Source organism: Martes martes, assembly GCF_963455335.1.
Source record: "Martes martes genome assembly, chromosome: 8".
In the NCBI taxonomy this organism is placed as follows: domain Eukaryota; kingdom Metazoa; phylum Chordata; class Mammalia; order Carnivora; family Mustelidae; genus Martes; species Martes martes.
In genome coordinates, this window is record NC_137895.1 from 53,274,952 (window position 1) to 53,419,130 (window position 144,179).

At 37.8% G+C, this 144,179-nt stretch overlaps 6 protein-coding genes across 9 annotated transcripts in view; 2 read left to right on the forward strand and 4 right to left on the reverse strand.

The window, feature by feature from the left end:
• Window positions 1-25,989: 25,989 nt before the first annotated feature.
• Window positions 25,990-34,123, reverse strand: CLEC12B (C-type lectin domain family 12 member B; the record flags this gene model as incomplete). 2 transcript variants are annotated; one of them, XM_080811793.1, is made up of 6 exons in its annotated part: window positions 25,990-26,053; window positions 28,622-28,737; window positions 28,909-29,063; window positions 29,568-29,786; window positions 31,864-31,962; window positions 34,033-34,123. In XM_080811793.1, 6 exons carry the CDS (start codon window positions 34,121-34,123, stop codon window positions 25,990-25,992), a joined length of 744 nt encoding a protein of 247 aa, XP_080667919.1. The 2 variants fall into 2 exon arrangements, with proteins under 2 accessions (XP_080667919.1, XP_080667918.1); XM_080811792.1 differs by having other exon boundaries at window positions 25,990-26,140.
• A 10,119-nt stretch (window positions 34,124-44,242) lies between these two features.
• On the forward strand, window positions 44,243-53,211 carry CLEC1B (C-type lectin domain family 1 member B). The gene is made up of 6 exons (XM_080811877.1): window positions 44,243-44,324; window positions 44,932-45,030; window positions 46,051-46,170; window positions 46,324-46,475; window positions 49,320-49,426; window positions 51,256-53,211. Exons 1-6 carry the CDS (start codon window positions 44,261-44,263, stop codon window positions 51,398-51,400), a joined length of 687 nt encoding a protein of 228 aa, XP_080668003.1. The 5' UTR covers window positions 44,243-44,260; the 3' UTR covers window positions 51,401-53,211.
• Window positions 53,212-54,834: 1,623 nt separating this feature from the next.
• Window positions 54,835-68,289, forward strand: CLEC9A (C-type lectin domain containing 9A). Its single transcript, XM_080812202.1, has 6 exons — window positions 54,835-54,996; window positions 56,658-56,738; window positions 63,030-63,176; window positions 65,069-65,220; window positions 66,830-66,951; window positions 67,623-68,289. Exons 1-6 carry the CDS (start codon window positions 54,906-54,908, stop codon window positions 67,753-67,755), a joined length of 726 nt encoding a protein of 241 aa, XP_080668328.1. The 5' UTR covers window positions 54,835-54,905; the 3' UTR covers window positions 67,756-68,289.
• Window positions 68,290-72,767: 4,478 nt separating this feature from the next.
• CLEC1A (C-type lectin domain family 1 member A) lies at window positions 72,768-96,149 on the reverse strand. Of its 2 annotated transcripts, none has more exons than XM_080811026.1 (6): window positions 95,905-96,149; window positions 84,098-84,196; window positions 82,097-82,273; window positions 78,402-78,553; window positions 76,191-76,309; window positions 72,768-74,887 (listed from the first exon to the last, which is right to left on the reverse strand). In XM_080811026.1, exons 1-6 carry the CDS (start codon window positions 96,017-96,019, stop codon window positions 74,737-74,739), a joined length of 813 nt encoding a protein of 270 aa, XP_080667152.1. In that variant the 5' UTR covers window positions 96,020-96,149; the 3' UTR covers window positions 72,768-74,736. The 2 variants fall into 2 exon arrangements, with proteins under 2 accessions (XP_080667152.1, XP_080667153.1); XM_080811027.1 differs by having other exon boundaries at window positions 76,191-76,257; window positions 95,905-96,145.
• Window positions 96,150-100,758: 4,609 nt separating this feature from the next.
• CLEC7A (C-type lectin domain containing 7A) lies at window positions 100,759-115,142 on the reverse strand. The gene is made up of 6 exons (XM_080812440.1): window positions 114,948-115,142; window positions 113,066-113,164; window positions 111,633-111,770; window positions 110,446-110,597; window positions 108,352-108,470; window positions 100,759-101,934 (listed from the first exon to the last, which is right to left on the reverse strand). The coding sequence occupies exons 1-6, from the start codon at window positions 115,048-115,050 to the stop codon at window positions 101,799-101,801; spliced, it is 747 nt and encodes a 248-aa protein (XP_080668566.1). The 5' UTR covers window positions 115,051-115,142; the 3' UTR covers window positions 100,759-101,798.
• Window positions 115,143-140,157: 25,015 nt separating this feature from the next.
• The window catches only part of OLR1 (oxidized low density lipoprotein receptor 1), a gene marked incomplete at both ends in the record, with an annotated part of 8,695 nt that continues 4,673 nt past the window's right edge, over window positions 140,158-144,179 (reverse strand). For both annotated transcript variants that reach the window (XM_080810908.1, XM_080810907.1), the window contains 3 exons: window positions 140,158-140,302; window positions 140,578-140,693; window positions 140,998-141,137. In XM_080810908.1, coding sequence (XP_080667034.1) covers window positions 140,158-140,302; window positions 140,578-140,693; window positions 140,998-141,137 — 401 coding nt within the window. The remainder of the gene's footprint in view (window positions 140,303-140,577; window positions 140,694-140,997; window positions 141,138-144,179) is intronic.

Consider the following 144,179-nt stretch of genomic DNA (forward strand, 5'->3'; position numbering starts at 1 on the left):
CTAGGAAGCAGACTAGTTTCATCAACATCACATGTATATCCTACAGTTTTCTAGAGTAAACACATGTTATTTCTGACATTTAAAAATAAGTTCAAATAATAAATAAAAGTCAACATCTGAAATATGCTCTGTTTTGTAATCATGTCATCCTCTTTCTCCAGACCATTACATATTTCCATCAATGAGAAATCTATGAAGGCTTTCTCAAGATAATAAGGTTGATACTTAAGGAATTCATGATCTAGCCCTAATCCTATTTCTTATTACTCTTATGATGAAAATATCCTCACTCATTCACTAAAACTAAGTTTTCCATATGAAAAAATTCAGTCACACACTTAATAAGAAAAAATGTATATAACAAATATTTTGAGTGTGGCAAATATTCTACTGGTGAGATTGTGGGGTAACAGGGAACTCATGCATGCCTGGAGAAACTGAAAGATGATGAAATCGCTAGTGAGAATTTTGTAAAATGACATATGAATTTACTCTTTGATCCTGAAATTCTACTTTTAGGAAACTATACTCAAAGTAGAGTGACAAACACACACACAAAAAAAAAAAAAAAATAAAGAGAGAAGGAGAGAGAGAAAGAAAGAGACAGAAAGAGAGAGAAAGAGACTATATGCATAAGGCTGTTCCTAAGAGTGTTGTTGGTTCTTCGTAATAAGAAAAGTAGCAATTGTCATATGGTTTCACTTACTTGTGGAGCATAAGGAATAACGCAGAGGACATTGAGAGATGGAGAGGAGAAGTGACTCAGGGGAAATCGGAGGGGGAAACAAACCATGAGAGACTGTGGACTCTGAGAAACAAACAGAGGGTTTTGGAAGGGAGGGGTGTGGGATGGGGTGAGCCTGGTGGTGGGTATTAAGGAGGGCACATATTGCATGGAGCACTGGTCAAGGTGCATAAACAATGAATCTTGGAACACTGAAAAAAATTACAATAAAATAAAAAAATATATATATATAAGAAAAGTAGCAGTAACTCTACTTTGTAAATTCATACAATGAAGCAATATGCCACTTAAAAGCAATGAGGAAAAGCCCTTTGCTTACGTGGTTATAGGTTACCTTCAAGAGATATCATTAAATGAAAGCAGCAAGAAGGAGGACGATGTTTATAGTGTGCAACCTTTTGCTTAGGAAAATGTAGGGAGGACTACAACTTAAATACGGACATACATGCACACATACATATGGGTACTTTCTCAGATTTTCTTAAAATAAATAATTATAGGATAACCACAACTAATAAAAATGAAGGAAAGGATAAGAGAATATCATGAAAGCTAGATTTGCATTATAGTTTTGATTTTAGACCTATAAATGTTTTATATGTCAAAATTAAAAAGACAATTCCTAAAAAAAGGACCAAATTGAAGTAAATAATCTTAAACATATACCAGTTTTGCAGCGTAAGCACGCAGACAAGAATTTAAGTTTTATTAAAATAGAGTATTTGACTGTAACTCTCTGGTGAGATAGATCATAAGGAAAAAATGAGAAAATTGTGAATTTACTGAATATTTAAAAATGAAAGGTAAGATGAGAAAAGCCCAGATATATTTTGATATATCTGGCAAATTGGCATGATTGGATTTTCTGGGTATTTTAGGGGAATCGGAGCTTGAAAGTTAAGTTAAATTATAGAAAGATGTTTTCACACATTTCATTTTTTTCTCATGAAAATTTGATTCTGCTGAATTTGCAAATGTAATCCTTCAGAATCATAAAAGACTAAGATAATATTACCACATTGGCTTCCTTCTAGTCCTGCTAGGATAATTTCTTAATAGGAAATATGTTCATAGAAATGATTCTACTACAAGACTTGGGATAGAATAAAACACTTTCTTATCTTCAGAACTACTGAAGTGTCATTCAGAATAGCAATAACCATAAAAAAATACAACATATTCATTGCAATTGTGCTCACCAATTATAATGTGGTGGGGTTTTCCCCATACCACCAAGTGATTGGACACCAGGTGGATGTCCTACAACCCAACTCAATTCTGACACCTTGTGCCCAAGATACTGTCAGATCCACAAGTTAAGGGCTCAGTCCCATAAGATTGTCTCCACTCCAGATGCTAATCACAGTCCTGGGTTGTTACCTAAGCTTCTCATTGATTTGCTGTAAATCAGAGGTTACCTTGATCCCCTTCTTGGGTTCCATTAACTTGTTAGAGTGGTTCACAGAACTCAGGAAATCAGTTTACTTACAAGATACCGATTTATGACAAAAGATATTAAAGGATACAGGTCAACAGCCAGATGAAGAGATACATATGGCAAGGTCCGGAACAAATGAGCTTCTATTCCTGTGGCATTTGGTGTTTAGGGCCAGGCATAGTGCCAGGTGGAAGCTTTCCGATTTACCAACCCGGAAGTTCTGGAACTCCTTCCTTTTGAGTTTTCACAGAGACTTCACTGCTTATACATGCTTGGTTAAATCATTGACCATAGGTAGATTCCGAAACCTCCAGCCTGTCACCCGCCCCGGAAATCATGGGGTGGGACTGAAAGTTCTAACCAGAATTTCACCAGTTGGTTACCCTGGCAACCTCCGCCCACCCCCAACCCCAGCCTGGGGGATTTCCAAAACTCACTTCAATAACATAAGTTCTGTCTTGCAAGTCTTGGTTGAAAGAGACTTATTAAGAATAACAAACACCCATTTCACCTTTCATCTCTGAGGTCACTTGATTTCAGGAAATGGGGACAAGAGACCACATGTTTTAACAAAAAGATGTTCCCATTGCATTTATCACTTAAGAAATTCCAAGGAATTTAGGAGCTGTAAACCAGAAACTACAGATGGAAGACCAAAATATATATTTATTATAAGCCACAGTATCACATTTGAAAATAATATTAATGAAAAATGTATTTTAAAAAAAACTTAAAGTTTAGGGGCACCTGGGTGGCTCAGTCAGTTAAGTGTCTGCCTTTGCTGGGGTCATGCTTTTAGGGTCCTGGGATCAAGTCCCGCATCTGGCTCCCTGCTCCATGAGGGGCCTGCTTCTCCCTCTGCAACTGCTCTCCCTGCTTGTGCTCTTCTCTCTCTCTCTCTGACAAATAAATAAATAAAATCTTAAAAAACAAAAAACAAAACTGGGGGAAAAAATGGCCAGACAACATATTTTAAAAATAAATAAATTAATTAAAAACTAAAAAACTGAAAGTTTCTAAGGATACTTCCAGTTTCTAGTAATAACTGGCTGCTCTAGTTATAAAAATCTGAAAAATATTAAAAGCTAACTAAAAGTTGTAAAATTCTTTAAAGTAGCAGTAAGGGAACTTCAGTCATACTTAAGATCACCATTGGTCATAAAATTGCCAATGAAGTAAGCAATTTTCAGTCCTAGAGCATTTCACACTTAGATAACAACAGATAACTCATGCCCCTTTGAAATTCTCATTTTTAACCTCACTCATGGTAGTCATATTGCTTTACTCACTACTTTTCTATCTCTTTGGACTTCTCCATCTCTCTCTTTCTCTACAGTCTTTCTTTGAAGTTCTATTTAGGCTTTTTTCTTTTTACAAATGCTTTTTTCTTAATATGCCTAGTATATAAACATTTATTTAAATGTGGATAAGGCTCACATCATTATCTCAAGCTGTCCTCTCTCCTAACATCCAAAGCAAGCTTTTTATCTACCCAATGAAACATTTTCTCTGATTAATCCAAAGGAACACCAAACTAAATAAAGACAAGTTTATTATACCAACTCCTATTTTTTCAGTGTAAAAATATGAGAAGTCCTACCTAACTTTTAACTCCTCTTGTAGCAAGCCAAATACTATCTAATTTAGGAACTTTATTCTATCTTTGTGTATCTTATCACATTCTCCACTTTAGCTTATTCTAAGTCTTAATCATCTCTCACCATTAATAATGCAGCTTTGCATGTCTCCTCCATCCTAACTCCCATTTATTAGATTAATCCTTTTTTAAAAAATCAGACAATTTAAAATCCCTAATTGAGGTATTTCATTAGATATAACTTAATTTTTAGCAATTTTTATAAGGAGTGCACGTTCTGCATATCTGGCATATAAACCTCTTAATCATATGGGAAATAAACAAATCCCCAGTGTTCTTATGTATCACACTGCTTCATAAAGTAAGTTCCTATCATGCTTACTTTCCTAAAGCCTACCAAATAGGTATCTCACCTCCAAGCCTTTGCCTATTCTGCTCCTTGCAACTTTAATACTATATATTTGCCTGATTAATTCTTTTTTTTTAAAAGATTTTATTTATTTATTTGTCAGAGAGAGTAAGCACAGGCAGACAGAGAGGCAGGCAGAGGCAGAGAGAGAAGCAGGCTCCCCGCTGAGCAAGGAGCCCCATGTGGGACTCGATCCCAGTACCCTGGGATCATGACCTGAGCCGAAGGCAGCCGCCTAACCAACTGAGCCACCCAGGTGTCCCTGCCTGATTAATTCTTAATCATCCTTCCAAATCTAGTGAAGGTGATTTAATGTTAGTGGAACATGTCAAAATCATATGGCCAATCAAAATAAACAAGTCACATTATTCATTAATGCTTGAGAAAAGATACAGAGTGATGATCTCTTGCAACAGCAACAGAAAGGGAAAAAAACCTTTACTTCATTTTTAATTTTAAATAAAGAAGACTTTTAAAATATTTTAATTTTACATATCTACCTTCCAACCATCCCAATTCAGGCAAGCTCTTTGTTAATCACAAACAAATATATAGATACAATTTTGTTGTTATTACTTGAATCCTTAAGAATGGGAAAAATAGAACATGCATTTAAGTTCAGTCCAGAAAACCTTTGCTATATGTTTGCCTTAGTCAGATCTAGTAGAGTCCTTTAGAAATACTTGTTTCTCTTGTTTCTCAAAGAATGGTTTTGAAGACAGAAGACAGACACTGACTCAAGGTATTATGAAATTTGAAATTAGCACAGAGGATGTCTTTGATGACTCAATCTTTTTCTCACACCAAATACCTTCATTTTGTCTGAGGAAATTCCCTTACAGTATGCACACAATTTAGAATAAGCAGAGAGAAGAATGAATATTTAAGGCTAGATTAAAGGGGAATATGAAAATAAATTTTTGCAAATGAATTTATATTGCTTTCAAGTAAACCAAGTGAACAAATACATTTTCTTTGGGGTATTAAAAACAAAAGATTTTAATATAAAAGATTGGAAAGAACAGTTTTCTTTTTTTTTTACAGATTAGAATTATTGATATTAAATTTTCTATTTAACATATTCTCAGTAGGTCAAATATTTTATCACAGATATATTTCACAGAAAACTTTCCCACAACTGTTCTTTAAAAGCTATACTTAAATCTTCATCTCTTCCTTTACAACTATTGCAATTCATACATTTTACTCTACATTTCTTTTTTTTTTAATTAAATTTTTTATTTATTTTCAGCGTAACAGTATTCATTGTTTTTTCACCACACCCAGTGCTCCGTGCAATCTGTGCCCTCCCTAATACCCACCACCTGGTTCCCCCACCCTCCCACCCCCGCCCCTTCAAAACCCTCAGGTTGTTTTTCAGAGTCCATAGTCTCTCATGGTTCACCTCCCCTTCCAATTTCCCTCAACTCCCTTCTCCTCTCCATCTACCCTTGTCCTCTATATTATTTGTTATGCTCCACCAATAAGTGAAACCATATGATACTTGACTTTCTCTGTTTGACTTATTTCACTCAGCATAATCTCTTCCAGTCCTGTCCATGTTGCTACAAAAGTTGGGTATTCGTCCTTTCTGATGGAGGCATAATACTCCATAGTGTATATGGACCACATCTTCCTTATGCATTCATCCGTTGAAGGGCATCTTGGTTCTTTCCACAGTTTGGCGACCGTGGCCATTGCTGCTATAAACATTGGGATACAGATGGCCCTTCTTTTCACTACATCTGTATCTTTGGGGTAAATACCCAGCAGTGCAATTGCAGGGTCATAGGGAAGATCTATTTTTAATTTCCTGAGGAATCTCCACACTGTTCTCCAAAGTGGCTGCACCAGTTTGCATTCCCACCAACACTGTAAGAGGGTTCCCCTTTCTCCACATCCTCTCCAACACACGTTGTTTCCTGTCCTGCTAATTTTGGCCATTCTAACTGGTGTAAGGTGGTATCTCAATGTGGTTTTGATTTGAATCTCCCTGATGGCTAGTGATGATGAACATTTTTTCATGTGTCTGGTAGCCATTTGTATGTCTTCATTGGAGAAGTGTCTGTTCATATCTTCTGCCCATTTTTTAACATGATCATCTGTTTTGTGTGTGTTGAGTTTGAGGAGTTCTTTATACAAAGTTTTAGTGAAGTGGTAGAACAAACTGATCTTGGAGAAAGTAGACAAATGTGTTTCCCATGCTCAGCTTTCATTTTAGACCTTAGCCTTTGTCCTTAAATCAAGACTATCCTTCCTATCTTCATAAAGAATAGAATAAAAGAAAAAGGTGGAAGAAGACAAGGTGTGAAGAATTACTGATGAGAAAGGTGATTACAAGGCTAACCTGAAATTTAAATCACAACTAAGGATGGAAACATAAGAAGTTAAGTTTCTGAACTTTGCTGAAGACCTGAAAAGATAAGAAATTTACAAAATAAGAAATTTACAGTAAATTAAATGGACAAAAATTACCACGCTCTGTATCTTTAAACGTTAAACATACATTCTCCCAGTTTATCAATCATGTATTAATTATTTTCTATGATGTTCTTTGAAAAGATATGCTTAATGTTGCATCTTCTCTAATATTTTAATTTTCTCATTTAGACTTGAATGTAAAGTTTAGCTTCATGTATAATGCAAAACCAAGAACTACCTCTAATTTTACACCTTTTTTATTGGAATTTTATGCATGTTGTAATTTTTAAGCATTACGTCAAAGGGTGGAGTAGCAGATGATGTTAAGGAAAAGATTTTATTTGTATAGCCCATGGCATTAAAAATGGAGTTTTAGATATTTTCTTCTTCTAAGGCTTACATGACTCTTATGATTTGCATAGATTAACATAATCATTCTCACAGTTGAAGAGAAGAAATTGAGTTTCACAATTTAGGTTTTATGCCTAAGATTGTGTTTAATACACAATGAGGCCAAGATAAGTCTTATGATTTAGTGTTCTGTCTTTTCCCCACTTTCCTACATTACTATAGAATTTACAGAATGGGAATTACAGGAGCATAATAACTACATATCATTCTATGAGTCCATTTATTCAATAGAAGTAAGGATGGTTATAAAGGGAAAAAAAAAGTCTGTTAAGAAAGTATTTGTTTAGAAATTTCTAGGACTCGGGGCGCCTGGGTGGCTCCGTGGGTTAAGGCCTCTGCCTTCGGCTCAGGTCATGATCTCAGGGTCCTGGGATCGAGCCCCACATCAGGCTCTCTGCTCCGTGGGGAACCTGCTTCCTCCTCTCTCTCTGCCTGCCTCTCTGCCTAGTTGTGATTTCTTTCTGTCAAATAAATAAAATATTAAAAAAAAAAAAGAAATTTCTAGGACTCACTCAGTTGAAATGTGAACTCAGCAAAATGATCTTGCAGGCTCTTTTGTTATTGGTTACAACATGTCTATGCTTAGTAGAAGGAGTAGAGGTTAACATAGAAGGAATAGAGGTTAATGTAGACTAAAAACCTCAGTAATAACATAAGTGCATTACATGGGGATACAAGATTAGTTTCAGGGGTATTTCAGATGAAGGGTAGGTAAAGCCTTAGAGTCAAGAATCTGGAAAGCACTTTATTGCTGTCTCTACTTCTCAATATTATTTTACTTATTTGCATACCAATTTTTATTCAGCCTTTATCACTAGACTGAAACTGTGCTTTCAAATGGCATCAATGATTTCCAGATTGGCCATGTCTATTGGTGTCAGCAGTACACGTGCCTAATTTTATAAAGTGTTACTGATCAATCTGAGAATCTCTCCTGCCTTTACCAAGTATTATTAATCAAGCAATCTGTGAAACTCTCCTACCTTTCTCTTCTTTATTATCACTCTTTACTGGTTTTCTTTCATTTCAATTATTTTGTATTCTTCTCTTTTGGCCTTTCAAATGGTGTGCCTCAGAGTTTTGACATATTCTCTGCACACTTTATTACATATTTTCTCTTGAAGTCCTCATCTTTGTACATGGCTTTAAATACAAAATTCAGACAACACTCAAATAAAAAATTTATTTTTTAGCCAAAAATAAATAGGCCAGAGTAACAGACCCAGATGAAGAATACATTGCTTCCAAAATGCAAAGAAGCTCACTAGACCTTCTGACTCCTTTTTGGTTGTAGGAAAGGCCATACGCAATGACTAATCTTGGCTCAAAAGAGATATTTTAATATATCCTACACCAATTGACCCCTAAAAATTTCACTGAAGAAGAAGGTCCCTGAATTTTTGTCAAATTTTGTCTGAAATTACACAAATGTCTTACCAACAAATCAAGTGTAATTGCTACTTCTTGCTCATTAGGTCCAGTCTGCATAATGTCATCAATGTAATTGACAAAATATAGAAAGAAAAGGAAATCAATATATCTGCAAACTAAATTATGACAAGGGCCTTGAGAATTGATATGTCCATGAGGTAGAAGAATGAAAGTGTATTACTGGCTTTGCCAGTTGAAAGCAGATTGCTTGTGATTGGTCTTATTGATAGGAATGGAGAAAAAACATTTGCCAGATCAATAGCTGCATACCAGGTACCAGGAGATGTACTGAGCTTGCTGAAGCAATGAAACCACATCTGATACGGCAACTGCAATTGGAATACTCATCACCAGATGGTTACAATAACCTACAGTCATTCTCTAAGGTCCATCCATCTTCTTCACAGGCAAAAAATAGGAAGAATGAGATGGGAATGACCACTCCTGCAAGTTTCCATTTCTTGATGATGGGTGGTCCTAATCTCTGAAGTTCCTCCAAATGTGATATTGATTTTGGTTTACTATTTCCTAAGTACTTCTAGTAATTTCCATTTGGGTTCTCCCACCATAACTGCACTCACTCCACAAGTCCGGGAACTTATGTGGGGATTATGCCAGCTGCTGAGTATCTCTATTCTAATTGTACAGTCTAGAAAAGGAAAATAATCATTGGATGGGCTTGGAGACCCACCAAGCCCACTGTGAGAGGGCCCTGAGCTAAACTCCATCAATCACCTGACTTCCATAAGCCACTACTCTGATAGGTGAACAACAGGGATGTCTTGGGTCTCCTGGAATTAGTTCCAAGCCAATGTCCAATAGTCTTTGAAACTTCTCATTATTTCCTTTTATGCAATGCACAGTTAACCTAGTAAAAGGCAGTAGGTCTCACTGAGGAAGGTTGGGGAAAAGACTAATAGTATAAATTGTAGTCAGTGTACCCAAATCCTTCCTCATGGGGAACCAGCCTCCCCTTCATTCTGGCTCTGTAAACTGGCTTAAGTTTGAGAATAGACTGAGAAACATGGCTCTATGTTTCATGGTTCAGGTTAGACTTTTGTTCACATGATTTAGAACTTTCCTTCTTATATTGATCAAAGGAGGACATAGTAGCCTTCCTATCTATTTCACTTCTGGGAACACCAAAGTAATTGGCCAATGCCACAGGTCCATGTGAGTCAGAGTATTCTGATGGCTGGCTTGGCTCTGCTGTCCATTATAGTAACCACACTCATCTTGCCTTTGCAGTTGAAAACTTGGCTGCTGCCACCTGGGATCCAATTACCCCATTGCATCTAAGTTTCCTAATTCAGTGACTGTAGTTCCGACTGTAAGTAAGTCTAGTCCACAGAGAATAGTGATCTCAGAGTCCTTCAAGGATGCAGGGGACTTGCCTTAGAAATTTACTTCTCATCCTGAAAGGTATGCCTTTTGGACCCTCCCAGTGTAGGTGAGTAGGTTTTAAATAACAAATCCATTCTAACATTCCAATCTACTTCAGCTTTTCAATCTCTTTCTCTACATTAAACTAGAACAGTTCTAGTATTTCCAACTTGCTCATAATGGGCCATCTTTTGGTCCATGCTTTAGTCAACCAACTAAACAAATTGTTAGAGCCCTTTCTAACACCCCAGGCTGCAATATTAGATGCAGAATCTCTGCTTAGTGAGCTCATATTAACAAACTTGGCCTGACCCAAATTCATGTTCCTTTCACCTAATGGTGAAATCCCACATTCTTCGTATTCATTCCCACACAAGCTCCCCAGATTTCTGTCAGTATAAATCAGAAAACTCAAGTAGTTCTTTTGAAGTAGAGCTCATCTCTTCATGGGTCACATTTTGTACATCTACCTTTTGGGGCCTTCTTGGACTTGAGTCTTGTTATAAGTTTAGGAGGAAAGGGGAACAAAAGGCAGGTCCTGAGGATATTCAGAATTGTCTTGCCGAGGAAGACAGGGAGTCTATGCACTTTCCTCAGCATTGCAGGGTTAATTTCCTCAGAAGGGGATAGAGGGGCTACTTCCACTGGGGGTCAAAGGCTTCTTCTTTTGGGAATGGGGAGATCCCTTCCAGCATCAAAAAAGATTCATCAGAATTTAGAGTCTCAATATCCCCAGTTTCATCAGGATCTTCCCACATGTCCCGATTCCAACTTTCAGGACCCCACTCCTCCCCAGTCAATTGCTCTCACTTTAATAGTAGATATTCTGAGAAGGGAGTTCAATTTCTGTAGTAATTCAAATGATCATAGGATGAGATTCTAGGTTTGATTTTCAGCAATCCCAACCCTATAGCTAGGGAATATTAGGGTGTCTTTCATGACATACATAAAGTTTTTTTTTAATTTTAAAAGATTTTATTTATTTATTTGTCAGGCAGAGATCACAAGTAGGCAGAGAGGCAGGCAGAGAGAGAGAGGGGTAAGCAGGCTCCCCACCAAGCAGAGAGCCCGATGTGGGGCTTGATCCCAGGACCCCAGGACCATGAGCTGAGCCGAAGGCAGAGGCTTAACCCACTGAGCCACCCAGGTGCCCTCAATACATAAAGTTTTTAGATCATTTATTCAGCACTTGAGCTGGGAGTTCAAATCCTTGAGCTCATCCTTTTCTTTCCCAACTTTGTCCAGTAGAAACAACCAGCCAGTGTCATTGTTATCTGTTAGTTTCCCAAAAATGTTTGAAAGTAATCACCCAGCTTCTTGTTTTTTTTTTTTTTTTCTTTCAAGATTTTATTTAAATTCTAGTCAGTTAACATATAGTGTAGTATAGTTTCCGGGATAGAATTTAGTGATTCATCACTTGCATATAACACCCAGTGCTCATTACAACAAGTGCCTCCTTAATGCCCACCATCCATTTATCCTATCTTCCCACTCACTCCAGCAACCCTGGGTTTATTCCCTATTGTTAAGAGTCTCTTATGGTTCTTGCTTTTTTAAGTGGTTGATTATGAGTACACAGGGGTGAAGTTTTGCATAGCTATTGCCATATCACATCGTGGATCATCAATGCTGTCCTTACTACTACTTGTTTGATCCTGGCACCTGGGTTTATGACAGCTGGCTGGAGCCTGGGTCTATGGAAGCAGGTTAGAAGTCTGCATCCATGGAGGGCTGCATTGGAATGGAGCCAACCTGACACCAGTGTTCATGACAGAGTTAGACGCTCTCCCCTCTCTTTCCTCCATGGAAGAGCTCCCAAGTAAAGGGGGTCTCTCTGGGTATACACTTCCTGGGCATGGAGAGAGCTGATATGTACAAAGTGAGAATGTCCTTCTTACTCCCATCAGTGCACCATTTCTTATTTCCATGCTTCCCCCAGTTGCTGTAATCTCTCACCTGGATTCTATAACTTTTGTGAAGGTGTTTTTTGTATGTGGGTAGTGCTCAAATTAGTGTTTCTGTGAAGGGACAAAAAACCTCCTATTCTGCCATCCTGCTGATGTCTCTTCTTCAATTAAATCCTTTTCTTAGAGGGGCAGAGAGAGAAGATCTTCAAGCAGACTCCACCATGCTGAACACAGAGCCCAACACAAGGCTTGATCCCATGACCCATGAGATCATCACCTGAGTCAAAACCAAGAGTTGGATGTTCAACCTACTGAGCCCCCCAGGTTCCCCCTCAATTAAATTCTTAAGGAAAGATTTTTTTTTCTAAAATATTTTAAGTTCATGAGTCTTGTGATTTAGGCACCTGTCATAGATTAGCCAGTACTGACATGAAGCTGAAACTAAAAATTGCTTGCTGTTTCTCTTTATTTTGTTCCTTATCTCAAATAAGGAAGTTTCATTTATGCATCATATCGGCTAGGTGCCAAATGGGTTTAAAATGAAATATTCATGAGTTCTGAGATCACATTTTTTTTCTTTTTTTTTTTTTTTGGAAATACAAGTATATAATGAAATTAGTGATTGAATTACAAGCTGCTGTAGTGATATTTTATAAATGTACTGGAATTCTCTGGTGAAGGACACATTTTTTCAGTATCCTGTTTCCTTTCTTAGTAGAAGGCCCACTTTTCAGCTGTTGAAGATTGATCCTATGTTGCTAGCCCTCTTTTTTTTTTTTTTAAGATTTATTTATTCATTTGAAAGAGAGAGAGAAAGCACTCACAAGTGGGGAAGGGTCAGAACGGAGCATGGAGTTCTATGTGAGGCTCAGTCCCATAACCCTGAGATCATGACATGAGCTAAAATCAGGAGGTGGATCCTTAACCAAATGAGCCAGCCAGGCACCACAAGAGCATATGTTTTTAAATGAGGCTTCTTAGATTTTATTTCCAACACTGACACATATTATCAGTATAGGCAAGTTAATTAATTTCTCTCTGCCTCATTTCTATCCTTATGAAGTTGGGATACCAGTAACTTCTGATTTGTAGAGTTATTGTGGGAAAAAATAAATCAATATGTGTAAAGGTACTGAAATATTTGATTGGAAAAAAGTGAGTGATAAATTGTTAGCTGTTACAACGAAGAGCCATATTCTTTGTTGACTACACATATGACTTTAAAGTGATTTGAATTAACCAAAGAAGGAAAGAATAGGGGGCAATTATGGGTGTTTGATACCATTTTTTCTCCATCCCCCTAAAGATGAACTAATACATGTTGTTAATTCAAGTCCCAAAACTCAACATGTTTTTAGGTGGAGAGGTTTTGTGTTTGTTTGTTTTTTGTTTTGTTTGTTTGTTTTTTGGGGTTTTTTTTGCTTCTTTTATATATATATATATTTTTAAGATTTTATTTATTTATTTGACAGAGATCACAAGTAGGCAGAAAGGCAAGCAGAGAGAGAGGAGGATACAGGCTCCCTGCTGAGCAGAGAGCCCAATGCAGGGCTCCATCCCAGGACTCTGGGACCATGACCTGAGCCGAAAGCAGAGGATTTAACCCACTGAGTCACCTAGGCGCCCTTGCTTCTTATATTTTGATGTGATGTGGTAATAGTACTTCCAGAAGTTTTCATTTACAGGTAAGTTCCCACTGTGGATTCTACTTACAAAAGACAATATAAATTTTTAATTAAAAACATTTGAAAGTGTATGTTGTCCAAAACTCAACCATAAGACAGTCTAAGACTACTTTCCATGGCAGTGATTTGAGCACATTTCACAAATTAAATTGTGCGCTGAGGGAAAAAAACCACTGACACTGTTAACAACATTTAACACTTAGCTCAATACTAAACCCAGAGTTTACTTGAATAAGTCATTACTAAAATGAGTTGAATAAAATAAAATAAATACTAAATAAAATAATATAATAAATATGTTATATTTATATAGTATATACAAATACAATACAATAAAATAAATACTAAAATGAGTTGAATAAAATAAAATAAAATAAAATAAAATAAAATAAAATAAAATGAGTTGAATCAAAATACCATAATCCAAATCTCTCTTTGCGATTAAGTGAATTTCCCCATTTCAGTAACTTTAAGGGGAAGTCCGAAAGAGGCAGATAATTTTGAAGGGTGTATGTGTGTGTGTGTGTGAGCGTGTGTGTGTGAGCATGTGTGTGTGTGTGTATGTGTTAATTCTAAGGGGAATAGAAATTGTCTGTTTTCATTGCTAATCTGTGGTGAAGTCAAAATGCTATTCTGCTAAACAGGCGGTGTCTTGACCTTGGTTGAGTGATTTGCAAGCATGTATCCCTGCTCTTGGGCCCACATGATGATATAACCCAGAACATTCTGCTGTAGCAGTACTTTTCCGTTGCGTAACAGTATCTGGGAATGTGGTCTACACAACACTGAAGTTTCTCTAAAACTGTCAAGTTCTAAACTATGCGAAAGGCTGACACTGCCTGCAGAAGTAAGAACAATTGGTAGTGGAAGAGAGGATATGGAAACAAAGGCGATTTTGATGCAATAGGTAATGTGGGCCTAATTCCTAAGAAGATCATGACTAGAGGAGAGAATGGGGAAAGGAGTCCTTGAACAAGGGAAGATTGTGAGCAAATTGAGAGTGATAGGAAAGTGCAAGATGACGCAGGCAACAAGGAGTGATGGGGGGCGTGTAGTATGTGCAGAGAGATGGGGCAGGGAGGAGCAAGTGGAGATGAGGACAGGAGCTCCTGGGGTTCAGGGAAGATAAGCAAAGTGTAATACATGAAATTGTTCTAAAGCTTGATGTTGGGCCAGTGGACAGCCTCAGTAAATCATTCCAACATCCTTACTCTTGTCCATGTTGGCCTCTCAGTCCACAATGTCCTCCTTCATGTTCTTTCCAGCGATGGAGAGGGGGAAATGGAATCGAAGGATAATCTTCAGGTGGTCCTCGTGGCCATTCCTTATCCCTCTGTTCATTTCTTGTCCCCTCTGCAATGTCCTCCACCTTATGGTGAGAAAGGGACAGGCGGGCTAGGTAAGAAGAGAGAGGTAGGGAGCTCCGTGATCAGGCTCACAGAAATCCCCAAAATATGGAAGTGTAAGAAACCAGAGATAAGGGAACACTCCAGACCACCCTGCACTAGTTGTCCCAGGATGAAGGACAGAGGACAAGGACAAAGTCTTATTTATGACAGTCTCCTGTGGTCAACAGAAAATAACCAGACTCTAAAAAGAAATAAGCCATTAAAGATGCATCACTAGTCCTGCTTACACAAAAGTGCTGTCAGTAGAGAAGTCAAAAAGATTTAAGTTCTCTGGTTAGCTTTCTATAAAAAGCCAGGTGGGTATTATGGAGGGCACGTATTGCATGGAGCACTGGGTGTGGTGCATAAACAATGAATTCTGTTACACTGAAAAGAAAAAAAAAAAAAAATACCAACCCTAAAAGCCCTCAGTGGCAACCCTGTCAGGACCCCTCTCACTCCTGAGAGCTTTTTCTGTATCCTTGCTTAATAAACTTCGCCTTTGTCTGCAAGATTCAGTCTTTGACTCAGGGAGATAAGAACCTAGCTCTCCAGCTTCAATAGGTTTGTGACCGCCTTCTCTGCTGATCCTGCCTGGTACTGCTCATTGTGTGGATTGCTCCAGATTAACCTAAACAGTTAAAACTTCTCTAAGGGACGCCTGGGTGGCTTAGTGGAATAAGTGTCTGCCTTGGGCTTAGGTCATGATCTTGGAGTCCTGGGATTGAGCCCTGCCTCAGCCTCCCAACTCAGTGGGGAGTCTACCTCTTCATTTCCCTCTACCCTTACCAACCCCTACTTATGCTCTCTCTCTCAAATAAATAAATAAAATCTTTTTAAAAAATTAAACTTCCCTAAAAAATAAAATACGCAATTTTTAAAAAAAGATTATTGCTAGCTGCTAACAGCCCTGGCCCTCCTGAAGACAGGAGATGTATCTTGTATTTTGAAATGAAGTTTTCCAGTAATCAGAAGCTTATCCAAAAAACAAATTTTACCCCAACTTCAATAAACTTTTCAGTGCATGCTCAAGAACTTATCCCAGCAGTTAGAAATCAATAGATACACTCATCAGAACTGGAAACTTAATATAAAGGATACACCAGCCAGGACCCCAGCCCTTCCCTGGCCAGGCAGTCCAGCATTCTCCAGCACTGCCCTTGTGGGGAATATGCACATTTTCATAGGTTAGGGCTTGGAATGAGGTAGATGCCTTCTTCCCAAGCCTCTTGTGACCAGGCTTCTCCTGACCTTTGCCCTGTTACAGGTCCCTGGCTAAGCTAAAGTTGCAGCCTGAGCACATGCATTAAGTACCCATTTAGTAGCCCTTGGGCAGCCTTGATGTCGTAGGCCATGGAGCTAACCCCCAGCCCAAACAACAGCACAGCCTCCAGCGTGCCTGAGACTCCATCCCACCCACGCCCACTGGAATATCACTCCAGGCAGCAGCTGCCAATTGGTGACAGACTCAATTTGGACTTTCTGCCTGATGGGGCTCCTGCCTGATGGGGCTTCTCTAGCAACCAGAGCTCCCAGATATCTTTCTTTCTTGTTCCCTTCCTTTCTTCCTTTTCTCTCCCTTTTTCTCTTTCTTTCTTTCTTTTCCTGTCTGTCTTTCTTTCTTTCTTTCTTTCTTTTCTTTCTTTCTTTCTTTCTTTCTTTCTTTCTTTCTTTCTTTCTTTCTTGTTTCCTTTCTTTCTGTTTTCTTTCTTTTATTTTCTTTCTTTTTGTCTTTCATTTTCTTTCTTTTTTGTTTTCTTTCTTTCATTCTTTTTTTCTTGTTTGTTTGTTTGTTTCTTTCTTTCTTTCCTTCTTTCTTTTGTTGAAAGATGAAATAAAATGGAGTCATTTACGTCAAGGGGTTTTAAAATTGAAGTGGGAGGCCATAAAGGAAGTGGGCCTTAGGCATGTCCTCACTGTTCTCCTCAAGTGGAATCATGAACTTTTGAACTGGGCCAAGCTGCAAAGACTCCAAGGACACTGTGCAAACATCTACAACTAGCTACAATAATGGACTTTTGTTCAGTGAAAGCCTTAGCTACCAATTAATGTTTAGTCAATGTTAGTTTTCTGCTGCCAACACTAAAGAAAATTCTTTTTGAACAATGTATACAAGCATTCCTTTTTTGCCTTTAAAAACCCCTGACTTTTGTTTCCTAGTGGATACCCTTTGGGTTGCTACCCAAACCTGTGTACCCTGAATTGCAATTATTTGATCCCAAATAAATACTTACTTATTGTCTTCTGACAATTTCAGGTTGACAGGTGGTTATACCAGTCATCCCATTTGGCCTCTCTTTGGCAAAAGAATTGGGTAAACTAGCACTCAGGCTTCAGGAGGAACATTCCCCACTGGGTAGGTGAGGACATGGACTAGGGATGCCCCTCATCCCTCAAGAGCCCTCTCCTGTAACCCAGTCTCTCCTGATCGTTGTCCTATTCCAGGTCTCTGGCTACACTGAAGGACATTGCACAGTAGGTATAGGGAGCACTGGTACTCCATCAGTAGGCCTTGTGTAGCAGTGGGTATCCAGATCTGCACAACTAGAGCCCATCCACAACCACCAGCATAGCCTCCAGGGTAGAGGCAGCCCATACCCTGACTGTCATTTGCAGGAAGCAGCTGCAAATCGGTAATAATCTGTCACCATCGGGACTTGCCACCTGATGGGATCATGTGCTCCTCTAGCAAGCAGGGCTCTGTGGTGTTCCTTACTGGAGAATCCCCCAGCCCGCCCCAATCTCTACTCTGGCAGGCATCCAGCATCTCTGGCTCTGCCTTCAGAAGTGTGTGCCCATTTATGTAGCATAGGGCTTAGAATAAAGCAGATGCCTTGTTCTCCGAAGATCTTGCCTCTCCTGCTTCTCCTGACCCTTGCTCTGTTCAAGGTCCCTGGAGAAAGAAGAGGAGGAGGAAGAGTGGAGGCACAGAGAGATAGAGAAATAAGGCCTTACTAAAAGTGACATACTTTAAAGGGACACAAACTTCTTGGGAACTTCCAGCCTCACAAAATTTGCTTTAGGTGACAAAAACAAAAACAAAACAAACAAACAACCTTACATACATAATTTTAGGGAGAAGCTAAGTACGCACGTACTATTTTCAACTGTGTGTGTGTATGCGTGTGTGTATGTGTGTGTGTGTGTGTGTGAGTGAGTGTGTGAATGGTAATTTTGAGCCAGTTGCATCATATGTATTATATAGACAAAATTTGTCTTGTTTGGGTCACATGTCTACCCCTCAAACCAACCATGTTTTACCAAAACATAAAGTTCAGATCTGGATCCGTGGTCATCTCTGTTGCTATGAGGGAAGGGATTCAGGGTGCCTGGAGAATAGAGAAATAGAGAACCTCAAAGACAAGAGGACATAATTTCCAAGAAAAAATAGCAAGGAGGAACTCAAACCTAGATGCTGAGAGGATATAATCAATACTTCTCTGTTATATTGTTTCTCTATTCAAACACAAACTAAGCAAAAAAAAAAAAAAAAAAAAAAAGGAAAAATAATGCAGCAAAACACATTTATATGTAAAATTTAAGTATTTGTTTAAGGTTGAGGTAAAATCAATATTTAAACAGAATTCTGAGGAACAGATGTCAGTCAAAATTTGTCTACAGTTTTTCTACATTAAAAAGAATTTTTAGGGGCACCTGGGTGGCCCAATGGGTTAAGCCTCTGCCTTTGGCTCAGGTTATGATCTCAGGGTCCTGGGATCTAGCCCTGCATCGGGTTCTCTGCTCAGCAGAGAGGCTGCTTCCCCCCCGCTCTGCCTGCTTCTCTGCCTACTTGTGAACTCTCTCTATCAAATAAGTAAATAAAATCTTTAAAAAAAAAAGATTTTTAAAAAATTTCTTTTATTTCTAAAAAAAAATCTTATTTTAACATAACTTTCTGTTATTGCTACAGTTGTTGCAGGGTTCCTGGGTTCTTGTCTCACAGAGGTGTAGAACAAATCTCAGGGACATAAAAGGGTGAAGTGAAGTGAAAGTTTATTAAGCGAAGGTGAGAACAGAAAGGAAAGAGAAAAGCTCTCTAGAAGGATAGGGACCCTGAATAGGTTACCACTGAGTGTTGCTGGTAGTCTTTTATTGAAAACTGACTAGAAAGGTCGTGGCCTTGAAATTCTTGTGCCCTCTTGGTTTGAGCAAGGACTATTCATGACATCCTTAATGGCTTACTTCTTCTCCGAGGTTTGGTCATTTTCTGTGATTACAACATAGCTGCACCCCCAAAAATAATAAAAATAAAAATAAAATACTCCCTAACATCCTAGGCCAGGTGTTCCCTTATCTCTGGTTTTGTACACCTCAGCATTTCTCCACATCTGGGATTTGTGTAAGCCTGTTCAGGGGAGTCAGAGTCTCCTATCTCCCCTCCTATCTCTCCCTGCCCAGACCCTTAACCCTTTCCTTACTCACAGTTATTTCTTAGAAATGAACAAAATAAAACTTTGTGACATTTGCAAATGATTAACCAAGTTTGTAGATTGAGTTCACGAATTAAAATATTTTTAAATTGTTTTTCTGAATTAAAATCGTAAAATATCATGGAAGAATTGAGTCAAAAATATGAGCCTATGTTTTCAAAGGAGTTATTGGCCCCCTTTGAAATTACCTACATTTTTTTGTATTTATGGAGAATTATCTGATTTAGTGAGGGTAGGTTATTTTGATTATTCCACTATAAAGTACTTGATTAAATGATGAAGCCAATTGCTTAGAGAAAAAATCAAACTTGAAATATTATTCCTCTAATAAAAACAAGTATAAAAGACTAGAGAATCTAGGAAATAGACCAGAAACTCATGACTTGTCATCATTACCAAATAAACCTAATAAGAATTTAGAAGTTCTTTCTATCATAGCAATATAAATTGCCTTTGCTCAGTACTATGCAAGTTCGAGGGCGGAGATTAAGAGCAGTCCATAGTGTCTACAAGTTTTTCTCCTGGCTCTTAGTCTAACAGTCCACAGGTGGCTGTTTTTGCTATAACCTTGATTTATGCTTTCTCTGATTATGAGGTAATTCATTGAAAGTGGAGCAAACATCCAGAATATCAAACCACAAAACTTTCCAATTCCTTAGTTTGTGCACACCTGCTAGTCTCACTGGTAGTCTACTGCCTCCTACTGGTGAAGCCTAGAAGCCTCATCTGGTCTTTCATGATTTATATTTCTCCACCTAAAAACCTAGCACCAGCCCGGGGAATGAATAATCACAGAGGCTCTGGATGGAAAACCGCCAAGACAACTGCCTCCCCGAGCTAGAAAAAGAACACATTCTTCCCAGGTGTGGCTTTTTAAAAATAGATGTTTGGCTTCCCAGAAACTACTTGTTTTGGCCCTTAAAATAGAGATTTACCTTGTCAGCTTGCTGCTCTATTAAGGGAGACTTTCCCATTCCAGGACCTGTGGAGAGACACTGGGAGATTATGTTCAGCTCTGCTGCGGACTGTTCTACTACCCAACTTTGTGCCAAAACTGGGACATTAAACTTAATCTTCCCATCCTCTCTCAGAATATGTCCTGTGGTTTTTTACAGATGGCCTTTTCCTCAGGTATTTGAATTTTTAAGTTGTTTATTATTATTATTATTATTATTATATCACAATTGGTTTCATAGTCATATAAATAATTTTTTAGGAATTTTAAAAAAGTGTTGGCAGTCCCAACAGATCTGGGAAGCATGAACATTAGCTACAGACCATATTTTATTATTCATACAGATTTGATTTATACCCATAAATGAAGTTACATTTGCATATTCAAATAGAAAATGCATCCCAACATGAAGAACTAATGAGAACATGAAGAAAACACAGAGCAGCTTTTAGGTGAATACACCCAAAGCTACATTATCAATTCTTCTTCAGTATTTCCACATACAGAACTCACCAGATACCTCTAATATTATACCTATGACAGTGTCTATGAACACACACCACTCTCACCTCTAACGGTGAACCTGAATGTTGAGAAAATAATTTCTCTATCTCCATGTTACAGACAGAGACTAGAGGAAAATCCCCTAGAGAAATACCAAGTTCTTCCGGTCCTCAATATAGTAAAAAATATCCTTTCATGTCAAATTTTCTCTTGAGTCTTTGGGTAATATCAAAACAAGTATTAATTTAGGGGTGGCCATTTTATTTAGCCCTATTGCTTCAAGATCATTAGGCTCCAGGACTATGAAAACTGGAAGAAGATCATAGGTTATTTACACAGAATAAAGTTAGAAATGATCTGCTGGGCCATTGAAAATGGCTTAATGTGTGAACCAGTGTGCATCAACCCCAGTGTGTTCTTTTAACCCTCGTCTTTGTAGACTATTGAAAATCATGCCAAGATATATTTTTGAGAGTACTCAGGGAAAATGTACTTTATTACATTTATATTTTATATATCTTGAAAGAGAGAGAAAAAAACATGTTATTACTTCAAGTTACTCGAGCAGCAAGCTAACATGCCTGGGGAATGAAGCATTACATTTGCTTTGGAATCACCTTGCTAAATATGACTCCCTCTGCAGCCCTCTGCTTCACAATGAATTCTCAGTTTTAAAAGTGAGTTGTGTCCTCTTCCTGTCCAATTTTACTACCATCATACCTGCCCTGAGGAAAACAGCATTACTAACATGTCCTTCACGTCTTTCTCCACATATAAGCGAACGTATACAAGCATGCTTACACATAAACTGCTCAGCACGAGGCCTCGATTATACATACCATCGACCCTAGCTTCAGATAACAGTTGCTATGTTCGCTGTCTCAATGCCATGGAATCCTCCCCAAGGGAACTAGCTCACTTCCTCCTTTAGTATACGGTGGAGGGTTGGTTATTTTACCAACACAGTAGCCCCACACCAACATAACAGTCACCAGAATGATCTCACTCCAGTGGTTTCCAAACTTAGCTGAAAATTATAAACATAAAAGTAGCTTAAGTTTTTTTTCAATAACCTAACCACACTGTTGATCAATTCAATCAGTCTTCAGAGGTGGGGTAATCACAGGCATTAGCATTTCTTCAACACTCCTCAGTATAATTTCAGTGTACAGCTGATTAGAAAACTATTTCCACAAAGCCAGATGGGTCAGATTGCAAAGCACCTGTCTACCATGACCACCTCCTTATTAAGGAGTTGTTGGACAAGGATAGATAAATGAAATAGCTGAGATTTGTAATGACTTTTGTCACAATTTTGACCTTCCCTGACCTATCTGGCCTACACTTGAGCAAACTAATTTTGCTGACGTTGCAGAAAGAGCCATTCACTGAGATGATGGATGTGTTGACTAAACTTATTGTAGACATCATTTCACAATACATACACACATCAAAACATCGTGTTTTACACCTTAAACGTATACAATGTTATATGTCAATCATAATTCAATGAAGCTGGGAAAAAATAAAATAAAAGTAAATAAATAAATAATTTTAAAGGCAGAAAAGAAAGAGCCTCCGATTTGAGGATGATTTCACCACCTTTGCCTCTGAATATACTTGCTTAAGGAATCTAGCATTGAGGTCATTTATCCAAACGTTGTCAAATACCCAGGTGGAGTTAAGAATCGTCAGCGGAATTTGTGAAACTTGCAGTTTTTGTGGTCCTGCCCTCCAGTCATTGAGTCCACAGATCTGACATGTGGCCCTGGAATCTGTCCTTTTAAGGGGGACTATCTGTATAAATCTTACATGAAAGCTGTGATCACTAAGACAGCATGGTACTGGCATAAAAACAGACACATGGACCAGTGGAACAGAGTAGAGAGCCCAGATATGGACCCTCAACTCTATGGTAAAATAATCTTCGACAAAACAGGAAAAAATATCCAGTGGAAAAAAGACAGTCTCTTCAATAAATGGTGCTGGGAAAACTAGACAGCTATATGTAGAAGAATGAAACTCGACCATTCTCTTACACCGTACACAAAGATAAACTCGAAATGGATAAAACACCTCAAGGTGAGACAGGAATCCATCAGAATCCTCGAGGAGAACATAGGCAGTAACCTCTTTGATATCACGCACAGCAACTTCTTTCAAGATATGTCTCCAAAGGCGAAGGAAACGAAAGCGAAAATGAACTTTTGGTACTTCATCAAAATCAAAAGCTTCTGCACAGCAAAAGAAACAGTCAACAAAACAAAGAGGCAACCCACGGAATGGGAGAAGATATTTGCAAATGACAGTACAAACAAAAGGTTGATATCCAGGATCTATAAAGAACTCCTCAAACTCAACACACGCAAAACAGACAATCATATTAAAAAATGGGCAGAAGATATGAACAGACACTTCTCCAATGAAGACATACAAATGGCTACCAGACACATGAAAAAATGTTCATCATCACTAGCCATCAGGGAGATTCAAATCAAAACCACATTGTGATATCACCTTACTCCAGTTAGAATGGCCAAAATTAGCAAGACAGGAAACAACATGTGTTGGAGAGGATGTGGAGAAAGGGGACCCCTCTTACACTGTTGGTGGGAATGCAAACTGGTGCAGCCACTTTGGAGAACAGTGTGGAGATTCTTCAAGAAATTAAAAATAGTGCTTCCCTATGACCCTGCAATTGCACTGCTGGGTATTTACCCCAAAGATACAGATGGAGTGAAAAGAAGGGCCATCTGTACCCCAATGTTTATAGCAGCAATGGCCATGGTCGCCAAACTGTGGAAAGAACCAAGATGCCCTTCGACGGATGAATGGATAAGGAAGATGTGGTCCGTGTACACTATGGAGTATTATGTCTCCATCAGAAAGGACGAATACCCAACTTTTGTAGCAACATGGACAGGACTGAAAGAGATTATGCTGAGTGAAATAAGTCAAACAGAGAGAGTCAAGTATCATATAGTTTCACTTATTTGTAGAGCATAACAAATAATATAGAGGACAAGGGTAGATGGAGAGGAGAAGGGAGTTGAGGGAAATTGGAAGGGGAGGTGAACCATGAGAGACTATGGACTCTGAAAAACAACCTGAGGGTTTTGAAGGGGCGGGGGGTGGGAGGTTGGGGGAACCAGGTGGTGGGTAATAGGGAGGGCACAGATTGCATGGAGCACTGGGTGTGGTGAAAAAACAATGAATACTGTTATGCTGAAAATAAATAAAAAAATTAATTAAAAAAAAGAAAGTAAAAAAAAAATCTTACATGAAGACAAGTTTGGAAACCACATAAGTCTTCAATGAGGGAAGGATAGTTATCCAAAATAAATACAAAACATGGCCTTTCCCCAGGAATTTTGACAGTACATTTGTGCGTGTGTGTGTGTGTGTGTGTGTGTGTGTGATATGTCCCAGGAATTTTGTGTAAGAGGGAGAGAAAGAGAGAGAAATTCCTGTCACATGACATGTCTTATAAGCCAAGGTACCAGAAAGCAATAAGGGATAATTTATTCAGGCAAAGAGGTTGGTGAATTCTCAAGAAGACCTTTGGGTTCACTCCTCCACTGTAAAGGCTGCCAGGGATGATATTGGGATGGCAAGAAAGCAGGGAGACGTCTATAAGCAACAGGATCTGATCCAATTCCAGAGCCACTCTGAGGTCAGGAACAGAAATGTTCTCTTTATTGAGTGTTGAAGTCAGAGTGTGCATGAGAGAAGAATGAAGAGATGCAAGATACCAGGGGTGGTGGTGGGGGGTCATGTGACCTCTTTATAGCAACAAAATAACCAACAAAGATATTTTAGTTACTAAGAGCAGATCTTTCTATGGTTAGAAATAGAGGAATAAAAGAAGAAATTACCTTTCCCATGGGAATAAGGAAAAACCCAAATGTGTGGGAGTGAGGGGCAGAGTTGTTGACCTTTAACGAATAGTTTCATCTTTGTGAGAAAGACAGTGGCAGTAAGCTACTAAAGAAATGAAAGACTAAAGTTTCTTTTTAAATCTGTGTGTATGTAACTTATATTTCAGTCCTGTATGATAATTAGTAAAGCCTGTTCACTTGAACTATGATGAAATAATTATCTATGTTTTAAAATTTGTGTTTATATACATTTTGCTTATAGTTATCACCAAATTTTCACGTTAGACTTTAATTCCTTTGTTCTAGACTTTCTGTCAGTGCATATATAAATTGTCCATTAGCTCACAATTTTAAATCTTCAGAATGTAACAGGCTACTAGATGTCCGTATGGTGATGTTCTTTTAAAGAACTCTCAAAATATTCTGAAATGCACCTAGCTCAGAACTCAGATCCCAGTAAATTCTAGATCTCTGATTTAGATGAAATCAGTATTGCAGGTTGGTTTACTATTTTCTTTAGCCTATACATAGCTATGCAATTATATGAGGAGCAAGTGAATACTATCTCCTTCACTGTTATTCTTAAACCAGCAATTTTGTCCCAGAAAAACTCCCAAGCTCTAGATTTACGAGGTTTGGCATCTAAAGTGCAGAGACACTGACCAACTACGTTAAAGGTAAGTTCTTGAAAGTAAAATATAATGGCTCTACTCTCGTAAAGTAATTTTTTAGAATTTCTCTAAAGGAAATAACATTTATGGAAAGATTATAATCTCCCATTAATAATATCCAGATTACCAAACAATAACCTCAAAATGACTTAGTCTAAATAAATGAGAATGCAAATATTAAGTGATATGTTACTTCACCTATATTACAAAGCTAGTATACGGGGGCAAACAAACCATTTGCTAAGATACTAGGACATTTCCCAATCACTTGGCACAGTGAGCTATGCTAGAGCTGCTGCTCTAGCCACCAGGATCCCTACCCCGGAAGCCCCCAGACCACTGTCACAGCAGGGTCTCCCAAATGTTATTCCAGAGCTGCGGCTTGTGTCAGTTCTGCCTGTTAAACATTTACATATCCCCCCTTTGCCCTTGTGCATATGTAATAACAAAGCAGGAAAAGAATCTTATTCGAGAGAGGGAATTCAGTGAAATGATGCTGAGATAGACTAATAGGGCCGGAGAAGGGCTATAACCCAGGGTCCCCAGCAATAACCAAAACATCAGAGCAGAAGGCATCAGATGATAAGTGGAGAATGTTCTGTGAAGTTTATTTGCCTGAGAGTTTAAATACACAGTCATTTTTTTCATGTTTTTGGCTCTAGTGGGTAGCTTTCTCTTTCTTCACATGAATTTAACCCCAAGTCCCTTACATCTCGGTGAATTTGGAAGAAGTGTATTAATCCAAGTCTTCAATCTTCACTAATGCAGACATCTTCTCACAAATCCAGGAAATTTCAGCACTGCAGCGGGAAATATAAATATTTCCTTTTTGAAAATAGGCACATCCTTTGGATCCATTGATCTGGGCATACTCTTTAGTGCTGAATCTGAAAATTAATCCACTTAAAATTAATTACAAATTTCATATTTCAAATTCGCTCACAACTCAATGTTCTCAGTTACCAGTTATCTGAACTTTGAGAGACTTCTGTTTTCATAGCATATCAAAGTTCTTAAAGCTGGCAAATCTGAGTATTTCATTTCAAGTTAATCATAATCCCAGGTAGAATTATTTAAGAAGGATACTTAAATCTGGGTTGAGAATTCGTCTCCTCTCCATACCATGGTAAGAAGTACCCAGTACAGATTATATCAGAAGTACCAGAATTTCTTTGCTTTGTAACTTTATGAAGAAAAACAGACAAATAAAATCATATTCTGGGTAAAAAGTTATAACATTTCATTATGAACAAATATAATTCTGTGTATACATAATTTTATGTGGATGGTCAAGAGAGAGTAAGAGGGACTCAGACAGAATATGAACGATGATGTAGATGGGACTCTGATATCGGTCCCTAGTTCCTCTGCTAAGGAATTGTTGATAACTCTTCAATAATATCATTACAGAGGTGCCTGGGTGGCTCCCACCACCTCTTGATTTCTGCTCAGGTCAAGATCTCAGAGTGGTGGAATCAAGCCCTGCCTTGGGCTCGGGCTCAGCGGGGAGTCTCTCTCTCCTGTCTCTCTGCCCCTTCCCATGCTTGCCGTGTGCTTTCTTGCTCTCAAATAAATAAATAAATAAATATCTTTTTTTTTTTTTTTAATGTACAATATTATGCTCGTCCGACCTAAATCTCCTATGTGCCTTTTTACTCAAATGATCTGTGCTACACTGCAGTATCCTTGCTTTGGTGTTGGGCTTACTAAACCCTCCCCTTGGCAAATGCCCTTGCTGAGAGCAGCCTTACTCAGTAGGGAAGGTAATTCTGAAGCTCAGTTCCACCTGAGTGTGACAGTCACAGCCTCAGAGCGTCCTTGTCCACAGACTCCAAGCCTCACCACAGGGGGCCCCCTCCTCCATATTTTCACTAGGAGTGAGTGGAGGGATCCCGGGATGATGACAACTCCTTTGGGAGAGGGGACCCATCTTCTTAAAGTCCAAAGGGGAAACAGCTGCATTTACAGGGTATGCTGGCCCTGTTCTGTAGAGGCTCGGTCTAGCAGCAACACCCCAGGTAAGTTGGTAATCATCTCATGCCGAGTATCGCTCCGTTAAAAAGAAGTAACTGTCGTTTTTGTTTGGGTGTTTATTACTTTGCAAATGCTTGTCACCATGATTATTTGAGTGAAACCAGGATCGATGACTTAATATGACCAGTAGTGGACATCAGAGAGTGAGAAATTGGCATGAGTAGAAAAAACCATGATAGCATTGTGGGAAACGGGTGAAGATAAAATATATCCAGGGAGAAAAGTATAGACATATCATTGTCTAAACTGGGAGTCATAGCTGAAACCCAGTAACCTTGATGGAAATGAGTGATTATAATTCAGCTTAAGGAAACATTGACAGTATGCATTAAGGAGTAAGTGAAGGAATAAGTAAGGAGTAAGTGAATAGGTGAATAATTTAATGTGAAGGGAAGTGGAGGAAAAATCTATCACACCCAGGAAGGTACCAGTGATCTTATATTTCATGTAATACACAAATATCATATATCATTTTAATATAGTTGGGATAATATAGTTGGGAACACAGCTGTGTTCCTCAAAATATTTGTTCTGTAGCTGCTAAGAGAATTTTATAAGACTATGTGCTCCTTTCTGTATTTTTAATATAACACCTATTTTAACACCTTTAAATAGTTGTAAAAACTGTAATTTTCAAAGTATCATATATTCTCTACATATTTTAAATATTTCTCCAAAACCTTGAAGTGGCAGACTTAGCTCATTTTAAGACATGTAAAACATTTGCCATGAAATCTAATTGGTCAATCTCTATCACAAAACCAAACTAATCTATCAATTCAGACTTACTTGCTGTTAGAAAATGGCTGACAATTATTGAATTTAAATAAATGAGTTAATGTATGTTCTTATGATAAACGCCACCCTCGGGATTTTAAATGTTGGAGCCAGGGGAGCTGAGAGGCCAAGCTCATGGTCACAGAAGCACTCAGTCCTGACTTTGGCACTCAGGAGGTAGTGACCTTGGGCAAGTTATCTAATCTCTCTATGATAATTGTTTCATCCATAAAATAGGAATATAACAGTGCTTTTATCACAGAGCTAATATTTACATACTACTTTGAACAAAGTAAGTGTAAATATTATTTGTTAAATCAAAAAAATAAATTTAAACTGACAGATAAACTTCAGTGTCTTGCCATGAGTTTGTCATATATTCGAAATTAGGTACTCCGGCTTTCATTATTTCTTACTGAAGCTTTCTTTTCTGTTGTACTCTTTTTTTGTATCTAGATTTATAATTCTTACTATTAGCATTGATTTTCTTAGCATTCCATTTTTCAGTATTCTTAGCTTATTTTTTCTCCCCCCACCCCCAACAGTTAGAGACTTACAAGGATGGAGAAGGACCAGAGCCATCCTCCCACACCCAGCTCCTTCCAGATGGGTCCCATGACAAGCCCAACCAGAAGAAAGAGAACGTGGGTAATGGCTGTGACTTCAGAAAATCCTAAGAAGAAGAACGGGGACAATGTCATGTGAGAACCACATTCCAGAGTGCAGAAGTAAGATGTTAATTCTCATTCAATATCCACTAAATTCCTACTATACGAGTCACACATTCCACTTGTTTTGCTTTCTGTGATATGAACTCTAACCAGGGAAGGAGAGTCAACCAGACCTTTTCCTCCAAGCTATCTATCTTCACCAAGGTGGAGTTCCTATCCATGCAGTTTTTCCTACTGTTAGTCCAGGTCCTCTCCTCATTTGTTGCAAAATAATAGCAGCTGTTTTGGTACCATTGCCACATCTTAGGACAAGGATTACACTTGTGGTCTGAAAAAGAAATTACACCCATTATTACAAATAATTAATGCTGGGGGGACTGGGGAAGATTTTAGAAACTAAATAATTGAACTTGACAACAGCATCTGAGACCCAGCGTTCTGGAATCATACCACTTTAGGAGCCTGTGGAAATGAAGTCACTCCCAATTACGGGTTGGAGCAACAGGGATTGAAATTCTCACTTCAGGGCTCAGTTTCCTGGCCTTAGAATTACAAGCTCTACTTTTAACGTCTTAAAACATCAAAATCACCTAAAAATAGTTCACAATATAAGAAGCTGAAGTACCCAGGTTGGTATCATTCCCAGACGCTTCCCAAATTCATCTCTCTGTTTTCAAAAATATTAAATATATTGATATCTTCCCTTGTCTTCTATAAATTTAGTGTGATATCAATAGAGGTCACTGGAGAACACACCTTTCTCATGCTATGAGATGGTGCATGTGATCAATGCCAACAGATTGGACCTGACTGTCCAGTAGGTCCCAATTACCTGAAGTGTGAATGATTAGCTCCTGGCAGAGTTTGATAGCCATTTGTCCCTGTCTCTTCAAAAGACTGGAGATCTGTGATTTGAGGAACTCCTCCTGGGTGGGAATGTTCCTGTAGCTGTTCAGCTGCTCGGATAAGTTATCCTGCTGTTGGTGGATGATTTTTTGAAGTTGACTTAATTTCTCTGAATCTGAGTTAATTTCATTAGATGTCTGCAAAACTCCAAGACATAAAAGGAGCTAAGTTCATATATCCTCCCATTCTCATCATTGCCATCGATAATTCTTAACACAGAACTATTTCTCACGTTACTTAATATTTTTCAGTAGCTCCCAATAATAGAGGTATCATGGAAAAAACACACCAGATGCCTTTCTATTCCAAATTGTTCGGAGCTCATCCTCACAATTTTGTTGAGATTTTAAATATGATTATACTTGTATTAAAATAATGAATTAATAATTATATATCTTTGACATTTAATCTAAGGCAGTGCCAGGTATTTTGCCATTCATTTAGTGGAATATTTTTCTTTTTCCTGTTTGGAGTTGGTTCATGTAATTGTTGTTTTAACAGGAACAGAATCCTTTAAAGCAATGCGTACCTCAAGGTATGGTATACAAATCACTTTTATCAGAATCACCCACATATTTGGTTTTGTTTTAAATGCAGATTTTAATGCCATACTAGACCATTTCTGGTTCTGGATCCATAAAATCTGCCTTAAAAAAAATATTTTATTCATTTATTGGAGAGAGAGAGAGAGAGAGCTCAAGCAGGATAGAGGCAGAGGGAGAGGGACAGATAGAATCTCAAGCAGACTCCACACTGAACATGGAGTTGGATGTGAGGTTTGATCTCATGACCCTGAGATCATGACCTGAGCCAAAATCAAGAGTCAGAAGCTTAACTGACTGAGCCACCCAGGCATCCCCAAATCTACCTTTTTAATTAACAGTTCAGGTGATTCATGGTCACGATAAATTAAGAGTCATTGCACTAAAAACACTGCACTTCAGGAAAAAAAAAAAAACTTTACTTCTATGGTGAACCAATGAATATGTATCATTGCATCTTCATTTTTTTTTAAGATTGTACTTATTTATTTTGAGAGAGAGAGAGAGAGAGAGAAAGCATGAGTGGGGGAGGGGCAGAGGGAGAAGCAGACTCCCCACTGAGCAGGGAGTCTGATGATGGGGGGCTCAATCTTGGGAACCTGGGATCCTGACCTGAGTCAAAGGTGGAGGCTTAACTAGCTGAGCCACCCAGGTACCCTTCATCTTCATTTCAAAAATATACATCATTATAGAAGATCAACTGCTAATCCTCATAATGATCAGCTATTGAATATTTGTAACTGCTGCTAGAACCCTGTATTTCTTTCCAAAAGAGCAAGCTACATCATTACACCCTATTTATGTGTCCAAATCGGTATGTCTAAATTCTAAGTATCTATGAAGTCCTACATATGTAAAAATAAATGAAAGTAGCAGGGAAGATGCTAGTGTCATTCACAGAATAAACTTTCTTGACAGCAAATCCCCCCAAAAGGGAATACTGTGCCATTCACTACTGTGTCCATCATATAGTTAACAATATCCTACAGAGTACGGATTCTCGAGATATTCTTCCATTTATTGTTAGTTCAGGACTCCCTACCCTGTTCAACACTGATGGCTCAATGATAGGTCAGAACCAAAAGAATATTCTTTTTTAGCTATTGTGCTTGGGAACCAAGCTTGGGAGAGGAACAGAACCAAGCTTGGGAGAGGAGCTTGAACCACCTCCATTGTTACATGGAGGTGGTTCAACTTTCTGCTTAGAGGGTAATATATCTCTAGCAACTATTCCTCCTTGTTTGTATCTCTTTTTCCATTACAGCAGGCAAGCTATTTCTACACTAGAATGGTCTTGAGTGAGTGGGTTAAGTCAGTCTTGTACTAAGTCTTCAGAGTGAATGAAACGGCATGTTCTTCCTTGAGTCCAACTCCCTTGGCTCCCATTTCTTACCACTGGGATAATAAATGGATGTGTGTCTATGTGGAAAAGAAACTCCTTATTCTAACCAATAATGAGAAATGTAAAAGTAGTCTTCATAATCCAGTCTAGTTTATCAAGAGAAAACAATGGATTCAGGGCAAAATTCTCATAATAATAAAGTCTGTCCTTTGCTTGTTTATGTTAGAGACTTGGAGAATGAAGGAGCTATGATTACATAATACAATCAAACCAGAATTTACATAGTTTATAAATGTATTTCCTAATCACTTTTCTTGGGTTTGATGAAATATACTTACACATAATCCCCAAGGTTACCAGCCCAATCAGCAGCATCAGACAAAGAGTTAGCAGACTGAGGGCAGCCTGACGCCAGGTGGGGGAAGGAGCTGGGTACCCTGAAAAAAGCCAACAGAGGAATTATGGTTACAAATGAATTTTTTATTTCTCTCTTATTCCTTTAATGCTCCACTAGAAAATACCTAAAATGATGTTCTGTAAGGGCCCCACCATCAGTTCTCTTCCACTTCTCTTCCCCACTGTTCTCCTTTCCTTTAAGAGTGTCTCCTAGGGACACCTGGGTGGCTCAGTGGGTTAAGCCTCTGCCTTCGGCTCAGGTCATGATCCCAGGCTCCTGGGATCGAGCCCCGCATCGAGCCCCGCATCGATGCTTGGCAGGAAATCTGCTAGAGCAGGGAGCCCACTTCTCCCTTTCCCCCTGCCCCTCCTCCCTGCTCATGGTCTAGCTCTCTCCTTCTCTCTCAAATGAATAAATAATCTTTAAAAAATTTTTTTATTGGGGTGCCTGGGTGGCTCAGTGGGCTAAAGCCTCTGCCTTCGGCTCAGGTCGTGATCCCAGGGTCCTGGGATCGAGCCCCGCATCGGGCTCTTTGCTCAGGAGGGAGCCTGCTTCCCTCTCTCTCTGCCTGCCTCTCTGCCTACTTGTGATCTGTCTGTCAAATAAATAAATAAAATCTTTAAAAAAAAAGAAGAGTGTCTCCTAATTTCCAGGTTTTTGTTTTACATCATCACACACCCTTCTTTAAGTTTACTAAATGCACGTATGAGACCTTGTGGAAACGACTTCTCTGGATAATCCTGACAATAGGAGAGACATCAAGTTTTTGAGATGACAAACCACCACAAGGCAAATGTTATAGTGCATTTTATTCTTATCTATTATCCAGGCTGTTTATCACCTCATAGATAACGAATGAGTATGGAATGAAAGACAAAACAAATGTGCACTCTAACCTACAGTGTTTCTTTTTTTTAATGTTCTTTTTTAAAATTTTATTTTATTTTTTCAGTGTTTCAGTAACCTACAATATTTCTTAATTCAGAATCTAACGGCAGCTAGCCCAGTATCTCAGACAAATGGATTGCAAATTTCCAGGTATGCTATCATACACATCACACCCACGACTCCTTTTCTCTCAAGGATTACAGCTATAATTTAAACAAACAAATAAATATGTATAACCACTATTATTAGACCCACGACAAGCCTATTCCCATTCTCTTTGTATATCACCCAAACCACACACACACGTGCATGCACACACACACACACACACGTGCATGCACACACACACACACACACACACACAAGGTAAAAATAAATTTAAGAGAAGAAGAAAATAGTTCCCATATTTTAGACGATTTAGGGTAACAATCTGAACTATCAACAGATTCTTGAAAATAAGGGATACAGTCTGATATACTAAACTGAATTCCTGACCACAGAGATTAATATTTCTTCCAACAGGGGATAAGGGAATGAGCTAAAGACTAGCACTGAGTTTGGGCTTTTACCAGTTGTGGGAACATGGTTAAATCATTTAATTTTCTTCAGACTCAGTTTTACCAATATTATTCCATTTACTTCACAAATACTTTGATAAAAATATGATATAATGCATATACAGTACTATATGGATATTGTTATTGATCCAACACTATTAATTATACTAGGAATTTCCACTCCCCCCCAAAATTTTAAACTACTTAAAAAACAGAAACTCTCTCTTGTCTTATTTCTGACTCTCTTGTCCTCCCATTTCTCTCTTCAATTGTTTATGCCTTTGAAAAGAAAAATTTCCTTGACTTTCTCTATTTTAGTGACCTCCAATCTGGCTACTAAAAAAATATTTGCCTGACATCTCTCACAAAGTATAAATATAAGGACTTAATTTGTAAAAAGAATTCTTTTAGTCCCCAAGTTCAATTTCTCTCATGTCAAATGTTTCACTATAACACAAATACATAGTGATATCACACAATTTAAAGAGATCTTGGAAGCCACATGTTTTCTGGCCAAAACTGGGAACACTCATTCTACTAGTGTATTTCACAACTCTGTCTCCATTTTGGAGATTCCACAACACACCTCTCTTTCGCATCAGAATCAAAGCATTTATCACCTGTGCATTTCCCAAGGTCACATCGTGCTGTCCCTGATTTCCTACCTCTTTTCCTTAGGTTATTTCTATCGCGGTTATTTCTCTCTCCAACAGAATCCTGAAATGTGAGTGTCGCGTAAGTCACTTCTTCAGACATTGTAGAAGAAAGCACTACTATAAATCATGTAATTAATGTTACAGTATCTTAAGGCCCAGGAACAAGATGTTCTTCTCAAGGCTGGGAGCTTTTATAAACACACTCAACTGACCCAAGACACACCCCACAGCCCCTCTGTAAAGACAAAATGATAGTCAGGTTTTTTTGTTTGTTTGTTTGTTTTTGTCTTGTTCTGTTTTTGCAGAAAAAGCAAGATAAGTCAAATAATTCTTTTTAGAAATCAGAATATCATAGATCTCAATCTGTCTGCTCTTTGCAGCATTGTTTCTTGTGAAGTGAAAGGGATACTTGGGAGCAGAGCGGAAATGGTGGTTTCTGGGGGAAATCCCCATGATCTCCAGGGTAGAGGCTGTTCTGAATTATTCAATAACGGCTCAGCTTGTCATTTTTACATGTGTCAAAGGCCGGCTAATCCTGTATGAAGACACTGGATCTGGTTTACACTCACACATATCAGAGAGATATGCACATGACAGAAAAAGCTGTGTAAAGACCACCCACACCTGCCTACTGTTTTAAAAATACAAATGTGTGTGTGTGTGCATGTGACAGAGACAGAGAGGCAGGAAGGAAGGGAGAGAAGTAGTGGTAATGGGGCATAGAGAAGAAACTGATAACTGTTAAAACTGGGCATGGATGGGCGCTCCCTCTGGCAGGACTAAACCCCACAGAATAATCCCCCTGCGAATAGCAACTAGCATGTGGTATGGTACCTTTCCTTTTTTTTTTTTTTTTTAATTTGTTTGTTGAGTTGGTTTTAACCTGAAGACAGCCAGCAGTCATTTTGTGCAGCTAAAATTCCTATAGAAAGCATGCAGTCTTTTGGGTTCGAAAAATCAGAAGATGGAGTTTGGGGCAATGGTAAGAACAGTGCTGGATACTCGCATGGACCCCTGGATATGGGGAATCCCAGACCACCTTTGTGCCTTGAAGTCTCTTTGAGCTATGGGTTATATATATTTCATTTTAAAAAATAATATGGGGTGAGGCACCTGGGTGGCTCAGTTGGCTAAGCATCAGACACTTGGTTTCAGCTCAGATCATGATCTCAGGGTCCTGGGATTGAACCCCTTATCGGGCTCTCTCCTTAGCGAGGAGTCTTCTTGTCCTTCTCCCTCTGCTCCTTCCCAGGCTCACACATGCACACTCTCTCTATAAAATAAATAAATCTTAAACAAATTTTAAAAAATTATAAAATAATCAATCTGTTTTCTCCTTTCTTAGGACAGACAAACAACCTGAAAAGGTGTTTCAAATAAAACTGAATTGCAACCACTTTGGAAAACGGTGTGGAGATTCCTCAAAAAATTAAAAATAGAGTTACCCTATGACCTAGCAATTGCACTACTGCGTATTTACCCCAAAGATACTAATGTAGTGAAAAGAAAGGCCATCTGTACCCCAATGTTCATAGCAGCAATGGCCAACGGTCACCAAACTGTGGAAAGAGCCAAGACGAATGGATAAAGAAGATGTGGTCCATATATACTATGAAATATTTCTCAGTCATCAGAAAGGATGAATATCCAGCTTTTGTATCAACATGGATGGGACTGGAGGAGATTATGCTGAGTGAAACAAGTCAAGCAGAGAAAGTCAATTATCATATGGTTTCACATTCTTGTGGAACATAAGGAATAACATGGAGGACATCAGAAGGAAGGGAAAAATGAAGGGAGGGAAATCAGAGGGAGAGATGAACCATGAGAGACTGTGGACTCTGGGAAACAAACTGAGGGTTTTAGAAGGGTGGGGGGTAGGGGGATGGGTGAGCCTGGTGGTGGGTATCAAGGAGGGCATGTACTGCATGGAGCCCTGGGTGTTATGGGTAAACAGTGAATCCTGGAACACTGCATCAAAAACTAATGAGGTACAATAAGGTGACTAATGTAACACAATAAAAAAAAAAATCTGAAGTAAACTCACTGCAGAAGGATTTAACTGTGATACTTTGTTTCAACAACATCACATGAGCAGTAAAAAGCAGACAGTTTATATAGAAAGCATTCTGGTTATTATCTGGAGGAACATGAGAGAGAAACAGCCCATCACACATGTAGTTGGCCATTTAGTCAGTTGGTGTCAGACTCTTAAAGGACTGTATTTACTTCTAATGCCAGCATCATTTGTAAAATTTACTAACTTCTATAATAAAATTCATTGTAGTTGAGAACTTGTGGAAGGCAGAATAACAGCCCCTCAAATCTGTGCATGTTCTTACCCCCAGAATCTCTCAGTCTGGTAGTTCATATGGCGAAAGGTATTGCAGATGGCAAGAAGATTGCAGATCTTGGGATGGAGAAATTATCCTGCATTACCTGGTGGGCCCAATTTAGTCACGAGTCCCTCAAAGTGGAGAACCTTTCCTAGATTCAGTCAGAGAGCTACAACATTGTTGGCTGAAGGTGAAGGAAGAGGGTTGGGAACCAAGGAATGTGGGCTGGAAGATGCACAGGTAGGGATTGGACACTCCCATAGAGCACCAGAAAGGAACACAAACCACCACCCCCGCACAGCCTTGATAAACCTCTGTGAGATCATGTCAGACTCCTAACCCACAGAACTCTGAGACCATAAATTGAGTTGTTTAAGCTGCTATATTTGTGGAATTTGCTAAAGCAGCAACAGGGAAACTAACACAGAACTCTGCTATATGTGAGCAGAAGAACTAAGGAATCTTTTTTAAAGTTTCCTTTGGGGTAAGAAGGTGATTGCATAACTACACTGGGGGATGATTTGATGTAGGTTTTTGTTTTCAGGTGGCAGAAGGACGGATCTGAAACTTCCCAAGATCTTCCAGTATGTGAAGATTATCTCTGTCGAAGTTCTCCGGAATAAATTGCACCTTGTCTTAGAGGTGTGAATGAATATCCAATAGGTTGCAGAAAAACAATGTAAAAATAATAATTCTTCAATAATATTTATGTATGATTTATAAATACATAAATATACATTTATTTCTCATTTCTATTTTTTCCCAAATTGATGCATGTTCAATCAAAAAAAAAATGGAGGCTCTGAGTCATAATCAATTAAACTTCCCTGCCAAAGATGTAGAAATAATTAACAAATCTATGTTGATGTTTACTATTTTACATAACTTAGGTAAAAGCAGACACCATCAATATGAGGAAAAGTTAAATTGAACACGTGATTATGAAAATGAGAACTCAGAATTTTTTTTTGTCGTCTTTCACTGTCACCAAATGTGCAAAGACTGAGTTTTCATTTTCATTGCCCTAATTCTTTCACCTTCAAGCTCCCTAAGAAAGCATTTAACCTCTTAGAGTCTTATCCAAAGCATACATGGGTAAAACAGTGATGAGGAATCTCACCTAGTTGCTAATAATTTCCATAAGAAAAAGGACTGGTCGTACTTTCTATGCACTTCCTGTTACCATGATTCCAAGTGTCTTTTTATATATTCTTAGCTTACAATTTTATTAATTTAGAAATCACTGCTTATACTCACCTCCCTTAAAAATTTCCAGCATCTCTGTAGCTCATTTTAGCAGGTTATGCTATCAAATATCATACCTTGTTGTAGTCCTCTACCAAATTCTAGGACATTTCTCCTAAATCACCATTAATCTCCTCATTAACACATCCAAGGCTCTTCCTCCAAATTCATTTTACTCATCCTATAAGCATCTAATATAATTGATTATTTATTTTAACTTAAAATTCTTCTCCAAACTACCCTGTTCTATAGGACACCATTATCTTCTTTTTCTTCCTACTTCACTACCTAATCCTTCCTCAGATTTGATGGCTGTCTTTATCAGGCTCCAAAATGCTGTTGTGACCCAGAGTTGAGTTCCTGGTCCTCTGTCCTGTTTGTACTCATCCCTGGATGAGCTCTTTCAGATCCATGGCTTGGAACAACAGCCATGCATAAGGGATCTCCAAATATATATATTCACGCCAGGGTTTGATCACCAGACCCAAATATTTGACTGAAGATTTGGCATACTTATTTACATATGCTATAGGGTTTTTAAATGTCACACATCAAAAAATAAATTAATAAACAACTCTTTCCCCGTGGTTTCACTCTATGCCTCTCCATTTCAGTAAATGAAAACTTCGCACAGTTCCTAAGCCCTAAACTCAAATCAGCTTTGAATTTTCATGCTGCTCTCACATCAAATCCCCCAGAAAATACTGTTCATTGTGAAAAATAAGGGAATGCAGGTATTAAATATGGAGCTATCGTTGGTTCGAGATACATTAAAAGAAATACTGAGTTTACATAATAAGAAGTTACCCTCTAACTCCCTTATTCCGTGATCATTCCATGCCCACATATTACATGCCTATTCCAGAGAACACATTCAAAGTACTTCCAAAATATCTAGCGATTGGGCAGAATGGAAATTAATTCACAAAAAGGAATGGAGAAAATGAAGATTAAATCCAGAAGGATCAAAGACCTAAAGATAAACGCAGAAAGAAAAAATAATGACCACAAGGTGGAGCTGGAGGATAAACACATGATAGAATTTATTTGGGGTATTTCTTGTTTTGGGGTTTTTTTTTCTAGGACTTATTTTGAAATGTGTATTCATCCAATCAGGAAAATCAAATATCCTGATTAAAATAAAAGGTCATGCATATATATTGATTACCTTAAATCTCAGATCAACATTTACTTGTCCAACAAAGTGAACACAACCCGGATCTGTCCCAAGCTTCTCCAGTAAAGCTCTATTATTCCATTTTTTTCATAATACTTATCTTGATCTGAAATTATGTTGCTTTTTTTCTTCCTTTCCTTCTTTCCTATCTATGTTCACCAGTCTCCACTAGAATATAAGCTCAATAAGAGCACAGCTTTTGTATGTTTTGTTCACCATGTTATCCCAGGAAATAGAATAAAGCTTGAGACACAAAAAGTGATCAAGAAATGTTTGTTCAAATAATGGATTAGTTCATGGTCCCTGCAATGTACATTTTATAGTGACTTTAACAGGAGACTTTACTTTTTATTTATTTTTGTTTTGTTAGTCACCATACACCATTAGTTTTTGGTGTAGTGTTCCAAGATTCCTTATTAATGAACACTTCATATCCCAATATATTGTAACATGAATCCGCAGTTCAAATATGCTTGATCACTTTGCTTTCCTTGATCACACCACACTCGTTCATACTTCCACAGCTTTGTTCAGATGTTTGCTCCGCTTGATAAAAAAAGTATTCCTTTCTTCTCTCTCTTCTTCCGTAATCTTTGCCTTTCCTTCAAATCTTAATTCAAGGCTTATACATTCTGTTTGATTATTATTTAACTTTACAGATACTTTGTATGCACGTGTATGATAAACTTCTCAGTGTGGTAGATGCTGTCTGACACATTTTCCCCTTTATTTTTTCTACTCTGTAACAAAACACTCTGCCACAGTTGTCATCTGATAGTTATTCATTGTTTAGCTCATGAACTTTTCATAAAACATGACACTTTTCAGTCCACATGTTTAAGCTTTCCAGAAATGAAAGAGAAAATATGAATTATGCTTTTTTTCATGACAGGAAATTCTAGGTTTTTTCAAAGATAAACGATATTTGGTATGTGTGTAGAAGGCTAGTAAGTCAGAGGTGAACCAACAATATTGATGCAGAGGATTGAGAAGGAACAGGACACCACTGATAATTACACCTAAGTGTTAGCATAATAGTGATATGCCTTAAAAAGTCTGAGACTCTTAACTGTAGGAAACAAACTGAGGGATTTACTTGAGAGATGGGAAGGTGGTCGGAAGGATGGGGTAACTGGGTAATGGGCATTAACGAGGGCACTTGACGTAACGAGCACCGGGTGTTATATGCTATGGATAAATCACTGAATTCTACCTCCAAAACTTAAAAAAAGAAAAAAAAAAGAAAAGAAAAAAGAAAAAGAAAGTTTGTAAAAAAAAAAAAATATCACCAGTTACAAAATTCTCCTTTCCTTTATATATTTTTTCAGTTAAAAGCATTATTATAGCATCCATAATAGTCAACATCATTTTCCTTTGGTCTTTCTCTTTTACACATCCACTAGCTCTCATTATGTATTGAACAGTCTAATCCACAATGTTATGAATTCCACTGATTTCTTATTGAATCTCTACCCTGTCATTGTGACTCTTGTGTTTACTCATTCTTCAGCTATAAACATAGATAATCGAGTCTGGACAATCCTCAAATTTGAAAGACTTTATAAAGTAGTTGAAAGAACTTGGAAACTAGGTAGATGGTACTGCTTTTTACAAGCAGTATGATCATAGAAATGTCTCCACATTTCTTGACCCTCCCTTGCTACGTGTGTAATATCAGGATGACAATGGCCTCATTTACCAAATATCTACTGGATGGTTACTGTATGTTGGACACCAATTTAGACCATGGAATATATTCTTTGGGATACATGACAAAAATACCTGAGAGAGAGAGAGAGTAAAGTGTGATGGGAAAATAGTGAAACAAGAAAGAGGAACAGGAAGGGCGCATGGGTGGCTCAGTGGCTTAAGCCTTGGACTCTTGATTTTGGCTCAGGTCATGATCTCAGGGTCATGTGATCAAGCCCCAGGTGTGGATCTGTCCTCAGTGCAGTCTGCTGGGATACTCTCTCCTTCTCCCTTCCCCTCTGCCCCTCTCCCTGCTTCTGTGCAACGGCTCTCATAAATAAATAAATAAATAAATAAATAGGGACAGGAATGTGGGCTGGCATATGGTAGGATTTGGGAAGTCGTTCTAAATACAAACAAATCAAGATTAGATAGCTAAAATCTAAGACTTCTCCATAAAGAAACGTACCATGACTTTCTCCGTGAATATTCACGGCCAATTTCAGTGTCTGAAATTGTTAAAATATATTTGCTTTAAAATTAAAGAGATGGATTTATTAAAGTGCCTCTTAATCTCTAAAATACTAAACAAAGATTTTTATTCCAAATTCAAACTCATCAGAATATTTGCAATAAGGACTTTTTCTGTTATCCTTTACTAAGCCAAGAAAAGAGGGGCGATAAAATATACAAACATACCAATGACAGACCTTGTAGGGTGAGTAAGAGATATCTAACAAAGTAGGACCTGGTTGGTTCAGTTGGTACAGCATATAACTCTTGATCTTGGGATTGTGAGTTTGAGTCCCATGTTGGCAGAAGAGCTTTCTTAAGAAAAAAAAAAAAAAAGTGGTATCTAGCAAAGCCTCTGGATTTTGGAAAAGGAAAAAGAAAAGTTTGTAATCTCTCTCTCTTTTTCCTGCAGTTCTCTGCTTAATTTTTGCTGAGTAACTCAGCTTGTATTTATAGCATATGTAGAGGAAGAAAACAGAATGAAGACTAATATTATCAGGGACTCCTTTGACACTGAGGGACTCTGTACTCACCCAGCATATTTCCTAACACCTCCAAGCCGAGTTCGGGGGTTACAAATAAAGGCAAATATAGGGGCGCCTGGGTGGCTCAGTGGGTTAAAGCCTCTGCCTTCAGCTCAGGTCATGATCCCAGGGTCAGGTCATGATCCCAGGGTCTTGGGATCGAGCCCCGCATCTGGCTCTCTGCTCGGCAGGGAGCCTGTTTCCCTTCCTCTCTCTCTGCCGCCTCTCTGCCTACTTGTAATCTCTCTCTGGCAAATAAATAAATAAAATCTTTAAAAAAAAATAAAGGCAAATATATTTTTGTGGAACATAGATCTGGACGTAAGACCCTCAGCCTGCAGTTAGTGTTATCAAATATCCAAAACCCAGTGATGCATTGCAATCATTAAAAGGGGAAAAAAAAAAAAAACAACAACAAAAGAAAGTCCAGAGGCTGATTTATAAGTAGGAAAGGAATACCATCTGAGGCTTGGGTTTCTTAAAAGTACAATTTTAAGTATTCGCGAATCAAGTTAAGTCCAGAATATTCCTTGCTATTTGCAAGAATGGGATGTTTTATGACTCATCCAATTGTCCAAGACCTAGAAAATGTGGAAACCATAACAAATCAAGCTGTTATGTCTCATACCTCCTGAAAGTATCTGCTAATTGAACATGAAAATGTTTACAATAATTATAAAAGCTTCCAAATGTCCATGGATCTTGCACTTACATCTTTGATTTAATTTAACTATAAATTTTCAGAAGTTACATATTTGGTTACTAAGAAAAATGAGTAAAGGTTGACTGAAAAACTAACTTGAACTAAACCCTCCACATTCTTTTCTGTCACTAAGTCACAATTATTTTTTCAGGATTTCTGTATATTTTAGTGGGGGAAAAAAAAAAAGCTGATGTAAGATAGTGATGGGAAGAACATGGAACAGAGGAGTAAAGGTGGAAGAAAAGCCTCAGGACTTGGTGTATGAATAAAGGCGGCCAGAAAGGGAGGGCTAGAATAATTCCCAGGCTGTGCTGAGAGATGGGGGTTAGTATGCACTGCTAGGAAGAGCTAACAGTCCACTTTGGTTGAATGAGAAATTACGCAGATGGAAGCAGAGGTAGATTAATGATCATCTAAAGATCTGAATTTACCCTGCTTATGACTGGGAAACACCGAATATTTTACCTGAGCTACAAAACCTAGTGAAAAAAATGGGTGTGGGGCTTAAGAAATTTGATTCTTTGATTTTCAGTACTTTAATTAGATTTGACATTTATTAAAAGTGGGGTTTTTGAACAATGATTGGTTTTTAGTAAAAATATTTAAATCATGCTAAGTTCAGGTTCCTTAAATCAGGCAATGCCTTTCATGCTTGTTTGTTTGTTTATACTTTACCTCACTTTTAAAATTATTTGAGTTGTGTAGGGCAAGAAATTTTAAGATGAAATATTATTTTAAGTGAATTGACAAAGAATCAGAGTGAAGGAGATAACAGAAAGGAAGGACAAATATGTACAAGATGTACAAAAAGAAACATTAGTAATCAAAATACCTGCTGTGAGATCTTATGTAATTTCTATATTGAAAAGTCTAAGACACTATTAACTAAAGAAAACATAAAAATAAGATTATTTATAAGAAAAATGCCTAGAAGTTACTTAGAAGAAGGGAAGTCTTCTGGCCATAAAGGTTTAACAAAAAATAAAAAAAAAATCTGCTCTAAAACTATATAAAAGCTACCCTAATGACAAAATAGACAGCACCCTCACTAACATCCTTACATTAGTACAGCAGCTAGCCTTCTCTAGCTATTCTTCTAATTCCTGTCAATGTGAGCTGCAGTAACAATTTGAAAACCCATTTTATAGTTCAATGTGTTTAACTATAGTTATAGTTACATATAGTTACTATAGTATAGTCACAGTCCAGTGTGAAGGGCACTAGGAACCTGTCCCTTCCACAAATAGCTCTTCTTTGTAGCACCACTGTACTTGAAATTACACAGTTTCACATAAGATTTTTCCCTTCCTGGATGTTACCTTTAAAGCGAAAACATCACTGAAAGACAGTAATCACTAACTCTATATTATTTCACTTTATTTGATTGTTTTTTCTTTAATGCCTAAACCCAAGCAATATGAAGTCTGCCTCCTGTGGAGTCCTCAAATTTTTAAACAATATGATTTGTGAACGATGCAAGAATTTGGATGAATTCTAGATCATAATTAGGAAGGGCGCCTTCTAACACAAGACCTTGAAACATCTACTCTAGGTCATTTTTGATCAAATTATATTAGACGTGCTCCTCACAATGGAACAGACTATGTATCTGCTCATGTTTTATCCACAAATTTTCGTCAGAAAGCAGTTCATTTAAACAATACTATTTAGACTCCACTAAGGTTAAGATGAAGCACGAACTTTTGTTCTTTGAAAGGATATAATAAGGAGACATTCCTTCATTCAGAGTTGAAGATAAGAAAACAGGAAACAAATGTGATATCTACTCCTTTACTGCAAGTTATTATTTTTATATTTTTATGCTCAAGGTCCATGTATCTCTGAACAACTATGAAAGGGCTTCCTGGAAGAAAAAAGATCCAAAAAACAAGAACAAAACAGGACAAAAAAATGTGCCCCAACTCATATAACTCCACCTTGCCAGAGAGAGGAGGAACACGGACTGGCAGGCACTGAAATCTATAAGAGTGGACACTGCAATTTTGCGAAGTCATTGAACCCTGAGCTCACTTGCAGTCCAAGGGAAGCCATGCTGGACGAAGATGGATACATCACCTTAAATATTAAAAATCGAAAGCCAGCTCTCACCTCAGGTAAGAATACCCAGAGCCAGGGATTTGGAAGTTAATTAATGAAATAGATCAACCCCACTTTCCTTTTTCTACTAGTGATAGCACGTATCATTTTGTTTTATTTTCCTGATGGCCTTCCTGCTCTAAAGAATTTGAATAATACCTACTTAGGCTCAGACAGATTTATTTAGATATAAGCAACAGGAGATAAAAGCAGAGAACTTTATGTTAAGGCTTATATAGTTTAATGTTGGGTGGAATAGAAACCAAGAGAATAAGAGGAAAGAATGTGTTATAACCTCATTTTCTTAGTTGTTGGCAAACAGATGTGATTCTTCATTTGTTGCTTATAAAAGCGATGGTTTATGGGGTTGGGCACAAAACAAGACACACAAAACACAAATCTCTGTTTTGACTCAGAGAAAAGTCCATTGGGAAAGGATGGACATGTGGAATGGGAATGGGCTGTACTTGCTACTGATGATCCCCAAAGGAACACCAGCAAGACCTGGCAACAAAGCTGTTTACATCACTCAGAAAGCCTTGAGAGGGCAGGGGGCAGGGGTGACACTGCCCCATAGCTACGCCACACTGCCTGCCCCCTAACATCTGTATTCTATGTCTACAGTTGACCCTGCTTCCTCACCTCTGTGGCGTGTGACGGCTTTGATTCTGCTGGTCTTGTGCATGGGGTTAGTTGTTGGGCTGGTGGCTGTGGGGATGATCTGTAAGTATTGACTCATTGCAAAAGACTTGTTCTGAGGAAAGCACAACCTGAGTCCTGGTGTATGCCACTAAGCTTGTTTGTCACTGTGTGTCTCTTTGTTGCTGCTTCAGTCATCTAATACTTGACTGCCGAGACATTCTCAATAATGGAGAGCTCTGAGTTTTCCTTCTGATTCAAATCACTTTAATTGAAATTATTTCAAGAACTTTAAACTGGTCTTTAAGATCCCCCTTAGTCTAGATCCACACTATCTTCTCATTTTTTTTTCCTCTCTATCCTGCATATCTTCAGTTCCAGCCAACATGGACTTTTCTCAGTTTCACAGATAGATCCTCTTTCCCTGTCTGAAATTTCTCTCCATTGTATTCCCTCTTCCTAAAATGCCCTCCTTCTCACTTTGTTTAATGAATGCATTTACTTTCACTCAGAAGCAATTCATATCCCATCTCATTTACACATATTTTCTTTTTATAAATCTAAAAGCCCACAGTATCACATTACCATCCATGTAGCTGTTGCTTGTTTGTGTGCTTGTTTATTTGTTCACAAGATATTTTAGAATCTTTTGTTCGCCATTGTTTATTCACTTGAATATCATACTACTTTGGGCACAAGAAATCAGTATTTTTGAAATAAATGGATATTTTGATATTACATGAAAAACAAAATAACAGATGTCATTCTCCTCTGAAACCTGCTTAGAAATCTATATTCAAAGCAATATCAAAACATTTGTTTTGGGCATGCAATTTGATCATGGCTTTTTTCTTATTTGTGATTTTCTCCTTCGTAGAGTTCATGTGTTCTTTTGGATAACCATCAGGTGTCAGTTTTGCATAGTTCCTAATTTGTACTTTACACCCCCCTTTACCCAGACCCCTTTGCAGTGCTCATTTACTCATGTGTATCTAGTAAATACTTTCCAGATTGACAGTTCTACTGAAAGTAAAGTTCATTGTGAGGTCTTTGCATCACCCTTATGATTCCGATTACAAATTATTATCTAATTTTTACACCTAGCTGTCAGAGAGCAAAACCACCAACAAGTGGAGAATAAAAATGTCTCAGGAACTCTGTACCAAGTAGCAAAGAAGTTCTGTCAATATTTAATAAAACAATTGGAACAAAAGAACAGTGTCAGTAAGTATGGTTTTGTAACCTCTTCATCTCCCCTCCCCCCCAGAGTAGTTCTGTGATGTTATCTGTAGGGAATCTGGAGATCTGCAGAAGACACTGATTATGGGGAAAGCGAAAGTAAAAAGTACAGATTCCTATGCTTGGTTTCACCTTAAGGCCATAAATGCAGCCCATGTGACAGAAACTGGAGATATTATGGAGATAGCTGCTATGGATTCTTCAGGCGCAACTTGACATGGGAAGAGAGTAAGCAGTTCTGTATTAACATGAATGCTACTTTGCTGAAGATTGCCAGCCAGAACGTTCTGGTAAGGAGATTCCTATGTCAAGTATACTCGAGTCATAAGAAGAATCTTAAGTGAAACATATAAGTATATTTTTTCTCTTGTCTTCCAGCCTGTGCTCATCTGAGAGCCTTATCAAGCCCAGTAGAAATGACCATATTTAAGAACAGAAAGGGGTAACATGAACTAATGAGACTAGGGTTCAGGTATTACCTCTGTGACAAGTCATTTCACTTTTTTCAGCTTCCTTGATTGCATTTACTAATCCATAAAAGGATCTGAAAGTACGAAGAAACTCTAGCATTGTAAAATATAAATAACACTGTCATCCCAGTATTACATGAGTCCTTAGTTCCTGCTAAATTGTTGAGCAATTGAACTTGAACAAACCATGATGCAGACTTCACCTTTCCATAGGCTCTTCCATAGTTTTGGGAATAATCTCATCTGTGAAACACACAGGATTTCAGTTGAAATTTTTCTACTAAACATGTCTCCTCTTCTACATTTTCCTCTTAAACAGCTTCTAACAAAGGTTCTACTTTGAAACAAAATATGTTCACATCCACTTATGCACTCTCCCTTTATTATTTAATGTAGCCTTTCTCTTTTTTGTGAATCCTGGGAACAAAACAGAAACCAAGCCTTGGAGTTTCCCTTCTGCCAAATAATAGATTTATTAAAACATTTTTAAAATGCAGAAATTATTTATGGTGCTTAACCTACAACTTCCAATATGGTATTTATTCACATTTTGTATGTTAAAAACAAAAGCAAGTAGAAGATTTGGATTTGGGCTTCTGCATACATTAAACTGAACTCAAATAGTCAAGCCAGTCATAGTCTACAGAACTGTTGTAATTGATTAACAAAATTGATTATACTTTTCCTGAGATGAAGTCCACAGTAAAGGACCAGACATGAGGAGATCATTCCCTTGACACTCATGATCATTTGTTGCCTTGTTATTCTAACTGCTGTACCACTCACTAACTGCTTTTGTGGACTCAAACTCATAGAGAAGATATTCAGGTAAGTAAATTAACTTTCTTTCCAATCAGGCAAAATAAGAGAGTGTCCTAAAATGTCAATTTCAATAACAAGAGGCTAAATGGAAGCATACAAATATGTCTTGAATCTTGGTAGTCTAAACTGATGCCAGGTTGGAGGTTTATACATGAGAGAGGAAGTAATGTCATTTTTGAGAAACAAAGAATAGTTGAATTTCAGGGAGAATATACTTCGTATAGTGAAGTATATCATGTGGATGTATTTTAAAGAATAGAACAGGAGTTAACAGAAAGGGGACGGGTAGCTCACGCTTTAAAAAATAAGCAATCCGGGGGCGCCTGGGTGGCTCAGTGGGTTAAAGCCTCTGCCTTCGGCTCAGGTCATGATCTCAGGGTCCTGGGATCGAGACCCGCATCGGGCTCTCTGCTCAGTGGGGAGCCTGCTTCCTCCTCTCTCTCTGCCTGCCTCTCTGCCTACTTGTGATCTCTGTCTGTCAAATAAATAATAAAAAGAAAAAGAAATAAGCAATCGGGGTGCTTGAGTGGCTCAGCCAGTTAAGCATCTGACTCTTGGTTTTGGCTCTGGTTGTGATCTCAGGGTCCAGGGATTGAGTCCCATTTTGGGCTCCATGCTCAGCGGTGAGTCTGCTTGAGATTCTTCCCTCTGCCCACCCCCTGATCACGCTCTCTCTCTCTCTCAATCTAAGATAGATAAATCTTTAAAAATATAAATAAATAAGGGGCGCCTGGGTTGTTTGGTTGGTTAGGTATCTGCCTTTAGCTCAAATCATGACCCCTGGGTCCTGGGATAGAGTCCGAGGTAGGGTTCCCTGTTCAGAGGGAAGTCTCCCTCTGTCCCCTCCCCGCTGCTCATGCTCTCTGTCACTATATCTTTCTCTTAAATAAATAAAATCTTTAAAAAATAACAATAAATAAATAAGCAGTCAAAAGTCACTTTCACACATTATCTCTTATTCTGTGTCTCACGTCTGTTAAGAAGCTTGAGTCATTTTTTTATTTGCCAAGAATGTACTCTCACCTATCTGTTTTTCTGGAAGATATGAGAGTATATGACTATTTGACTCTTTTTAATTTTGTTACCCATTAATTGATTGATTGACTGATTGATTTCTCCGTTAATTTGCCAAATATGCACTGGAACTATTCCAGAATCTGAACCTCTGCAGTTAATAAAACAGAGAGATTATGTTCTACTTGGAGATTATGTTCTACTTGGAGAAAGAGGCAATAAACAAAACAAATGAGTATAGTGTATCATATAATAAATAGTGATAATTCCTAAATAAAAAATGTAAGTTAGGAAAAGCAAATGTTGTCTGTAATCCCTTTGAGAATGACATCATATAATTCCTTTTACTCAATCAACCAAAACAAATTAATATTTACAATATAAATATTATAGGCTACTACAAAACTAAGTTGAACAATGAAACCAAAGCAAGTAGAAGCTAAATGTAGGGAGTAATAATGTTTCTCCAACAATATATTTCTTTCTTTATTTTCCTTCTCTAGTCGTTCACCATTATCTTATTTAAGAGCCAGATTTGGTACTCTATTTGAAACTCTAGTCTTCAGTCAATGGAAGATAAACATACAGAAAGGTTACAATATCTGCCTTCTGTAAACATTTTTTTCTGTATTCTACAAGCAATTTTTTGTTCTAAAAAAAGTGAACTTGGCACAATTCTAAATATTAAATATAATTAAGTAACATTCACATAGACATACAATCTAACTTCTTGTTGTTGTTGTTCAGGGTCTTACCATGAATGTCTTTACATCGTTACAAGAATTGTGCAAGCAGGTTGACCATTATATTTGTCTGTGTTTGCAATAGGAATACATGAAGTCCAGGACCGGATTAGTTCGTTGGGTTGGATTGTCCCGCAAGAACTCTAATGAGGTCTGGATGTGGGAAGATGGCTCTGTGCCCTCCAAAAATGTGTAAGTCAATGGGCATTCAGACTACAAGGCACAATGAGCAGATTTTATTCTTGAGATCCTCTACCTTCTTGAAGACAAGCTACTTAAATTGGAGGTGGCTCCTAGACCTACTGTATACTTATATAGAAGCAGCAGCACTCACTGACACCCTACTCCTAATAAGTGAACCCTGGTAATAAGACAATTCTACTGTACTTACTTTCCCACTCCTCTGCTCTTTATTTAAGTCACAATCCACCCCTGTTCTGATATTTTTCCCCAGTCATTTCTACCCTCAAATTTACCATTGGAATGTGTGTGTGTGTGTGTGTGTGTGTGTGTGTGTGTCACTTGATCTGGCTCCCTTCACATATTTTTAGAACAAAATCATCATTCTTGTTATTTTATGGTTGAAAGTGATTGCATTGAGGATTCTTTTCACTTTTCAGTATCATTTTACCTACGTCTCCTCCCCAGGGGTCTCCAAGATTCAGGCACACCATCATTCACAAGGTGGTTCTAGTATTCATATCATAATGCTATATCCTTCTACAGATAATCCAGGCAAAGGAGGCATTATATTAAGAGTTATTTAATGTGGCTTTCCAATCTCCAATCTCAAGACCTTTGGTCATCTTGTATATCAAAACTGTAAGGTCTCTCCAGTTAAAATTAAAACTGATAAACACAACTTGTACGATCTGATCATTACTTAAATTTTCAATTCATTTTTTCAACAGATACTAAATATTTACTGTGCGTAGGAGCAAAGGATACTGCAAGTATAAGCAATCTTCTTCATAGATCTTGAGCTTTATCTCTTATCATTTGCTGCCTCCTTCACAATATTGCAGGCAAACTGGTGAAACCTCTGTGCTTTCAACAAATAAAACTTGTTTTGTTGTCTTAGGGCTTTTGTACTTACTGTTTTCTTCTAGAATGCTCCATGTCCAGAACTCCATGATGGGCTCCCCTTGTGACTCACATCTCTGTTTAAACATCACTTCCTCAATGAGGTCAACCTTAATTACCTAAACTAAGTTAGGTTCCTTCCACCCACATTCACTCAAGTCCATTATCACACCATTTCATTTCTTCCTAACTCTTACCACTCTCTGAAATTTCCTATTTGTTGGCTTCTTACCAATATTGTCCTACTATAATGTAAGTTCCCCAGTAGAAGGGACCATGTGTCTATTTACTCTACCAATACTGGCACACACAACAACTTTGGCACATAGTTGGTATCCCATAGATATTTGGCAAATAAATTAGATCTATAAATTCTCTGTCCCTTTGTCATAAGCAGCACAGCTGGGCACATAGACAAGCTAATAGGCGATTACAATAGAGTGTGCTGCCTTATTTCTGTTACCCTACAACATAAATCTTCATTTCAAAAATATTTAATCAACTTACTTTTCCTTGAGCTTATTCCAACTTTGTGCATCTATTTGCCGTACAGGGCTCTCCTGTCTCCTCTCTGTTTACCTAAATCCTACCCTTCTTTCGAGACATAACTGAAGTGTGATCTTCTATGGAAAGATGAAAAGATAAAAGCTTTTCCTGTCATTTTGGATCCCATCCATCTTTTTCTCCCTCCTACTGTTCCTACTGCTCACTTTTCGCTTAATCAAAGCTGTACTGAATTGCTATTGATTTAAGCAGATGTACATACTTTATATTCACAAGCATACTGAAAATTTCTCAGTGATCTGAACATTGTTTTTTACTTTTATCCCCATACTTTGTATTTCCACTTTGTGTGACAAAATACTTCCATGCAGAGTTGAATTGTTGACTACTTATATAGCTCTTGGAGGAACTCATTCTATCTTTTCCATTCACAGGTTTGAGCTTTCTGGAAATGAAAGAGAAAATATGAATTGTGCTTATTTTTATGATGGGAAAATTTACCCTACCTTCTGTAAGAACAAGCATCATTTGATGTGTGAGAGGAACGCAGGCATGGTGAATGTGGACACACTACTTTAATGCAAAGAGATGGGCGAGATGTCACAGACAAGTTCTTGATTATACAATGAAAGATCTGGGTGAAGGACTCAGTAGCCATAAAATTGCTTATTTTTCCCTTTATTCCCCTTGGAGTCATCTTTATATTATCTTTTCTACCAATACCACCTCATCCTTTCTTTATATATCCCCTTTTACTAAGGGATGATTTCATCCCTTCTTTATACATCCAGAATCCTGTCTGTGAGTTGATTATTTGTTCTCAATTCTTCTGCTTCCATGGACTTTCTTCTTGATTTCCATTCCTAATTATCTCAACATGGTATGATTCACCACATCTTTAGATATAAACATACACACTTTAAATTGAAATAGGAAAGGCTAGGACTTAACTGACTTAAGTTGTGCAAAATATCTAAGTCTGAAAGACATCATAAAGCAGTGGAAAGAATACTAAACTTGGAAGCAGTAGAACAATCTAGATGGTGTGATTACTTATAAGTACAACTATGGACCAACAGTCATGTAGCCTCTTTACTATGCATTTTCTCATATTTCAAATAGTATAACACCCATGACTTCACAGTTGTACAACCTAATAAAACACTAGCTATGTCAGAAATTCCATAAAGGCCAACACCGTGACTTTCCCATTTGTCGTTCTATGTGAAGCACCAAGTGCGATTCCTGGCTCACTGGAAATGGGAAAATAGTTGTTTCTCATTATGTGAGAAGCACACAATCTGCAAAACACTACACAATTATAATTTGGATTCCAGGTCCACTTTTGGTCAGATTCAACAGCAAAAGAATTAAAGTTTCATTCTGTGCAAGGAAAATAAAATTTCTGTGCAAGGAAATTGATAGTGTTTGACTTCTTCACAAGGCCTTTAGGCAAGTAGACAAAACAGCAAGTACAAATGTTTTATCTTTTCCTGACAGTTCTATGCTTGGTTTTGGCTGAGTAACTCATGAAGTATTTATAAATATGTGGGGAGGCACCCTTTCACAGGATAACAGGCAAACTTTGCCATTCTTTCCCATAGCTTCCCTGAGGCTCTTTTTTCTTACATCAGTAGTAATAAAATTCATGAATATGAGTCTCAAACATCTGAACTGAGATGTTTGTTAAAACATGCGGATGTTCAAACACAGATACTTAAGGTTCTCAGTTGGAAGGCTAAGGAGACACTGAGACCTCTGCTTTTAATAAGCTCTCCTACTTGATTCTGATACAAGTAGTTTTTAAATACATTTCGAAAAAATTACATTGACACTTACTCCCTATGTGGCTTTTGCTAAGTTACTCTGTTTCCTCATTTATGGAATGGGCTTAACATTACATTTTACTCATAAGTAATAGCAAGGATCATTTAATATAGTATATAAAGCATTGAGCAGAGTATCAAGCATGTAATAAACACTCAATAAATATGCATTATTTTATATGTTTGAGTACTAATACTCAAAGACACTTGAATCTTTATCTTGTTTTAGACTATCAGTAAACAATCAGATTTTGAGGGACTGAGGAAAAATAATACAGGTACCTCAGATTCTGCTTCTACTTCAAACGTCTTGAGATCTTGGGTTTTCAGGGATAGTGTCATTATTTTACTGTTTTTTACCTGCTGATTTAGAGGAATGGAATAGGAATTAATAACTCAGAAAATCATCCAAAAAACAACCAACCATGTCTCTGGACTTTCATGTTTTATTACCTACAAATGGAAAAACATATATTTATATATTACTATATGGCACAAGTAAATTTCAAAGAATAATGTCTTAGTTTGTGGCAAAAATGCAATTAAAATATGTTAATCAACCAACCAACTGTGCCTACAAAGATTCTTTTTTCTGGTACTCATATCAAAGTCATCTTACACATGAAAGCAGAATAGCACAGATTTTAATAGCACAGGCTCTCTGATCAGACCACCTACTTTCAAATACTAACTCTTTCACTTACTACCCAAGTGAACTTCAGTAAATAACTTGACTTCTCTGTTCTTCAGTGTACAATTAAGTGACAATGTACTCGCAATAGTGCTTACTTCACAGAACTGATTTGAGAATCAAAGTAATTCATGTAAAAGCCTTTTGAAACAGCACTTGGAATGTAATGAATAATAAGTAACAGGTGGTATGATCTAAAACATCAAAAGCAATAAAAGTAACATTAGTCCTTTATTGGGAGAACCCAATGTTTCCCCCAAAGAAAATTATCAGAGAATATAGTAACGTAGAGAAAACTAGATCTTTCTGAGCTTGCTATTAAGCACCGATAAAATTTGAGAGTCCCTGGAGATTATTGACAACTCATTAAACTTCTGTTCCTGCGCTCCCAACATTAGTTTTAATGCATATTTGATATGTTCCTTCCTCCTTTTGTTCCCAAGGTAGAAATCATTACATAAAGAAGGCTACAGAAAGTTACATCACATTATTTTTCAGGTCAACATCTCAGGCCATCTGAAATATTTGGAGACTTTGCTGGATATTCTCCGTTTAGACCTTGAAAACCTCTCAGCCCCACTCTGTGCCTTGGGAGGCAGAACTCAAATGAACAGCACTATCTGGAGCAACTTTCCTCTGGCTTCCAGTTAATTTACCTATTGAGAAGTACTTGCAATAATCAAAGGGTGAAAGGAGAGAGTGGTCAGGGTACTACTCATTGCCTTGGCTCTCTCCTTACCATACCATGTTTGGCAAAGACTGCATGTTCTGTATCTTAGGTCATGGCCCCTATCAGATATCCTCCCCTTAACAACTCGGGCCTAGGGGTAATAGCATCCTTATGAATAATGCATAATTCACCTCCTCTTTCTGTTCCCATTAGTCTTTCTCTAAACTTTACAGTTTCTTGATTCAATGCCCTGAGATTACTCCTTGAGTATGTCATTTGTTTTCCTTTGTTATAGACATCAATGATTGATCTAGCAAGATACTGAAACAAAAGAGAACATTGCAATTTTGCAGATTGTTGAGATTTGCAAACTATAAATTACCAAGACATGACCTTTGACCATCAGGACAAATGGCCAGTACGTGAATGATGATTAAAATATCAAGTTTCTTAATGCTGTAGTCACAGGATGTGGCAGAAGTGGCCATCTATCCACTAAATAATTCATGCTTCTCATTTAGAGTACAGTTGTCATCAAAAGTTCGCTAGCCAGGGAAAAATTACATTTATCAGGCCCAGCCTTTTACATCCAAAAACGGGCATTATGTTCGTGGATGTAGAACCCAGAGCAATAGTCTATTCTACCAGAGGCCATTTCAAGTTCTGTTTCTTTTCTCATTTCCTTTTCTTAACAAGTTGTACTTTGGCCTAAACTTCATAAACTTCTACTTTCTAGATGAAGATGCAGCTATTGTATCCCTTAAACCCAAACATAGTTTCCCACTGATGTGAGAAGTAGCCAATTTCAGTTCTTTCACGAGCCTGCTTCTACCACAAGAGGAGTTGTTTGTCTTAGCTTCTCGTGTGGACTGCCTTACCTATCACAGCATTTCAGACATGCAGGAGGAAGACGCATACGCCTCTCTTCAGTGGGATTCCCCAACACCAAGCCCTTACCAGAAACATCTGTCTTCCACCAAATATTCAGGTAACCATCTGATTATTTAGTCCAAGACTTTGAAGTTTCTGCTTTGTTTCCTGTTCTGTGATGAGCCCAAGGTGATTTTTCTAAGATAACCCACATATGCTTCTGATAATGTGCATTATATAATAACATTAAAAAGTGAGGTGGCATGGAAGAGTAAGTAAAGGTGCAAAAGGAAAGGAGCAATGGATTTGACAAATACATAGCACCTTTTTCCCTCTCTCTTGCTGGAAAGACAAAGAATTCTGGGATTTGGAAGATAAATGAAAGAAATCCTATATACTTTTATTTTTTATTATTTTAGGTCCTGCATAAAATGCCCTGAAAATTATCTGACAAAAACTAGGAAATAAAGAGAAAACACAGGTTGAAAAACTGACAAAACGTACCAACCTGGAGCTGTGTGCTATGGTGATCAGTTCTGCTGTTCTTCTTTAAGCTTTCTATTAGCTTCTTGTTATTTTGATAATAAATTATCACAGACCAAGGGGATTAATACAATATAAATTTATTGTTTTACAGTTCTAAAGATCATTAGTCCAAAATAGGTTTCACTGGGCAAGGTGTTGTCAGGGATGCCTTCCTTCAAGAGGATCTATCCAGGGGAGAATCCATTTGTTCGTGTTTTTCAGATTCTAGAGCTGCATTTCTTGCTTCCCTTGGCTCATGGCCCCTTTTTCCATCTTCAAAGCCAGCAACACTATGCCTTCAAGTTTCTTTCTGCTTCCGTCATCAGATAGCACCCTGACCACTGACCTCTCACTTATAAAGGCTCAGATAAAACAGGATAATGTCGCCATCCCAAGTTCCTTAACTTAATTATAGTTTAAAGTCTCTTTTTTCACATGAGGTAATATTTACAGGTTTCAGGGAGTAGGACGTGGGCATCTGGGACAGGAGCATCATTCAGCCTACCACGTAATCCAAAGATAACTTTTATTTTTTCTCTGAATAGTGTTAACAATATAACAAGTCACACATTCTTTATTTTTCTTTCCTGAAGAGATGCAAAATTACCTGGGGGGGAAAAAAGGTATTCCTCATTCAAAATTGTATGTTTAAAAGAAGTAGCTCTGAACCAATCATGTTCAAGGGGTACAGAAAAGAGATGAGAAGGTGCACCACAGTGTTTCTGCTTTCAAAAATGAAAGTCTGCATTCTGGTTTGCTATAGTCTCTAAAAGATCGTTGGAACATGTAACTAGTTGGTAAGGTTACGACCTCACGAAAGGATGAGGAGTATATTACTTAACCTATTGGATTTGACATCTTTCAACATCCAGGCTGTTCTGGGGTCCCTGGGTGGTTCAGTCAGTTAAGCATCTGCCTTCACCTCAGGTCATGATCCTATGATCAAGCCCCACAGTCAGTAGGGCTCTCTGCTCAGCAGGGAGTCTGCTTCCTCCTCTGTGCCTTTCCCTCCCCCTGCTTGTGCACTTGCACTCTCTCAAATAAATAAATAAAATCTTTTTTTTTTTTAAAAGGTATTCCAAGTTATAACTTGCATTTCAAACAGTTGGAATGCTTTTCTCCTGTTACCACAGTTCCCATGGCGTCAAGGATTCTCTAGTAAGAATGCTCATTCTTTCACTGAGCCTTGTTTCACACTGGCCCGTCTCTTTCATCTTCTTTAACTCAGTGTCATTGCCCCTATGCCTTGTTCAGGAGCATGGTGTCTGGTGATGGTGATTTCATGTATCCTCTGCGTGGGCTCAGTAACAACCTCTGTTTTCTTGGGGATCAAGTGTAAGTACAAAAGCATATCTTCAAAATAATCTATATATATGTATTTCATATACTTTATACACAATTATACATTACAAAGAAGAAGTCACTAAAAAAAGAGGTCAGGAGAAGGGGATAGATGGTGACAATAGTCACCGACAATAGTCGGTGCTTACTTTTTGTTGGATTTTTTTTTTTTATGTTGCCATTCCATGGATGTAGTACTTATTAAACAATTTTTTAGCTCCCAAAACAAAAATTGGTGAAGAAAATATTTTGATAAGGATAAAGGAAAGCTAGCCAGAAAGTAAAGTATTTAAAATTTTTAGTAATTTCTGGAAATTGTCTACTAGTACAAGTTTTGGCTTTCTTTTGTTTTGTGTTAATAGTTATAAATACTTCTAAAACATTTAAATATTATTACATAAATGTAAAATATTTTTACCATTGGCTTTTGTTCAAGTATAGTGACTATACTATTGCTACCAAGCCAGTCATTTGCCAGAGTCATCTCACACATTCTCAAAAACATCCTTAGGGCTTTTATTATGTAAAGCTAACTACAGAAACAAGAGTTGTGTTAAACAAGTAGCAGCTGGTTCACTTCAAATGTCCTAACTAACTGCTTATACTTGCTAGTTATAGATTATGTTATAGACAGTAGATTTTGAGTTATAAATATCATGTTTAATTGTTAATAATTGTATCATTTTTTTAAGATTTTTTATTTATTTATTTGACAGACAGAGATCACAATTAGGCAGAAAGGCAGGCAGAGAGAGAGGAAGAGAAGCAGGCTCCCCGCTGAGCAGAGAGCCCTATGTGGGGCTCCATCCTAGGACCCTGGGATCATGACCTGAGCCGAAGGCAGAGGCTTTAACCCACTGAGCCACCCAGGCGCCCCAATAATTGTATCATCTTAATCATCATTCCATTTCAAGAAAAAATGTTAATTTTTTTTTTTTGCGAAAATTTTCAATGTAAGAGAAAGGTAAATACTAATATTTAAATTATATATATATAACCACACATGATGTACATAATCTAATATACATAGTAAAAAAAGGGCGTGTTTCTGACAAAGAGTAAAGAATGAAATCTATATCGTGTTTAAAGTACCATGATATCAATGTAATGAATGGGTTAATTTACAAATTAGACTTACATGCTATCAAAAGTGCATCCATAGATATCTGACAATAAAATAACTAAAAAAATCAATCATGCTATATTGATATAAAAGAATACATGGCAGTAATTTAAAGAAGTCTTCTAGAACTATTGTTACTAACATGGAGATATGGTTATGCAATATTTTACTATGAAATAAGCAGATTAAAAAGTCAATTATGGAAAAATATAGTTTTATAAAAATTGTATGTAAAATAGATTTTTTTACATACAAATATGGAAAAAAGTTTCAATATATATAAACTAAAGTTATCAACTGTTATTTGAATGGTAGGTTTAAATGTAAGAAGTAATTTCTTGCTTTCTTTCTACTATTTTGTTTTTTGTTTTTTCCTACCATATGACTTATACTAATTACATCTATTTAAAAAAAATCTATAGTGAAAAATAATTTCTGGGACGCCTGGGTGGCTCAGTTGGTTAAGCAGCTGCCTTCAGCTCAGGTCATGATCCCAACGTCCTGGGATGGAGTCCCACATCGGGCTCCTTGCTCGGCGGGGAGCCTGCTTCTCCCTCTGCCTCTACCTACCACTCTGTCTGCCTGTGTTTGCTCGCTCTCTCTCTCTAACAAATAAATAAATTGAAAAAAAAAGAAAAATAATTTCTATAAAATCAGATTTTTCCAATTGTTTTTACTAGTCTTTTTTGTTTTCTTTCTTTTTTTTTTTAAGATTTATTTATTTATTTGACAGAGAGATCACAAGTAGGCAGAGAGGCAAGCAGAGGGAGAGGGGGAAGCAGGCCCCCTGCTGAGCAGAGAGCCTGATGTGTGGCTGGACCCAGGACCCTGAGATCATGACCTGAGCCGAAGGCAGAGGCTTTAACCCACTGAGTCACCCAGGCGCCCCTCTTTTTCATTTTATTAATCCAACAATTAGATGTATCGTATAACATCATATAATAAGTGCTTTTATTTGGGGGACTTTAAAAACATTTTTCCTACAATCCCCTAAGTAAATATATTGTTTAATCTATATTCCTCACTTGTTGCAAATCGATTACAAGCCCAACACCAGTAAAGGTACATTGCTTCCCATATAAGGGGAAACTAAAGAGAAGTATCGTTTCCCTTTCTCCAGTTTTATTGCAGTTTTATGTAGTACAACCTTTTCAAATAATAATAAACAAAAACAACAATAACCTTGAGAATATAGTTGATCTGGAAAAAGTTCATCAAAATTCAAAATTTTAGAATAATACTTCAAATTCCTAAAAGGAAATCTCCAAACATGCCAGATTATAAATAGAATAAAATAAATAATATCGATCTCTTACTCCCCACTCTGGTTACATCCAGCCTTTTGCTAAGAAGGAACATAACCCAAGCCACTAGCAGCTGGGATTACTTGAACCATCCACAGATGGATAAGGCATAACCATCCACTATACATAGCTCCTGAGCAAAATATAGAAAAAAGGGAGAGAGTCCTAGAGCATATTGAAAAGATTAGTATAAGTGTAATAGTAGACCTCAAAGCAGAAGATAGAGTTAGACAAAAGTAGTTTTATTTTAAGGCTTACTGGATGAGTTGGGTTATGGACATTGGGGAGGGTATGTGCTATGGTAAGTGCTATGAAATGTGTAGGCCTACTGATTCACAGACCTGTACCTCTGGGGCAAATAATACATTATATGTTAAAAAAATAATTAAATTAAAAAGAAAAAGGAAAAGCAAGATATTTATATGAAAAAAAAAGATTTACTGGATGAATATTTTCCAAAACTGATTGAAAACATTATAGGTTCAAAGATAATCAATATCCATATTAAGAAAAATATTTAATAGAATAGGAATAAATACTGTATAAAATGATTTTTAAAAAGAACTGACTTGGGAGTGCCTGGGTGGCTCAGTGGGTTAAAACCTCTGCCTTCGGCTCAGGTCATGATCCCAGGGTCCTGGGATCGAGCCCCACATTGGGCTTTCTGCTCGGTGGGGAGCCTGCTTCCCTTCCTCTCTCTCTGCCTGCCTCTCTGCCTACTCGTGATTTCTGTCAAATAAATAAATAAAATATTTTAAAAATAAATAAATAAATAAAAAGAACTGACTTGGGGCACCTGGATGAATTAGTTGGTTAAGTATCTGGCTTCCACTTAGGTAATGACCCTGGGGTCCTGGGATGGAGCCCTGTATCGGGCTCCCTGCTCAGTGGGGAGCCTGCTTCTCCCTCTCCCTCTACCTGTACTCTCTCTCTGTCAAATAAATTAATTTTTTAAAAATCTTAAAAAAACGAACTGACTTAAAAAACTTGTTAAACTTATAAGGAAAAAAACTCCAAAAACCATAAAAATAATATGAAAATGGGAGGCCTGGCCTTACTGAATATTGAAATAAATTATAAGTCTAAAATAATGAAGACTGTGTGGTACTGACCTAGGAATAGATAAGCAGATGGATTGAATATCATGAAAACAATAGAAATATATCAAACTAGTTTATTGGAAATTAGAGTAAGCTAAAGATGGCAATTAAAAGAGAATGAGAAAGGACTTATTCAGTATATGCTTTGAGACCACAATGTCGCCATCTGGGGGAAAAACTTGGAAGTCATACCTCATAAATTCCAACAAAATAAATTCCAGCTACATCAAAATATGAAAGTGAAATATACTTGTAAAAAGTATAATCTCATGTGTAAGACTTTTACTCAAAATGACTCAAAAAACATCTGATGTATGTGGGGTGAACTACCACAAACAAATTCAAGATACACTGGGAAACTCTTGGCTTGTATCATGCATAAGCTAATTTTACCCAAATGTAAGTGCACTAACACATCAGTTAAACAGGATTGGTTGCTAAAGAAGATTCCCAGGACCCGAAATGACAATGCTTACAAATTTATAGTTTATTACAAGAAAAGGAGGCAGTTTAAGAACTGCATTAAAGTAAGGGTATGGTCTGGAGAGTCCAGGTACAGAGAAGTACTTTGTCCTCCCTCTGTAACTATCTTCTCAGGACACAATTTCTCTCTAGTCAGGAACCACTGATGTGTATGTGCACTAAACACTCTGGTAGCAGAGAGCCCAACACGGAGTCTTGCTTGGTAGTTTTTATATTATGCTGACCACATCGGCATATTTCTTTCTTTCTTTCTTTCTTTCTTTTTTTTAAGACTTTATTTTTTTTTATTTTATTATTTTTTTAAGATTTTATTTATTTATTTATTTGACAGAGAGAGAGAGATCACAAGTAGGCAGAGGCAGGTAGAGAGAGAGGGAGAAGCAGTCTCCCCGCTGAGCAGAGAGCCCGATATGGGGCTCCATCCCAGGACCCTGGAACCATGACCTGAGCCAAAGGCAGAGGCTTAACCCTCTGAGCCACCCAGGAGCCCCTTTTAAGATTTTATTTACTTATTTATTTATCAGAGAGAGAGAGAGAGAGAGCATAAGCAGAGGGGAATGGAGGGCAGGCAGAGGGAGAGTCAGGCTCTCCGCCAGGCAAGGAGTCCGATGTGGGACTTGATTCCAGGATGCTGGGATCATGACCTGAGCCGAAGGCGGACGCTTAACCTACTGAGCCACCTAGGTATCCCCCCAGAGGCATATTTCTTCCAGGAAACCAGCTTCGATAGCAGAGCCTGCTCAGGATCTCATTGTAACCAGGGGCAAATCATCAGTCATGCGGCATCAGCAAACAATGCTGACAAGCTAGTATCATCCGACCAAAAAGTCCTCAGACTGATGATTACAAAGCTACACTATCAATCAGTATACCTCATACCTCGTCCAGAGGTCAGTGCCAGGCAGGAACTTTAGAAAACTAACAGGCAAGAACCTAGAAACACTATGCAGGCTGATCCCAGATCTGCTCCAATGAATTCTCACAGCGTAATATCTTCATTGTGTAAAACAATAACAAAAAGACTAGAAATGGGGCGCCTGGGTGGCTCAGTGGGTTAAAGCCTCTGCCTTCAGCTCAGGTCATGATCCCAGGTCCTGGGATCGAGTCCCACATCGGGCTCTCTGCTCAGCAACGAGCCTGCTTCCCTTCCTTTCTCTCTGCCTGCGTCTCTGCCTACCTGTGATCTCTGTCTGTCAAATTAAATAAAATCTTTAAAAAAAAAAAATAAATAAATTGCATGCTCCCACCTTTTAAAAAAAAAAAAAAAGACTAGAAATGCAATGAAAAAAAATTATGTAATTATATATAATTACACAGTTCATAGAAAAGGAAATGCAACTAACATTTTTATGTATGAGAAAAAGTTTCAACACCAAGCATAAAAAGGGAAATGCAAATTCAAATAATATTGAAATACCATTTGCAACAACTTACATAGAGGGTAATTTGGAAATATCTAACACAATTTAAATGCACATAAATTTTGACCTAGCAACTTTTCTTAAAAATAAACTTACATATGTGTGAAATTATTTTTGACTAAGGTTCTTTATTATAGTATTTATTTTTGGAACACCAAAGGATTACAAATAGTCTAAAAGTCAGTAGGGAATGACTAACATAAGTCAATTGAATATGCTAAAGTTATAATGAAAGATCGAGAAAGCTCTTTATACAGTGAGACGGAATTATGTCCAAAATATACTTTAAGTGGTAAAATATGAAATATGAAAATGTGAAAAACAGTATACATAGATTATTACTATTGTATAAAGAGGGGGCATTTTTATATTCATTCTCTTGTAAAATTCAGAATATGTGTGGAAGAATTAAAAAGAAATGGGTAAATTGACTGTTCTAGGGGAGAGGAGTTGGGTGCTTCTGGAAGGCAAAGGGGTTTTTTGCTCTGTATCCTTTGAAGTTTTTTATTCTTTTTTTAAATTAAAAAAAATTAAGATTTTATTTATTTATTTGAGAGAGAGCACAAGCAGGGAAAGGGACAGAGGGAAAAGGAGAAGCAGGCCCCCTGGTAGGGGCTAGATCCCAGGTCCCCAGGATCAAAACTTGAGCTGAAGGCAGAGGCTTAACCGACGGAGCCACCCAGACACCCCAAAGTTTTGATGCTTGAACAGTGTAAATTTTAAACAAAACCTTAATGCAAATTGAAGTCACAAAAATAATAATTTGTAGTTGTCCTTAGTCTGTATAGAAGAATTACTTTGTTCTAATTTGTCAGTATTTTTAATTGAGAATGATTGTCATTTATCATTTGAAGTGTTCCAGGTGTCCACTATTGCAGTGAAGCAGCAAGAAAAACTCATCCATCAGGACAGAGCACTGTCGAACTTCACACAATGGAAGAGAAACCACAACCTTCAGATGAAATGTTGCCAAACCTTGAGGCAAAAGTCTTTCAGTTCAGGTAATTGATAGAAAATCAGCTTTCGCTGTACAGATACAAATGCAGGTACCGATTCCTCAAAAGAAACAGTGGCACACATTTTATTGTCTGCAAAATTGCAGACAGAATTTTAAAATTAGGAGGGATATAATTTTGATCCACACTCCAGTTCAATTTTTTAAAATATATATTTATATATTTCGTTAGTATGTGGAAAATACTAAAGTCTCAAGAAATGCAGATTTAAAAATCATACAAATTCCAAAGGGAAATGTGTAGGATTAGCAGATTGGATTTTTTTTTAAGATTTTATTTATTTAGTTAATAGAGAGAGACAGCGAGAGAGGGAATGAGAGAGGGAACACAAGCAGGTGGCTTGATTCTAGGAGCCTGGGGATCGAGCCAAAGGCAGATGCTTAAAGACTGAGCCACCCAGGCACCCCTGGATTTTTTTTTTTTAAAGCAGCATTTTATGTTTTATCCAATCACTCAAAGTTATAAGTATATTTTTAATTATAGTTCTAAATTCTTCAATATGCTTAATTTAAACACTGATTTAGATTCAAATTTAGATATCTCTTTGAGAAGAAAAATCATTTTTTAAAAATCAGAGTATTTACCATAACATTATAACAATGCAGCGTTCAACTGTTTTTAAAAATTCTATAAAGTTACTTCAGTTTTTATCTTTTACATCTCTTACTAGAATCTTAAACCTAAAACAGCCTTATTTCTATGTGTGGTATAGTTTGTCATGTATTCTGTGGTTACTTAATTGACATTAATTATCCCTATAGTGGATATCATTTAAATTATCACCAATAAGAGAGCTCAAAAAACCACCTCCTGGTTGAAATTTAGTCAAATAAATGTTTACAGAATCACTGGGTGCCCAACAGTGTTTTTAAATATAACAGGCTTTGGCAAGCATGAATTAGCCCTACATCTGAGCCATTAACCTCAAGACAGTGGTGATAACCATTTTGGAGAACTACAAATCTAATATGTCCTCCAACATTTCAGCTGCTTTTGTCAACACCAGTCTTGCTGTAACACTAGTCAAGACACTGATTAGCATAGATTCCAAACAAAAGATTATGAGAAGCTTTAAATAACTCAACTTTTGGGCCCTGGACTCTGATGACAAACTATTTGTGACCTTAAGTAGAAGGCCTTTCTGTCGAAACTAGAGTTCTGGAAATTTCAGTGTCTTTCCCTCTGTGCAAGAAACACTTTGTCAAGTTCTTGCTTTCTGGTCCCCCTTTTATAGTCTTGAGCACAATTCTTTTGTGAATACATTCTTTCTTAAGACACCTTTCATAAAACTGATTAAACAATATGGCTTACTTCTAAGTTACATCCAAGTCCTGAAGAAGCTTATTGGTCACTTATGATTTTCTTCAATTTTCCTCACCCACATATTTTCAAATCAGTCCTCAAAGTACACTGTTTGTCCTGTCCTTTCTATAGGAAACGTTTTCATGTTTAACTCTCAGAATTTACACATCAACTTGAAACTTATTATCAGCTTGCCTAGTGGTCCAGTATATATTCCAACTAAGTTGGGCCAGTAAGAGTAACAGACACGAAACAATAAGCAAATAATGAAGACTATACATAACATAAACTTAAAGAGGGAACAGATTTATAAAAATAGAATAATCAGCTCAATTGTCTAGAAGAGGAACCATTTGGGATAAGATATTCTGAAATTAATTTTATCTTAAACTAATTCTTACAGGCCTATTGCAGTTGGAAATATATAAATCTTTCCATGGTAAGGACCAACTTATCTGACCCATTTGGTTACAATGTTCAGCTTCACTGGGGGTTAGACAAAGGTTTCCTTTGAGGAGATGCGTTCCTAATATTTTTATAATAACTTTAATAAAGTAAAATGTTTCTATTCAAAGCCCATAACTGCAACCCTTGTCCAGACAACTGGATTCAGAATGGAGGAAGTTGTTACCATGTCTTTGAAAACTGGAAATTTTGGCACACGAGTAAAGAGGACTGTTTGAAGGAGGGTTCTAATCTTCTACAAATAGACAGCAAAGAAGAAATGGTAAGCACCCTCTTATGGTTTCATCTCATTCTGAAAATACCCTGATATACATTAAAAGTAAGAGCTGATTCTAATTAGACAGGATTTCTTAATATTCTATACCAAAACTATATTTAATATATACAATAAGGGTTTAAAAGAGACAAAGTAGGAATTACCAAGGTTTGTTTTCCTTTTAATTGGACAAACAAACATACAGGAAGTTATCCAGATTAAGGGAAATATATTAGTTGTATATCCCTTTTTAAATTCTTTTTTTTTAAAGATTTTATTTATTTATTTGACAGACGGAGATCACAAGTAGGCAGAGAGGCAGGCAGAGAGAGAGGAGGAAGCAGGCTCCCTGCTGAGCAGAGAGCCCGATGCGGGACTCGATCCCAGGACCCTAGGATCATGACCTGAGCCGAAGGCAGAGGCTTTAACCCACTGAGCCACCCAGGCGCCCCTGTATGTCCCTTTTTAATAAAAAAGGAGAGGGGGTAAGGGGAATACCATTTTGTTGCTTGTTAATCCACTCTAAGATATACATATATTATAACTTTGTATATGTTTCAAATTTGTTATTTTTAGCGCTGTAGGGAAGTGTTACAACCATAACATTTTGTTATTAAAAGAAAAGCAGAAGTATAGAAAGGGAAGTGGTGTCACGAAATGGTGAGGTCTATAAGAATAAGCATTTGGTAAACAAAATGTTTAATTGACACTAAGTCTACTTTACTAACATCTTAACAAGCAAAAAGAGTTTTCCTGAAATCATTTTACCCCTAAATGTGTGTGAAATAGAATATACAGTTACACATTTCTGGCCCTATTAAAAATGTATGCTTGCTATACTCAATAATTAAAGTTCATTTTTCAAAAAATAATGACAGAACAATTTAAGGGTACGTTAAGGGGCGCCTGGGTGGCTCAGTAGGTTAAGCCTCTGCCTTCGGCTCAGGTCATGATCTCAGGGTCCTGGAATCGAGCCCTGCATTGGGCTCTCTGCTCAGCAGGGAGCCTGCTTCCCCCTCTCTGTCTGCCTCTCTGCCTACTTGTGATCTCTGTCTGTCAAATAAATAAATAAAAGTCTTTAAGGGTATGTTAAGGATATGTAGTAAACCAAGGCAACTTGGACTTACAACAATTATAGGTTTATACTATTTTTTCTGTGCAAATTTGGTGACAAAAGGCAATAATGCTTTTTCTAACAAAATATGCCTACAGTTAATTTGCCTCTGGCATATCTTAAACTATTTCTCATATTGAAGTATAATGGGAAAGAATGATCTATGTGGTCTATGATGTCAAGGGTGTTTTTACTTTTCCTGATAATGAGTTTCAGTATCACACCTTGTTTTGACATATATTATCTGCCAAACTCTGAATCTGTTAAGATTATTTTAATACCAGATGCCTATTTTCTGTATAGTCCTTAACACCGTACCTATTAGATGGCAATTAAAAAAAAAGTCTATAAAAGGTATCACTTCTTTTAAAACCCTCTGTCTCGGTCTCCACCTCTCAAGTTCCCATTTCTGTCTGTCTAGGCAAAATGCCACACTTTATATTTCATGATAGTTTGCTGTTGCTTTCCCCTCAGTTCACTGTTAGGTCTTGTTTCTTCTAGGACTTTATCACTGACAGCCTGAGTAATGTCAAAAAAGGCTATGATTACTGGGTGGAGCTGTCTCATGATGGACTCAGCCGACCTTGGCTTTGGAAAGATGGCTCCCCTCCTTCACCTTCCCTGTAAGTGTCTGAGAGAAATATTACAAGAAAAAGAAGAAACATGAGGGAATTCCAAAGTTCATTTTATTTTATTCCTCAGATTTTCTCCAGAAGACATAGTCAGCATGATAATTACACAGGCCTTTGATTGCAATCAAAACTGAGGCTTCCAAGTTCTCCTACTCCTTGGCCATGCTGCCATTAAACTCTAGCACATTCACATCAAAACGTGAGAATCTGAATGAACAGTATAATTACCACAGATGTTTCCTGTGCATTATTTAATGGCTAGTGAGTGCTCAGGGAAAGAAATTGTCGTAAGTATTAAGACATTTCCTTATTAGGCTTTTTACTTTTATTTATTTATTTTTCCCTATTAAGCTTCTTAGAGCTATGGAGATTAGTGAACAGAATTAGGTGCTTTTGTATTTTGAGAATTAAGTCAGTAAAGAGATTCTAAGTTAGAGCCTATTTTTGTGGATCTATTTCCTTTAATATGAGGGGTTTTTTAATATTATGTTAACATTTTTATTGAGCAAAAACATCTCTATTACTGAAGAAGGAGGGTGCCACAGGAGGGTACCATATTAAAACAAAACGAAATAAAAAGTTACCCACCTTTCATCATTACCCACAAGAACAACACTATAAGGCCCCTACCTAATGTCAGATTCACTGACTTGCTTCTCCAGATCACCAGTACAGACACTCCAATCAACTGACCAGCTCTGTGGATATCTCAAGGACAAGTTCCTTTCTTCTGCAAACTGCAGCAATTGGAAATATTTTATCTGTGAGAAGTATGCGTTAAGATCCTCTACCTGAAAGAAATTGTACCGGGAGAAATCTATTATGATAGTATGTTGAACAGGACATTGGAAAACCTGCCAGAAAATTCCATAAAGCAGATGCAGAAGTGAACCTATGTGTGGGCTATGATACTACTTACCTGGGACTCAAAACCTATCTCTATATTTACACTTGGCAATTTTCTTCAATACTTTCCAGAACTTCAATTGACATTGTTTAAATTGCCAAGAATAAAACTGATTTATAGCTTCAGAGGACAAAATCCTGAAAGGTTGAGAACAAACTGAAGAAAAATAATTTCTTTGTGCTTGCTTGCTTGCTTGCTTGCTTGCTTTTTTCCTAGTCTAGAATGACTATAAACTCTACGCAAAAACCTATAAGCCACTGGGGGGAGGAAATGCATTTCTAGCTGACTGGTTTTTCTTTTTTCTTTTCTTTTTTTTTTTTACTTTCTTTTCTTTTCTTTCTTTCTTTCTTTCTTTTTTTTTTTTTTGGATGTTGTTCTTTTCTTTTAAAATAAATAAATGTGGTCTTTTAAAGTCTCTACCTACCAGATTTTCTATACATTTTCTGTTATCGAACTGGTAGGATGGTCGGACAGAGATATGGATTTTCAAATTAGAAGGAAGACAGGCAGCTATCTGCTGCTAGTAAGACAATACCTTTTTAGGACTGCAGAATTCTACTGGACATGTGAACCACCAGCTCTTCATATAAATGGAAGGAATAGCCAGGCTGCCAATACCAGTGCATCTCCAGTAAAAGACAGCTGTGAACTTTCTTCCTCCCTCTCACTGACCGTCCTCACCACTCACAAATCAAAGGGCTCAGGTTGGGACTCTCAAGCTTAACACTCTAGCACTTTTTTTTTCTTAGTTTTTAATTTTAATTCCAGCGTAATTAACACACAGCATGACATTAGTTTCAGGTGTACAATATAATGATTCAACAATTCCATACATCCCCCAGTGCTCGTCACAAGTACCCTCCTTAATTTCCATCACCCATTTCACCCATTCTCCCTACCCACCTCCCCCCTGGTAACCATCAGTTTGTTCTCTGTAGTTAAGTGTGTTTCTCGGTTTGTTTCTCCTTTTGTTTTTTCCTTTGCTCGTTTGCTCATGAAATTCCACACATGAGCTAGATCATATGGTATTTGTCTTTCTCTGACTTGTTTCACTCAGCATTATACTCTTTAGCCCCATCTGTGTCATCGCAAATGGCAAGATTTCATTCTTTTTTATGGCTGAGTAATATTCCAGTGTGTGGTGTGTAGTGTGTGTGTGTGTGTGTGTGTGCACGTATCACCTCTCCATCCATTTATCATTGATGGACACTTGGGCTGCCTCAATATCTTGGCTATAGTAAATAATGCTGCAGTAAATAGGGGTGCATATAACCCTTTGAATTAATGTTTTTGTATTTGGGGGGTAAATATCCAGTAATATGATTACTGGATTGCAGGGTATTTCCATTTTTAAGGAAATCCTTAAAATTTAATTTTAAGGATTTCCTTAAAATAAATAAAATAAGGATTTCCTTAAAATAAAATTTTAAGGAAAACCTTAAAATTTCCATTTTAAGGTTCTGAGGAATGTCCATACTGTTTATCATGGTGGCTGCGCCAAGTGTGCATTCTCACCAACAACACGCAAGGGTTCCTTTTTTCTCCACATCCTCACTAATGCTTGTTCTTTCTTGCTTGTTGTTTCTTGAGTTTTTATTTTAGCCATTCTGACAGGTGTGAAGTGATATCTCATTGTGATTTGGTTTGCATTTCCCTGGTGATGAGTGATGTTGAGCATCTTTTCATGTGTCTGTTGGCCATCTGGATGTCTTTTTTTGAGAAGTAACACTGCAACACTTGCAACTGTATCTCTCTGTTCCTCAATTTCTTCATTATAAAATAATAATAGAATTTATCTCAAAATATTGTTTGAAGATTAATGTATGAATATATGTTAATTGCTAAGAATAGTGCCTTTCTTAGAGTTTGATGCTGTATCAATGCTCGCTACTATTATCTGGAATAAATCACCAGTCATCTCTAGGCATCTGGAGATGTAGACCAGATAAAAATGACCCTTTTTCCTGCTCATGTTACAGGAATATTGAGAAGGTAAAGCTTATATGTAAAATGTCAGCAACTGTCTAGACAGAATATCTGTTTTAAAGTTAATGAATCCCCCCATATGAAGCTATAGACAATCTGTCTCTTAGGTCTGGAGGCTCCTTGGACATAAATTAGCTTTTCCCAAGAGACAGGAGATATGAAAGTATCTTATGATCCATAAGAAGAAAAATTCACTAATTATTATTATATTACTTTTCTGCCACTTACCATCCTTAGAATAACTTACTACATGGTAAATTCTCATTCAATACCTACTAAATTCAATATAGTTTTATTTAATCTTTCGATTCTTCACAAGGAGTAGTTGAGCTACATTGGAGTCTCATCTTTCTTTTTGATAAAGGACACCACTAAAATAAAGTAAAATAAAACCCAACTCACGGAGACAGTGGAAATCATTTAAATGAACCTAGAAGTCTATTTTAAAAAGGTGACCTTTGAAGGATTAGGTCCTTCAAGGGTGGGAAGGGCATGTTTTCATGTTTTTATTTTTGTTTTAATTTACCCTTGACCTGGAGTTTAAATAGTGGGCCTTTCAGTAAAAAGGATTTTTCTAATTTTCTGCTGAACCTAGAGAAAGAAAATAGCATGGAAAACACAGTATAAGTTGAGTCCTGTGTTTGGTTTTCACAGCTGACAGCTGGCAGCTGATATAATAACTTGGAATGAAGGAGAAACAATAACAATTTTTAGTAGTAAAGACTGTTTGTCTTCAAGATTCTTCAGAGTATTGTCATGGGACTATGTTTAGAGAAAGGATAGGAAGCATTTAATAACTCTTTTAAGAAAAAGTACAATGAAGCAAAAGGCAAACATCCTTTGGCTGATGTCATCCCATCAATATGTGACGTAGTCTCTGCAGGTCAGAATCTTATCCACAGTGCAGCTGCCATAAACTCCTACAAATCTCCTCTGTGGCAATGAGTGGGAGATTTTTTTTTTTTTCCTGCAGGTTGCTTTTGGTCCAAAATATCAAGATCTTTTTCCAGCCACTGGTAAGACATTGATACTTAGCACTGGGATAACAAGTTTTAGTTCTTGGTCTCACCAACAATAAGTTGGAAATTTTTGACCCATTTCACTGAGATCCAAGTTAGCTTTAAATAGGGGGGAGGGGGCGCCTTGATGGCTCAGTGGGTTAAGGTCTCTGGTCTCGGGGTCCTGGGATCGAGCCCCGCATCGGGCTCTCTGCTCAGTGGGGAGCCTGCTTCCATCCCTCTCTGCCTGCCTCTCTGCCTACCTGTGATCTCTCTCTCTGTCAAATAAATAAAATCTTAAAAAAAAAAAAAGTGGGGTGGAAAGGAAACAGAAAACTCTGTCCTACCTATGTGAAGAAGCTTTTTTTATATGCTACTGTTAAAGTGCACTAAGTGTGTAAAAAAGAAAACCATTAGAAAAGTAATATTGATAGAATAATAATATTATTATATCCTAAAAATCTGTACATCCAATGGACCTTATAAAAAAGTTACATACACCTTAAATCAGATTATGATGTTTTCCATATTCTTCAAAAATGAGAGAATCCCTTTACAAAGTATTTGACTTTCCAATATTAAGGCCAAAACTGAGGCAATCTACTAGACTCTTCCACTTATTTCAAAATCACTTCTGTCCCCAAAGTAAGATCTCCCCTTACACTTCTCACACTTCCTGCTATTGCAGGACTCATGACCTGTTTCCTGTTGATAAGTTTCAAGAGCTAGTTCAATATCCTCAGGAAAAGAAATAGCTCATTGTGTACCCTAGGGAACTCGGATCTACCAGGAAAGGCTATGTTCCTCATGTGACTTTTCCTGAAATTTCTTCGGAATTACCTAAACACACAAGAGCCTGGAAGAGAAAAGTTCTTCTCCAGCCAAAAATTAATTCATGGGGCGCTACGCTCTGATTCTCCATGGAAAAATGTTCTCAGCAAATCATCTCCTGATTATTTCCTATTCCTAAATTTTAAAAAAGTTTGTGCACAAAATGTTGTGCCATACTAGTCTTCTGTTTTTGGAGTATTTGCTCATATTGTGATTAGCATTGTGAGTTCTGTTATACAGACGATGGGATTGAGGACAGAGATGGAGAAAAACAAGGTCAAGAATAGCAAAAACGTCAAACAAATTCTATTTTTTCCCCTTGTCATCCAACCTGCCCTAGACTGCACTTATATAGGATGCCAGGCGTCAACACAATGTGTGTCATGTCCCTATTTACACCTTAGTCCACAAAGTCATTTGACTTTCCTCCAGTTAACCACATTTTCTTCCTGTTGTAACAAGACTTAAATTACATTTAACTCTTAGCTGAAGTCCTCATCCACACTTCCTGTTACATCCTTATTATATTAATTTGCATCCATTAAATATCCATACTGGGGGTGCCTGGGTGGCTCAGTGGGTTAAAGCCTCTGCCTTCGGCTCAGGTCATGATCCCAGGGTCCTGGGATCGAGACCCGAATCGGGCGCTCTGCTCAGCGGGGAGCCTGCTTCCTCCTCTCTCTCTGCCTACTGGTAATCTCTGTCTGTCAAATTAATTAATTAATTAATTAAAAAAATAAATATCCGTACTGATCATAGAACATATTTGGTAATATCCACAGACTTCCAATGTAAGTGCCTCTTTACAATTTACTAAAAAATACAGGTCTCTCAAAAAAGGGTTGTTTTTGCTTGTTTGTGTTCCCCTATTTAAAAAAAAATTACTAAATCCTTTTTTTACATATTTTTAATATCTTTTACATTTTATATTGCAATTTGGATTATAAAACTAATTTCACATTCACTTCATTTCAGCTAACAACAGCACCATGAGAAAGTTATAAATATTTACACTTCATACTTAATGAAATAAACTTAGTGAAATAAAGTGATTCACCCAATAATAGATCAAAACACAAGATTTAAAACTCTCATTTTATGACCACAAAGACAGTCTTTCTGCATGACACAATGAATCAACACAAAATCTGTTCAACACTGAAGAAATTTCATAATCAACAGAAAATCAAAAGGAAAAGTCATAAGGAAGAAATGCACAAGAAGTGATTGCTAAGTAACACAGTCTTATGAAAATGAATACAGAAATGTTCTTTTTATCATATGTTTGCTAATTTAATGTCACTTCACCATGTGATAGGTGTTTACTGAAAATAAAACTGAAGAACCCTAGTTTTCATTGCTGAAAAATAAAGATTTATACTAGATCATCCTCACTAGCATTAAACCCCTAAAACTCATTTATCTATAAATCAACAAAGTCAGTGGTATTATTTGCAGTAATCCCTGTTAAGATTGTGCATATTGGCATCCTGAGACAGGGGGCACAACACAAGAAACCAATGATGTGTGCAGATGTCACAGTCTCTCTTCCACTTCCCATGACCTTATTGGATAATTCACCCTATTGAGATTTTATTTACTCATCTTTAGCTATGTGTTGATGGCGAACTAGCCTTAAAGGATTTCATCTCAGGAAACTGTTAAAATCATCTTCCTGAAGACAGCAAGTCTTTCTCAAAGGTTTATCTTCCTCAAATAATAAAAAAAATCAGTACTGTTGTAGAATCCCTACAAGTTCTCTGTAAGGCACAAACAACCAAAACACAGATTGCTATCATTTTTGAAAAGCATCTCCACACTGAAATTGTCCCCAAATCACAAATCTATTCTCCAATCACACACACTTCACATTATTTGCATTTATTATTATTAAATATCCAGTACCTGAAAGGCATAAACACGGATCAAATGGAAAAAAATAGGAGCTGAAACCAAACTATTATAGACCCACATAAAGAGACTAACTTTTGCTCTTGTCTTCAATCTTTCTGAAGGAAACATCAGGGACAGTAATTTGGATATGGAACTGAGCTGAGGATATTTCTTTCCTGGAAGAACTTCCTAGGGAAAGAACAAAATCGTTGGAGTACTTTTTTTTTTTTTTTTTTCACAAGAGGTCATGAGTGGGGAGGGGCAGAGAGAGAAGGAGGGGGAGAGAAAAAAATCTTAAGCAAGTTCCACTCAGAAAAGAGCCTGATACAGGGTTTGATTCCAGAACCCTCAGGTCATGACCTGAAACTGAAATCAAGAATCAATGCCTAACTGACTGAGCCACCCAGGTGCCCCAGCTGTTGGATTCTTCAATGGATATGGGGAGGTATGTTTGGAAGAAGTTAAGATTCTAATAAAGAGAATTATCCCAGTAGGAAGCAGGTCATAGACATGGCAGATAGAGGCTTTATTGAGAGACTGGAAGGGAAAAGTATGGTGTGAAGCAAACAGAAAGAATTAATTATGTATTTAGGAGCATGGTATAGGAAATTATTGTTAATTTCTTACAGACTACTTGACCTTTGGGGCAAACAATGTTATGCACATTTATTTCTCCTACTTCAATAAGTTTCTCGCTTCTCCAAATATGAAGGAAGACATGGAAACAGGGAGATGATACTAGATATTGAGAAGGAAGAACACTAGAAAGTGATCTCTAAGTCAAGAAGGTGAATTACAATTTTGTGAGATTCTGGGACTGGTTGTTGGCACATGGGATTTCTTTGTGACTAAATACATGCATGAACCCAAGCTCAGAAGTGCTGGGGATCATGAAAATCCCTCTTGCACCAGTCAGAAAAATTGCCTTTCCTATTTTTTTTTCCATGTTCCAAAGTCTCAAATATCCTTTGCATTGACTTTGCTTGACTCAAACTTTTTGTTGAATTGTTATATAAATATGGACCACATGGGAGAAAATAGGAACTGAAACCAAACTCTTAGAGCTGCACATAAACAGACTGACTTCTGTTCTGATCTTCAGTCTCCTTGAAGGGACCTTGACGTTGCAATTATGGTGGGAGAGTCCATGGCTCAGGGAAGCTAATGGAAGCTCTCGGGCTTCACTGTGGCTGCCCTTCTTTCACATGCACACCGCCTCAACTCTTTGCAGTCCTTCGAGAAAGCCTTTCCATTGAGGATGGTCACACAGTCTCTGCTTCTTAGGCTGGTAAAATCTATTATAATCTCAAACCTTAAAGAAAAAAAAGTTTCACTGAATCATAGTTTACTTCTAAAATGAAATGTTAAATACCCCGAAAGTACATAAGGAGTACTCCTAAGGTGATAATTATAGACTAGATACACAGACTGAATTTACTGGAGAGATGGGGTCACCAAGCTCTTTCTTTTCAGCCCCTCAATTTCCATACTTGTTCCTAGAAGCATCAGTTCATCTAAAACAAAAAAATTGTTTGTAACTAAAACTAAGATACATTCCATAATCCAAATTTATCATATTTTGCCATCATCTGAAAAATCAGCTACTTTCTCAGTGACTCCATTTAATTAATTACAAAATAAGAATGATTACATTGACTATGTCTTATCTCTTGGGAGAATAAATCCCATATGATATATATAGAGAGAAGAAAGATGTCTGTCCAAACATGGCTTCAAATTGTAATATATTTTACAATAGATATTATATTGACCTATTTCAAAAGATATCAGGCACAATCTTATCTAAATATTCACATAAGTAAAACCAATTTTTGATAATTTTGCTCCTCATAACCTCAGTAAATCTATTCTCAGAGACAGTACTTTTAAAAATTTTATTTATTCATTTATTTTAAAGAGAAAGAGAGAGAGCATAAGTGAGGGGAGGAGCGGCGGGAGAGGGACAAGGAGACTCCGTGCTGAGTGCAGGACCATGAGATCATAACCTGAGCCAAAACCAAGAGTCAGATGCTTAACTGACTGGACCACCCAGGTGCCCCTCAGAAACTGTACTTTTAAAGATGTGCTCCCTATTACACAGCACAGAAAGCCAAGAAATCTGAGGTCTTGTATTATCTCTGGGTATTTATAAGTTGTGAAGTTGTGTGGTCTTAGCCAAGTTACCATCTCAACCTGGGTTTCAGTTTATTCATCCATAAAATCTCTCCTCCCCTCCTCCTCCTCTTATCCCCTCTTCCTTCTTTTCTCTCTCTCTGTGTGTCTCTGTCACTGTCTCCCCCACTCAGTGAATCCCAAATACTTAATAATGCTCCAAGATATATCAGAGGCTGAAATGAAAACTCTGAAAGCATCCAGACAGAGAACTGTCCCTACTCTTTTACTGACATTTTGTATGTCTCCTTTACTGGTTTATAAGTCAGTCAAAAGCAAGCACCATGCTTTATTGTTATACATCCATGTACATCCTCTTACAAACATAGTATCCAATAAAGTGGAGGTTTGATTAATGCTTATTGAAGCAAGTTGCTGAACTCAGTCACTCAAGCTAAGTTCTCTACTAAATTCTTTTCCCACAAAATGTTCTGAAGTCTTACAGTTCAGGGGAGTAAAGGGCTCCATCGGTCCACAGCCAGACTTTGCCACTGCCGTTGCGAGATAGCCCTGTCCAATAAGAGTAGAAAAACTCAGAGTAGCTCTGAGGCATGGCAAACTCCTGTGAAGGCACACAAGAAGATCTTTAGCTTTGGAGATGTTATACTGTGTACTTAGAGAGATGTGTAGGGCCAGCCAGCAATTTAATAGGAAAACAGGACATGAGTCCTGCCCCACGAAGGTGATAGTATACTTGAGGGAAAAAGTGTCCATGCTAAAGTCAGTTTGTTCAAGTTGAAGAATTTATCTTGTCTTACTAAGTTTGAATATATACTAAAATGAAGAATATATTCTAAATAAATACAAAGAATATATTCTAAAACCAAGAATCACATCAACGAAGATTTATAAATGACCCATTATTTTCAAGTCACAGGGTAAACACTAAGACTTATATAAAAAAAGACAGCGGGGCGGACTTACAAAGAGATGTGAGGTGACTGTGAAATGGAAGAATATGGGAAGAAAAATGTAAAAATGGGGAAAGTAATCTTTATAAATACCTGCAAAGGGACTGACCAGGAAGAAGAAAACAATGAATATACTTTAATGCAAAAAGAGGTAAGAGGAAATTTGGAGGGATGATTTATGTCTCAGACAAGGAAGGGGACAAAGAATTTTTCATATATATGTGTGTAGTATATATATACACACATATATATAATTCCTTCTCTAATATTTATATTGAAAATTTTTTGAAAAATTTTTAAGATTTTGTTTGTTTGTTAGTTTATTTATTTATTTATTTATTTATTTTTGGTGGGGAAGAAGGACAAGCAGACTCTATGTTGAGCAGGAAGCCCAACTTGGGGCTTGATCTCATGACCCTGAGATCTGACCTGAGCTGAAATCAAGAGTGAGACACAATTGACTCTTCACTATACTATGAGTTCTTTAACGATACATACTTTGCTTTATGTCCTCAACCCTTCAGATAATTAATGGCATAGTTTGGGTCAATAAAAGATATTGGAAATAGATATGAAACTATCACTAAGCAATAGTCATCTAGTAGGCATATCAAAGGAAGTGCAGTTGAAAATACTTCCAATTTATGGTAGACACCTCAAATTAAAAGTTCTAAAAATAAGTCATATGAAAATGACTTAAATGTATATAAATCTTTGAAGTGCATGAGACAAAAGCACTATATAGCTTTCACAATATTTCCTACCATTATATATAATACAATTCAATTATAATAAACCTGTGTCCTCAGTTTGTGCTAGAGGTGGAGGAAATGAAGAGAATAAGAAAAATTAGGTGGGCTTATGTTAGGACACATTGTCTCAGTCAAATAAATTACCTCCTTTTCTGCCTAAATTGAGCTGCTGAGAAAGGACAAAAAATATTATTTTAGTAAATGAGAGACTTTTCAGAGTCACATTCACCACAGATTTCAGAAAAGTGGATAGGAATTAAGATGTAACTAGAAGGATGACAAGAGTTTACATAGTGAGCTAAGCATTTATTTCAATTAAATAATCCTTTGTTGATAAATTACTTTGTGCCAAGATTCTGCTAAAATAATGATAAATAAAAAGTGGTCACAATGCTCAAGGCATTAAATCCAAAGGCAATAATAAATATATTTTAAAAGGGTGGGAAAAATTACATGATTTTAAAGTTTGTCTTAGTTGCACATACTTAATATATGTCAATTTATAATTTTACTTTCATATTTGCCTCAACTAGTCTATTTTAGGTTATAAATTTCTGGAGGACAAGATACTTATCTGCAGGTTATAGTAATGACTTAATTAAATGTTTTTCAATTAAAAGCTTTGTCCTTTTATAACAGAAGAACAGGAAATGCTATTTTCATCTTTCTAACATTGCCTCAATATCGTGCCCTTCTTGCCCAAAACAAAAAAGGTAAGAAATTAAGGAAGTTTTTATTTGATTCCTGACTGGTGGGGATTTTGAAGAGCTTCCTCTTACGGGTTTTTTGTTTTGTTTTGTTTTGTTTTTTGTTTTGTTTTGTTTGTGGAGAGCAGAACAGCTTTTATATACTCAAGGAATCACTCAAAACAATAGGAGTAAGAGATTGCAGTAAGGGTGAAAGTCTGGGGACACTGACTCCTTAATACTCTTGTATAGCTCTTTTAAGGATCTCTTTTTGAGAATAATTCAAACACTGACCAGGATCTTACCAGCACTTCCTGTGTGTTTATTTTCAGCATGGTCGCATTCTCAGCAATGCAGAAATATTCACAGCCTTGCCAATTCTTGCTCTCTCTATAGAATCGGTAGCATTTGTCCCCATGCCACTTCCATTCTTCTGGACAAGGGCTGCATCTGTGCTCTTGGAAAGAAACCAATTTTAATACTATTTTCTATCCAGGTCTGCCATCTTTCCTGTCCTGGAATTATATAGTATTTGATGACTCAAGTAATCTTAATATTTAGAATACTTTCTTTTAGATATTTAATTGCCCAGGAATGGTAATGACAAATGCTTATAAAATACTCTCCATATGCCGGAAACTATAATTAATACTGAATGAATGGTAAAAATTAAAACAGACACTACCTGCTTTCCTGGAGTTTGGAATCTAGCAATGAATGATTAGAACTTCCTTGATTCTTGCCCTATTTAATTCAACCCACAGAGGATATTCAGTTTCATAAAGAACTTCTCATACGTTCAAAAACTCATTACGGCTTATATTTAAGAAAGAACTGAAGCTTCCACAATTTTCTTCTTCAAAATCCTCTTATATAATTATAAAAGAATTTCTGTAATTCAACATATACCAATAAGATATGAACCCTTTTCTTATTCTAAACACAAGTAAATAAAATTTTAGAAGAAAAAGACATAAATACTAAGCAAAGTATGATTTAGAATGATAAATCTCCATTGTCAGAAATTAAGGTGACACCAAAGTCAGCAAAGTAACTGCAGAAGTCAAGGGTGAGATGGACTACCGAGGTAGAGGTCATAAGTATAAGAACTAGTCCCGGGACGCCTGGGTGGCTCAGTTGGTTAAGCAGCTGCCTTCGGCTTAGGTCATAATCCCAACGTTCTGGGATAGAGTCCCACATCGGGCTCCTTGCTCGGCAGGGAGCCTGCTTCTCCCTCTGCCTCTGTCTGCCAGTGCTCACTCTCTCTCTCTCTCTCTCTTTGACAAATAAATAAATAAAATCTTAAAAAAAAAAAAAAAAAAGAACTAGTCCCTGAGAGCCATGGTTTTAACTTTGATGAGGATACTTGAGCCCTTGAGAGTTGTCACTTGTAATCAAATCCCTGATGGTAGGGTGGGAACTCAATCATTCCATAAAAACATCTTTATTTTAAGAACAATCCGGTGTCAAAATGTTTACATGTTAAAAGTTGAATGGTCAACATGCACTTGGATATTATGTTATTGTTTTCATTTTTTCTGTATATTGGAAATCTTCCTTAAGGTAAAACAGTTTAAAATAAATAAATAATTGAGGAGATGCCTTTGTACGTCAGTTCATATTTCTGGCCCAGACCTTTTACCAAACTACTTATTCAGATCTCTACTTAAACATGCCCAAAATAGCACTCCTGGTCCCTAAACTTCCCCACTCATAACCACAGAATTCTTCCCCATTTCACTTGATCACATCTCTCCTAATTGCTTAGCCCCAAAACTCTGGAATCATCCTTGACTCCTTTATTTCTCTCATGTCCCCTTTTATTCCATCATGCATTCACCTCCTCTGATAATATCCTAGTTTGAGGCACCATCATCTCTCTCCTGGGTTACTTACAAAAGCCATCTCTTAGGTGATTTCTCTGTTTTCACTTTTCCTCCTTCCAGTGTATTTTCAACACATTTGCAGTCTGAGCCTTAAAATGCTCATGTCAGATCTATATTTCTTTTGCTCAAGATCCTGTAATGAATCCTTATTTTGCTCAAAATAGAAGCCAAATCCCTGGTAACGTCACCTAATGCAATATATAATCACTACCACTTCTCCTATTGGTCCTCCCCTCCCTCACTCTGCTCCAGGCACACAGACTCCATATTGTTCCCTGAATATGCAGCTCCATTCACATTTCAGGGCACTTTCTGTTTCACTACTGGCTTATTTTTTCTCCATATGCCTACATAGCTAACCCCCCTAACTCTTCAAATCTTTGCTCCTATACCCTTATCTTAATTAGGAATTTATGGTATCCCTATGTAAATTAGCAACACACCATCCCGGAATTCCTGAAGCCTCGTACTTTATCTACTTCATTTTCCATAGGATTGATTACCTTCTTATATATTATATTTAGTTTGGCCAACCATTCTTGCGTGCCTGAAACCTAGGCTTTCCCAAATTGTAGGACGTTTAATACTAAAACTGGAGAAGATTTGAGCAAACTGGGACGCGTTGATCATCTTATTTTACCTTTTTAAATTGATTATTACCACCACTGTAATAGAATAAGAGGTCTATGAGGGCAGAAATCTGTGTATGTTTTGCATCGTATGCAACAGTATGTGCTCAGTAAATCTTACCTTGTGTGGCAGAGTAGATGGATGGTTGGATAATGGGAAAGAAATGGAGAGCAGCAGAATAACACTGAGAACGAACATCAAACCAAAGCTTTATGAACATTTTCATGGGAACAGGAATATCATGAATACACTTGCATATAGATTTTATATTAAAACAAAATATAGTTTATTTGTATACACAGCTTTCTTTTTGTCTTTATGCAGCTAGATGTAAATTCTCGAGACCACTGGTTTCAGGGAAACTTGGATTATCTTTTGATGACATGGCCCCCAACAAACACACAGTGGGTTGTCAGAAACATAAGAAGAGAAAACAAAACTAAGTGAAGTGGTAGATATATTAATTATCTTGACCTTGATAATCATTGTATAATGTATATGTATGTCAAATCATCACGTTGTACGTTTTAAATACATTCAATTCCATGTGTCCATTATTCCTCACTAAAGTTATAAAAGAAAAGAAAAAGAAAAGAAAGAAAACTGTGACCGATGAGATCATTAATCATGTGGGGAAGAATCACTTAGAGAAGTGGTAATGTGCTTGTGGGTGTTATTTCACTGGGTAACCACGCAATCTGGCCTTCTGGTTAGTGTGGGAAGTGGAAGAGGAAGACTTCATCCTAATTTAAAGTCCTCCAAAGAAAAATAAAAAGTGGTAACTTAGAATGTATGTTGCTTCCTATACTTGCAAGATGAGTGGAACAGAAGGGAAGGCTAACTTGAAGAGTTAGAAACTACAAAACCCCCAAAAAGATGGGAGGGAAAGGCACAAGAATGAAGTGATGCCTCCTGTCTTGTCCAGATGTGATTATCAAAGCATGGTTCATCTCCACTGGCATTGTCATTATTACTGAAATGCCGATTTATGGCACCCAGACAAGGCGTAGTGGATTTAAATAACTGTAATTTGATTCTGTCCTTCAACATTTTTAAACTGATCCCCATATGATTCTTAAAATGTGAGAAATTTTATGAGCTCGTTAAATTCTTAAGGAGAAAAATGTATAAACACATTATGAAATGTATACTACTGGTAGGTCTTTACGTGCAGAGGTAAACTGATAAATAACCCCGTGTTATATATTTGCAGTGTTATTTTGGTTATTGGATGTTAATTGCTTTTATTGTTTAAAATGTCTGAGTTTGAAGAATCCCTTTATGTATTACAACACAGATGTATCCAAACTAAATGATCCCAGTGACGGGGGATGACCCAGGTGTCCAAATTCTTCATGAAGCTTGCCAGACAATTAACTATATGACACGTGACTCCCAGGCACTGGGATAGGAAGGTCAGCGGTGTAATGACAACTAGCCTGAGGGAGCCAACTAGCAGAGGGAACTTAGCGATCCCTACTCACCTCCACTTTTGTTATAGAGCTCACGACACAGTTTTTCAGCCACACGCTGCAGGATTTCTGCAAGCTTCCTGTTCCTGGTTTGGAGAGACTGTAGCTGTCGGGAGAGATTCCCCAATCTTTCTTCCTTGTGAGAAATGCTGTCTTGCTGGGTATTGGAAAGCTGGTAGAACTGAAAAACTAACCCAAGTTACCAAGTCAGACTGGACAGGCCACTTTTTCATTTCTATTTCTGCTTTTTCATGTGGGGAAGACAAAATGTCGTATTGTTTAGATCTCATGCTCTGAGATTTCATATTGCCTGTGTTCAAGTTGAGCTGTAGCACATGATAAACTGCATGGTCTCGGGCAAATTAATGTCTCTGAATCCATCTTTTTATCTGAAAATGTAGAATCATAGTAACAGTTTCTAACTTCAGGACTCAATTCCTTAACCATATCTATTGCTCAATAAATATTTTGTGTATACTCTTAAACCACTGCTCAACCTAAAACCACAAATCCATTTATCTATTGATTATTATATTGAGTATTGAGTATTGACAATGTACCACATATAGTTATCTCATTCATTCATAAAATAGTCATAGTATCATTTCCATTATCTTATAGCTTCCAATGAGGATCGGTGAGGACAAGCAACTTCCTTAGTATCACTTGGCTAGAAAATTTCAACACTTAGGTTTAAGCTCCAGATTTCTAAATCTAAGTAGAGAAATCCTTCATGAATCATGAAAGTTGCTTGACATCCCTAAAAAGAATGGTGGTTGTGAAACAAATTGTATCAAAATAAAGTAATAATTGGGGGGCCATGAAAGAAACACTAAGAAATATATTTTTTTAAATTTTAAAAAGCTATGATAACAAAGGAAAGTTCAAACATTTCTTAGAAAAACCAAATGTTTGACCTGCTCTTCATTGTAACCTTTTACCTTAAGCCACCTTCTTCAACTGATCAGGAAACATTACTGTAGGGTCTCAATCTCATGAAGCAAATTCACCCACTTTCTTTTCTTTTTTTTTTTTTTTTACTTTTTGAGCTTGTCTTCCATGTTTGAAAATAAAAGACTTTTTCATATGCATTTTTCCTTTTTCAGTTTTCACAAGATTTTGCAAAGTGATGCTATAATTTCCTGAATTTTTTGAGAAATACTGTAGAAATTAAGGACCTATTCTGCTCTCCTTATAGGAGGAGGGGAGTAGCTATAAATGAAATCTCCTCTCTGTATTAGCTGCTGAGCCATGCATACTAAGAGCAAACACCACAGCCTGTACTGTTTAGTAGAATGAAAGAGAGCTAAATCATACATTCATTAAAAGTTGTTGATTTTAGAGGCTCAGTCAGTTGAGCATCTGACTCTTGATCTCGGCTCAGGTCATGATCTCAGGATCAAGACCCTGGTGCAGCTCTGCCCTCATCCTGGTGCCTGCTTAAGATTTTCTCTCTCCCACTCCCTATGCTCCTCCCCATCTAGAGACCTCCCCTGGCCCGCTCAAAAAAAAAAAAAAAAAAAAAATTGCTGATTTTAAATATTGGCATGTAGACAAACAGATAAAACCTGCTTTTCTCAAACAGAATGTAAAAGTCTAGCTGCTGAGCGATTGCTGTATTTTAATGCTGTTTCGCTGCTCATCATCTCAATAAGTGCTTTAGAATAAGGTATATTGAGGGGCGCCTGGGTGGCTCAGTCATTAAGTATCTGCCTTCGGCTCAGGTCATGATCCCAGGGTCTTGGGATGCAGTCCCGCATCAGGCTTCTTGCTCAGTGGAGAGCCTGCTTCTCCCTCCCACTCCCCCTGCTTGTGTTCCCTCTCTCCGTGTCTCTCTCTCTGTCAAATAAATAAATAAAATCTTCAAAAAAAAAAAAAAATAGAATAAGGTGCATTGAATTATCCACAGGCTCCAGAATTAAAGTAAAAAAAAAAAAAATCCATAACAAGTATTTCTCATCCTAGACAAACCTTAGAACCACGGTCCTCCCCCTAGTCAGAGCGCAGACTTACACACAAGGCCCAGGGCTAACAGGCCAATCAGCAGCACCAAACACAAAGTCAGCAGGGTCAGGGCCACTGGACGCCAAACTGAAGAGGGAGGCCGGCGCCCTGCAGGGAACAGAGAGGAAAAGGCAGGATTTCGATTTGTCTTTCTCTTGGATCCATTCCACCAGCAAGTCAGAAGAGCTGGTTCTGGGGAAGAGCAACAGTAAGCAGAGGCTGGATAACACTCCCTCTGTCCTCCGAACCACTGTCAGAAGGCTCAGCGCCAAGCCTCCCTTCCACAGTAGGGTTCCCTCATGCGCCCCGCCCATTTCCATAACCCTGACACCCTCAGTTCTACTTAGCACCGAGACAGGTTATGCATTGCCCTTATCTTTATAAGGTTGTGTGCATAACCTTCTTTTTGTCAAAACTCGAGTTATGGAAGACATGTGAATGCCTGAACAGGGAACAATTTTTCACATCATCAGAGAAGAGATGAAATTAATTTGTGGTTACTTTTGCAAAACACCTTGCCACTGAGTTCCATATGTGCTTCCACTGAAAAGAAAATTGCGTATCAGTAATGAGAAATGATCATTTTACTCTTTCCTTTTTGGGATTTCTTTATTGAAAGTCTCTCTTTTAGTTCATTGGATTTCTATCTCTGCAAAAATGAATTATAAAGAGACATGATCATCAGTTTATTGAGGGCGGATCTAAGCTAACTCAATTTTGAACAGTTAAATAATAAATGCTACGCCCCCACAAGTTTGCCTGGTGTTAATTACAGAGGCTCTACTGAGTCAACAGTGAACCCATCATCTAGAGAAGTTAGCCCTCATTCTAAATGAACTGTGATATCAGACAAGGAAGACCCTCCCACTCCCCAACCTCTTAGGTGCACATAGCATCTAGCATTGTGATTAAAATGAAACAAAGGGAGAGCCACAACCTCAATAAAACTTCCATCAGTCTCCAAGACCTGTGTCTCACTTCATTAGGACTTGAATTTAAAAGATCAAAGACATACAAATTCATTTCCTCTTTAGCAAAGCCCTCTACATAATGTAGTCTACATATAGAGATTTGTGTTACACATTATTTCCAAGTGGGGAATGATAAGTGGGAAAGATTAAAAATAGAAAATGTGATTACTATCCTTTGGAATTTACAATCTAGAAGGAAAATAAGGAAAACTCATGGAGCAGACATCGAGATTGATATATTTTAAAAAGTGAATCTTATTTTCCCTTAATAATCATGTCTGTTAAAAATTTTCAGTGGATTGCATTACAGTTAGAATAAAATCCAAATCACTCCTTGTGAAGATTCAGATTTCTCTTTTTAACAAAATTGAAATTTGATTATGTTAGTTCCCAACTTAAAAACTTCCAATAACTTTTTTGCACTTAAAATTCTGCAAGAGTCTTTTTCTTCTGGACCCTACCTACTTCTTGCATCCTTTTCTGAACTACTCTCCCTTCATTCAAGTGTTCTACATACAATGGCCTCTGTCTGTCCTTGAAACAAACAAGCTTGTCCCATTCCTACACCTTTGGAGTTAGGGCTGCCTCTGCTCCCTGTTAATTAACCTTCAGCAAGTTGTTGGTAGGCTTTCCCCTGCTACTCAGCTTTCCATTTAAATGTGCATCCTTGGAAGAGCTCCATGAGTTCATTTCTAATACATAACCCATTACATATCTTTCTTAAAAATTAGATTATTAATATTTTCATGGTTTTCATGTATTTGTTTTCCTCTATATCCTCCCTCTCATGGAAGGTACATTCCATGAAAATAGTAATCTTTTTTTTTTTTTAAAGATTTTATTTATTTATTTGACAGAGAGAGACACAGTGAGAGAGGGAACACAACCAATGGAAGTGGGAGAGGGAGAAGCAGGGAGCTTGATGCGGGTCTAGATCCCAGGACCTTGGGATCATGACCTGAGCCAAAGGCAGACACTTAACAACTGAGCCACCCAGACGCCCCCATGAAAACAGTAATCTTGTCTGTCTTGTTCACCAGTATATTTCCAGTACTGAAAGTAGTACCTGGCATATAAGGGCTGAATACGTATTTGAATGAGTAAATGAATAAAGAATGAAACTCTAAAAACTTAATATGACTTTAACTATGTAATTTTATAGAGGCACAGAGGATTATCTAAAGTTACGCTTCAGTGATTTTTTTAAAACTCTATTGACTTTAAAAAAAAAAAAAACCTCTATTGACTTTTCAGCAGTATTTCTGACAACAGAAGTTGGACTCAGCTAAACTTATCTTCTAGCCATATTGGTCTCTATTCAGACTTGTGTGAGATTCTGAAACATGAACAGATATCGGAGAGATTTGTTTTCTCTCTTATTTCCTTCAATTAGCTTGCCTAAGTAGTTTGGTCTAAATTTTCCTGGAAATTGTTGGCTTCTCAATGCATTGACCTTAAGAGTATCTCAAGTCACCAGAACATAAAAGAACAAGATCAGAGGGCAGAATACAGTTTAAGCTAAACATCCTCTCCAAACCCTAAGTCTCTTGAAAGTTCTGTGTAGCCCAAGAAGCTTAAGCAGGTAGATGGTTCTAGATTTCAGAAATACCAGTGCATATGTGGACCCACCACTGTGATGGCTTTATCTTTCTCCATACATCTTATTACCATCAAGTATATGATATACCTTACTCATTCCTTTTGGTTTATAGCTGTAGAAAGTAAGCTCCTCTTGGAGAGGGTTATTATAGTCTGTTTATTCACTAGAAGAACATCAATTTTAGCACCTAAAACATCAGATAGAAGAAGCTCAATTAACATTGAATGAATGAGTATGTCATTTATATATAAATGTCTGTTATATGCCTGTCAATCCCTGCTCAAACCTATTTCTATTAGTACACATCTGAAAAGCATAAACTATTTTTAAAAGTATTTTATTTATTGATTTATTTATTTGAGAGAGAGAGAGAGAGCACGCGCAACCATGAGCAGGAAGGGCAGAGGGAGAGGGAAAGAGAGAATCTCGAGCAAACTCTGTGCTGAGAAGAGCCAGACACGGGGCTCGATCTCAAGACCCTGAGAGCATGACCTGAACTGACACCAAGAATCTGTCACTTAACGAACTGAGCCAACCAGGCGCCCCAGGCATAAACTATTTTTTAAATGTTGTTCCTTCTTATAGTTGATATTTTTCTGGCCAAAATTATCTTACTATTTAATAAGAGGGTAAAGGAAAAGAACAACTGTGGAAATCAACCAAATGATCCCTTAAGAACCTATTTTTCCTTGTATAATACTCAGGCACCAGAAGTGCTGATCTTCTGCCCAAAGGATCAAAAAGAATAACCTTAAATCCTTACTGTAGAATGAGGTCATGGACTTAAGGAATTAGAATATTATTTAATAATAGTTATATCTGTGTAAACAGATCGTCCTTCCTAAGGTTGTCTCTAAGACAGAAGATGAAAAAAGTATACGATCTCTTCTGCTAAGGAACAAAGTTTTAAAAATTCTCTTCCAATGAGTCATCTCTCCCTGGTCATTTGGAAATTTTTCTACTCCTGATTCTTATCTCTCTCTTTCTTTCTCTCCCTTCCTCCTCCTTCCTTTTCTCCCTCCTTGCCTCCCTTTCTCAATATTCACAATCTTTTTGTTTTATCTCAGGACCGAGAAAAACACAACCCCAGGGAGTTTCTATAGCACATATGACAATTTCCTAGGAACCTGGCTTCCATGATGGAAAGACCATGGAGCTGAAAGTTTCATTTTTATTTTTAAGATTTTATTTATTTATTTGACAGAGAGAGAGGGAACATAGGCAGGGCAGAGGGAGAAGCAGGCTTCCCACTGAGCAGGGAGTCCCATGCCAGGCTCCATCCAGGACTCTGGGATCATGACCTGAGCCGAAGGCAGATGCTAAACAACTGAGCCACCCAGATGCCCCTTCATTTTTTTTTTTTTTAAACTATGAAGAACAAATTGAGGATTGTTGGAGGGGAGTAGAGTGGAGGGATGGGCTAAGTGCGTGATGAGGATTAAGGAGGGCTCTTGTGATGAGCACTGGGTGGTATATGCAAGTGATGAGTCACTAAATTCTATACCCGAAACAAAAGAAAAAAAAAGTGAAACTTTTTATGCCATTTTTCTCTCTATTTTTCTAACTTTAGGTTTAATATCCCTAAATTTTATCCCAAGTGCCTTGATCAGAATGAGGTCTCTCTCTAGGGACCACACCCACCCTAAAAGAAGAAAAATAAGCTGCCTGGGAGGTGCTTCAGTTTGGCTTGGCTTTATTGTGGTTTATTTTTTGGAAGAGAACTCCTATTCTGTCTCCTGAGGCATGTTCAGAAAAAGGTGTGGACAGGGCAAGGAATGATATAAACATCCTTAGGAATAATAAGATATATATAGAAAAAAAAAAACCTTTCCTGTATCCTTTTACTATAACTATACTATAAAAGGCTACAGTGCTAAGGTCAAGTTTTTTGTTTTGTTTTGTTTTGTTTTTTATTTGACAGACAGAGATCACAAGTAGGCAGAGAGGCAGGCGGAGAGAGGAAGGGAAGCAGACTCCCTGCCAAGCAGAGAGCCCGATGCGGGGCTCGATCCCAGGACCCTGGGATCATGACCTGAGCCGAAGGCCTCAGGTGCCCCAAGGTCAAGTTTTGAACACAAATTCCTTTGTAGGTATAAGAAACTTTGGTAGATGAAGAGCTTTCATACTTGACCAGTTACTTTTCCACAGGCATCAGAAACGGGACATTTTATACACCTCCATTCCCAGAGCTTAGGAGAAATCAAACATATATTGCCAGATGTAATTTATTAACATGACTCTGAAACAGAAAGCATAATAAAAGCTGGGAAAGACACAGAGGCTTTATTTTTTTTTAATATTTTATTTATTTATTTGAGAGCGAGTGAGAGAGAGCCTACAAACAGGGGGAAGGGACAGAGGGAGAGAGAGATGCAGACTCCCTGCTGACCAGAGAGCCTGCTGGGGGACTCGATCCTAGGACTAGGACCCCAGGATCATGACCTGAGCCATCCAGGTGCCCCAGGAAAAACAAAGAGACTTTAAATAATTTGTGCAAAACTACATGGCAAACCAGGGGCAGAACCAGGATTAAATTGCCACGCTTAACCCCACATGTTATATATTTCCTCTTGACCAGAACTCACAGACAAATGGGGAATACACTGGTGACAAAGTGCATAATATTTCAGAAATTACTTTTAATATATTTTAATCATGAGATATTGCTCATTGGATATCTGACTTTTGGGTATATTTTTAAAATTGTAAATGTTGTCTTTTTAGCAACTTCTCTTTGTTTCCTTAAGCACATACAGCACATAATAGATCTCATCATGAGAGAATGGTCAAGGTTCCATGAGTTAAGAGTATTTTTCAGTGTTTGTGAAAGTGCATGTTTTCTTTATCGTATGAGTCTATTTCAAATATTCGATATTTTCATTCTTGCTAAAAGTAAATGGGTGTTGGTATTCCTATAATTTCAAAGGAATATACATCCAAAAATGTATAAGCTATTTCCAGATTATCATCAAGTTTTCAACTCACGGCAATTAGAAAGTCAAATATATATATATATATACATATATATATACACACACATATAGATAGATAGATATTTCTATATATACTAAAATTTAGCTGAGTCAATTTTATATCCCAATTAAGGAGCTTCGTTTATGAAATATAATTTAAAAATAGCATCACTATTAATAACAATTGCTAACACTCCTGGAGTTACTAAGATAAAGGTCTTGAATGCATTATTTCATATCATATAACAGCCTATGAATAGATACTATTATGGTCCCCATTTCACAGGTAGGTAACTGAGTTCTAGGGAGGTGAGTTATCTTACGGACACATAGCTTCTGAGAACAACTCCTGAGTATATTATGTATGCTGTAGTGTTTCATTTGACTCATCCAAATATTTTTTAAGATGGAACAATTTTTAACCCTTGTTTGGATTTTTAGTACTTAACAATTGCCTAATCTGCTTTGGTTTGCACAGCCAGTAAGTGATGGAGCCAGAAGTACTAATACTCTCCCTCCAGATTTGAATATTTTAAATCATTTTCTTATTCTCCCAACAAATCCCACATTAATCTTTGTGCTTATATGGCAGTTCCTTATGAAATTGTAGAAAGACTCTACTGCTTACTACTTTTCACTTCTTTATTATGAAATATCTCAGGAATAGCCACCTTAAATTATACATTCTCCACTCTACCCCCAAGGTGAACTTTCTCAAGTATAAATTTAATCTCTTCCTTAAGGAAAAAAAAAAAAGTTTCTTAACACGCTATATAAGATCCTGCATAGTAGAATCTCGTCTTACTTTTTAGCCTCATCTGCCCACATGCCCCCTCATATACCCTCCCTTTGAGGATTGACCATTCCTCAACCCAATAATCTACCTTGCCACTGTGTTTGACTCATCTGCTGATGATTCCCAAATGATCTTATCCTGTTCTAAATTCCAAGCCAAAATTCAAAAAATTCAAAAATTCAAAATCTCTGCACATGTAGTCCTCACAACTAGTTTCCATCTTGCTCTATCTGGAAAACTTGGACTCTGCCTTACAGACAAGAGCAAATGTCATCTCATTCAAAAATACCCACATGAGGGGTGCCTGGGTGGCTCAGTGGGTTAAAGCCTTTGCCTTCGACTCAGTTCAAGATCTCAGGGTGCTGGGATTGAGTCCCGAATCGGGCTCTCTGCTTGGCAGGGAGCCTGCTTCCTCCTCTCTCTCTCTCTGCCTGCCTCTCTGCCTACTTGTGATCTCACTCTGTCAAATAAATAAATAAAATCTTTAAAAAAAAAATACCCACATGAGTAAATGCAGTCAGTAACTTATTCATCCCTATTGACTTCTGCGGTCTCCTATGTATATCCAATAGCACTACATAACGTTTCCTTATAATTGATTCAAATTATTCCTTCCACTTCTTCAAGCACCTAAAAGTAGGATCTCCCCATAAATACAGAAAACAAATGGATGGTTGCAAGTGAGGAGGCAGGTGGGAGGATGGACAAAATAAGTGAAGGGGAGTGGGAGGTAGAGACTTCCAGCTACGGAATGAGTAAGTCAAGGGAAAGAAGGAACAGCATAAGAAATGTAATGGATGGTATTGTAATAGTGCTGTATGGTGGTAGATGGTAGCTCCTCTTGTGCAAAATGTAATGCATGAACTTGTCAAACCACTTTACTGCATACCTGAAACTAATGTGCATTTTGCCTCAAATATACTTCAACAGGAAAAAAAAAAAAAAAGGGTCTCCTATGGCTACCATACCACTTGATATTAAGTAGGAATGCACTTAAGATTTGTGGAATCAATTAGATGTGATGTGAATCAATTTATGCTTTGACACTTCAATGAAGATTTATGCTTTAGCTGAGGAAATGAAGCTAAAAAGGTAGAAAAATTTGAGAATATTGTAATTAATATCAGTAGGGGGAAAGTAGAACTTGAATTTATCATTAAAGGGTTTTTATTTTTTTCTTAAACCCAAATAAGTTTTCATATTCTTTTGATAAGTTTATATTTAGTGTTAGGTAAGAATTCTAGTCCATCAGTGATTTTATTCTCTCTCCCTGGTATATTATTACTGTGATTTGCTTTTGCTGTACTTCTTTTCAAGCTACAATTGAGTTAGAATCTCCCATCTTAAAAAAAAAAAAAATTTAAGATGTATTCATGCAAACTCACAATACCTCAGATCTCACACTTTATCTTTTCTCTTTATAGCTGGCTTCTCGAAAAGAGAGAAAATTTTTAAAAAGGAAAGTGACAAAGTATTTATTTTCCTGTTTAACTATGGTCCTTTCAAACCCTTGCTATTAAAAATTACCAATAATCTATTTTTCTCCTTACTTCTAAAACAACAAATTATTTTTAACCTTCCATTTACTTGAACTTTCTGCAGTATTTATTGCTTATTATTTTTTAAATTCACTATTTATTACCATTGACTTTTCTGTCTTGCAGGAGGGTATTGTTTCGTGGCTTCCTTAATGTCTTGCTCTCCTGGTCCACTTCTACTGCTGTCTATCATTCATTCTTAGTACTTTTATTGAAATCTCTCAGTCATCCCTCCCCTCACTTGGTATATTGCCTAAGATTTTCTCCTTGGTACTCTATTCCTCTGGGCTTTTCGTCTTTTCATTTTCCTTTCTCATCCTCAGTGATATTGCTCATCCTCAGAAAGTTTAGTTCCTACCAAAATGTTGACAATTCTCACATACAAATGGAGCTCAGAATCCTTACTTGGCACCCTCCATGCAGCATATACAAGGGTCTTTGGGCAACTCCAACTGCATGTTCTTTCTCTCCCAGGTATCTCGAACTCAAATTGGATTCAACATCATTCCTATTTCTCCTGTAGCTTCTATCTTAGTTATCAACAGCACCATTTACATAACACCCGACAGGACCTAGTCAACCTATGCTCTTTCTTTCCTTGATTTCCCACTCATAACCAGTCACCAAGTCTTTAAACTCTACCTCCTCAGCTTCTAATTCCTCCTCCTCATTCTCATGCTGCTTCAATTCAGGTTCCTCTAATCTCATGCTTAGACTAGTGCAAAATACCTACCTATTAGCTCATCAAGTTTCCTACTCCTTCAATTCATCTTTCTCATTGCAGCCAAGATGGTCTTCTAAGAACACAAAACTCATTATGCTACTCCCTGTTTAAATCCTTCCGTGAGCTCATTTTACAGACTTAGGATCAAAATTCCTGAGTATGATATAATAGGCTTTTTATAACTTTCCATACTTCTTGTATTGCTTATTGTTCTCCAAAAACACAAAGTTACTTAAGACCTCCAATGCTTTTCTCTCATGTATCTGTCTCACTATAGCAGCCCAGGCCTTTAAACCCTCCCATTTTTGCTTTCATATAATGTGGAACCTCTTCAAGTCAACTCAACTCATGGCCCTTTCCTCCTTCAAACCTTTCCCAATCTCCTCTACCCCTACCAGATAGAAGTGACCAGGCTCTTCGTTGTATCATGTATATACTTCCATCGTGGCACCTTATCATACTTATTGCATAGCTAAGAGTTGTATTAGACTTTGAAGTTTCCTTATAAACAGGGATCATATCATATTTGACATTATACCTGTAGTACTTTGCAATACACCTGGCATAACATGAACCTGAGCATGACCTGAACGTGAACTTTCTTTGGAAAGACGGTATGAGGACGTTGTCTTTCACTTTTCCTTTTTATCTTCTTAATTGTTTAGCATTTTTAAGGATGAACCTAACTTTTATATTGAAAAATGAAAATCAAGAAAATGAATGAGTATACATAATTTATCTTTATTAATTCTAAAGAAAAAAATTAACTTTCCATTCATAATGATGCCACAATATTATGTTGATTTAAATCTTCTGCATTGCCAAAATATTCTTGGAACAATTTTTGCTCTGTTATTTTTAAAAGAAAAATTATATCAAATCATTTTTCTAAGACATAACTAAACTTCTGTAGGGACATTCCTCTACATATTTGCATTATCACAACATGAAAACAAGGTATCATATGTGTGGGGTAAGATAACTGTTTACAGAAGTTTGCCTTCAAGACACTTTGTAACCTCTACTCCTACTGTTTCAGTTTCCGCTTCTATGGAAAGATTGCCAGATGTTTCGCTAAGTGTTTCATCCTGCCCCACCTACCTCTTACCCTTGAGTTCAGTAGAACTTATCTGTACACTCTGTTCCTGATTATGCTGATCACCAATCCTTGTGAGAGTTCCTGGCTCTAGTCAAAGGTGAAAAATGAAGTTATACACAAGCCACTTAAAACCACAGCCCTGAGAGCTGATTCTTCACAGGATTTGTTGGAGGAAAATATAACGTATCTTATTACACATATCCGGTGGCCACAGAAACTGACATCCCAGTGTTGTCACTTGCTTCTCATCAAGGAGGCTGGAAGTCCCCAGTATCTTCTTACAGCTTAGTAGAGGGTTTAGTAAAAAGAAAAAAATAACGTCACATCAGGGGGTCTCAGGTGGTAATCACTCAGTGAATAGAAAGGTAATGGAAAGGTTTAACAGGAGAAAAGGAAGAAGACCTAAAAGCTATGTGATAAAAGAGAAGTGGAAGAGAACAGTGAAAATGTATGTGCCCAGGTTTATAGGGGTAAAGGAAACCTGACTGTCAAAAGAGAAAGGACATACTAAGATACAGTCACTGAGTGAGACTCACTCTGATGTCAACTGACACAAAAATGTTAAACAGAACACTTGGGAATTCTCAAGGAATTCTATATTGAAAGAAAATGCACATTTCTGGTGTGTCTGCAATATGCCAAGATCTTTACATAACTTATCAACCTTATACCCCAACCACCTTATAAGAGAAGTGTTTGAATTGAATTATAAAATACTTAATTTGTTACATTTAGCTTCCAACTTTCCAACTTTCATTTCCAATAATTCACCTTCTGACATAGTAATAGAAATATTTTTTTTCAGTCCCTACAAGAGAGAATTCACATACATGGAGAAGGATCTTTTTCCTTGGGCAACTCAGCCAAAGTAAGGCAGAAATGTGACTTGAGTTCTAGTGGCAAGACCTCACAGTAGAACACAAACAGGACTAGGATTTAATAGCAGGTGTGCTGCTTACAAACTGTGATATTGGGGATGCCTGGGTGGCTCAGTGGGTTAGGCATCTGCTTTCAGCACAGGTTGTGATCCCAGGGTCCTGGGATCAAGACCCGCATCAGTCTGCCTGCTCAGTGGGTATCCTGCTTCTTCCTCTGCCTCTGCCTACTGCTCCCCCTATTTGTGCTCTCTCTCTCTGACAAATAAACAAATAAAATCTTTAAAAAAAACTGTGATATTGGACAGATTACTTAAGTATTCTGGGTTCTCAGTTTCTTCATTTATAAAATGTTTCTGACAGTAAACATGTATATAGTGAGCATTATGTGCCTGGAATTATTTTAAGCACTTGTATATATAAAGCACCTCTCTTATAAGATGGTTGGAGTATAAGGTTAATAAGTTCTGTTTCATATATATATATATATATATATATATATATATATTGAGTTGCCCAGGAAATAAGATCCTTCTCTATGTATGGGAATGCTCTCTTCCATGGACTAAAAAATAATAAAAGGGAATGAGATGGGATATAATTGCATCTGAGTCCACTATTTAATCAGCAAATCACAGAATTTTAGAGCTAAAGGAACTTAGAAGACATTTACTTTAATCCCCCGTCATTTCACAGATGATTAAGTAACCCAATATGGCTCTCCAAAGCCCTCACAACTTCAAGATGCAGAATTATGACAACAGAACACCAGGGTTGATGTGTCTGCTTGGAAACCTCCCTCTAAAGCCTGAGCTCAAAACTAGCAAAAAGATAGCCTTCATAAATCCAAGTTTCCAGATCAAATCACAGTTGGAAACAAAACGGCATTGGATCTGGCCTTCATAGGAAGCCAGGAAGAGACAGAAACGCTGCTTGAATTCTACTTACAATCTCACTTTTGTACACTATCCCGACTTGTTAAAAACAACACACCCTTGACTGTAAACCACTGTGCCAACAACAAAATTTTAAAAAAACAAACATCTGTGCATCTACTAGAGTTTAATTTTTCCGATGTTCATATACATCCACACAAGTTATGGAAAATCCACAGTTATTACACCTAAGTGTAAGTCACGAAAACACTTTCTCTTTCCCTCACTTTGCACATTCCTCAGAGACATAGTTCATCTCGCGTACTGCTCAAGAGTGACCAGTTTGGACAGCCGGAGACCGAGTACCTGTGTGCCCAGCCTCTGGCCGCTGGGTCGTAGAGGAGGCTCGAGATGGAACACTCATGATGGTGTCCCTATCAAAGTCCAGCATGTCCCTCGTGCTGCTGTACTTGGCCTGCATCTGGACTCCTGCAGGGGTGAGGCTGAGCTGCAGTTTGATTGCCCCGAAGCTGCGTAGCTACTGGGAGACAGTGCAGGAACTACGGCGCTCAAAGTCATTCCTAATGTTCTTCTCTCCCAGCGAGTAGCCGGGGAAGCCTCTGACTCCAGTTCCTGCTTGGACAGGCCCAGCCCCTCTCCTGGGAAATTGCACTCTGAAGGCCAAGTTGGTCAGGCAGGGAGGAAATAGCTTGTGTTTTCTATTTGGGCGGTCTCTGTCTGAACAATTACTGAAGGGTTGTCCTTCTCAGATCCCTTTTGTTCATTTATTTGTAATTCCTGTGTAAGTACAGTGTAAAAAAGGCAGACCATACAATCACACAGAGATTCCTTCAGGCTCTGCGGAGCAATAATCAGGCAAAGGAATACATATTATCCAGTCTCTTACATACCAGACACTCATAGTGTCACTTAGATGAGGTTTAACTTCTGAAAAGAGAAGAGATCATAGGCAGCTTCTTCCTTTCTCCAAGGGCATAGTTTAAAGCATCATATCTATGAAATGTCAGCACAGAGTCTTTTTGAGACTCTCTATGGATTCTACATTTTCATTTTTACAAAAAAGGAGATGGAAACCCAGTTAGATGAAGTGATTGTTTCATTTTTATTTTTTTAAAAGATTTTATTTATTTATTTGACAGACAGAGACCACAAGTAGGCAGAGAGGCAGAGAGAGAGGGGGAAGCAGGCTCCCTGCCGAGCAGAGAGCCCGATGCAGGGCTCGATCCCAGGACCCTGAGATCATGACCCGAGCCGAAGGCAGAGGCCCAACCCACCGAGCCACCCAGGCGCCCCGAAGTGGTTGTTTTAAAGTCACATAGTGTCTTAGTGACAGTATGAGCTTCAAAAGTGTTCTCCTGTTGAACTTCTCCAGGAACAAAGGAGCTGTCAGGTGCCGTTACCCTTCCCTGCCCCTCAGCATAAACAGCAACCAACTTCAGAAACCAGTGTGGTGCCTAATTTGCTAACACACACACCCCTAACCCCCAACACCCCACTCCACACACACTGCTTCAGAAGACCTGCTCTTTCTAGTTATGCTTGCTTCAGTCTCAGCACTGCGGGTGCCCTCACCTAGGAGACAGGCATAAACCAGTCCAACACCCAGTCTCCTACCCCCACACAATTTTCCGGACCCTGGGCCAGCTTTGGCAGTGAGCAGAAGACATGAACAGACATTTCTCCAAGGAAGACATTCAGATGGCCAATAGACACATGAAAAGATGCACAATCACTCTCATCATCAGGGAAATGCACATCAAAACCATAGTGAGCTATCATCTCACACCTGTCAGAATGGCTAAAATCCAAAAATCAAGAAACAGCAAGTGTTGACAAGGATGTGGAGTAAAAGGAAACTTCTTATCCTGTTGGTGGGAATGCAATCAGTGCAGCCACTGTACCCATTGATAGATGAATGGAGATACATATATATCATATATATGAATATTATTCAGCAATTAAAAAAGAATGAGATCTTGCCAGTTACAATGATATGGTGGAGCTAGAGTGTAATACTAAGTGAAATAAGCCAGACAGAAAAAGACAAATACCATATGATTTCATTCATATGTGGAATTTAAGGGGAAAAAAATGATCAGAGGAAAAAAGAGATAAACCAGAAAAGAGATTCTTAACTACAGAGAATAAACAAATGGTTACCAGAGGGGAGGTGGGGTGATAGGTGAAGGAGATTAAGAGTACACTTATCCGATGAACACTGAGTAATGTGTGGAAGTGTAGAAGCACTGTCACCCGAAACTAATGGGACGGTGTATGTTAACTACACTGGATTTTTTTTAAAGTTTTCTCCTATTGTCAATTCAATGATCTTTCTTCTTACAGCGTATGAACTCAATTTAACATTTTGTAGACCATGGTCATGAACAAATTACACATTTAACTGGAAGTCAGGACTTTTAGAATTATTGCTAACTGCATGTGATGTTACGTGTGACTCCAGGAAGGCAGGTAATAATTTTTACCTAAATTTCCTAAGCTGAGAAGGAAATGAAAAGACTATTTTAGATTACGTCCAAAAATCCTTCTTGAATCAATAAAATATAATTGTATTATTTCATCAACACTTTCCTATGTTTTGGTTATTAGCTTAGCTAAATCAAGCATACCAAATAAAAAGACATGGAGAAGATGCTTGGGTTGGGACAGGCAGACCGAGGAGGGGTGGATTAAGAAGCACATATTGTTGATTTATTATATGTCTCAAACTATGTATTGTTTATCAGGTCATTCTAAAAAAACAAACCCAAAGAGACCTTTCTCTTGCATCAGGCCTTGTAAAAAGTAGTGAATAAAAAATTATTTGGTTATTTGCTTTGGATTGTTGTATTAGAAAATGTTAGAGGAGATAAGGCAGTAAAAAAAAAAAAACTTGAAGGAAGAGGTAAGTGAAACACATAGGAGAAAGGAGAGGGAAGATCAAATATCAGAAATTGCAACAGCTGGGGCCTGAAAGAATACATTTAGAGGGTGCTGCTGCTGCTGATTCTCATGAAAAGCAATTAAAACTATTCTCCAAACATCATTGATTCAAGTAGGTCCTTGATAATTTTCACCAAATAACTTACACTAACATTTTTCCTACTTGTCCTTAAATACTTATTTTTTTCAACAATGACAAAAATATCTTTTGACAGAATACCTGCTTTATTTCAGATGCTATTCTCAGATTCTAGGATGCATCAGTGTAGAACAAAACTTTCTGTCTTTTAGATTCTATGTTTTATAGAAGAAGCCAGATAACATGAAAGATAGTAAGTGAATAATAGAGCATATGAGAGTATAAGACGACGTATGAAAATATGTGGAAGGTATGGGAGATTAAGAATATACAAAAAGGGGACGCCTGGGTGGCTCAGTTAGTTAAGCGGCTGCTTTCGGCTCAGGTCATGATCCCAGCATCCTGGGATCGAGTCCCACATCAGGCCCTTTGCTCGGTAGGGAGCCTGCTTCGCCCTCTGCCTCTGCCTGCCACTCTGTCTGCCTGTGCTCTCTCTCTCTCTCTCTCTCTCTCTAATAAATAAAATCTTCAAAAAAAAATTTAAAAAATTAAAAAAAAAAGAATATACAAAAAGGAAGGGCACCTGGGTGGCTCGGGTATTTGGGTGACTGACTCTTGATTTAGGCTTCGGTCATGATCACTCAGTTGTAAGATTGAGCCCTGCATCAGGCTCTATACTCACTGGGAAATCTGCTTGAGATTCTCTCTTCCTCTGCCCACTCTCTCTAAAATAAATAAATAAATCTTAAAAGTAAAGAAAAAGAATATACAAAAAGGAGGGTCGGTAATTGTAAATATGGCAGTCAGACTCAGCCTCATTAAGAAAATGCTCTATGTGCAGAGACTTTAAAGAAGTGCAAGAACAGGTCCTGCAGTATCTAGGGTAAGAATCATTCAGGTGAAGAGAACAGAAAGCTCAAAGGCCCTCAGGTGGAAGCATGCAGGTCATTATGAGACAGGAGAGAAACCAGATGGAATGAATGAAGAGGAGAAAAGTAGATTAGGTCAAAGGAGTAAAGAGTGGCCCACAGACAACTGAAAAGGTCTTTTCCTTTTCATTTCAATTTATCTATATTTGGTTTTACTCTGAGGTACATGGGAAGTCAAGGGGATTTTGAGTAGAGGGCTGAGATGATTTGTTTTAAATTTAAAAGAATCAAAAAAAAATTTTTTTTAAAGAATCACTCCACTATGTTTGAAAAAGGAGCTTAGGAGACAAAGGTGGACACTGGGAGATTACTTTGAAAATTACTGCAATACTTCAGGCCAGAGAAGATGGTGGTCCTCCAGTAAGTGTTTCCTCTAGCATGATCGTTACTCAGCCTTTTACCCTTTTACACTTTAGACAGAAATTCAGCTAGTAGCTATTTTCCCTTTTCTGTCGCTTGGAAAAATGGATGTTTCCTGTCCATTCCCATGTACATGGCCATGTAAACTGTGGTATAAACATGTATTAACAAGTCAGATATAATATGCTTGGACAACCTAGAGCATCTTACTTTATACCAGCATTTTGTAATAGTCACACATTTATCTTTAAATCATAAATATTTAAACAACAAATATTGTTGTCTGTTCTAAGTACAGCTGGAAATTCCTCATCCAGAATTATTTTTGATCATTACGACTTCTCAAATCATTCATGCCATCCTAAGGACCCAGGAGGAACTGATCAAACCAAAAACAAAATTAAAAGACATGATAGCTCTTCAAAATCTCACCTTGTACCTTAATTTAACTCTCAAATTATCTTTGCCTTTTCCACATGTCTTTTCATATGGTGACAATACAAGTGTGTATATTAAAAAGCATTAAGAATCTTCACCAAAAATGTCTATATCTTCTTCTTTTCACTTTTTAAATACTTAAGATCCCAACATAAAACTACTACTAAACTACCTCTTCCCAAGTGCCAAGTTCACCATTATTTTCTTATGGGGAGAGGGCATATTGTAATAATGTTTACTACACACAACATTTGGAAGCCAAAGTTTCTTTGATTATCATTTCTTTCTTACAGTGAAATTCACATAACAACTTGACGTAATTTCCGTTCACATGTTGATAGCCATAGGAAGGATGTAACTCCCTCTCCAATAATATGGAAGTCCCCTTTGGAAACAAAAACAGGACCAGGGGGAAAATGTAAGAGAAAATAAGAAAAAGACAAATTATCACATAATGTTCCAATAATACCCTTTAATGGTAATTACTGAAAAATTGCTAAATTGCTAAATTGCTAAAAACTGCAAAGCAGTAATCACAAAAAATAGTAAGACAGGTTTTGCCTTCCAGAATATTAATACCTCAGTGATAGGATTGTTGTTGTTTTTTTTAAAGATTTTATCACGCATGAGCAGGTAGAGGGGCAGATAGAGAGGAAGAGAGAACATCTCAAGGAGACTCCAAGCTGAGTGTGGAGCTTGACACGGGGCTCAATCTCAGATCCTGAAATCACCACCCCACCCAAAATCAAGAGTTGGAGGCTCAACCAACTGAGCCACCCAAGCCCCCTGAATTATTGTTGTTGTTGTTCTATATTCATTACCAGATCCTTTTTGATTGATAGTATTTATACTTTTTTATAACTATTTCACTTTATACAAGATCTTATTAGTCAGATATATGGCAGACATATTTCCTGAGCTATTTGAGAATAAAAAAGAAATGGAGTTGCTGGTTTTTTTCATGATTTTTTTTATCATAACCATATTGATGAACAAAATAATAAAATAACTCTGATTGTAGTGAAGATATTTTTTTCATTTCCTCCTTTTGCTGTTCAGAAATACATTCTTTCTTCCACCTGTGTCTGATACACTATTAGACATAGAGAAACACGTCATGGAAACACAACATGTACTCCAGGGGCAATTTTTAAGGACAAAAAACAACCCTAGTAGACCCAGAAATAATTATCTTCTTGAAACACCAATGATTTATGGCTAATTCCATGTTAATATTAAATCAGAAGATATAAGTTCAGCTGACCTGACTCCATTTCTAGGGCTGTATTAACTAGAACCTAATACTGGTCTTCCAATTCATTTGGTAAGTGCAGAATTATAGCTTCTCCATTCTCATCTAAGATTAAAGTTGGCTGAGCTCTCTTGATATTTTCAGCCATTATTTTGACCTCAAATATCTCTTTTCTGTTTTGTTCTCTGCCCTTCTTATTATTTTACGTACTTCTCTCTGGTTTTCCACACTGACACCCCAATCATTTTATTGACAACTTCTTCTCACAAATACTGTATGAGGGCACGCTACAAAGTTGGTCATAAATTATTGACAGGTGAATCCACACACAGTTGTGAGATGAGCTTTCTTGGGTTTCTGTACTTCTGATTTGAAACCTGTTAAAATATAATAAGGCAATTAAAGCAAATATAAGAAATACTGTCTACTATCTACACAATGCTGAAATAAATTAGCAAGGATATGGGCAAGGATATTGGTGAAAAAATTCTTAAATGGTTATGTTATTGGAAAAGGAAACTTAAATTTAGGTTGCATTAGTTCTCAAATGGGAACAGAAGAGCCTTTTTTATTAAGACATAAAAATGACTAAAAAATTTGTTAAGAAAAATACTATTAGTCACATAAAATTAAATAAAGTTTCTGACAAATAAAAAAAATCATTTACTATTCTATAGACAGTTCTTTATCTTTCAACCTCTTACCTAGAAGTATATTTATCAAATAAAACAACAGGTTCATGAAATTATCTTCATGTATATTTAGTGAGTAGACCAAGCAGAAGAGGTATTATTGAGAAGAATCTAGAACTAAATGAAGAATCATAGGGGTGACTGGATGGCTCAGTCATTTAAATATCTGCCTTCAGATCAGGTCATGATCCCAGGGTCCTGGGATTAAGTCCCACTTTGGGCTCCCTATTCAGTTGGGAAGTCTGTTTCTCCCTCTACCCCTCCCCCCTGCTTGTGATCTCCCTCTCTCATGCTCTCTTTCTCTCAAATAAATAAATAAAATTGTGGAAAAAAATAAATGAAGAATCATAGATATCAAGGCCATTTAAAGACAGGGAAAACAGCATTATATATTTTAATGCATTCTGAAGACAGAATTATATTACAATACAGTGATAGACAATTATGATAATTATCCTGGGTAAGTGGGAGTATGACTCTGTTCTGTTTGCCCTTCAGTCTCCTGAAGGAGCGGTGATAATTAGTCAAGCTTAAAAGGCAACACTGAGCTCCACTGTAAAGGCTATGGACTAGTACTCCAGCTCTAAAAGGGCCCTGGGACTGGAGGATTGAGAGAATTCTTTTGTAGAAATGGCTAGGCTAAAAGTATGAGACAACTTTGATTCAGGCCTCAGGGAGAATTTTGACTGGTGTTCTCCAAAATTTTTCTTGACGTTGAAGAGTTTTTTTGAGTATGGACAAAGCTATATTAAGTTACTGCCACCCAGGAAACCAAGGCATTGTTAACATATCAAAGTGTCAATTTGGGCCCACTTTTGTGATTTTAGAAAGTGTCCACTAGTCATATGTTTAAATAGCAAAAGAAAACTCAAAGACAAACAAATACTGTAAAAAAAGTAGGACATGTACTTTGTTAAGATTGTTAGTAAATTCACTGTGCTTGCACTGGTGGAAGTGAAATAGTTAAAAATCAAAATGTGATCATACTCAGCAGTTTGTATTATTCACACTCAAATAATGCCTACCAGAAGCAAATAAAAAGCCACTCTGTAAATTTCAAATCTACAAACATTTAAGATATAATGTTAAGCACACTATCAAAAATAATCAGGCATAAAAACAAATAATCCAATTCAAAAATGGGAAGAAGACATGAACAGACATTTCTCCAAGGAAGACATTCATATGGCCAACAGGCACATGAAAAGATGCTCAATAACTCTCATCATCAGGAAAATCCAAATCAAAACCACAGTGAGCTATAACCTCATACCTGTCAGAATGGCTGAAATAAAAAATTCAGGAAACAAGTGTTGAAGATGTGGAGAAAAAGGAACCTTCTTACACTGTTGGTAGGAAAGCAACTGGTGCAGCCACTGTGGAAAATGGTATGGAGTTCCTCAAAAAATTAAAAATAGAACTACCCTAGGATCCAGGAATCACACTACTAGTTATTTACTTAAAGAATATGAAAGCTCTAATTCAAAGGGACACATGCACTCCTATGTTTACTGGAGTTTTACTTATAGTAGCCAAATTATGGAAGCAGCCTAAGTGGCCAACAATAGATGAATGGATAAAATAGAGAAGATATATTTATATGGATAAAGAAGAGGATATATATATATATATATATATACACACATATATATATATTTATATACATATATACATATAGATATGTGTGTGTATATATATGTATGTATGTATGTGTATATATGTGTATGTATGTATGTATGTGTATGTATAAAAAGAATGAAATCTTGACATTTGCAATGGCATGGATGGAGCTAGAAAGTACAATGCTAAGTGAAATAAGCCAGTCAGAGAAAGAAATATACCATATGATTTCACTCATGTGAAACTTAAGGGGAAAAAACAAATGAACAAAGGAAAAAAGAGACAAACCAAAAAACAGACTCTTAACTATAGAGCACAAATGGTTACCAGAGAGAATGTGAGTTGCAAAAAGGTAACATAGGTGATTGGGATTAAAGAGTATACTTTATCATGAGGAGCAGTGTATAATGCATAGAATTAGTGAATCACAATATTGCACAACTGAAACTAATATAACACTACACGTTAATTGTACTGGAAGTAAAATTTAAAAAATAGTAACAAAATAATCAGACATATAAGAAAAATCAACATGAATGAAAAATAGGAGAAAAACAATACAAACAGACATACATGAGTATAAGACATTGGAATTACCAAACACAAATGTTTAAACAGCTTTATTCAACATATTCTAGGAGTTAAAAGATAAATTTGAGAATGTTGGAAGAAAGCTAAAAATTATAAATAGTGACAAAGTAGATCTGACAAAGAGCCAAGTTTCAGTTATAGAACTGAAAAAATCCACTAAACAAAATTAAAAACTTAATGAAGGCTTTTAACACCAAATTAGCCACAGATGAGAAAAAAATTGTGAAATGGAAGATATATGAGAAGTAAATATATAAAGAAAAAAAAGATGAAGGATTAAGCAAACAAGACATACAAAATGTTGTGAATGGGTCTATAATGTGTATAACTGGAATCCCAGAAGAGAAGAAAGACAGGATAGAAGCAATATCTGAAGCAAGTTGGCTGAGAATTTTCCAAAGCTGAAAAAAGTAACCCGATTTAAAACACATATTACCTTCAAACATCTGACCTTTCAAAAACAGTAATAAAAAATGGGAAAACATTAGAACAACATCTTTGAGTGATGGGAGAAAGAAACTACGTATTTCCAATTTTATCATCAAAGAAAAGTTGAAATAAAAATAGTATTAGATACAGAACTAAACTCTAAAGGAAATAGTAGAGAGTATTCTTCAGGTTTAAGGAAAATGGTTGAAATGGAAGGTAGGAGAGATAGAAATAAATAAGAACTAATGCAAATCATAAATATGTGGGAAAATCTAGATGAATTGTATATAAATCTATGTATCTACTGTTTTCTAGGACTGTATTTTTACTGAATCTGAGGTGCCATCAATTGTGGAGAGATCACTTATTTAACTAATACTGTGAAATAAATTCATCCAGGATGGAATTTAGTAGAAAACCCTGCAGAACAAAGGACAATTCTTGTGTAGGAGTAAATGAAAACTAAAACTACAGCCAGAAAAGAGTAACCATGAGACGTGCCTGTCTCAATCTTGCCCCCAAGTGGAGGATGGGAGAAAAAAATTACATCCCCTGAGAAGCTGGTACTTACACAGGTCTTCTATTTGAATCCATAATACCAGTGTATTTAAAAAACAAAACAAACAAACAAACAAAAACAGGCAGAGTGTTTTAGTAATCTCAGGTTTGTGGTGCCTTTCATTGACTGGCAGAAGCAAACACTAATCCTTCTTGACAGAGCTTCCGTTCACACCTACAGTGATGGTAAAAGACCAGCAGCTGGGGCACCTGGGTGGCTCAGTGGGTTAAACCGCTGCCTTTGGCTCAGGTCATGATCTCAGGGTCCTGGGATCGAGTCCCACATCGGCTCTCTGCTCTCTGCTCAGCAGGGAGCCTGCTTCCCCCCCCCCTACTCTCTCTCTGCCTGCCTGTCTGTCTACTTGTGATCTCTCTCTGTCAAATAAATAAACAAAATCTTTAAAAAAAAAAAAAAGACCAGCAGTTGTAAGACAGGTGCCAAATGTAGAGATTTAAAATGTGGGGAAAGATGTAAAAGCATTAAAGTACACAAAAATAATAGCATGTAAATTGGGGAGGGAGGACAGAGAGTAAAGAAATATTCTAATATATTTTTAAATTGCACAGGAAGAACATTATAAAACAATTAATATTAGACTTTGATGAGTGAAGAATATGTGTTATAATCTGTAGAGCAACTTCAAAAAATTAGTAAGAGTAGATTCTAAATTGATGTAAGAAAAAATGGAGTCATAAAATTATTAAACGTTTCAAAGAGAAGAAAGACAATAAAAAGTACTTTGAATGGTCTGTGTACTGTACAGTATAAAAATTCTAAATCTATATGTGCCTAATAGTACACCATCAGCCAAACAAAATTGTTACAGAATTGTAAGTAGAGTCACAGTGGGAGATTTTAATCTACTTTTCTCAGCAGGGGAAGAAGAAGCAGATAAAAGTCAAAGGCTTGCAATCGCATGTACTATGTTCTCTGACCACAATGGAATTAAGCTAAGACCTGAAGCAAAGGGATAATTATAAACACACAGATATTTATAAATTAAGAAGTACATTTGGAAGTAACTCATAGGTCAAAGAACCACTCACAATGGAAATTAAAAAGTATGATAATAATAAAAATACATTGAAATTATAGCCTTAAATAAACATACTTTAGAAAAAAAAAAGGGGAATTTCAGGAGTCAAACATCCATAAAAGAAATTAGAAAGAGAGTAGCAAATAAAACACAAAGAAATTGAATGGGAAAAAGTAATAAATATGAGAACGGAAATAAATATATTTTTTTAAAAGGACACAGAAGAAAGAGAGAAAGAATCAACAAAACCTAAAATTCTTTCTTTGAAGAGAGAAATTGAGTTGGAAAATAAACCTACTGAGAATAATGGGAAAACAAACAAACAAAAAAACAGACATTTGCACATATATATACATGCTAATAACAGAAATTTAGAAGGAGAATATAATTTCATATTTTTCAGGTATGAAAAAGAAAATAAATGACAATTACAATGAGGAGGACCTCAACATTTTGTGATGGTTAATTTTCTGTGTTAACTTTACTAGCCACACCCAGATTCCACATTATTTCTAATTATATCTTGAGGGTGTTTCTGGGTGGAATTAGCCTTTGAATCAGTGGACACAGGAAAGTAGACTGCCCTGCCCGTGTGGGTGGGTATCATCCAATCCACTGAGGGCTTAAATAGAACAAAAAGTTCTCAGGAGGAAGACTTTGCCTTTTCCTGCCTCACTGTGTGAGCTGAGGCATGTCAGTGTAGTTCATCTTTTTCTTTCTACCTGAGCCCTGAGTTTTACATCATTAGCTTCCCTGGTTCCCAACCCTTCATACTTGAAGGGAATTTATAGCCCCAGACTATCCTGGGTACCAGCTTGCAGATGGCAGGTTATGGACCTTCTTAGCTTTCATAATCTTGTGAGCCAATTCCTCATAAGAAATGTCCATGTATCAGTTATTACTCATTGTGTGGATCAGTCAGGGTTCTTCAGAACCAACAGATCTGTATAGATCTTCTTCTCTAAGGAACCCTAGCTGATCCACACACAATAAGGGAGAATTTTTTTTTTTTTTTTTTTTAGATTTTATTTATGACAGACAGAGATCACAAGTAGGCAGAGGGGCAGGCAGAGAGAGAGAGTAGGAAGCAGGCTCTCCATGGAACAGAGAGCCCGATGTGGGGCTTGATCCCTGGACCCTGGGATCATGACCTGAGCCGAAGGCAGAGGCTTTAACCCACTGAGCCACCCAGGTGCCCCAATAAGGGAGAATTTATAATGTAAATGAGAAATAAGTTTAAAAGAAATTTATAGAGTCTGAAATGTAGTTGCTTTCAAAATTAATAGTAATGTGTGTCACACATTTACTAGGTGTTGGATGCTATGCTAAGTGATTTGACTTTTATCTCCTTTATCTTAAAATCCTAATAGAAAGGTTTTATTTTTATTCTTATTTACAGATGAGGAAAGAGAGGCTCAGGTAGGTCAAGCAACTTATCCAATTTCACCCAGAGAGCGGGCCAATCATTGTCTCAAGCTGAGAACTGACTCCAAAACCCGTGCTCTTCACCACAATTTTACACTAACAGTGATGACTCCTAACTGAACTACTTCAGACAGGTGCCGGGTGTCTCCCTTGTAAGAAAGCTGAGGAACATTTGCACTGCACTAGAAGACCACTCAACTCATTTTGACTGGAAGGTTCTCCTCTACCTTGTTACCTTGTTTTCTTTCTTTCTTTCTTTCTTTCTTTCTTTCTTTCTTTCTTTCTTTCTTTCTTTCTTTCTTTCTCCTGATTCACTCTTTTTCTCACTATCACCATTTCTCTCTCATTCTCATAAGTGGCCCACAAATCAGGTCCTTAACTGCGTGGCATGCTCTTATCCTTCTGAGAAAGGGTATGAAGTATTGTCCTTCCAGATACTTACAAGTTAGAAGAGAACACTGAGCCATCCTCCCAGAGCCATGGTCCTTCAGTCTGATGGCGAGAAAGTCCTATCCAGAATGAATTATCAGGTTGAGAAGACATGTGCCTTACTATAAATTCCTGTAGGAAAACATAAATACAAATACATGTCAAAGAGTCATGGAGAGAGTGAGACAGACAGAGATGATAGAGATAAAAAGATGGAGAGAGACTCTCATAGACATTGAGAGAGACAACAGATTGAATCGCCTTGGTGAAGAACGCAGGCATACACTGGCATCAACTTAGAGAGAAGTACCAATTATTGATTGTCATTGAGTGTCTCAAAAAGTATATTTCGTTTCTTCAAAGTCATTATTGTTTAGTTTTCTAATAAAAAAGAGACCTATAATGTCAAAATTATAATGCCTCATGCAACCTGCTTGACAAGACCCATGAATGACAGACCCCTGAGGCAATTTTCATGGACCACAGGCCACTATCTTCTCCAATTGAATATATGAATTTGTAACACTTTTGTCAAGAAATGCTTTGCAGAGTTAGATAAAAATATAAAAATAACTTCGTTCCACTGCATGTTCTATGAATAAGTAATTTGAGGTTTAATGCTGACATTTGACAAACAACAGGAACATCGAAAAGTCAGACAGACTTCCAGTATCATTCCTTTTCTTTGCCACACTCTACTTCCGTTCATTTTCATGCGAACTAAAACTGTTGAGTAACGCAGGACAGAAACACAGAAGTTGAAAGGAAATGAAAGTAAATGTAGGAGTCACAGTGTTTAGATTTATAGTGTAGAGTGTTTTCTGACTATTAATGCCTTCTCCTAGCCCAAATGAATTCTACCCCTCATTCAAGATGCATTCTAACTCTCACTTTTTCTGTAAAACTTTATGTATCTGGACATCTCTCTCTGAATTCCTATGTCATTGATTGCCAAAAGCAGATATTTAACTTTAAGCAACTGTTGAGTTGTTTCTTTCTTCTTAGAAACTATGTAAGCATTGAATTAGCAAGGTTACTTTTTAAATCTCTTTGCCCTTCCCAGTATCTTGCAAGGAGTAAATGATTTATAAATGTATATTATTATTGCTGCTTTTTTCCTTGATAATAATGATGACAAGGGGAAGAATTTTCTATTTTACTCAACCAAATTTAGGAATTGAAATCCAAACTCACAAAAATGAGTAGTGGCCTGATTGTCATAGTCATGCAAACTTGTAGTGTGTTTGGATAGATTTGTTTTAAAGTAAAACACATTGGGGTCCCTGGGTGGTGCGGTTGGTTAAGCATCTGACTCTTGGTTTTGGCTCAGGTCCATATCTCAGGGTCATGAGATCAAGACCTGCATCAGGCTCTGTGCTCAGTGCAGTCTTCTTGAGACACTCTCTTTCTCTCTGCCCCACTCTCTGCCTCATGCACACACACTCTCTCTCTAAATAAAACAAATAAAACCTTTAAAAAAATAAAGTAAAAGTATTTATTTTTTTGAATTAATTAAAAAAACATCATATATATTTACCCACTTAATATATGCTGTTCTAATTATGGAGGATATTAAGTGTGACTTTCTCTTAGGGAAAATGTTTTTAATATTTTATTTATTTATTTATTTGAGAGAGACAGAGAGAGAGTGCTAGAGATAGAGAGCATCAGCAGAGGGGAGGGGCAAAGAGGGGGGGATAACTCCTTACTGAGCAGGGAGCCAGATGTGAGGCTCCATCCCAGGACCTTGGGATCATGACCTGAGCGGAAGGCAGACACTTAAGTGACTATACCACCCAGGTGCCCTCTCTTAGGGAAAATTATCTTTACCTGGAATTATGTATTTTTCTGCTCAATATTGACCACAGATAATTATTATTTTTTTTAAGATTTTATTTATTTATTTGACAGACGGAGATCACAAGTAGGCAGAGAGGCAGGCAGAGAGAGAGGAGGAAGCAGGCTCCCTGCTGAGCAGGAAGCCAGATGCAGGGCTCCATCCCAGGACCCTAGGATCATGACCTGAGCCAAAGGCAGAGGCTTTAACCCACTGAGCCACCCAGGTGCCCCTTGACCACAGATAATTATAACTGAAGTCCACCCTTACCAGTTCTTCTGCACTGTCTATCTTCAGGAGGTTAGAGTACAGTTGAGAACACTGACTTTTACTTCTATTCCAGGAAGTTAATGATGTGCTAAGTAGATAACAGTTGTTCTTGTGTATGATCCAGTTAGGAGGACAAGAGCTGGAAAAAGCTTCTGGAAATAAAATGTAAATACACTGAGGTTCATAACAGTTCATAATAATAGGGATGTGATTTTTACAGAAGAGACCACATTGAAATCCCCTCATTCATTTAAAATTTAAAAATGAATTAACCATAAACAGTTTTAGGCAGTCAACCCTCCTTTCCTTCTTGGCCTCTCTTCCATTCTTTCACCTTCAGTCCAGAACTCCCTTTCTTCATGATAATTTTTAAAATAAATCAATTCAAAACCAATCTTCAAGATATACAGTCATTTCATGTTAACTTATCTTAGAGTTGTGAGATCCATTTAAGAATGCAATTTCCAAATGAAAAACATATAAGAGCAATCGTTCACATTATAGAGTATATCTACTTTCTATTTTTAGCTACTTGATATAAATAGTGAGAAAGTATGGGTCCAGAGATGGAAAATTGAAATCAAAATATTGTCATACTCAATTTTGATACAATGAGGAAAAAAAAAGGTCGTGTATATAAAATTGCAATAAAATTCATGAAATTGTATGATTAAAGAAAAACAAATATAACTAGAGTTTTCAGGACTATATCTATTAGGTCTATGTCTTTTGTATATGTTTAATTCACATACAATTCTTATTTCTTAGCACATTTTCCCTTCTTTCCTTTTCTCTCCCTTTCTTCCTTTCTGACGTCCAATTTCCTATTCTATCTCTGTTACTTTAAAATGTCAATTCTCAAGGGGGGAGAACATATTTCTTTCCTTTGCATCAAATTATACAGCCTCCTACGGGTCTAAATATGTAGAGAGTGATATATTTGTTGCTGATTTAAAAAAAAATCCAACTTAGAAATGGTTGGCCAAATGCATGGGATATTTATATGACTTTATTGCGTATATGACAGGGACATACTATATACTGAGGTAATACTGATGTGTGCTTTTGTGAATACGCAATCCTTCCGTACAAAAGTATTGTCTTTACCCACCCTACTCCAGCTCTTAGCCCCAGTTATTAACCTTCCTGGATTAAGGATTCCATTCATCTTTTAACCCTGTCCTTGCCTGTGGTTCTGAGAGACTTGGTAGGAGTCACGTGGTCTTCTAAAGATGATTGTGTGGGTAGACTGTGGTTCTCTTTATTTCTTGATGGAAAGGTGTCGTTCTTCAATGGGTTGCTCCCTGAATTGGATTTCCAAATAGCTTCATATACCAACAACAATTATAGTGACAGAAAAAAAAAAGTTATTCTACTATATTTGAAATTATAATTCCAAGATCCATATTTTTGTTGGAATACAAAGGGGTATATTTTTATTAACAATAAATAGATAACACATTGCTGATTGAGAGGTAAAAATAGATGGTAGATACAGAGATAGATAGGTGATATGTTATAGAATAGATGATAGATAAATAGATGGAAAAAAATTGCTTCCATGAAGGTGTAGTAAAAATTGGGAGAAAAACAAAGCAGATAAAGAAAGAATATGAAAGAGAAAGCAAGAGGCACATGGAATACCATCAACTGGACCCATGATAGATTTGAAATAGTAATAAATCTTCTATCTTTCTTCTGTTATTTAAAAATGAGAGCTCCTTGAGGAGACTCCAAAGGCACAATAATATCTTATTGACAATAGAGCATGTGAGATACAAAATCTAAAGGAATTCATTCACCCATCACAAAATCTATTTAGTAAGTTCCTCAGGTAATCCCTGGTATTATTCAGAAGAGTTTAGATTAAAGATTAGGTATAAGACAATTTCCTTAGATCATGAGATTCATAAAAATAGTTTATAGTCTTATTAGGGAATTTATTTCCTTAAGAAGACAAGCACCTTATTGTACTTCCTTCTTCACTTCCCCTGGTTTACTACCATTAATGTGTCTTGGGAATTTCACACCTTTAAAACAAGCTATTCAAGGAAGACAGTAGAGCAATATAGTTAGAAGTATGCATTTTTTAGGGGTGCCTGAGTGCTTCAGTTGGTTAAGCCTCTGACTCTTAATTTCAGCTCAGATCATGATCTCAGGGTCATCAGATGGAACCCTGTGTCAGGCTTTGTAATGAGTATGGAGCCTGCTCCAGAATCTTTTTCCCTCCTTCCCTCCCCCACTCACACTGGGATCTCTCTACCAGGAGAAGGAGGAAGAGGAGGAGGAGGAGGAGGGGGAAAAGGAGGAGGAGGGGGAGGAGGGGAAGGAAGAGAAAGGGAGGAAAGAAAAAAGAGTATGCATTTTTTCAGTCTAATCATGGTCTTACTACTTACTAGTTTATGGCCCTAAAAAATAAAATGCACCTCCCCCCACCTCTCACTTCTCTTATAAGTAAAATGAGAATGTGTACCACTGATTCAATTGGGTTAATATACAGATTCGGCATGTCAAGCTCTTAAGAGTGTCTGGCACATAATAAATGCTTATCGAATGTCTGTTATAGTTGTTGTTGTTGTTGTTGTTGTTGTTATTGTTGATCTCCCTCACCAATACTCACCCGTGGTACCCAGGATCACAGCTATCACCAGTTTTAGCAAGCATAGGATTCCCAAAGTCAGAGCAATGGAACGCCAATGAGGAGATGTAGCACAAGTTACTAGGAAGAGAGAGGGAAGAGAAATTAAAATGAAGAAATATGATAAATCACAGAGAACTTCAGTTCTACAGTTCATCAAAATCTGGAAAATTCTAAAGTGAATTACTAATCACTGACATGCAGATAATCTAGTCATCTAGGATTATCTGAATTTTCCCTCACATTTGGCATACCTCCTTAAGCTCTGGAACTGCAATTTCAGCACTGGTATCTGTTGTTTCAGTATTTCGGTATTTCAGTATTTCAGTATTTCAGTGCCCTGGTATCTGTACACTCCTAATTTCAGGTTCACACTGATGGTCTTGACATTACCAGAGTTTCTGAAATCCCACTCATTTTTACAGAAGACAGCTGACTGTCTTCTATAAAAATAGAAGATAGCCCTGGTTACTGAGGACAACCTTCTCTTTTCACTTATTTGTTGCACAGCCTTGGGCAAATTACTCCCTCTGTTTATTCATTTCTCTTTGTGAAAAACTGAGGTAATAATACTCCAGAGTTTCACTGTGGGAACCAAATGAGCTAACACATAAAAGCACCTAGTCTAGAGGCTACTAGCACATTATACATAACTCACTGTTTGTCAACAAATACATAGAAACATACATCTGCCTCCCTACCTCTTGCATCGTCCAGTTTTTCTAGTCCTCCTCAACTGGTTGAGCAAGAAAAGAATTGCATACGTGGTAAAGGGAAAATTGTGCAATGTGGGTTACCACAAAGCAGAAGAGAGCAAATTGTTATGTCAAGACTTAGGAATAATCTTTCTCCTGATAACAGGGAACTCATTTTATGTTAATACCACTGCACCAAGGATATAGTTCTCCCTTTGAGAATAAGCATTACAAGCATTTCAGAGAATTGTCAAATAGGAGAGCCATAGAGGAAACCACATGACTCATTCTATTAAGGGAAAGAGCTTGTAATGCCTTTCTCCATATTTTATTTCTTTTCTATTATGTTTAAGACTCATGTTCTGCAAATGGAATCTTTTCATCCAGCACATATATTTTCCTTCACTAGTATACAAAAGACTCCAATTTGATTAAGAAAAACATCCAAATCAGTGTCTTACCCCAAAAAACACATTCATGTTTTTTGTGATTCCAAACCCTATGACTTCTGAAGTCCCTTTGGCCTTTACCACAAAATCACAAATCTGTTTCTTTCCTCACCTATCTTCTCTCTTTTCATTCTTCTCTTTCTTATCTCCAATATCCTGGTGTTGTTCACATATATTTCTTTAAGTTTCCATGACTTCCATTCTATGAGTTATTCCTTGCTACCAAACAAGCAACAAGTCACTCCTATTGAAATTCTTACATCTTTGCATTTCATCACACTTATTTACTGTTCCTTACTGCTGAAGGGTCTATTTCTACAGAACAGAGAAATTTTATTTTCTTTTTTTTTTCTTAGATTTTATTTATTCATGAGAGAGAGAGAGAGAGAGAGAGAGAAGCAGAGCGAGAAGCAGGCTCCCTGTGGGACTCAATCCCAGGACCATGGGATCATGACCTGAGCCAAAGGCAGAAACTTAACTGACTAAGCTACCGAGGCACCCGAGAAATTGTATTTTCTGCTATGATAATAATTAATTTAAATACTGATAATTAGTCACCAAATGCTTACAATGAGGAAAGATATTTCAAAATATCTTCAGTGAATTCTGAAAATCTTTTCAAAGGTTTTCAACCTACATATCATAAATCTCTCAAATTTTCTCCACATAAGTGTTTTCGTTGATGAGAACAAGAACATTGAAGGTAGAAAGAAAAGATACCTTTCTCTAACACCACACGTCTCCCAGTGATGCCTTGAGAGTGGAAGTCTAATTGAGTATAACCATCTTCATCCAAATTTTCTACCTCAGCACAGGATTCCATTGTTCTACTGAGTTCCCAAATTGACACAGCATTTGAGAGTTCTCCCTTTCTTTTCTAAAGACAACTGTCTGTGGACAAAAGAGGATGTATGTGTGTCAAATCATGTGAGGTAGGCATTTACTGAGTTTTAACAAGTTGAGCTCAAGTAAGTAGTCCAACCAGATATAGCCAAAGGCAGGAAATGAAAACTATGCTGTGATAAGTTCCCATTTGTAACTTTAGATCTTGTTTCTAAGGCTGATGAGTCTTAAGAAAAGTATAAGGCAGCACAATAGACAAATATTTGTTTCAGACCAAATATAAGAAAAATAAAACTGAATTCATACATGCATTCATTTATTCATGTACTTGTTCACCCACTAAACATTTATCAAATGCCCATCTTCTCAAATGGCAGAGCTGAGGATATAGGGATAAAAGATATCTGTGAAGAAGCTCATTGTGTAATAGAGGAAATGTACAGACAAACATGTAAAGGATGCCATAAGGAGACATTGTAACAACAGAGAGGAGAAACAAATTTCTTTAGAATTTGTCAGAGATTGACAATTCAAAGTAGTAGTTATTTATTGAAAATTACTCTGAGCTAGGTACACCCATTGCTCATATTTTCTCACTCAATCTCAATTTTCCAATAAGTCCATATGGTATATATTTATTTTATTTTTAAAAAGGTTTATTTATTTATAGTTTGAGAGAGAGAGAGAGATCACAGAGGGAGAGGGAGAAGCAGACTTGTCACTGAGCCTGATGCCAGGACCCCAAGATCATAACCTTAGCCAAAGGCAGAAGCTTAACTCACTGAGTCACCCAGGTGCCCCTTTATTTAATTTTCAAATGAAGACAATGAGATATAGAAATTTTAGTCCTTTACCCAGTTTTAAGAAACTAATAAAAATATTGAAGCAAAAAATCAAACCAAAGTGCACTTTTGTTGCAAAATGCATGATCTTCTCATACACTTAAAAGTACATAGTCCCCGCCTCTAATTGTGGTTTTTGCTTTGCATGGTTTCAGTTACCCCCAGGCAACTGTGGTCACGAAGAAGATGATCCTCCTAATGTATCATCAGAAAGTCAGTAGCAGCCTAAACCTACCTCACAAGGCCTATCACATAGGTACATATGTACAAGAAGAAGAAGAAGAAAAAAACAGTATATATGTAAGATTCAGTACTTTCCTTGTGGCAGGCCTCCACGGGGGATCTTGGAACAAATCCCCTAGAGATAAGAAAAAACGAGTGTGACAACTTATGGAGAATTCTGGGACTGAAATATTATGCAAAATACTCAAATTAATGGCATATGGAAAACACTTATCTTTACTGGAAACCAGAAAGGTACTCAATCCGCTTACAAGACTATGAAGCAAGCAGAATGAAGGAGACATCTGAAACAAACCCAGACGTTCATTAAAGCAGTGAGGACAGATTTCATTCAGTAATACAATTACAGTGGAGAAGAGAGAACAGCATGAAGGAACTCAACTTCTCCAAAACAAAGTATTAAAGACTTTCTTTTTAAAGGCATGCAAAAGGAGAGACACTGAGTGGTATTAAGGGGTCTTAATTCATGTGAAGATTTGTTAGTTGGTGCCTATTTAGGAGAGAAATAAACTTCTCCATTCTTTATGATGGTGGCAGCCATACATGTCAAAGCAAGATGGTGCCCCTGGTGAAATTAGATCTTTATGCTCCCACAGGGACAGGGAGAGTGAGAGTCCTCTCTCTTAACTCCCTGGATGTTTGCATTTCAGAGAGATGGCTCTCAGCTTCTTGAAGAAATAGCTTCAATTACTTTTCAAAGGTCAGAGAAAGGAATTGTAGTTTAAGATTTCTAAGGTAACTGCTCTAAGAGGGGATTAGAGGACTGTCCATCACCAAGTTTTGACTGGAACAAACAGTAAATTTTCCTGGAAGCACTGAGCTTTCTCAGGCAAGCATTTCAGGGAAGGGGGGGCGGGGTTTCAATATCATCCGAGGGACATTAAGGTGCCAGATAATGTCAAGTCTGTTAGTGCAGAAGTTTGGATGGAGATACAGCCAAGAGCTCTAAGGTTCTTACTAACACATATCAGAATGGAAGAGTTCAATGGAGAGTAAATAAGTGAGTTTCTCCCCCTCACTTAACCTGCCATGAAAGTTTTGCTAACTTTTTGTAGATACCTTGTAAAGTAGTCATGTGGATCTTAATTTCAACATCCATCAGCCTCCCTGTTCTATAACGCAGTCTTTGCAAAACAGAGGATTTTTCACAGATTGCTTATCTGGTTCAAGGAAAAAAGGTCAGCCTGCTAACAGAACAGTAATGAGGCAAGCACCTTCCAGGCAATATTAAGAAGCTGGCTTTCTACTGTCAATCCAGGCCCCTCCATTGGGTGAATTTTGTATAATAACTTTAATTTTCTAGGAATCTCTTCCTCTAATCACAATCCTACAATAAGGAGAATGGGCAGTGTACATAAATAGATAAACAGAGTTGTAAAACTTAACAATAATCGCAAAAATGATTCAAAACCTTGGGCAGCAAAAGGTATTTTCAGGGAATATTTGATCATTGACATTGTTAAATAATGCTGATGATAAAAAAAACAGACTGACTTTAAAAAAAATTATTTATTTATTCTTTTTCTTTTCAGGGCCCCAGAATTCATTGTTTATGCATCACACCCAGTGCTCCATGCAATACGTGCCCTCCTTAATACCCACCACCAGGCTCACCCAGTCTCCCACCCCTTCCCCTCCAAAACCCTCAGTTTGTTTCTCAGAGTCCACAGTCTCTCACGGTTTGTCTCCCCCTCTGATTTCCCTCAACTCACTTCTCCTCTCCAGCCTTACTGGTCATTGTCTTCTTCTTCTTCTTCTTCTTTTTTTTTTTTTTTTTTAAGATTTTATTTATTTATTTGACAGACAGAGACCACAAGTAGGCAGAGAGGCAGGCAGAGAGAGAGAGAGGGAAGAAGCAGGCTCCCTGCTGAGCAGAGAGCCCGATGCGGGGCTCAATCCCAGGACCCTGAGATCATGACCTGACCCGAAGGCAGAGGCCTTAACCCACTGAGCCACCCAGTGCCCCCTGGTCTTCTTTTTTTTTATCACACAAATACAACGATTTGCTCCTGTCTGAGAGACTTGGCCCTTCCACTTTGGCAACGTGCTTTGCCTTCAGAATTTTGCATGTGGGATTTTTCTGCACAATCAGTTCTCAGTTCAAACATCATTTTCTCTGGGCAGCCTTCCCTGATTCCTCAGTCTGAAGCAGAATACAACCAGAGAGCCCTCCCATCAATCTGAGTCAAATTGTTATTTACTTTTGTCTTCAAAGCACTTCATGCTATTTGAAAATCATTCATCTGTTTATAATTATTCTCCCCCTATTCACAGGTCTGTAAGCTCCATGAGTAAAGAATTTTGTTTGTCTTGTTCACAGAAATATCCCAAGAACCTACACTAGCTTCTGATTCATGGTGCATTAGCAATAAATACCTGTTAGGTCAATGTATAAATTAATTAAAAACCTTTGAAAGTAATAATATATGTGCAAAATGTGTACATTTCCCTTCATATATTGTAGCCTAAAATTATCCAATTCTATTGTCTCATCCAGTTTATAAACTCCAAAAAGACAGGGATTCTGTCTCTACGGGTATTCTGGGTCCAATGTCTACTACAGTGCTCCAGAGTTGTGTCTAATTGGAGGTTGGGGATGGAAAACAAGCAATTATAAGAACCAAACTACTGGCAATTCTAATTTCTAGTTCTGAATCACAGCCAAGTTGTCTTTAAATTTCCTTTGGAGAGCAGAGGAAAACAAAAGGCAGTGGGTGTCATTTTCAAGTGGGAAGTTTTTTTTTTTTTTTTCATTTCATTTTTTCATTTCTCTTTTATTCATTTGTGATGACTGTGGCATTTTCCCTCTCTCTTCCACGCAGGGTGTCTCTTCTTTCTCCACTGTGTTTACTTTTACATTGCTACATTGTAATGTACATTTGCTACATGTAATTACATTGCTACATTGGGCATTCATGTTTTAGTCAAACATGTCTGCATTGACTGTATTTTCATTTTCTCCTGTACCCTTGAACTCATCATCTTTAATAGGGAGAAAGATACAGCAAAATGTGATACAGGAGAGGGAAAATGGGGAAATCTCTAGACTGCCCCAGTATTGATACAACCAGAGTATCTCTGATTTTGCTTGTGGTTGTTGTTTAACTAGTTCAAGTCCCATGACCAACAATGGGACTTGAACTCAGGACCCTAAGATCAAGAATTACATGTTCTACTGCCTGAGCCAGCCAGGTGCCCTTGATTTTCATCGTATTATACGTAGGAATTTCATACATAATTTCATTTAGAAGAAAAGCAATTGAACCCACAAAATACTTAGAAGCTCTTCACCTGGTATATCCTATTTATTTATTTATTTATTTACTTATTTTGGAGAGAGGAAACAACCCAAGGTAGGGGACTAGAATTGCAAAGGAGGAAAAAAATATCTCTCAGAAATTCCTATTGGCAGAACCTTCTTATTGGCCTGGCCACTCCTGATTCTGTCACTGATTGACTTTAGTATTTTGTTTAACTTTTTTTTTTTTTAATCTGCTTTTTTTCACCAGTAAAATGGGTATGATGGGTCTGCAGGGCGGCCCTGCAGACGTGGGGCGCCCGAAGCAAGTTCGCCGGGCATTTTCTGGCCAATTCTCACGGACGTTCTGCCCAAACCGGAATCGGTTTAGGCAGAACGCTTTTGAGAATTGGCCGGCGTTGGACAGCCCTGTGGACCGCCCTGTCCCCCGTGGCCCTTGCTCGCTCGGGGCATGTCGCGGCCACCCGGAAAACGCGCCCAGAGGACACGGCCCAGCCGGGGGCCCCGGTGCAGGGGAGCCTTCCCGGAGCAGAGTTGAGGGAGGGGTTGTGTCCCAGCCTCCGCCTCCGACTTTTCCGGCGGCTGGGGTGCTGAGAGTTGGGGCTTGCCTCAGTGGGGTCATGAAGGTTTCTCTCGTTCCGAGGTTTTTTTCTCAGCTCTGAACTGCAGCGTTTCCGCTTGCGTGGCCTATGGACTCGTGGGGTTGGCCTAGAAGTCCCAATCTGGAAGGACAATGTCAGTGTGACTTTAGACATTTGGAGGGTTTTCCCAGCTGCATTAGTAGTCTGTGGAAGGCTCGGCAGTGCCGATTCATGCCACTGGAGGGCGTGGTGAGCTTTGGTGCCCGAGAGCATGGTAGGATGCAATGCTGCTTGCCACCACCGGGGGCAGCGGCAAGCTGCTGCGGCAAACACAAGATGAGGAGCCTGTGCAGCCTGCTGGCTCTGAGAGCAGTCTTGAGGTGCTGGGTGAGAGACTCGGAAACAGGCACTGCAGCTTGTTTTTCCATGACAGAGTGTTGAGCTGAAGACTCTCTTTCCCAAGGCTCAAGAGTGGCGGTAAGAATTGCTGGCGCCAGGCCCCCACTCAGTCAGCACTGTGCCCTGTTGCCCCAGGTTGGATGGGAATGTGCTGTCACAATGGTTCAGGAGAGTCCTCCCGGTGGGGGTCTGGAGCCGGGGGAACCAAATTCAACCCACGGTGCCTCTGGAACCGAGGAGCTGAGTGTCTGTTTGGAAGAGTCTATTTGCTTCTCCAAAAAGGACAAGGGCATTGGCCAGCTTGATATGGAAGTGAATGACCACTTAAGAAACAAGCATGTGTCTCTCCTTCTCCCAGGAACCGGAGCAAGTGTGTAGGCTTTAGGTTGGAGGCGTCTACTTATCTGCACCTGACAACCCTTCTTCGCTCTGGCTCCACGAGACCTGAAGTTTGCTAATCAGCATCTGAATCCATCATGCAGCTTGTCCCAAGACATCAGCATTCAGAGAAAATAGCAGGCCCATGGGGCACAGTGGCACGTCCATGCCGGCATGGGAGGTAAAACTTCTCGTTCACCCCAAACATCCTGGGTTTTCTCTCATCTCCAGTGGAGCCAAAAAGTCACATGAACACAGCTGTCAGCAATGGAGAGTGGGTGCTAGGGTTCCTGAGTTTCCTTGCAGGGAGCACCTGGCAGGGGATCTCATTTTCTCTGCTCATTTCTGGCTCACAGAGGTATTTGGAACATCTCTTTCCTAGGCAATCCCTTGGATTCAAAAAGGAAGATGAGATGGACTCTGTGTGTGTTTGGGACCTAGGATGCTTTCCTTCATCAAACAGTGTTGATTCCATGGGTCCTAGGCTGTGGTGGAGTGGCCGGGATCTGGAGTGAGGTGGCTGTTTGTGGTCAGATAGAGGCTTGGAGGATGGCTTCTCCTTTGTCCAAGGGGATGGATCCTAATGGATTTGTCTTTTTTATCCAAAGAGTTCCAATGAGGGCAGAGGGAACATTCAAAAGGATTTCAAGGAGGCTTGGACGATTTAAAAGGGAAGATTGACTTTCTAGTTTCACTTGGTGGACCATCTAGAGAGTTGGCCATGGCATCCTTTCTCTGCAGTTTCATGGGTGGTGAAGTCAGAAGGAGAGTCTTTGGGAATTCCACTGGATAGAGGCATTGTGATGGCTTCCCAGGGCACAGCGTCAGGAACCCTGGGGCGAATTTCTGGGGCTGCTTGCCGGACGCAGTCTGAGTCATGTATCCCCCAGGTTTTCTGTTTCCTCCTTAGGAAATTGCTGGCAGGGAATGTTGTGCTTCCAGTGGAACCCTCCTGCACTGTTGGTGGGCATGCGGGTTGTTGCAGCCACTCTGGGAAAGAGCATGGTGGTTCCTCCAAAAGCTAAGAACTGAACAACGCTAGGATCCAGCAGTTGCCCTCCTAGGTATTTCCCTAAAGGGCACAAAAATGCACATTCAGTGGGGTACAAGCACTGTGATATGGACACCAGCATTATCAACCATAGCAAAACGATGGAGGGAGTCCCAATGTCCATTCGCTGATGAGCGCTATGTGTGTGTGTGTGTGTGTGTATGTATGTATATGAACGTAGATATCTAATCTCCCACATACTCTCAAAGGAATAGGAGCCAGGTTGAGAAAGAATGAAATCTTACCATTTGCAAGGATGTGGATGGATCTAGAGTGGATTTAGCTGAGCAAAATCAGTAAGAAATGACCAATTGCCTATAATTTGTCTTCTATGGAATTTCAGAAAGAAAACATGAACATAGTGAGGGGAGGAAGATAGGTCAATGAGGAAAGAGACTCAAGCTTAGAGCACCAACCGAGGGTGGCTAGAGAGCAGGGGTGTGGAGGGGGAAGGGTTCAATGGGTGATGGCTATTAGGGAGGTCACTCATTGTGATGAGCTCAGGGTGTTCTGTGCAGGCGAGGAATCATGAAATCCTACCCCTGAAGCAAAGGAATGAACACCGCATGGAAACAAATTGGAATGGAAGTCAAGGAAGGAAAGAAGAAGACCATGTTCTACTTCATGAAGAGTGAGGTAAAAATGGAGTGATTTTCTCTCTCTTGTTCTCTTGATCATATGCAAACACACTGTGGTACTATACACTAGATGCGGTTCGCATAAGGAGACCTCAGAAAGCTGCCAGGAAGATTCAGATGTCAGAGCATGTCCGTGTTCCATGGATATGTTCCTTTTAGTTTGCCCAGGTACAAAGGTAAGTGGAGAGGAATAGGGTAGAAGAAGAAAGGAGGTGTTAAGCAGTTAGGACCCTTCCAACATTGTCAAGAAATCACTGGGCCGGTGTCAATCCAGAAGAAGGAGAGGGGATCCCAGAGGTTTGCGGCAGGCAGGGGAGTTCCAAGTCTGCCTAGAGATGACAGGGGTCCCTGAGGCAAGCGGAGGTAGGGGTGCGGTATACCCGAACTGCTGCTCTGGACATGGGTTCCTCGAGGAGCGAAGTTGAGAATGGAGGACAGGTGGCGGTACATCATTCATAGGGGACTAAAGAATGTGCGGGAGTACTCATGGAGATACCCAATATTTCACAGGTTCTAAATGCCCCGAGCAGCTCCAGACAGACTGGTTACCTGGGATAGGTTTGGGCAGAACGCTCCTGAGAATTGGCCGGCGTTGGACGGCCCTGCGGACCGCCCTGTTCCCCGTGGCCAAGGGCCCTTGCTCGCTTGGGGCATGTCGTGGCCACCGGGAAAACGCGCCCAGATGACGCGGCCCTCCTGGGGACCCCGGCACAGGTTATCTTTATTGGATTATTGCATGGTGACTTAGAAAGGAACTGTATAACTGAAAAAATTAAAACAGATTCCATGGGAATGTTATGTGAGTATAGTCAGGACAAACTAATCAAAAATATTTAACAAAATTTGAAAAAAAATAAAAAAAATATTTAGCCAGATTTGACAGAACTGAACGATGTGATTGTGCCATCTGCTACTTTTTATTAGTAATTTCAAGACAATTTAGAGGTACTGAGTCTATTTTAATCTCTTTTGAGTACAACTGAAGAATTTCTGCAGGTTGGACCCAATTCAGAATAAAAATGAGACTTTCACTCTGCTTAAAGGCATCTGTATTATTGCCATGTATGCTTATTTAATTTTTTTTTTTTTAAGATTCATTTATTTTTGTGAGAGAGAGAGAGAGAGAGCATGAAGACATGAGAGCATTGCAGGGGGCTGGGGGGTGGGCAGAGGTAGAGATCTTCAAGCAGACTCCCAGCTGAGCAAGAAGCCCAACTCTCACAAACCACAGGTTCATGACCTGAGCTGAAACGGAGAGTGGAATGCTTAACCTACTGAGCTACCCAGGTGCCCCTCATTTTTAATTCTTAATTTCTGCCACTGTATCATGATTTCCCAGAGGGCAGGGACCTTGTCTTTTCACTACCAATTCCCAACATCCAAAATAGTGCTTGCACATGTTAAATACCTGAATAAAATTGTATACATGTAGCTATTTTTAATTTGTTATCTTTCTTTAACCACTCTGGACAGTAAGCAGCATGAGAATAGGCTCTATGTGTATTCATTACTGTTTACACTGTTAGTATTAAAGAAAGAAGACACTCAAGAGAGCTGCTAAGTAAATGAATAACCAAAAAAATGTAAATGAGAAAAATATTTAATCCACATCTCCCTGTGTAAGTAAATTAGAATAACTTGGAGAAAACAAAATATCCTGATACTATTATTTTGGTATTTAAGTTACTGAAATATATAATCAGCTATTTTAAAATTAAATATTAGGTATCCTACATTATTTCCAAAATGTAACACATGTGCTTAATATCATGGTCATAATATTTGGAAAAATTGCTCACTCAAATGTTTTTCATAATGTTTGAGATTTGTTGCAATCAAATAGAAGACTTGGTCCTATATAAGCATATCTCAGAAAAGAGCTTAGTGAAGGCAGATCATTTGACATTTATGAATGTATTGAGGTGGATTTCTGCCATCAGTCTTATAGGCTACTTTATTGAACTTGAATAATTTATACTACTACTGGATTGTCTATTCTCTAATGGTAGAATTATAAATGATCTGTCAGCTGTGCTCTTAATGGAGTAAAAGAGCCAGGGAAGAGCTGAGCCATGTAACTGTTCACTGATGTATGATATGGACCATTAAGTTTAATTGTGTCCCAACTAAGAACCAACTCAATAATGTTCAAAGCCACTTAGATTTTCTTATGGTCCAGGTATAAGCCAAATGACTAATACTCCTACTTAGAACTCTGAGTTTCCCAACTATGCAAATGCTCAGAACCACTTACTTCTCTCATGTTTAAAATTTGCTCCCAGGGGGGTGCCTGGGTGGCTCAGTGGGTTAAAGCCTCTGCCTTCGGCTCAGGTCATGATCCCAGGGTCCTGGGATCGAGCCCCACATCGAGCTCTCTGCTCCGCAGGGAGCCTGCTTCCTCCTCTCTCTCTCTGCCTGCCTCTCTACCTACTTGTGATCTCTGCCTGTCAAATAAATAAATAAAATCTTTAAAAAAAAATTGCTCCCAGGAAACATGGTCCATCAAGTCTCTGGTCCATGGAATCCTTGGCAGATTAATACCATGCACACTGTGGGGATGAAGATAAATGATCATGGTGGGGCTGAAGTTGGAAGTAAATGTAGGTGCAAAGAAGGTACATTTGGAGATACTAAGTTATGAAGATTGGATATTTAAAATTTGCTTATTTTACTCGCTAAGATGTAAAAACTTCAGTGACAGATTCTGGAAAGTATACATATTCTGCTCATGTCTCCAAACCAGCATAGATAGCCTAACTCTGTGAAGTACTCTAAGATAACCCAATATCTGAAATAATATTCACTTATATACACCATCTACTCTCATACTGACCCAAATGCCTTGCAGAGCCCTGATTAACTCAGAAAATTTCTACAAAGTAGAAAGAAAGAAAAGTTGAATAGTAATTTTTAAATTTAATTAATTAATTTTTTTTAATGGCTAAGGAAACAAGTGGCAAGTCAGGGTACATTCTACAGCACACTATTTCAAGAACAACAACAACAACAACAAATTCTAAGCAATGTTTACAAACACAATTAAACCTAGGTTAAGAAAGTCTTTAAGTTATTTGGCCAGAATTTATTGTAAGAGGTTGAGAACCTACTATTAGAAACACTTGTAGCACTTTATAAAGACAGGAAGAAAATGAACTAATAATATAAACAACTAACATTTCTTGAACTATTGACAAATCTTGGGCATAATGTGAAGTTTTATGTAAACATTATCCCATTAAATTATATCTATAAGCTACTAGATGTGATGTAAAGATCTATGAGTTACTAGCATGATATTTATATCTTTCAATTAAAGAAATCAAGATAATAAGATATCAGTTAAAGATTTCAATAAGGAAATCAAGGTACTAAGATATCAAGTAACTTGCCTTTGTTACAGAGATGGTAACAGACTAGGATTTGAACTCAGGTAGTCCAAATTCAGGGTCCTTGTGCACATCTTTGAGAGAAATAAACACGGCATAAACATTAAGTTATTTATATCAGGAGTCAGCAAACTTTTTTGTGCAAAGAATGAGAGTAAATATTTTAGACTTTGCAGATCCCTTACAGTCTTTGCTGTTTATTTTTTTTAATAACACTTTAAAATGTAAAAACCAGCCTTTGCTGTCAGGGTATACATAAATATGCTACAGACCAAAGGTTGTAGTGGTTTAGCAATAACTTTATTGATTAATGTGGTTCAAAAGAAGCAAGAAACAGTCACTTAAACTAAGAAAGAGAGAGAGATCCCAAAATTGACCAGATTAGGTCAATTGCCTCTAAATCTAAGGTTTAGGAAGACAAGCCACCAATGTCTGTAAGAACTGGAGACAGAAATAGCAAGTGTGACTGGACGGGTGACTCATAGGCACTGTCAGCTTGGCTGACAATGACAGCTCTGTCATCAACTTGGAAATAGAAACTCTACTAGATACAGAGGCAAGAAAGTCATGTTCTAGAATTTTTTTTACCCAGGGATTCTTTCAGCTCAAACTATCTTCGTTCAGAGATATCAGTAGCTCCAACAGAAAGAAAAATGTAAATAATTAATTATGAAATCCTTCTCTTGGACTTTTGCTTAAAGCCAACACGGATTTACCTTTTCACATGAAACACAAACAAAACCAGGCAAATCATAAAGCAGCAGTTCTCAGAATACTGCTTATGAGACAACAAGGGGCCATGATTCATGGCAGATGGAAAACAAACAAGGTAAGCTCTGCTGCCTGTCATGTTTACAGTTTGCAGGCCACCGGCAGGGAAGGGGAAATGAGGAGGGTACTGGAAAACACCTGAACTGAGAAAGAGAAAGACAGGAGTTTGGAGAAGAGTGCAAGAGATACAGCTGCCCAGAGAGAGAAGACATTTGCAGAGGGTCCACCGTGAGCAATCAGCAGGGGACAGATCAGAGCATGCCTGTGAGGGAACTTCCAGGAAACTGGGAGAAAGAACCCTCCAAGAAGAAGAGGGGAAAGACTGCACAGTGTTCAGTCAGGGCAGGCAATAATGCCCTTTCTCAACAGCAAGACTGAAAAAGAGCACAGTTCATAGACCGCTGAGAAGAATCCTCAGAAAATCTTCCCTTGATTATGGAGAATAGTTAACCCCAGGGTAAGAACTTCTTTGGTGCTGCCCAACAGTCATAAAAGGAATAACCAGGAACATTGTACTCTTTCTATATAACTCAAATGCCTCTCACAAAGAGATTTAGGAATACTTACAGGAACACAAAAATATCTGGCATCGACCTAGGTAAAATTAATGATGCCTGGCTTTCAACTGAAGATTAACAGTCATGCCAAGAGTAAGAAAAACATGACCTTTATGGGAGATGAGGTCAGGAGGAGAAAAACCATCAAAACCAACTCAGAGGTTAGAATTAAAAGGTCCAGACATTAAAATAGTTCTATGTTCTTATTCATATATTTAAAAAGCTGCATAATGACATAGAAGATTTTTTTTTAAGTGATAGGGGCACCTAACTGGCTCAGTCAATAGAGCACATGACAACGCTTGATCTCTAGGTTGTGCGCTTGAGCCCCACAATGGGTGTAGAGATTACTTTAAAATAAAATCTTTAAAAACGACAACAACAACAACAAAGCACACTTCTAGAAATAAAAACTATGAAGTGTAAGAAGAAAACCACACTGAAAGGTATTAATGACACATTCAGCAGAAGAGATTAATGGGTTTGAAGATATAATAATAAAAACTATCAAACGTGCAACATGAGAGAAATAACTTTAACAAGGAAGGAAGGAGAGAAAGAAGGAAGGCCGGGGGAGGAAGGGAAAGTGAAAGGAAATAAGGAAGCATTAGGGTACTGTGAGATATCTTCTGGCCTCCTAATATACATGTGATTGGAGTCCCTGGCAGGCAAGAGGGGTTCAGGGTGAAGCAAAATATATATTTGAATAGATAATAGCTTAATAACTTCAATTTTGTCAAATGTGTTCAAAAAGCAGAAAAAAAATCCTCACAAACAGACATTCTCAACAGGAAATGATGAAGGAAGTCCTTCAAGACAAATGAAAATGTCACATGCTGATAATGTAGATCTAGGGGGGAAATGAAGAGAATCAGAAATAGTAACTATATGGGTAAATATGTCTTTAAAAGATGATTTACTCCTGGGGTGCCTGGGTGGCTCAGTCTGTTGAGCAGCCAACTCTTGATTTTGGCTCAGGTCATGATCCCAGAGTTGTGGGATCAAGCCCTGCGTCTGCCGGGGATTCTCTCTCCTTCTCCCCTTCTTTCCCCAGAGCATGTGCTCTCTCTCTCTCTCTCTCTCTCTCTCACAAATAAATAAAATCTTTTTTTTCCAAAAAAAGATGATTTACTCTTTAAGTAAAAATAATAGCTATGTATTTTAGTGTTTGTATTATATATGAAAATGAAATATATGGTACCATTAGCATGACAGCTGGGAGAAGAGAAATGGAAGTATCCTGTTGTCGGGTTCTATTCCTATACATGAAGTTGCATAACATCACTTCAATAAGTCATGATGGTATTATAAATCCTGAAACAACTACAGAAATAACATAATGAAGAGATAGCTGATAAGCCAAAAGGGAGATAAAATGGGATAGTTAATTAATACAAAAGTGGGTAGCAAGGGACGCCTGGGTAGCTTATCAGTTAAGCATCTGACCTCGGCTCACGTCATGATCTCAGGATCCTGGGATGGAGCCCCACATTGCCCTCCTCACTCTGAGTTCAGCAGGGAGTCTTCTTCTTGCCCTCTCTATCTCCTTCTGCCTCTTCCCCTGCTCATGCTCTCTCTCTTGAATAAAGGAATAAAATCTTTTTTTTTTTTTTTTTTTTTAAGGAGGCAGGAAAAGGAAAAGGGAACAAAGGTAAGTTGAAACAAATGGAAAACAAATATCAAAAAGATTTAAATCTAATTATATCAAAATCATATTAAATGTAAATGGTTTAAACACCAAAAGGATAGAAATTGTCACGTTGTATAAAATAGCAAGACTTGGGGCACCTGGGTGGCTCAGTCCTTAAGCCTCTGCCATGGGCTTGGATCATGATCCCAGAGTCCTGGGATCCAGCCCCCCACGGGCTCCTTGCTGGGCAGAAAACCTGCTTCTCCTTCTCCCACTCCCCCTGCTTGTGTTCCCTCTCTCGCTGTGACTCTCACTGTCAAATAAATAAATAAAATATTTTTAAAACAAACAAACAAATAAAATAATAAGACTCAACTATATGTCACCTAGAAGAAACACATCCTAAGTGTAAAGAGAAAAAATATGTTAAAAGTAAAAGGACTGGAGCACCTAAGTGGCTCAGTGGGTTAAGTGTCTGCCTTCAGCTCAGCTCATGATCTTCGGGTCCTGCCCTCAAGCCTTGCAACAGGCTCTTTGCTCAGCCGAGAGTCTGCTTCTCCCTTTCCCCCTGTGCTTTCTCTCTCTCACTCTTGCTCTCTCTCAAGTAAATAAATAAAAATCTTAAAAAAAAAAAAAAGGTAAAAGGACTAAAAAAGATACATCATGTTAACATTACTCAGAGAAAACCAGGAATGGCTATATGGCTACATCAATTTCGGACAGATAAATACACAGCAAACATTATTAACAGAGATAAAGAAGTTCATTTCATAATGACATAGGGGTTAATTCCTCAAGAGGGAATAACAATCCACAATACTTATGCCTCTATTACCAAAGCTTTAAAATATATGATACAAAAACTGATTGAACTACAAGAGAAACAGGTAAGACTATAATTTATAGTCAGGGGTTTAGATATTTCTCTTTCAATGATTGATAGGATAATAAACCCCCCAAAATCATCAAGGATGTGGTAGACTTGAACTAAGTTATCAACCACTTTCACCTGTTGCACATTTTAGAACACTCCACTGAACAACAGCAGAATACACATTCTCAAGTGGACATGAAAATTTTAACAATAGACCTCAATACATTTAAAAGTAAAGTCATAGAAAGTTTGTTTTCTGCCTAGAATAGAAATAAATTAAAAACCTATAGCACATATGGGAGTGCTGTGGAGTGTGTAAACCTGGTGAGTCACAGACCTGTACCCCTGGGGCTAATAATACATTATATGTTTATAAAAAAAATTTTTTAATTTAAAAAAATATAAAAAAAACTATAGCACAATGATCTCTGGAAAATCCCCAAATATTTGGAAACTGAATAACACATTTCTAAATAACCAGTTGATCAAGGAAGTTGTTGGGGAAGGTTATTGGGAAAAAAAAAAATGTAACTCTTAATTGGCCTGTGAGCTCACCCCTGGGAAACTCCTCACCCCCTCCTCTGTTTCCGGATATGATTCCTCTTGCTTCTCCCACACCCAGAGGCTGCTCCAAGATCATAGGCTTGAGATAGTGTGTCTTGTTGAGAACACCTGCATAGTGTAGGTGACTGGACCTAATTAGAGTCTCTACACAAACTTTTAAATTGGTGGGCATGGGGATTCACTGTCTTATAACAGCCCAAGATGAGCTTTGTATCTAAGTTTTCTTTGCTTATTAAACCTGCCCCCTACCAATCTGGAAAGGCCTGCCTCTTTCCTTCATCTCTCTCTGCCTTTGGTGAATATGGGGCTGGTTTCAGGGTACATGGAGGAAACTCCCAAGAGGGTTGCAAACCAACCACTGGTGAGCCAGCAAGGAGACTGAAGGAACAAGCCATGGGAATGAGGGATCTCATGGGGATCCGTTGATTTTTATGTGGGGAGGGGTAGTCAGTATGTTAGATGCTTGTGGACCACTGCATGACTCCAGGGACCCCCCCCCCCCCAGGAGTGCTGACAGCTGTGATGGACTTATTGGAGAAACTGTGGACAGCACACTCTGGCAGAGAAGGGAAGCACATGGGTGCTGCATCAGGCTGGTCTCTACGGTGGGCAACTCGGCTGGCCACCAATGCCCAACTAGAGGCTGAAGCTCAGGTTAGAAAGTTGGAAAAGCTGAAGTTAGAGAAGGGTGTGTGGGTGTCCACTAGTCCGGCTAGTGTGGGTCAGCTGCCAAAGTGGGAGAGCAGGATAATCAGTTGGAGTGCTTAGCATGCTCTTTTGCAAAGCTAGGAGGGTGCATGCTGCCTCTGATTAAAATCCAGGCAGTGGTGACAAAGCCTGATTAAGAGGTGGAATTTCTGGGAAAGATGAGAATGAAGAGGAAGCTTTCATGGTGATTGATGAGGGAACAGACAAAATATCCCATGACTTGGGATCCTTTATACAAAGAACATTTTAAATAGCAATCACCCCAAAAGCCCCAAGAGAAAACTTACATTCTTTCTGTGTCCTTTTGAGTTGTAAACCTTATCATGTTTTTGAAATGTAAACAACCAATAGATAATCTTTGCCCACAGAGACTGAAGGAAAAAGTGGGCAGAGGGGCTTTTTAAAATACACAGTGCTGGAGAAGTTCCCTTGCCCCAAAATTAACCCCCAAAAGTTCACAAATAACCATGAAAAGCTTAAGCCATGGGAGTGGGTACCCAATTTTGGAACGATAGCTGAATGGGTTAGAAAGTTGTGGAAGGTTTGCGGAAAAGGAATATTGAGAAAATAATTTTACCTGTAGTCAAGCTAAGATTGGAATTGATTTCTGGAAGGTTTTTTGTTTTAGAAGAGAGTTTTGATTTCACAAGCATACCATAGTAAAACGAAAGTTTGGTTGTCTCTCTGTTAGGAGGAAAAAGTTTTTGTAGATTAATGGTCTGCTCTTAATAAGAAATTATAAACAAAGTTTTTCCTTTACTCATAATGTAATCTGCCTAGAAAATAAAGATTCCATGTTTTGTCTTTACCAGGTTTTATATTACTTAAGAAATTGAGTCTTATCTATTAAAAAAGTTAAGGTTTTTTTTTAACAACTATTTAATTTTTTGTCTGTTAAATTTGATGAGAAGCATTGCCAACTCAAAAGTGGCTATATATATATATATATATATATATATATATATATAACAAATATATTCTTTAGGATATATTTGTATAAAATTACTAATACCTGATATGTCCTGGTTTAATGTTACCAATCCAATTTTTTAAAGATTTTATTTATTTGTTTGAGAAAGAGAGGGAGAGCACAGAGGGAGAGTGAGAGGGAGAAGCAGGCTCCGCACTGAGCAGAGAGCCCTATACGGGGCTTGATCCCAGGATCCTGAGATCATGACCTGAGCCAAAGGCAGACGCTTGACTGACTGAGCCACCCAAGTGCCCACCAATCACAATTTTAAAATGTATGTCATAGAAATAACCAAGTTCCCTTGTCAATTTCATCATGATGACCTCTCCTTTAGTCTTTAAGCATGGCCATTTTTAAGGTTTTTGTCATTTGCAGTTATTGTTTTACTCTGATGCTTTGGTTAAAAAAAAAAAAAAAAAGTCTTGTAAAAGTGTTTCACCTTCAAGGAGATTCATGGAAAACACTTGGATAAGCACATGTTTCTGATAACTAAGATCAATTTGTCTTCATGTAGGAGAGACAAGGATGAACTTTTCAGTGCTCCCTCAAGTCTGCCTACACAGCGTCACCATGTATGGGATGGTAGCTGGGACCTGTCCCTGTTGTCCTTCCCCACATTAGTAAAATGGGCCCCTTAATGATGATACAATATTAACGTGGGAAGACTTGCTTTTGCTGCAGGACACTCGCAGACTTTGCTAGAGCATCTGCAAGGGAGGAGATGGGTAATGGACCTACCAAAAATCCAAAGCCCAGGCACTGCTATAACGTTTTGGATATTGCTGGTAGGGTAAAACCCATGTTGCCTCAAAAGCTGTAATTAATAAGGTACAAGCCTTTGTAGGGATGATGGGGTTCTGGAAGACTTTTATTCTCCACCTGGCCCAGCATCTCCATTCCTTATACCACCTGGTAAAGAAAGGGTACATATGGGACTGGGGATCATAGCAGGAGTAAAAAAGCAAAAGTTCAAGTTAAGTAGATAAATCTCTGGGCATCTCTCAAGCGGGGTTTCCGTTTGAGTTACATGTGCGTATGACTCCAGAAGGGATGAGTTGAACAGTGTGGCAGAGATAACAGAATGGAGAGTGCCCCTAAGATTTTGGTCCTGGCTCTGTAAGGGGACAGAAACCCATTATACCCCAACAGAGTGACAACTCCTAGTGGTGCTCCCTTTGTTCCTCCAGGGAGAGCCTCTCACGCAGCCAGTGGACTGAGCTCAAAGCAGTTTGTCTGGTGATCACTCATGAGTCCTGGTCATTAACCCTTGGTACTAAGAGTGGGACTATTTTCAGAGGAATTAATCCTATGGCTTGGACAATGGGAAGCCAAGGGATGGATGATGATATATAAGCCCTCATGGGGACTGGATATGTGGAAAGACATTTGGGTCTATCTCCAAGAGCCTATGGCACTCTTCACTGTCCTCCATGTCCCAGCTTACAAGGCACTGACACCTCCTGGCTCTCAGAAAGCTGATACTCTAGCTCAGTTACAAACCCTAACTACTGACCCTTCAATAGATTCAGTAGATGGGGCGCATAGAAAGAGGGTCCACTGGGGCACCTGGGTGGCTCAGTCGGTTAAGTGTCAGCCTTCGGCTCAGGTCGTGATCCCAGCATCCTGGGATCGAGCCCCACAGCAGGCTCCCTACTCAGTGGGAAGTCTTCTTCTCCCTCTCCCTCTGCCTGCCATTTCCCCTGCTTGTGTACTCTCTCTCTCTTTCTCTCTATGTCAAATAAATAAATAAAATAAAATAAAATGAAAGAGGGACCTCCACAGTGCCTGGTGGGATGGCATATTGCCAAGGATGCTGGATTCCCCTTGAAATACAGTATCTTGGTTAATGAAGTAACAGCATGCCCTGTGTATTCTTCAACAATGCCCAGGACAACTGCCGAAAGATTCTGGGACCATCCACTGAAGTTTCCAAGCCGTAAGGGACTGACGAACTGATTATATTAGCCCCCTTTCTCCGAGTGAGGGTTCTAAGTATGCCTTAGTTTGTGTGGACACTGAATCTGACCTAATCCAAGCTTTTCCCTGTCACTGGGAAACCAGACTACCACCATTAGGGGATGAGAGAAGCTGAGTATTAGGAGAGATGGTAATGAGGGGTCACATTTCAAAGGTCATGATGTACAAGACTGGGCAAAAGAATTAACATTGGCTGTTCCATGTCCTCTAGAAATGGCAAGCAGCAGGGTTGGTAGAAAGGAAAAATGAAATATTAAAACAGCAGCTTAAATTAACAGGTAAAACCACCTCAATTGAGTGGACTAAAGTACTACCCCAGGCTTTAATACATCTGAATGATCAACCAGAAGGGCCTGTCACCCCACATGCCAGACTGGGGACCCTGGCTGAGGCATAAATACTATAAAGGTGTGGAAGTCCTGGGAAACAGCCACTGACCTGATTCTCACTGAGGGTCAATGTTCCACGCTGTTGAGAGCACAAAGCCAGGTTATGACTGGGGAAAAAAAAAATATCTACTGGAATTTGCCATGGTACATTCCCCAAAATGGGTGAACTAATTTGTACCCTCTGGGTGAGGGGAAACTATTCAATCTCCACTGAAATTCTGTTGTCCTGATGCAAGATGGACCTGTTGAAATATATACCTGGAATAGAACATACATCACTGAAAGAGAGGAGAAGATAGGGGCCCTGGTCTGACATATCCTGTCTCCAGGCCATCTCCTCATGTCTGGCAGTGCTGCCTCCCACAGAGGTATGTACAATCAGGTCAGGTTCCTAAAACTGCCAACCTCCCTCTCCTCAAGCCAGGTGGGCACATTCTGTTTTCTACTGGTTCCTTATTTGGCTGCTATCTTTGCTCCCCATTGGTTTAGAGGAGGTTATGGCACACAGAGAAGCCCTTACTAAATTCACCCAACAAGCCTTAAATGATAATCAACAGAGCCTGTTCTTATTGAATGCCAAAATGACTCTAATGAGAGTCTTCAAAAAAATAGAATGGCCTTAGACATTATCCCTATGTCTCAAGGAGGCACCCATGCCATTATCCAAACAGAATCTTATGTGTTCATACCCAATACATCTGCTAATGTATTATCTTTATTAAGTCATAGAATGATAAAGTAAATGCCCTAAATGATCCAACTCCCAGCACAGGGGACTTAATAAACCAGTGGTTGGGATCTTGGTCTCTTGGTAAAAAAGAAAAAAAAAAAGTGTCGCTGATTTGGGACTCATTGCTTTCTCTTACATGTACCTGTGTTACTGCTGTGGCATCTGCCTCCAGGACAGCCAGAGGGCCACCAAAGGAGCCACCCGCATGCGGGTCAAACCCCTTGCTGACTGCTCAGGGCACACTGTGGAAGAGGGAAGTACGTGAGATTATAAGAGACAGTTACAAAGGGTGGAGTTTTGGGGAAGGTCATGGAAAAGGCATGACCTTCAACTGACCTGTGAGCTGGACCAGCAATGTGTAGTTCCTCATACCCTTCCCTGTCTTTCAAATGTATGTTCTAGGGCGCCTGGGTGGCTCATTGGGTTAAGCTGCTGCCCTCGGCTCAGGTCATGATCTCAGGGTCCTGGGATCGAGCCCCTCATTGGGCTCTCTGTTCAGCAGAGAGTCTGCTTCCCCCTCTCTCTCTGCCTGTCTCTCTGCCTACTTGTGATCTCTATCAAAAAAAAACAAAAAACAAAAACAAAAACAATCAAATGTTTGCCTTTCCTGCTCCCAGGAGCTTCTCCAAGGACATGGCCTTGAGACAGTGATGTGATGAGAACACCTACCTAGTGTGCATGGTTGAGCCTAGTTAAGGCTTCTGTATAAATTTTTAATATTTGGAGGGTGGGTAGGGGATTAACTAATCTTGCTGCCGCCTGAGACAGGCCCTGTATGTAAGTTCCCTTTGCTTATTAAACCTTCCACCTAGTAGCCTACCTGTCTTTGGTCTCCTCTTGCCCTCTCAGTAAGGGAGATGAGGCTGTTTCAGATTTTAACCAAAAACAGGAAGCTCCCAAGGGTGTTATGAGACAACAGAAACTAAAGGGAAATTGGGAAGTATTTTGAACTGAATAAATATGAAAAATAAACCAAAATTTGTTGCATACCACTACAGTTAGTGCTAAAGGGGAAACATAAAGCACAGCACAGATATATTTAAAAAAAAAAAAAAGAAAATCTGAACTCAATGAACTGAGCTTTCATCTTAAGAAATTAGAACTAGAAGAGCAAACTAAAACATAATTAAGTAGAAGAAAGAAAAAAATCATTGAAGCTGAAGTTAATAAAATAGAAAACAAAAGTAATAGACTTTATTTTCTACAAAAAAAGTAATTTCAATGAAGAAAAGAGTTTCATCAAGAAGAAAAATGAACTTTTTCTTCTAAACCAAACTAATTTAAAAAACAAAAGACAAAAATGAACAATGTCAGGAATGAGAGAAGTTACATTAATACAAATTCTAGAGATATTAAAATGACAATAAGAAAATACAAAGAAAAATGTAAGGTTAAGAAATTAAATATTTAATAAAGTGGACAAATTCTTTGAAAGACACTAATGCCAACAAACCACACTCAAGAAAGAATTCTTTGAATGGTATTACATCCATGAAACGGAATCTATTGTTAAAAATCTTATATAAAAAAGAAAACATATGTCCAGATGACTTCAGTGATAAACTATATCAAACACTTAAAGAACAAATAGTACCAGTTCCACAAAAACCTTCCAGAAAATTGACATTGAGGAGTACTGCTCTAAAACATAAACCAGACAAAGCCACTACACAAAAAGCAAATTACAATCAATATCCTTCATTAACACACTTGCAAAAATCCTAAACCAAAGTTTAGCAGAATTAATCCACCAATATATTAAAATGAGAATAAATTTCAAGAACCCAAGGTTGGTTTAACCTTTTATAATTATTCAATGTAATTCATCATGTTAAAAATTAAAAAGAAAAAAACTAAAATATCAATCATCTCAATAGATGTAGAAAAAGCAGACGTAGACAAATCAATACCCATTCTTGATAAAAATCTCTCAGCATTCTAGGAATAAAAGGGAACTTTTTCAAATGAATAAAGAGCATCTATGAAAAATATACAGTTAACAGCATACTTAATGGTATTAACACGAATTTCTTCCAAGATCAAGAACAAAATAAGGACGTACACTCTCACCACATTCTTTGAATGCTTACTGGACGGTCTATTTAGTCTATGAAATCTAGCAAGGAAAAGAAATAAAAATCATCCAGGAAGGAAGAAATAAAAATGCTTTTATTTGCAGATGACATGATTATCTATGTAAAAATCCAATGGAATACACATACACACACACACCACATACAAATTATTAGAAAAAATAAGTGTTTCAAGATCTACGGTTGGTATAAAAAATTTTATTGTAATTCTATATACTATCAAGAGACATTTGGAGATTAAAATTACAAATGATGACAATGCCATCTCTAGTAGCATCAAAAATATGAAATATACGCTGATAATCTAAGAAAATATGTAAAACATCTATACAGAAAAAATTACAAAACCTTGCTTAAAGAAATTAGAAGAACACAAGCAAATGGAGAGCTATACCTTGTTTATGAGTTGAACAAATCAGTATTTTTAAAATTTCAGTTTTGCCCGCATTTTTCTAATAGGTTCAATCCAATCACATTCAAAATTTCAACAGGATTTGTTTGTTAGGTTTAAGAAATTGGCAAGCCAATTCAAAAGTTAACATGAAAATACAAAGATGTAGATTAATTGAAACTGCTTTGAAAAAGAACAACATTGAAGGGTTACCATGAAGGGTTACATGATTTTGAGAAACTGATATTCATGGTGGAGGTGTAAAAATATATTAAGTAAGTCAACAGAACAGAATAGAGAGACAGAAATCGACCCATCCACATACGGGTAACTAATTGTTGACAAAAGTGCAAAGGCAATGTAGTGAAGAAAGAATAGTCTTTTCAACAAATGTTGCTAAATCAGTTGAGTATTTATATGCAAATAATAATAGAGAGAGCACTTTAATATGTGACTCACAAACTAACCCAAAATAAGCTATAGATTTCCATGTAAAACCTGAAACTATAAAATATCTAGGAGGAAACACAGGAGAAAATTTTGTCACTTTGAGTGTGGTAACAAGTTCTTAGAAACACCAGTAAAAACATGAAGATGGACTTCATCAAAATTTAAAACTGCTTTTCCAGAGACTTAAAGTCAAGCCATAAACTGAAAAACAAACAAAAACGATCAAAACGAGATCTGATAAATTTAGGACTTTTACCCAGCATATACAAAGGGTTTTGAAAATGTAACAATAAAAAAAAAAGACCTCAAAACTTCTCTGATGATTTGTATTAACTTTATCAAAGAAAATATGTAGATAATAAATAAGCAATATAAGCAAATAAAAAGACCTCAAGATGATTTTTCATTTAGGAAATGCAATTTAAACCACAATAATATAGCACCATACACCTATTAGAATGGTTACAATTACAAGACTGACCATACCAAGTGTTAGCAAGGGTAGGTGGAATTGGAACATTCATACATTGCTAGTATGAATACCAAATGGTACAACTTTGGTAAATAGCTTGGCAATTTCTCAAATAGCTAAACATACACCTATTGAGTCATCCTGACATTAAACTCCTAAGCATTTACCCAAGAGAAGAGAAATTCTATGTACAAATGAAGACTTGTACACAAATGTTTATAGCACCTTTATTTGCAATAGACAAATACTGAAAACAACCCAAATGGACAACAACAGGTCATTTATCAACAGATTGGGGTATAATCATACAAGGGAGTAATACTCAACATTTAAAAAGAATGAAAAATTGATGCAAGCAACAAGATGAATGAATCCCAAAATGGTTATGCTAAGTGAAAGGAGCTAGACCAAAAATAAACAAAAAGGCATGCTGTTTGACTCCATTCATATAAAATGCTACAAAATACAAACTGAAAGCTAGCTGGTGGTTGTCTGAGGAAAAGGCATTGGGGAAGGGGATGATAAAAGCTGGAGGGATGATGGAAATGTTCACTATCTTAATTGTGGCGATGATTTCAAGGGAACATGTCCATATATACGAAGATTATTGTGTAATTCAAATATGTTCAGTTTGTTATATGCCTATTAAACATCAATAAATGTGCTAAGAAAAGAAAATATCTCTTGTCTTCCTAGGAATGATACAACTTTTTGTTTTTTTTTATAAAGTTGGTGCTGGGTTATGTACAATAAAATGGAAAGGCTTCCTTTAAAAAGTAAAAGAACCTGTGAAGGAAGATAGCAAGGGAATAAAAACACTGAAAATAGAAGGAATACTTCTAATTCCACCTGTTTCTATTCAGCTATATTTCCATACCTGGCTCAGTTTGTTTTTTAATTGAGTATCTTCATATTTTTGTCCTGTGTGTTTCTGCACTAACACAACAGAGTTGAGAAGAGCTCATTTACAAATGGTGTGTACTTAAGGAAAAAAACAAATCTACTATTTTTACCTCAGGCCCCATGTTTCTAACAAAACTATTCTGAAGGATTAAGGAGATTAAGCTGTCCTTTGATAAAGGATGAAAAAATAATACAGATTTTGAAACTAATAATGAATTGTGATTAATTCGCTGAAAAGATCATTCAATTTGTAATTACCTCCTGGGACATCGCAAATGCCCCCAAAATGTGATGATGTGGGGGAGGGGGTGTTGTGTGTACATGTGTGTATTTAGTGGAATCTAGAGAAAGATCACAATTTAAAAGACCAACAAGTGGTAGATTTTAACATTGAGAACCCAAGTTTCTGGATTCCAGCATGGCCTTTTCCCTTTTCTGTTTCTTCTTGGGCTGTGTTCGCATGCATCTTTCCATGCATCCACCAGTTGGGCAAGTTCTCCATGTTCCATCTTCTATGTGGTTTAAGAAGCTGAGGGGAAGATGGTACTGAGGCAGAGGATTGAAGAGGAGTGAGACTTTAAAATAAAAAAAGAGAAGGAAGGGAGACTTGGGACAAGCTAGGTGAAAAACACAGAAAGAGAGAAAGACGGAATTAAAATTTCTGATATCAAAGTGCTAGGCAGCCAAAAGCCCAGTCTCTGCTAAGGAGTTCTGCCATCAGCTAATAACAAGCAGTCCTCGGGCCTCTCATAAGTTGCACCTCACTAATGAAGGACAACTTAAATTCCAGAAGAGAATTCTCCTTCTCTTCTTCTTCCAGAGTCTTTGAATTCACTGTGGTCTCAATAGATTCGCCTTCTTCTGACATATACTGAATGCCGTTAAAATGCAGTTGTCCGCAAAAACAGCTCCCCTTTGTATATATGCACAACTGCCTGAAGGATAGATCTGGGAAACAGGACCCTGGAGTCTGAACCTGCAGATGGAGGAGGGGAAAAAAAAAAAAAAGGTAGATTTACTGCCACCGTGTTTCAGAAATTTAGCCTTATCTTAAAGCTTCAAATCAGTAATAAATGTGGGAAAATAAACTAGAGAAAAGGTCTGAATGGCTAAACGGGCAAGTCCTTGTCTGACAGAGGTGGAGAAGATGTTCCTGAATTTCCCCCAAGCTTCTCCCTGACAAGAAGAGGATATTACGTGGAATGTGGAAGCAATGTCACTCACATGTTCAGCAAAAAATAGGAAACTTACAAGTGGGGCGTCAAAGGAGAGCCGTCCTCCCAGAGCCAGGAGCTGCTGGGTTTCCTCAGAGACAGTCCCATCCAGAACGGAAAATTGGAATGGGCACTTGCTTGCCGGATGAATTCCTGTGGGGAGGAATGTTTATCTAAAGTGATGATAAAGTCAGTGTGGTCATTTTAGATTAGAGTCACAAAACCAAAGAACCAAAAGAGATCTTCGACATCCTCTCCATGGTTTTACAGAACTATTTACTGAAGCCCAGAGATACTATGTAACCTCTCTATCCGAGGTCATGCAATCATTAGACAGATGAGGCTAGAAAATAACTAATTTGGTTCTCAAACATGTGCTCCTCTGCCAAGGGCATAAACCCGATTTATTTCCCTATAATGCACTACTTCAGCCCAACGTACCACCATAAAAACTCACCAAATCATCTGTGCTATTAATTTTCAGCATCTGGGCATCCAAAGACAAGCAGTTCTCCTGGCTTTTTTCCCAATTAGATGGGCCAGAGGAAAATCGGTAACAGTTTTCTTCATGCCAGAGCCAGTCTTGGGGACAAGGACCTAGGAAGTGTAGCATATCTGATCAGTAAGTGATGTCTGAGTAAAAGTATTTCTACAATTCTTAAATCAATTTTCCCCTCAGGAGTGTCACGTGCAAATCATCTCTTCTTAATTAGAATTATGGAGGGGCCTGGGTGGCTCAGTTGTTAAGCGTCTGACTTTGGCTCAGGTCATGATCCTAGGATCCTGGAATTGAGCCCGGCATTGGGCTTCCCGCTCCACGGGAAGCCTGCTTCTCCCTCTCCCGCTCCCCCTGCTTGTTCTCCTTCTCTCTCTGTCTCTCTCTGTGTCAAATAAATAAATAAATAAAATCTTTAAAAAAATTAGAATTATGTCCAGTCTTCAAAGACCTCAATAGATCCCTAGTCTTTATTTCTCTTAAAGTATTCTGATTTAAGTAAATTAAATGAAAAATAAGGCCGTTCCAAAGCAAAACTTGAGCTGAGACGTAATTTTAGAATGTGACCTATTTTTTATAATTATGTTTGGAAGAATGGAAGTAAGAGCTCAGGGAATGGATCCATTAACAGTTACACAGCTATTAAGAAGATATGCTCCGGGTACTAAGTTGACTCACTCAGTGAAGCATGCAACTCTTAGTCTTGGTGTGGAGGCCCATACTGGGTGTAGAAGTTAATTAGAAATAAAATCCAGGGTGCCTGGATGGCTCAGTAGGTTAAGTGACCAACCCTTGGTTTTGGCTCAGGTCATGATCTCAGGGTGGTGGGATAGTGCCTCTTGGGCTCAACACAGTCTGCTTCTGGATGCTCTTTCCCTCTGCCCTTCTCCCCCTCACAAAGTGCGTGCGCTTTCTCTCTTTGAAATAAATAAATAAATAAATATATTTAAAAAAAAAAAAGAAATAAAATCTTTTTTAAAAGATACATTTATACACTTTAAAGATTTATTTATTTATTTATTTATTTGGCAGAGAGAGAGAGATCACAAGTAGGCAGAGAGGCAGGCAGAGAGAGAGGAGGAAGCAGGCTCCCCGAAGAGCAGAGAGCCCGATGCGGGGCTCGATCCCAGGACCCTGAGATCATGACCTGAGCCGAAGGCAGAGGCTTTAACCCACTGAGCCACCCAGGCGCCCCACATTTATGCATTTTAATACTTCAAGTTTTCAAATAATGAATTTATGCTTAAATGTTGTGTTTCCTGTTCCTAGGTATGTGTTGTCCAATACATAGCATATGTGGTATTCAAACTACCTATGTTTCTTTTAATTAAAAAAAATTTTTTTTAAGATTTTATTTATTTATTTGACAGAGTGAGAGATCACAAGTAGGTGGAGAGGCAGGCAGAGAGAGAGAGAGGAGGAAGCAGGCTCCCCGCTGAGCAGAGAGCCCAATGTGGGGCTCAATCCCAGGACCCTGGGATCATGACCTGAGCCAAAGGCAGAGGCTTTAACCCACTGAGCCACCCAGGTGCCCCCCCAAAAATTTTTTTAAGTAAACACTACACCCAAGTCCCCAAGGTGGGGCTCAAACTCATGTCCCCAAGATTAAGAATCGCATCCTTTATAGACTGAGCCAGCCTGGGGTCCTTTTTAATTTTTTTTTTTAAAGGAACATAATATCACTATGTTGGCAGTACTTTTCACACATTAACACATTTAATCCTCATAACAACAGGATGAAATAAATTCCATTCATTTTCTTCATTTGGCAGATAAAGGGGACCATGAACCTTGGCAGGCTTGCTCTCGTATCCACGTGTTTAATCATGACAGGCACTGCCACTCAAACTTCCGAATTTGAATCAATTGAGGAAATATCTTTTGGGGCCCTTCAAGATGTTTTGATACAGAATCTAGGGGTAAACCTGGAAACCGCCATTTTTAAAAAGCTGCCATAGTGATAATGTCCACCAAAGACTGACAACCACCACTGATTTCCGTCCTGAACATAAAGTCCCTGACTGAAGACTCCATGCCTTTCTAGCTAGACCTCCTTCTGCAAACCACTTGTTCGGTAATTTTTCAGAATCTCTCTCTCTCTTCATATCTACACTGTGGACCATAGACTTGTTAGTAAGAAAGATAAAACTTGTCTCAAACTTAAGGAAGCCAGTCTGTTTTTTTCCCATGTGGTATTTTATTATTAATATTTTTGAGAAACTTCTCAAAGCTGCTTGATGAAAAGCAGTACTTTATCTACTATCTCTACTAATTGGCCTTTATCTGACACTGTCAAGGAATGGAACATGTTACCTGGGACATCTACCAGTGAAAAACACATTACTTAATATTTTTGACTGGTTTCCCATGCCTGGAATCTCTAGGAGATGGTTCTGGATGGTCCTGACGTAGATGTAATCTCATAAAACTGATAAAAAAATAAATTAAAAAAAAAAACCTGTTTAGCAGCCCTATTGGGGGAATAAATCATTGGTTGGTATGTAGCTATGTCTGTTTATATAAAGATTCCTATCTTTGCTAGATTAGTCTCCCTCCTTTATACCTTTTTAGAGACACTACATTCTTTGGTTTCCTCGATAGCTCTCTCCTTGATAAAGACATTAAACACAGGTTTGATATTTGCTAAAAATCAGGTTTTCTAAAAATCTCTGCTTCTTTTGGAAATTTAAATAACCCTATAAATATTGAAGGGATTTATTAACTCCAAAACTTTATTTAAAAAAGAAAAACTAAAAAAAAAAAAAAAGAAAAACTACTTATCATTATTATCACCACTTAACTTCTCTGGCTATCAATTTTTTTCCTCTATAAAGACCTGGGGTATTTGTGAACTGTTACTATATAATCCGTTTTCAAAGAAATTGCATAGTTGAGATCAAGTGAGATGTGCAAGCAAGAAATTGGAGAAATCTCTGTTTATTAGTGGCAATTAGTTACTGATGCTGAGAATAGGGTGCTCATTCATACACTGCCAAGAAAACAATGCATCTCTGAGAATAATTCCATCTCATATCCCTTAAATCTCCCTATGATGAAAAGCATATGCCTGATTTAATCACATGTTGTACAAAACTAAATGACACAGATAACACTGTAATAACATCAGAGTTCACATCATCATC

What these genes read in the sequence shown, in the direction of transcription:
- CLEC7A (XM_080812440.1), bottom strand. Translation starts at nt 115,050, where the DNA reads ATGGAATCCTGTGCTGAGGTAGAAAATTTGGATGAAGATGGTTATACT. An exon ending in CAAGTCTCTCAGAACCACAG is followed by an intron (nt 110,598 to 111,632) that starts GCAAGGACAGGG and finishes TTTTATTTCCAG; the next exon opens with AAGCTTTTTCCAGCTCTTGT. An exon ending in TAGACAGTGCAGAAGAACTG is followed by an intron (nt 108,471 to 110,445) that starts GTAAGGGTGGAC and finishes GTTTTCCTACAG; the next exon opens with GAATTTATAGTAAGGCACAT.
- CLEC1B (XM_080811877.1), top strand. Translation starts at nt 44,261, where the DNA reads ATGCTGGACGAAGATGGATACATCACCTTAAATATTAAAAATCGAAAG. An exon ending in AAAGCCAGCTCTCACCTCAG is followed by an intron (nt 44,325 to 44,931) that starts GTAAGAATACCC and finishes CTATGTCTACAG; the next exon opens with TTGACCCTGCTTCCTCACCT. An exon ending in TCTGTGCCCTCCAAAAATGT is followed by an intron (nt 49,427 to 51,255) that starts GTAAGTCAATGG and finishes TTCCATTCACAG; the next exon opens with GTTTGAGCTTTCTGGAAATG.
- CLEC9A (XM_080812202.1), top strand. Translation starts at nt 54,906, where the DNA reads ATGCAGGAGGAAGACGCATACGCCTCTCTTCAGTGGGATTCCCCAACA. An exon ending in GTCTTCCACCAAATATTCAG is followed by an intron (nt 54,997 to 56,657) that starts GTAACCATCTGA and finishes TGCCTTGTTCAG; the next exon opens with GAGCATGGTGTCTGGTGATG. An exon ending in TGTTTTCTTGGGGATCAAGT is followed by an intron (nt 56,739 to 63,029) that starts GTAAGTACAAAA and finishes TATCATTTGAAG; the next exon opens with TGTTCCAGGTGTCCACTATT.
- CLEC1A (XM_080811026.1), bottom strand. Translation starts at nt 96,019, where the DNA reads ATGCAGGCCAAGTACAGCAGCACGAGGGACATGCTGGACTTTGATAGG. An exon ending in GTTAGCCCTGGGCCTTGTGT is followed by an intron (nt 82,274 to 84,097) that starts GTAAGTCTGCGC and finishes AACTTGGGTTAG; the next exon opens with TTTTTCAGTTCTACCAGCTT. An exon ending in GCCCTTTACTCCCCTGAACT is followed by an intron (nt 74,888 to 76,190) that starts GTAAGACTTCAG and finishes TTTTTCTTTAAG; the next exon opens with GTTTGAGATTATAATAGATT.